Raw genomic sequence first — 144179 nt, 5'->3', positions numbered from 1 at the left:
ACATTTCTAAATATTCATGCACATAACATAGGAACACTTAAATATATAAAGCAAATTTAACAGACTTAAAGGGGGAAATAGACAACAATACAATAATAGTAGGGAACTTTAATACCCACTTACATCAATGGATAGATCATTCAGAAAGAAAATCAATAAGGAAAACTTGGCCTTAAATAATATGTTAGACCAGAGGGACCTAACAAAAATATACAGAAAATTCCATCCAAAAGCAATAGAACACACTTTCTTCTTTTTTTTTTTAATTTTTTTTAACGTTTATTTATTTTTGAGACAGAGAGAGACAGAGCATGAACAGGGGAGGGGCAAAGAGAGAGGGAGATACAGAATCTGAAACAGGCTCCAGGCTCTGAGCTGTCAGCACAGAGCCGGACGCGGGGCTCGAACTCACGGAACGCGAGATCATGACCTGAGGTGAAATCGGCCGCTTAACTGACTGAGCCACCCAGGCGCCCCATAACACACTTTCTTCTTAAGTGCACATGGATAGACCATACATTAGGCCACAAAGGAAGCTTAATATTTTTAAAAGGATTAAAATAATATCAAGCATTTTTTCTGACCCCAATAGTATGAAACTAGAACTTAATTTCATGAGAAAACTGGAAAATTCACAAATATGTGGAGATTAAACAACATACTATTGAGCAATCAATGGGTCAAACAAGAAATCAAAGGAGAAATAAAAAATACCTTAAGACAAACAAAAATGGAAATGTAACATACCAAAAATTATGATATACAGAAAAATCAGTTCTAAGAGATAAGTTTATAGCAATAAATGCCTACCTCAAAAAACAAGAAAAGTTTCATATTAACCTAACTTCACACCTCGAAGAACTAGAAAAAAAAACAAACAAAACCCATAGTAGAAGGAACAGAAAGAAATGACACAGAAACTAAAATAATAAGAAAGATCAATACAACTAAGAGCTGATTCTTTCAAAAGATACACATAATTGACAAGTCTTTATCTAGACTCATCATGACCAAAAAGAAAGGATGCAAATAAATGAAATCATAAATGAAAGAGAAAATGTTACAACTGACACCATAGAAATACAAAGGATCATAAGAAACTACTATCAATAATTATATGTTAATAAATTGGACAATCTAGAAGTGGATAAATTCCTAGTCTACCAAGACAAAATCAACATGAAACAGAAAATCTGAACAATTACTAGTAAGGGGATTGAATCCCTAATCAAAAATCTCCCAATGAACAAAAGTCCAGGACTAGACAGCTTCCCTGGTAAATTCTACAAAATGTTCAAAGAAGAATTAATAAAAATCCTCTCAAACTCTTCCAAAAACTTTTCTGTAAGTTTCTATATGCTCCTTCTATAAGAGGAAGGAACACTTCCAAACTTATTTCTCAAGGTCAGCATTACTCTGATAGCAAAACCAGACAAAAATGCCATAAGAAAAGAAAATTACAAGTCAATAGCCATAATTAACATAGATACAAAAATCCTTAACAAAATATTAACAAACTGAATTCAACAATACATCAAAAGGACCACATACCATGATCAAGTGAAATTTATCCCAGGAATGCAAACAGTCAATATGATATAAGACATTAATAAAATGTAGGATAAAAATCATATGATTATTTCAGTAGGCGCAGAAAAAGCATTTGCAACGTCCATTTATGATGGACCTCTGAGCAAAGTGGGTACGGAAAGAATGTACCTCTGCATAAAAAGGCCATATATGACAACCTCACAACTAATATCATATTCAATGGTAAAAACCAAAAAGCATTTCCTCAATAGCAATAAGACACACTTGCCATTTTTATTCAACATAGAATTGGAAGTCCTACCCAGAGCAATTAGGCAAGAAAAAAAAAAAAATGAAAGTCATCATCCAAATTATAAAGGAAAAGTAAAACTGTCACTATTGGTGGATGGCATGATATTATATATAGAAAATTAAGACACCTTTTTTTTAAAAAAAATACTTGTTAGAACTAATAAATGAGCTTAGTAAAGTTTCAGGATACAAAATTAATATTCAGAAATCTGTTTGGTTTCTATACACTGCTAATGAGCTACCAGAACAATAAATTAAGAAAATAATCCCATATACAATTGCATCAAAAAGAATAAAATGCCTAGGAATAAATTTAGCCAAGGAGTTGAAAGACTTATATATTGGAAACTACAAGATATTAACGAAAGAAGTTGAAAAAAAAAACACAAATAAATGGAAAGTATTCTGTGCTCATGCACTGGAAGAATTAATATTGTTAAAATATCCATACCACCCAAAGGAATACACAGATTAAATACAATCCCAGTCAAAATTCCAATGTCATGTTTCACACAAATAGAACAAAAAATCCTAAAATTCGTATGGAACCATAAAAACCCTGCATGGCCAAAGCTGGAGGCATCACACTTCCCGATTTCAAACTATATTACAAACACACAGTAATTAAAACACTATGGTATTGGCATAAAAACAGACATATAGATCAATGGAATAGAATAGAAAGCCCAGAATTAAACCCACATGCACACAGTTCATTGATTTACAACAAAGGAGCCAATAATGGACAATGGGAAAAGAACAGTCTCTTCAATAAATGATGTTGGGGAAATTGGACAATCATAAGCAAAAGAATGTAACTGGACCACTGTCTTACACAATACATTAAACTTTATTTATTTATTTATTTAAATATATGAAATTTATTGTCAAATTTGTTTCCATACAACACCCAGTGCTAATCCCAAAAGATGCCCTCCGCAATACCCGTCACCCACCCTCCTCTTCCTCCCACCCCCCATCAACCCTCAGTTTGTTCTCAGTTTTTAAGAGTCTCTTATGCTTTGGCTCTCTCTCACTCTAACCTCTTTTTTTTTTCCCCTTCCCCTCCCCCATGGGTTTCTGTTAAGTTTCTCAGGATCCACCTAAGAGTGAAACCATATGGTATCTGTCTTTCTCTGTATGGCTTATTTCACTTAGCATCACACTCTCCAGTTCCATCCACGTTGCTACAAAGGGCCATATTCCATTCTTTCTCATTGCCACGTAGTACTCCATTGTGTATATAAACCACAATTTCTTTATCCATTCATCAGTTGATGGACATTTAGGCTCTTTCCATAATTTGGCTATTGTTGAGAATGCTGCTATAAACATTGGGGTACAAGTGCCCCTATGCATCAGTACTCCTGTATCCCTTGGGTAAATTCCTAGCAGTGCTACTGCTGGGTCATAGGGTAGGTCTGTTTTTAATTTTTTGAGGAACCTCCACACTGTTTTCCAGAGTGGCTACACCAGTTTGCATTCCACCAAAAGTGCAAGAGGGTTCCCGTTTCTCCACATCCTCTCCAGCATCTATAGTCTCCTGATTTGTTCATTTTGGCCACTCTGACTGGCATGAGGTGATATCTGAGTGCACAATACATTAAAATTAATTCAAAATGGATTGAACACTTGAATATAAGACATGAACCCATAAAACTCCTAGAAGAAAGCATAGTCAGTGAGCTTCCTGACATAGATGGTGATGATTTCATGAATCTGACACCAACAACAAAAGCAACAAAAGAAAAACAAACAAGTTGGACTACATTAAACTAAAAAGCTTTTGCACAGCAAAGGAAACCACCAACAAAATGAAAAAGCAACCTACTGAAATGGGAGAAAATATTTGCAAATCATATATCTGATAAGGGGCTAATATCCAAAATATATAAAGAACTCCTACTACTCAATAAAAATAAAACAATCCAATTAAAAATGGGCAGAAGATTTGAACATTTTTCTAAAGAAGGTATACAAATGGCCAACAGGTACATGAAAAAATGCTCAGCATCATTAATCACCAGAGAAATGCAAATCAAAACCACAATGAGATAACACCTCCGAGCTATTAGAATGGCTATTATCAAAAAGACTAGAAATAGCAAGTGTTGGCAAGGATGTGGAAAAAAGGGAACCTTTGTGCACTATTAGTGGGAATGTAAATTGGTGTAGGCACTATGGAAAATGGTGTGGTGTTTCCTCAAAAAATCAAAAACAGAACTACCATATTATCTAATAATTTCACTTATGGGTACTTATCTACAGAAAACTAGAACACTAACTCAAAAATATATATGCATCCCCATGTTCATTGCAACACTATTTGCAGTAAACAAGGTAACAAAAACAACTTATATGTCCACTGATGGATGAATGGATAAAGAAATTGTGGTTTATATACACAATGGAGTACTACGTGGCAATAAGAAAGAATGAAATATGGCCCTTTGTAGCAACGTGGATGGAACTGGAGAGTGTGATGCTAAGTGAAATAAGCCATACAGAGAAAGACAGATACCATATGGTTTCACTCTTAGGTGGATCCTGAGAAACTTAACAGAAACCCATGGGGGAGGGGAAGGAAAAAAAAAAAAAGAGGTTAGAGTGGGAGAGAGCCAAAGCATAAGAGACTCTTAAAAACTGAGAACAAACTGAGGGTTGATGGGGGGTGGGAGGGAGGGGAGGGTGGGTGATGGGTATTGAGGAGGGCACCTTTTGGGATGAGCACTGGGTGTTGTATGGAAACCAATATGACAATAAACTTCATATATTGAAAAAAAAGAATTTGTGGTATAGATATAAAATGGAATATTATTCAGCCATAAAAATGAATGAAATATTGCCATCTGAGACAATGTGGATGGACATGTAGGGCATTATGCTAAGTGAAATAAGTCTAACAGAGAAAGACAAATATTATATGATTCCACATATATGTGGAATCTTAAAATTTTTTTTTTAATTAAGCTCACAGATACAGACAAAAAATTGGTGGTTTCTAGAGGCAGGGCATTGGACATAGGAGAAATGGGTGAACTGTTTTGTTTTGGCTTAGTTTAGTTTAGTTCAGTTTAGCTTTAGTTTAGTTTAGTTTAAATAAATTACATAAAAAATAAAAAATAAATAAAAGTTAAATCTTTGTGTTTCAAAGCTACTGAGCCACCTGCATCTCTATGGAAAATAACACTTTTTTGGCTGTGTAGCCAAGAAAAGTAGTAGTATAAACAATATACCATTTAAGGGTTTAATGATGCTATCAAGGACAAGAATAGGATTCAAGAAAGATATTTTTTATTTAGTTTTGAAAAAATTCTAGATGTAAGTAAAGGTTTTAAATATGCAAATATTTTGCTTCCTCAAGTTTACATCTTAAATATATATTAACTCTATCTTCTCTCTATCTCACTGCCACCACCTGGACCCAGGCCCTAATCATTGCCCAACACCACCAACCAATAACCTAATTGCTTACCCAGTTTCTGGTCTGACCCCTCTGTTAACATTCTTCCACAAAACAATTTTTCTAGAAGTGCAAATCCTCCCCTTCTTAAAGTCTCCAATGTCTCTAAAATGCTATGATAGTCTTCAGCACATGGGACATCATACTGCTCCCTAGACACTATCTGTCCAATCCCATACCTCTGTCCTTCTCCTCAAATCATAGGCTCCAGATTCCCCTGAGTGCAGTCATAGCCAACTAGCTCAGTCTCCATGCCCTTGCAAGCCCTCTGCATTAAGGCATCTCTACTGAATTTGATGCATTTCAGCTCACACATTGCCTCCTGGGCATTGCCTTTTCTCACCTGCAAACAGAATTCATTAGTCCCTTCTTTGTGTCACTGTGGGACTCATATTGACCTCTATAGCACTCATGCCCCTATATTGTGGTTGTTTACTTCTGCATCCTTCAGGATCTGGCATATAGAAGGGCTGAAGGCATGTTTAATGGATAAATTAATACATTAAATTCTCTGAATTTAGCCTAAGGCAGGAAGTGGTGAAAAATAATCTCAGTTGAGCAATCAGTCCACCTTAAGGATATGACTAATTCTGCAGGCAGTACAACTTTTAGGAGTATCTTGCTGTGCTTAACTCAGGAGTGTTAGCAGTCAGGGAACCTGTATGAGGCCCCCAGCATTTCTGAATGGAAACAACATCCTGAGGAAGTGAATCCATTTGGGAACATTCTGATGCTTTGTTCTTTCCAGTTTTTACACATCATTGTGTATTCATGCAACAGAAATGCACCAGATAGGGAAAGCCGGGAGCAGGTTGACTTATCAAGGGGTGGAAACATGTTAGAACTTCATGACAACACATAAGATAGAATTTCAGGGGTGCCTGGGTGGCTCAGTCGGTTAAGCATCCAACTTCCGCTCAGGTCATTATCTCACAGTTCGTGAGTTTGAGCCCCACATCATGCTCTGTGCTAACAGCTTGGAGCCTGCTTCAGATTCTGTGTCTCCCTCTCTCTCTGCCCTTCCCCAGCTTGCTCTCTGTCTCTCTGTCTCTCTCTCTGTCTGTCTCTCTCTCTCTCTCTCTCTCTCTCTCTCTCTCTCAAATAAATAAATAAATAAATAAGAATTTCCAGAGTAACTTTGTATATAGAAGATCCATGCAGGCTCAATGAATTCCTCAGCTCTGCTCATGGGTATGCAAAATAATATTTTCTATACATATTCAATAAGAGGCTAAGTGATTAAACACATAGACTCTAGAGACAGACCAACCTGAGTTCAAGTCCTACCTTTACCACCTGCTGAATATATGACTTTTGATATGCAACTTCTCTAAGCCTCCATTTTTTCCCTCCTTGAAACATGGTTGTTATGAGTATTAACAAAGTGCAGGTAAGACATTAAACATGGGGTCAGACATACAGAATATGATCAAAATATTAAAAGCAGTGATAGACATTAAGCTGAATTTTTCTTTTCTGAACAAGTCACTGATTTGAAATATGTCTCCAGATAAATGCACCATGCCTCAGTGTCACATGTATGACCAATACTAATGAAATGTTAAGAAAATAATCCTCTTCTTATGAGTTGCAGTTAATTTGCCTCAGTCAATGGAATCATGTGAGTAGAATCCATTGGGTCACCTAAGTGACTGACATGCTAATTTTCCTATGTTCTGATTATCTGCTGTTACATAAAAATATTGCCCACAAACCTTAAATGCATATTACTAAAGGAAAGAAGCCAGTCTAAAAAGGCTATATACTGTATGATCTTAACTACATGATGCTCTGGAAAAGGCAAAACCATGGTGACAGTAAAAAGTTCAGTGGTTGGGGCACCTGAATGGCTCAGCTGGTGAAGCCATTTGATTTGACTCTTGATTTGGCTCAGCTCATGATCTCATTGTTCCTGTGTTCAAGCCCCATGTTGGGCTCTGCACTGACAGCGCAGAGCCTGCTTAGGATTCTCTCTTTCTCTCTCTCTCTGCCACACCCCTCTCTCTCTCTCTCTCTCAAAAATAAGTAAATAAACTTAAAAATTTTAGTGGTTGCCAGGGGTAAGAGGGTGGGGTGGGAAAGATAAATAAATGGAGCACAGAGAATTTTCAGAGAATAAAATTATTCTGGATGATACTATAATAGCAAACACATGACATTATGCATTTGTGAAAACCCATAAAATGTACACCACCAAGAGTGAATCCTAACGTAAACTATGGACCTTTGTTAATAATAATGTACCAATATTGATCCACCAATTGTAACAAATGTAGCACACTAATACAAAATGTAAATAATAGAGGAAACAGTGTGCAGAAGAGAGCAGGTATGTGAGAACTCCTCTCTAATCAATTTTTCATTAAAGCTAAAACTGCTCTTAAAAAATGAAGTCTAGAGGCACCTGGGTGGCTCAGTCAGTTACGCTTCTGATTCGTGATTTTTGCCCAGGATCGTGGGATCTAGCCATCAGGCTACATGCTGAGAATGGAACCTGCTAAAAATTCTCTCTGTCTCTCTTCCCGTCTGCCATTCTCCCCCACTCACACTTGCTCTTTCTTTCTCTCCCTCTCTCTGTAAAAAAAAAAATAAAATGAAATCTTATTTAAAAAAAAAAGAAAGAAAAATGAAGCCTATTAATAATAACAAAAACTGCCCCAAAACTTAGTGGAAGCCAATTTTCTAAGAAAAGCCAAATGGTTTTCCCTTTTCAATATAAGAAATGGCAAAGTGTTTGTGGCCATCTTCACTTGACGATAGCAAGTTGGTTCATGTCTCTAGAAAGTAAGATAATCTACTTGAGAAGAAGGTAAAAAGATAGTTTCCATTCACAAATCTGAACAAAGCAGGTTTCCCAGGATGCTTTGTAAAATGTCTGAAATAACATTTAAGAACCACTGCTGTAATCCAGACACACAACGTACAAAATGAAGGTTGATCAACGTGCTCAGAAAATTAATTTGCTAGGACACTAGAGGAAATTTCATTGTTTCCAAATAATTAACAGGACCGGGGGTGTAAATTAATGAAAATTCTGAATTATGGTCTCATAAAAGTCCAGTATTGTTATTTTTGAACAAAAGCAGTCATTACACTAGGATAACAGTATTTCTTACCAAGTCTTTAAATGCCACAGAGAATGTCTTTCCTGTAGACACTCCTGGAAAGGGACTGGTGGGCCCCTCCCCTGGCCTCAGGACTGGAGAGTAGTTCCAGTGCTTCCAGTCACCACAAGAGCCTGGGAGTCTTGGAGAGGTGCCAGTGGCTTGGATGTCCTAGTGCATTGTTCCTCTCTGGGGTCCTGCTGGCTCCCTGCTGGCTCCACTGAGAACTGTGCTCATTGCCCTCCCTTTGTATCTCCAGCCTCAGGGGGTCTTTCTTCCAGTATTACCCTCCTGCTCTTGGACAGTGCATTTGCTTGTCTCCTCAATCCTTTCTTCTCTAATGACTTACATTCTTGAGTGCACAAAATCCAGAGATATTCCTAGACCATTTTTTCTTTCTCACCTGGCATTGTTTTCTCCAAAGCAGTGAAGACACCCAGACAGGTATCTGCCAGAGTTGAGGACAAGAGAGAGAAACACAAATGCCAGAGGGGAGAAACCTATAAATTAATTAGTCAAGAATGTTACACCTACATGCACAGTTCTATAGCAAGAAAGCCACAATGAGCCAGGACTCTATCATGACCAGATGAGAAGCTCATTATTTCCAAACTCTGGGGATATGCTATCAGGGAGGCGTGATTGAGAGAACAGATCATAAGGGATAGATATGCTAATGCCCCTCTCCTAAATGATATACAAACCAAGCAGAGTGGTAAAGACTTCGGGTAGAATTTGAGAGGAGTTTGGAATATCTCATGAAGTAAAATTCAGCATCATGAAAAATAGACAAGTGAGGATGAACTAGAGGCTGAGAAAAATCCGTTGGCTAGAGAAATAATGAGATCACAGGATTGGGGGAGAACCAGAATGTGCTGATCAACATGGAGGTCATTTCAGAATTGACACATGTGCTGATGCACTCTCAAGAGGAGGATGGGGAGAGGGAAAGAGGAAGAAGGCGGGGACACAGGAGGAGAGAGACAAGGCAGAAAAGGAGGAAAAGAAGGACAGGAGAGAAGGAGGCATAAGAGGCTGGCAAGATAGCCAAATGCGAGATGTAATAGTTGGAGGAATTCTGGCAAATATTGCAACATGAGATAGTAGGAAGTGAGGTCCAGTCCAAAAGGAGCCTACTTTCTCTTGACTATAGTGGCCAGGAGTACATAGACACCCATGATAAAATGGCTGGGGTTTCAGTGATTGGGGCTATAGGACAAGTTAGCTGTAAGGTGAGTGACAGGGTGACCCAGCCATGCTGATTGAATTACATGAGACCAAGGCAACTTAGAAAAACCCAGGTCATTCGCATCAAATAGTGAGCTCTGCACCTACAGTGGCTCCCTAACTTTATTACAACAGACTCAATACAGTGAGAGCCACTGGTAGAGGGAGAAGAGGAAGGACCAGAAATCAAACCATAGGCCTATTTTTGGAAAGACAACTTTTCTTATCCTTTTTCTGGATGGTAGCAGCCAATTTTATCTTAGCAAACTACTCATCCAACATGGATGAGACCCTTACCAGTATCTGAGCAGTCAGGCAGCTGCAAAAACTTTATTTAATAAGCAAAAATTTTATATTTAGTACATGAGCTACCTGCAAATGGATTTCAACTGTTTTGAGCATTTTATTGCTATTAGGCAGGCAGAATATTCTACCATAGGTGCACTATTAACATAGCCTTTATCCTTCAAGAGAACAAAAATAAACTTTACTTAATTCTTGCAACCCAAATTGCAAATTTCATAATCTACATGCTTTTCTTCCTTTTTGTAATATTTCTGTTTGAAAGATATGCACCTATGACCTGTATCACAGAGCAATAACCACAAATGTCACATAGACATACTATATGCTTTGAAAATATGACCGAATTGGTGCCAAATGGTATGTGTCACTAGCTGAAAGAGTTTTGCCTCTAGAGCACAGTTATTCGAGTTCTGAAAATTATTTCCATCTGAGGAAGGTTTGGGGGCCTAATATGACAGGAGGGGATAGGGTCAGCAGTAATCTGATCTCCAAAAAAATTGTCACAATTATCACCTATGCTGGTGGTCTTGGCCCAGATTCAAACTGACCAGGAGCAAAGAAAGAATGCCCTTCTCTTTCTTGTTCTTGGAGCATGGCTATGGTAGCTCCTGGGCCCTCCATAGTTAGCAAAGTATGAAAGGCATGCTAATTGTAGGTGAGGTGAGTACAGGACTTGAAGACCCAGAAGACATTCACCTAAAAGGCCAATACATTTAAAAGGCCACAATAGGCCAAAATGAACAAATCAGGAGACTATAGATGCTGGAGAGGATGTGGAGAAACGGGAACCCTCTTGCACTGTTGGTGGGAATGCAAACTGGTGCAGCCACTCTGGAAAACAGTGTGGAGGTTCCTCAAAAAATTAAAAACAGACCTACCCTATGACCCAGCAGTAGCACTGCTAGGAATTTACCCAAGGGATACAGGAGTACTGATGCATAGGGGCACTTGTACCCCAATGTTTATAGCAGCACTCTCAACAATAGCCAAATTATGGAAAGAGCCTAAATGTCCATCAACTGATGAATGGATAAAGAAATTGTGGTTTATATACACAATGGAGTACTACGTGGCAATGAGAAAGAATGGAATATGGCCCTTTGTAGCAACGTGGATGGAACTGGAGAGTGTGATGCTAAGTGAAATAAGCCATACAGAGAAAGACAGATACCATATGGTTTCACTCTTAGGTGGATCCTGAGAAACTTAACAGAAACCCATGGGGGAGGGGAAGGGAAAAAAAAAGAGGTTAGAGTGGGAGAGAGCCAAAGCATAAGAGACTCTTAAAAACTGAGAACAAACTGAGGGTTGATGGGGGGTGGGAGGAAGGGGAGGGTGGGTGATGGGTATTGAGGAGGTCACCTTTTGGGATGAACACTGGGTGTTGTATGGAAACCAATTGGACAATAAATTTCAAAAAAAACAAAAAATAAAAAAAGAAAAATAAAAAATAACAAAATGAAAGGCCACAATAGCAGGAAGAATTCCAAGATGGCCCCATGATTTCCATTCTCTAGTGTGCAGACAACCTTCTCTCAGTCACTGGATAGACTAACCTAGATACTGCTGTGAAGGGATTTTACAGATGTAATTAATTAAGCTCCCAAATCAGCTGACCTTAAGATAGATTATCCAACAGGCCTGATCTAATCACATGAGCTCTTTAAATCTGGATGGAGAGGTCAGAGATTCAAAGCATGAGAAGGATTTGATGCACCATCACTGACTTGATGCAAGGAAGGCAGGTGACCTCTTAGAGAGTAAGAGTAACCCCAGCTGACAGCAAGCGGGAAACAAGAACCTCGGCCCTATAACTATGGGAACTGAATTCTGCCAACAGTGAGAATGAGCTTGGAAACATTTGTTTTCTACAAAACCTCCAGATGAGAAATAAGACAGGCCCACCCCTTGACTTAGGCCTTCACCTGAGCAGAGAAGCCAGCCAGGTCAATGCTGGACTTCGGATCCACAGAAACCATGGCGTAATAAATGTGTGTTGCTTTAAATCACTCAGTTTGTGTTGTTATTCCACAGTAGAAAACACATCGAGCCACCTTGGTGTCTTTCTATATTTGTCTGTCTCCTTCTGTCTCACTTATTCTCCTTCTCCATCTATGACACACATAAGCCAGACAAGTGAGAATAATTCATCTGTCTAGATCTAAAAGAGGAAAGTCCTTTATACAAGTAAAGTGAAAGTAATATTTCTATTACAAGATTTTGGCATGTAGAGTTTTGTCTTAAGAAAAACAAAACAGTTTGATGACTGCATAAAATGTGGATAGGTCATCCCAGTGATATGCTGGTTCTCTGCCATGGCACCCAGCAGCCCTCAGCTTCTCAGAGTCAGGAAAGCAGGGCCAGGACGAGGGGGTGATGAGTGAGGTGCTCATCTTGGGTGCAAAATTTAAGGGGGTGCCAGAAATATCAGTCATTGAGATGGATAACAATTTTAATTGCAGTGAAACACACATAGCATAAAATATACCTCTTAATCATGCTTAAGTATGTGCTTTAGTGGCAACATACATGAGCAACCATCACCACTATCCATCTCCAGAACGCTTTTCATTTTGCAAAACTGTAACTCTATACCCACACTATAGTAACTTCCCAGATAAATCACATTTAATACAGTATTTTTTGTTAGACTTCATTCCTTAGAGCAGTTTTAGTTTCACAGCAAAATTAAGAGGAAAGTACAGAGATTTCCCACATGTCCACATCCCTACACATGCACAGACTTCCCCACTATCAAGATCCCCACCAGTGGTACAGTTGTCATAATTGATGATTCTACACTGACACGTCATCAGCACCCCAAATCGCAGCTTACATTAGGGTTCACTCTTGGCTGCTGTACATTCTTCCAGCTTAGACACACGAATGATGACATGTATCTACCGATGTAGTTTTTTTGTTAATTTTTTTTAAACATTTATACATTTTTGAGAGACCAAGAAAGCGTGAGCAGGGGAGGAGCAGAGACAGAGGGAGACACAGAATCTGAAGCAGGCTCCAGGCTCTGAGCCATCAGCACAGAGCCCGATGCGGGGCTCGAACTCAGGAACTGGGAGATCATGACCTGAGCCAAAGTTGGATGTTTAAGCAACTGAGCCACCCAGGCGCCCCTCTACCAGTGTAGTTCTTAACAGAGTAGTGTCACTGTCCTTAAAAATCCTCTGTGCTCTGCCTATTCACCCCTCCCTCCCCTGCAACCCTGGCAAGAACTCATCTTTTTACTGTCTCTACCTCTTTGCCTTTTCCAGGATGTCATATATTTGGAATCATATAGTACTGGCTTTTTTCGCTCAGTAACATGCATTTAAGTTTCCTTAAAACTAGTGCAAAACAAATCCAGGATGAACAAAATATCAGAATTTAAAGACCAGATCAGTACTAGTGGCCACCCCAACCGGCTTGACACTTGAACTCAATCTGTGGTCCCATCACATAAGGGATTCTGTCCTCTCATACAAGTGGGACATTTTCATTCAACCACTTGCTGCCAATATTTTTGCTTATTTCGAGAAAATCATCTACGTGAATTATAAGCCAGAATAGACTGGAAATGGAGTCGGCAGTTGCGCGCCCTGCCAACAGTCAGAGCATTGCTGCTCGCCACACCCCCCCCCCCTTCTGCCGGACATTTCTGGGAAGTTCCTAGGTGGTGGGTGGTGTAGATTACAGCTGAGAAATTAGTTCAGATCCTGCAAATAAATAAGAGGGATGAAGAATCAGCATGGAGCATATGTCCCCGGCTTCCAGCTCAAGCTCCCATCACTGTTTCCAGCGCTTTTACTGGCATGACTTCAAAATAACCCCTTTCTGAATTTCAGCAGAAAAGTGCTTTCAGCAATGAGAGAATTACTTTGTGAGTGGGGAAAGGCAAAGCATGTCCCCTCACAAGCCCTCTCCCCACCCAAAGAGTGCCGTCAGGTTGGGATGGAGCAGCTGCAGGTGCTGGCCAGTGCTGGTCCCTCCTTAAATGAGGGGCTCGGGGGTGAGCCCTCCTGGGTGGTGGCCACAGACCCTGACACCACTGCACCACGTGGTGTGTGATTCACTGGGCTACACGTCTCCAAAGGAGTCTAAGCTCACTGCAGTGAATAAGAAGAAAAGATGAAATTTCTTTTGAGCCTTGTCCAGGAAGGCCATCAGAACGTGCCATTTCTGATATTCCTCTGATGGAAGACAGCCTCTAGGCTTCTCAGGAGCCAGCGAGTGACTTGGCCACTGTTGATTTCTAAATAGAATATTCCTGAATGGATCCAGGTCCGACAGCAATTGCACTGGAGGTGGAGAAACTTAGGTGTTGCAACAGGGTAGGATCAGGGAAAGGTGATCAGCTTTAAAGTTACTCAAAAGCCCTTCTGGATACAGTCCCCTTGCCTGGCTCCTGGCAAAGCAGGTCTATCTACCAAATGCTCTTTCCTCCCCAAAAGATTGAAAGGCATTCTGTCCTGCTCCCAGAAGAGAATGTTCCTGAACAGATCAAGGGAAACCCATGGGTTCACAGAAAAGAAGTGCTCACTATCTTAGGTTTATTCTTCTCTGCCTACTATGAATATGGCAGTTTAAAAAGGGATATAAAGAATTTTCATTGTTAATCTCCAGGAAATGGCTCTTAGCTTCTAGAGCAGAAGCCACTTTAATTTTTAAGGATCTATAAAACAATGGCTGAAACTCTTGCATCTCTTCACAACTTCTAGGAATCTTGCACAGGAGAGCAAGATCCACACCCTTCTCTAGAGTTGGAAGCTACTTCAAGCCATTGCGCAGAGGCAATGTCCTTACAAAAAAAGGAAAGGCAGGTTGGAGTGAGGGCCAAATCCCTGTGCTTGGAGATTTTCTCTGTGTTCTTTACCTCAACCTCATACCTGCTTCAGAGAGAGGATTCAGTTTGTGATTTCCTTGATGAGGAAACAGGTTGTCAGACAATGTAAGGCACTTTCAAAGTCAAACAACTCCTGCCCTTCCTGCTGTGCCTGGAGCCCCTGGAGAGCTGAATTTTGCAGGAGTGAGGGTGGCATGTGCAGTGGGAGTGTTAAAGGGACTTTAACCCTTTTGTGTTTGTGAATGAAGTCAAGTCAGGCTGTGCATTCTTCCCCAGTAGTCTAAGAATTTCTTCTGAGAAATAAAATATTTTATGTTATGCTTTTTGATAGCCTGTGTGGGATAAAGTTAAAAGAGAAAGTTAGGCTTTACTGTTATTTTCCCAGAAATGGTCATTCTGTGATTTTCAGGATCTAAATCCAACTGGCCTTCCTTGAAAGAGAGTGAGGGCCTCAAGCACCAGTGGCTGCCACAACCCCCCTCCCCACCTTGTGAAGCACCAGGTGGCTCCATGTGACCGAATCCAGCAGGTAGAATGCTCCCCTGCTCAACAAGCTCTCTCTGTGCTCCCAGCCATGGGCAATGAGAGATGGGGCACTGTGTCTCCTTTGATGCACATGCAAAATGAGATTCAGAGAGGTTAGCAGATTCCCCCCAGTACTTGGACTTTGGCCCCAGTGGCCTGATGGCAGGTTTCCATGGCAGAGAGTGGTACAGTAGGAGCAGGTCACCTGTCATCTAATGGGGCCACCAGGGGGCTGGCTGAATGAGAGACCTGGGACCCCCTGGGTCTCTGTCCAAGGCCTGGCCAAGGCAGATTCTTCTTTCCTGCTTTCCAAAGAAAGGCTGAGTGCCACTTCCCTGATTTTACCAGGTGACTTAGGGCTGAGGTGGGGGTCCCAAGGAGGCTGTAAAATTAGACCCTTCTGACAAGGTGAATATGATGTACTCACATTTTCTCAAGGTGAAAACTCACACCCAGGAGGCAGCGGTGGCAGTCTTTACCCCTGGAAATTCTATTAATGTTGAAGTACGAAATGCAATGAGTATATTCTATGGTGTCTTTTTGTTTGATAAAAAAAAAAAAAAAAAGGCAAAAACAAATCTCAGCTCCAAACTATTCCAGCAATATAGGACTTCTCTGAAACAATCTCCAAAAGAGCATCCCCCTCACCACCAAGATCATTTCTCTTCCTGATCATGAATTGCAAAGAAAAGAAGCAAATAGGAGAAAGAGGGAAGCATTTCAGATTGTACAGACGGGTTTCTGGTTCAGCCTTCTTTTTTTTTTTTTTTTTTTTTTAATTTTTTTTTTCAACGTTTATTTATTTTTGGGACAGAGAGAGACAGAGCATGAACGGGGGAGGGACAGAGAGAGAGGGAGACACAGAATCAGAAACAGGCTCCAGGCTCTGAGCCATCAGCCCAGAGCCTGACGCGGGGCTCGAACTCACGGACCGTGAGATCGTGACCTGGCTGAAGTCGGACGCTTAACCGACTGCGCCACCCAGGCGCCCTGGTTCAGCCTTCTTAACAAGGAAGTCCATACAAAAACAAACAAAACAAAATGCAAATTAAAATGCAACCTTGAGAGCTGTGTGTTTATTCTAAATTTGTCATGATTTGCATTACTGTTTGATATGTCTTTGCAACATCCTGAGGCTCTAATTGTGACTTTCTTTTTTCCCAGTTTGATTTTCTGCTCTTTTGAAGTTAGGAAATGTCAGTGGTTTCTTTCAAGCATCTTTCGGCAAGACTTTTTTTTTTTTTTTTTTTTTTTTTTTTTTTAGCGTCAGAGCAGGAAAGGGCCATTCAGCTTATCTTGTTCACTTCCTGAAATCCAAACAAGCTCTCAGAAAACCACATCTCACCCTATCCATTCAGCAAGAGTCTCTGCACTTGGACAGGATATTTCAGAGCCATTTCAACCTTATAAAAACTTTTAGAACTGGTTTGAAAAGTCTCCAAAGATTTTGAGAAATAACTTAGAAAGTTTGAGACTAAAATTGGTGTGGTTATTTCTCTCCTAAAGAAATGATTCAGAAAAATCCTTTCTTTCCTCAGAGAATTCCATTCCAGTTGGCTGTCCAAAGCCCTCCAGTGGACTGATGGCTAATATTTTCAAACTCTTCTCTTAATTCTATTCAGCCATTGAGTGGAGGATGCCTCCAGCTATTCTTGTAACACCCCTCATCCTGACTGAGAAATGGGTTTTGAGATTTGCATGTGATAGAAATGAAGCATTTTGAATGAATCTACTTGCCCTGATCCAGTAGTATCTATTTAAGACTAATTTGCAAAAAAAAAAAAAAAAAAAAAAAAAAAAAAAAGACTCATTTGCAGAACATCGAGGTTTTCACTATGCAAGAACTCCCCCCAAAAAAAACAAAAAAAAACCCCACAAAAGATATGAATTCCAGTGCAAACGCTGCATCTTATTTTGCCAAAAAAAGATTTAAAACTGCCTGTCCTTAAAAAACAGTTACAGGGAGGGTCAGTGGTCAGTACAAATCAACTAAATTTCCAAATACAGCGCCACCTCTTGGCCAATAATCTGTAGTCCTCCTATTTTAATGCGGAATCAAATTACTCCTATTTTAATGTAAAAAAGCAGAAATGTCAGGTAAAATATATTACCAAGGACCAGAAGCAAGCAATGTCCAACCTTCTCAATTGAAATAACAAAGCTCCTTATAATGTACCTGGAGTGGTCTTGGGAACATGACAGCATGGGTTTGTGTGAGTGAGCTCTTAATGCCGTGGCTATTATGGCTACAATTGACTTTAAATGGTGGTGTCTCTGAATACAAGCAGTTACTCCCAGGGACCCATGAGGGTTATGTGTGTTTAGGGCTGGCCACCAGGAATCTGTTCGTTGTTATCAATGCAGACAGTAAATGTATTCATCCATCAACCCCAGATGCTCATGTGGAAGCCCTAAACTAACACTCATCAGAGGAGCCAGGCTGGGCTCAGGCCATAGAATGAGCCCAGCCATAGAATGCAAGTTATTATTTTTTTTAAGTTCCATTATCACACCACAAGATTTGTAATCATATTTCATTGTGAGAGTTAAAAATAAAATCCAGTCCCCCAAAATCACAACATTCAATTCTATTAGAACATGATTGCTTGCTATTTTTAAACTAATCCCAGTGACATCATATACAACCAGCTTCTTTGATAAAAGAGAGACAATTCATGAGTGAATCATCAAGATAGATTTTGCTTATCCTTTTAAGCAGCACATTTTTATTTTTAATCATAACCATTTTGGTTACATTTTTTCCCAAAACATATCACAAACTTCCCAGCCTTCTTAATAACTGAGTATTTTCATTGTGGTAAAATATACACGACATAATTTGCCATTCTACCCATTTTAAGTGCAGTTCACTTTTAAGTGCATAGTATTTAAATAGTGTGAAATACATCCAAAAGGTTGTGTACAACCATCACCACCACCCATAAGAACCAATCATTTTTAACATAAATGAACCTTGTTTTGATGATTCTGGCATCATTATAAATATCCAGCATTATTCTGTGTTGTAATATTACTCATGGGGACAAATGAAGGGTTTATGGTTGTTTACCCCATATATTAGACAACCTCCAGTTGCTAAAGTATTGAGGCCTTGAGATAGCATTTTAATTGCTTTCGTTTTTGTTGTTCTTTGTCTTTTCCCATTGGGGTGCGAACCGTCATTTGCTTGTGACACCCACTCTTCCTTAACTTTCTGCGGGGAAAGCCAATAATCACACTTGGTAACTGCTACATACACATCCTGTGAATGGACTTCATGGTGTGCATTTTTGTGCTTTGGAAAACATTTTTGTTTCTCTCAGGTTCTTAACTTTGTCTTAGATTGCATGATTGACATATATCTGACCTGTAAATAAGGAAAGACCCTTATTCTTGTGAATCTTGGTTGCCTGAAGCTCCCCTTCACATCAAAAGGCAAAATGCAATAATAACATCTGGAAGCCTAGTCCCCACTGTGAAAGCAAAAGAGAAAATTCAATTAAGGAGACAGAAAAATTTAAGCAAAACTCCCTTTTAGGTTATTATCATTTCCTGCCATAGAAATAAAAGACAGATTCTGCCTATATTTGCTCTCAATTTGTCTTGACCATACATTTTTACTTATGGAATTGTTCCTCCTAAATATAGTAAGAAAAGAAATAAACTTTGGCCAAAACCTGAAAATTTAGAGCAACCAGAAATCAGGCAACTCTGGTAAGGATAAATCAGGTGGGAAGGTGATGTTTCCAAATACCTATTTCCTTTCTGCTTCAGTATGTGCTGGGTGGATGAATAAGTACTTTCTCTGAAAGTATCTGCTACAGTTTTGTTTTTGTTTTTTTGTTTTTTCAGTTAAATCAGTAGTTCTCACCTGTTGGTGATTTTTCCCCCAGAGACATTTGGCAAGGTCTGGAGACATTTTTGGTTGTCACAGCTGGGGAGGAGATGCTACTGGCACCCAGTGGGTAGAGGCCAGGGAGGCTGCTAGACATTCTACAGTGCACAGGAGAGTTCCCATAGCACAGAATTATTCAGTCCCAGTATCAATAGTGCTGAGGCTGAGAGCCCTGAATTAAGCAAATCAGAACATAATAGAAGAGATGGTTGCCACAGGGAAAGGCCACAGAGAGGAAAGCAGTAACTGTAAGTAGGTCACATAAATGCTGCACGTGTCATGAAATATCTGTGGGTTCCTAAAAATTGACTTTTAAACCCAGAGGACTATTGATTATTTGAGTTTGATCCTACAAAATGTGAATGATCCTCTTAAGAAGTAGAAGCTGTCCGGGCCCCCGGGTGGCTCAGTTGGTTAGGCTACCAACGTCAGCTCAGGTCATGATCTCACAGTCTGTGGATTCGAGCCCCGCATTGGGCTCTGTGCTGACAGCTCAGAGCCTGGATCCTGCTTCAGGTTCTGTGTCTCCCTCTCTCTCTGCCCCTCCTCCACTCACACTGTCTCTCTTTCTCTCTCAAAAATTAATAAACATTAAGAAAAACACACACACACTTTAGTTAGAAGAAGAAGAAGAAGAAGAAGAAGAAGAAGAAGAAGAAGAAGACAGGATGAGCCAACCTGAGCATTTGGAGAATTGTTATAATTGTATCTGCCTCTAAGGGGAGAGGACAGAAGTTGCCTCAGGTCTGGAAAAAGGACCTGACTCTAGCTTAATCTATGTGATTCTCAGAAGAAACATAATTATTTAATAATGATTGAAGAAATGCTCAAACCCCTCATAATCAGGAAAATGCAAGTTAAGAAAATGGAATGCCCTCTTCCACCCTTCAAATAGCTACACTTTAAAAGTATGACAATATAGACTTTTGTTCCTTGTACTTCTATATTGTTATGCATATTTCACTAAGAGTGTGTACTTATATATTACCAAAACAATCATAATTTTTACTTAAAGAATCAAATTCATTTCACAAATATAAAATTACAGGACAAACTATATTTATTTTGTGGCCTATTTGAAGGCATTTTTTGGATGGGATTAACATTTAAATCAATAAACTTTGAGTAAAGCAGATTGTCCTCCATAATATGGATTGTGCCTATAATGTGGGTGGGCCTCATCCAATCAGTTGAAGGTCTAAGAAAAAGACTGACCTCCCTCAAGGAAGAGGGAATTCTGTCAGCCTTTGGACTTGAACTGCAACTTTTCTTTGGGTCTCCAGCCTACTGATGTACCCTGCAAATTTTGGACTTGCCAGCCTCCAAAATCAGGTGAGTCAATTCCCTAAAATAATTCCCTCCCTCTTTCTCTCAATATATATATTGAGATATATTTCTATGTAACTATAGATATATCTGTATAGGTACAGATAGACATATAGAGAGTTGCTTTACATACACACACACACACACACACACACACACACATCCTATTGGTTCCATTTCTCTGAAGAACCGTAACACTAACTAGTTTATAAGAAACAAGTTTGAAGACAATTTAAATTCCCAACATTATTGGAGCCAATAGATTAAAAGCACCATATTCGTATAATGGAATTAAAAATATTCATTAAAATGAATAATTATGTTTATGTCTTTCCACTTGAACAGCTCTTGAACACAAAATGTTGAATATACAAATAGTCTTAAGATGCCACTAATGTAAATTATAAAAATATAAAACACTACTATCCTTTTATTATGGAAAATATAAGTGTAATGAAAATATTAAAAATGTGATTGGGGAGGATATACATAAAATTACTGAGTTGTGGGTCTGTGGAGGGAGAGGATGAGGGAAGGCAGAATGTGACAAGAAATGGGACCGCGAAGGGCTCAAAGAAAACTCCCATTTCATTAGTAATGTTTAGGGGGGTTTGGGTTTATTTTATTTTTTTTTGAGAGAGAGAGAGAGAGACAGAGCATGAGCATCAGAGAGAGAGAGGGACAGAGGATCCGAAGAGGAAGTGGGCTCTGTGCTGACAGCAACAAGCCCGATGCAGGGTTTGAACTCATGAACCATGAGATCATGACCTGAGCCGAATTCAGACACTCAACTGACTAGCCACCTAGGCATCCCATGTTTAGTTTTTTTTTTTTTTAATTTTTTTTAACATTTATTTATTTTTGAGATAGAGAGAGACAGAGCATGAACGGGGGAGGGTCAGAGAGAGAGGGAGACACAGAATCTGAAACGGGCTCCAGGCTCTGAGCAGTCAGCACAGAGCCCGATGCGGGGCTCGAACTCACATACCGCGAGATCGTGACCTGAGCCGAAGTCGGACGCTTAACCAACTGAGCCACCCAGGCGCCCCCCATGTTTAGTTTTTTAAATAAAAAATACCTGGGGCATATGAAAAGATGTTAGATGGTGCTTGTAGGGTTTGAATTATGCCCACACACACAAGAGATAGAGAGAGAGAGAGAGAGAGAGAGAGAGAGAGAGAGTAAAGAACATCCACCCATAACCTATTAATGTGACATTCTTTGGAAAGAAATCTTTGCAGATGTAATTGAGTTACAGATCTTGAGATGAGATCATCCCAGAGTAGGGTGGGTCCTAAATCTAATGACAAGTTCTTACCATCACAGACTTCAATTCTGCTTCCAAAATTCTGGAACTATTATCCAAAAATATGTTGATATATCTGAGATACATACATCAGGTAAAAGTATGAAGATTAGATCCAATTAGCACAGCAACACCTAACCAGTTCTTGTCCTTCTTGAGGTGGTACAACACTCTAATTCCAGCATTAGAATATGGTCTTAAAAGCTTCCCACCTGCCCTCTGGCCCTCTCTTCCTCACCTTGGCAATCTTGGGAGCCATGTGCTCCAGATGGCATAGTGACAAGATGTAAGCCTGGATCCCTGCACAACTTTGGGAAGAGGTCTGCCTTGAAAGCCGCCTGATCTGGATTTTGATAAACACAAAGCAAACTTCGATTGAGTTACTAAGACCTTGGGGTTAGTTTCTGCAGCACGAGCAGTTTTCCCAACAAATAAAAGCCCCAGAAGCATCAATCTCATTATTTAGTCTTTGACCCCCTTGAACAACCGCATTTACAGATCCTTCCATCACTATTATTCCATTAATTATTATGGCTCACTTAGTTCTTTTTTGGATTATTAAACCATAGTAAACATGCATTAAAATAAATTTATAGCCTGTCCCACTGGGATTTCATAAATACAATTTAATAGCCAAATACTTTACCTCCCGCCCCATCTGACTCTGAAGAGCATATTGTAATTAGAACACTATTTGCACAATAATAAAAACAAAGCAGCTTTATGGATTGTGCTGGATACCCAATGTGGTTAAGCCATTCAACTTTGAGTTCTGACAGGCTCAGATTGTTTGTTTAGACCCTTTCAAAAAGAAAGAGATATGCCATGTGCTATACAAGGTGTGTATGTGCGCATATGTTTGTTACCAATGAAGCCTTGCTTAGTCTTCGTTCTTCCTGACCAAAAATTGGCATTTTTCTATAGATCTCTCTCACACAAGATGTCTCACATGTGATAGAGATGTGACTTAAGGAAGCAGTGAAATGTAGTGAACACAGGCTTTGAAGTTCAGGAGACCTGGGTTCAAATTCTGACATTTACCAGCTATGTATGCTTGAGCAACTTACTCAACTTCTTGATTTCCTCATGTAGAAAATGGGCTAACAGTATTGCCTTGTGGCATTTGTCAAGAGTTTTAAAAATCCTTAACAGAGGGGAGCCTGGTTGGCTCAATCAGCTAAGCCTCCGACTTCAGCTCAGGTCATTAATGATCTCCCAGTTAGTGAGTTCGAGTCCCGCATCAGGTTCTGTGCTGACAGCTTAGAGTCTGGAGCCTGCTTCAGATTCTGTGTCTCTTTGTCTCCCCCTGCCCCTCCCCCACTCATTCTCTCTCTCTCTCTCTCTCTCTCTCAAAAATAAATAAATAAACTCAAAAAACCCAAATCCTTAACAGAGAGCTTGTCCAGTCTAAGCCCAGGTTGAATGGTATCTTTTACTGTAGCCCTACTGTCCAGAGGAAATTCCCAAAGGTCCCTTGCCTGGAAGATCAAGGAAGAATACAGGAGATACCCATTGTGATCTCCACCACCATGTCCATGGAATCCTGCCCCCTAGAGGCAGAAGGTGTAATATTACCCATCTTAGAAGCAGACCAAGATGCAGCGCCTGATGGTTCAGTGGGTTGAGGGTCCTACTCTTGGTTTCCACTCAGGTCATGATCTCTGGGTGGGTTCAAGCCCCGAGTTAGGCTCCACTCAGATGGTGTGGATTCTCTCTCTCTCTTGCTCTCACTTTCTCTGCCCCTCCCTCACTCGTGAATGTGCTCTCTCTCTCTCTCTCTCTCTCTCTCTCTCTCTCAAAAATAAATAAACTTAAAAAAAGAGAAGACGCTGACCAAGTTGACATTGGGGGAATTCGAGGACACCGTTAGGAGCTGGTGAAGCACAGGCATTAAAACCAAGCCTTTACAGAGGTGGAGGAGCAGACACCAGGGCTTGGGGGTGAGGAAATTCTGCAGCCAGGAAGGCACTCCCCTTGACAAAAAACAGAGGCCCACCCAGTTAGACAAATCTGAAGACCAAAAGCCACCTGCTTTGACTCAATTCATTGTGTTGTGACCAATTTTCAAGTAGGAATAGCCTGGGTATTGACAAACTTGTCTTAAAATTAAAGCAAAAGACAGATGTCTTGAAGGATACTTATGAAAATGTTTCTGGTCATCCTTGGATGGTGGTACTTGAGGTGATTTCTCACACTTTATTTTACAAAACCTATAAAGCCATTTTCAATAAGAACAGCAACAACAACAACAAACATAGTGGGAATGAGGAAGAGATACCCAGGGGTCTAAGTTAAAGAACTAACTTCAAATCCCAAATCTACCATGACCAGCTGGAACCTTGAGTGAATCACATAGAACTACCGAGGGCCTCAGTTTCCACATCTGCATGATGGGGATAATGGTATCTACCTCCAAGGATTCTTTGAAGCTTAAAGTAGGTAAGTTATGATATGCGAAACATCTAGAATAGGGCTCAGAAAGCAGTAATTTTTTTTTTTATTTTAACACTGTAAAACAACTTGTTTGGGTCAAGTCATGTTTCATGGAAGATGTTGACTTTATTGGAAACTGACCATCTCCATCACAATTTTCCACAGGAAACTCAGAGAAGGGGGACTTTCTACCTCACTTCTTAATGCCTCCAAGACATTGGCAGGGGGAGAAAGGGAAAGGGAAGGGGACTGTGAAAAGCACAGCTGTTGAAATCAGAGGCTAATGTCAGTATCCACCCATTCAGATTTTAGCTATCACAGCCAAACTGAGATTCAGCCCCTAGAGGTGTTTGAAGCCACAGCAACACTGCAGACCCCCACCCATGCGACCTCACCCCAGGCCTGGCCATCTAGCCCACAGTGTACCCAAGCCAGAGGCAGCAGTGACTCAAACCCATCTCCATTTTAACTTGGCATCCTGGAGCTTTTGAACAGGTTACACAAATGTGTGTGACAAAAATAGGCCAGCATGCCCTGCTCTTCCAGGGGCTCATTGTTGAGGGATGATGTTAGGGAGAGTCAAAACCAGGAACCCAGGCTCAGCACAGGACCCTCTACCTCTACAGTAGGCGTCCTCTCTTTGTTCTTTACTTGCTCCTCTTCTCCATTCGTTGTAATCCATCTTTTTCCAAAAGTTGGCAGGTTAGCTGGAGACAAATCCCCCTGGCCAGCTTTTCTGTCTTTTCCATCTTTAGTTTAGATTTCTCCTGAGAGCTGGTAATCCACTCTCGGCTCATCAATAACTTCATCAGCAAATGCTTCCAGATCTTCCTCGCCTCCTTCCCCTACTCAGCTAAGCCGAGAATATGACCTGGCTGCCCTGGGGGTTCCAGCCTCTCCATCTTCCCATCTCCTTCCTCCCAGGGCCTCAATCTTTCTCTCCTTGTTTGCATCCTATGCTCACCGTTTGCCACTGCAATGAACATGCAGTTGTTTTACTGTGACATCAACCAGTTAGGGACTTTTCCCAGGACTTACAATTTTGTAGCAGAGAGGGATTTTCTATCCGAAGCAGAATGTTGGTCTTGTTTTTAAACACAACAATAATCTGAGGCGTGCCAGGGTGGCTCAGTAGGTTGAGCATCTGATTCTTGATTTCAGCTCGGGTCATGGGATTGAGTCCTGAGTCAGGCTCCGAGGTAAGGGTGGAGCTTGCTTGGGTTTCTCTTCCTCTCCCTCTCTCACACACACAATCTCTCTCTCTCTCTCTCTCTCTCTGACCCTCTCCCCCACTCATGTGCACTCTCTCTCTATTTAAAATAAAAAAATAAAAATACATTAAAAGATAAATAAAAATAACAATAAACTGAAAGAACAAGTTACTCTAAAGGTATTTGTCCCAAGGCAGTCATGTCCAGAGAAGCATTTTTCCTATCTATTAATTTGTCCCCTTTCCTTAACCAAATGTGCACACTGCTGTGGAGCCTTGTGACAATAGCTTGTGACCTTCTTCCAAGGGAATGTGTACTTAAAAAGGATCTCCTCGGGGTGCCTGGGTGGCTCAGTCAGTTGGGCGTCTGACTTCGGCTCAGGTCAATGATCTCACTGGGTTTGTGAGTTCGAGCCCCACATTGGGCACTGTGCTCACAGCTCAGAGCCTGGAGCTTCCTTCGGATTCTGTGTCTACTCCTCTCTCTGTCCCTCCCATACTCATGCTCTGTTCTCTCTTTGTCTCTCAATAATAAATCTTAAAAAAAATTAAAAAAAAAAAAAAAAAGGATCTCCTCTCTGCCCCTCTGGGCTGTGGCTTCTCAAACCACCCTCCATGCCCAAAGGCAGGGTGCTGTAAGAAGGTGAAGAGTAAGCCGGAGGAGACTCACCTGGCCCAGTGTCTTACCCACAGCCTGACGCCACAGTCTGCTACACTCTGAACTGCCAGAAGAGCAGCTCTGGGTGCCTCTCTCCTCTCAGCTGGCAGGAACACTTGTAGGATAAAGGCAACATCCTTTTGAGGTTCTGTGTGGACATGCTCGCTCACTTCTCTGGATGCACACGCATCTGGTTTTTCTTAGGAAGCCAGCAAAGTATAGCAATGGGACCTGGTCAGTCTGAGAGCTGCAGGGCTTTGCCCCGTTCTGGTATTTATCTCACTGGCCATGTGACTCTGAATATCTGACCTTCAATTTCTTCCTCTGTAGAATGGTGAACACAATGCCTACTTTGCTAGAATATTGGGAGAACTGCTTAAAACAAAATAGGTACCAACCAGCATATTTGATGAACCAAGAGTCTTAAAACAAAATAAACATGTGCTCAGGCTGTCCTAGAGATGCACAGGCACCTGCCAGCTCTTGCCATTTTGCTGTGGCCCTTGCACTCCATGAGCCGTGTCATTTGTATCAAGGTTCTTTATTTTTGTTGCCATCTCATCAACACCCTCCTGTCTGAGTTGCCCCATTAATGATGTCCCCCCTTTCCGATGTCCCGGTACAAGATATTTTATCGTTTCTTTCAGCTATTCTTACACCAAGGCTCCATCTGTAACCTCAGCCCTGTTCAGGGTGCTCTCTCAAGGCTCAGCAGTTCCCAGAGTCTGCTCCCAGCATCCCTGGTCCCAACTCAGAGAGTTCATCTGCATCAGTTCCCTAAACAATGAGAAGCACATTTAGCTCCCTGCAGATTGAGGCAGATTGAGCTGGGCTCTTCCGTTGCCAGTCACAGTGCTGGACTGACAACAAGGACTGATTCAGGCCCAGCAGGTCTTGGCTTGGAATGTTTTGATTGCTAATGTCCAAAGTTGGTCTTCACTCTTTTATGGGAACAAATTCATGCATGCACCCCAGTGGATAGAGCTGTTTTCCCTGCTTGCTGTGGACACGTGTCACCCTGCTGCTGACCTCCGGCCCCCCATCCCCTGGCCAGTGCCTTTGCCACTAGGGCCCTACTGTCAACAGATTTCTTTCCAGATGTTCACCTGCGTGCCTCTATCAGACCACCTTACACTTTGCAGGGGTTGCTCTCCTTGCTCGTTAATGCTTCTGAGAGCTTTCTCTGAAGCAGCTGGGGTGGGAGGGGAGAATCTGCGGAGAAATGGCGCTTTATAAATCAAAAAATAATAATGGAGTGTATGCTAAGCACTGGAGGCTGGAAAGGGTCTGGCAACCCCAGAGGGCGCGGGAGCAAAGGGGCGCGCGACTAGTGAATGACGACACTGCCCTCTGGTGGCCAGTCTGAGCTAGAACCCGGAAAGTGGCTGCAATCTCCGGAGCAGGCCCGGCTGGGTTTCCACACAATGCAGATGAGTTTTACCACTAACCCCGTAGATACCAAACCATAATTGTACAATGAAAAGAATTCCCCAGGAAACATTAAATCCAGGAGGAAGCATAGTAGAAAAACCTCATTTTTGTACGGTTTCAATTTGTGTGTGTGTGTGTGTGTGTGTGTTTTTGTCCCCAGATAGTAGAACTTCTGAGTAGTTCAGAGCTCACCAAAGAAGTCCAAACTTTCTAGGGTATTTTAAAACGTTGCTTTTCATAAACAAAATATTTAAGCCATTTCTATCACTGTTGTTGAGGGTTACTACTGACCAAAAACGCTTGTGAACCCCCTAAAAAGAATGGAAGTTTGTACCTCTTTCGCATTAAGTAAAAATGCCAGTTTTCATGTTTAATTTATTCAGACTCTGAACTTCATATATAATATAAACGCAGAATTTAGCTTCTCTCCAAGCCAGAAACCTGGCTTCTGCACTCATCCACATACTGCTTGAGAATGGCATGCTTGAAGTTGAACATATAAGCCAAGTTTGATGAAGTTGTCTTTAACAGGGCATTTCATTAAAATTTCAATCACTTGCTGTAAATATCTCCAGTCTAGACTGAGGAAAACGCTGTAGCATACTTGGAAGTTGGGGTGGAGTATTGTAGTCCAGGAAGGCATATTCCTTTTGGTATTTCCACCCCCTGGCTGTTTAATCTCAAAACTTTGACTCTGTTTCTTCATAACTGAAAGATCCTAGTGTTTTCATTCTACCTCATAATTGTGTGGAAAAGAGGTTAATATGATAATTTTTATAAAGCACTTTGAACCCCAAGAGAACAGCTTTATGAAAGTTACCTTCAGTAAAGTAGAAAAAAATAGACTTACATTTAGATATGATGATCCAAAGTTGGAAGTTCTCAGAAGATTATAGATCAAATCTACCCCTCCCCCAAATGATGTAAACTTTGGGCAAACATTAAACTGGTCTTGTGTGTTTATGTTATGGTACTTGAGTGCCTGATGAATAGAAATATTGGTCTGAAGAAAGTGTTGTTTTCTAATAGAGTTATAAGTATCACAGTTAGGAAAACTGAAACCCAAACAAATACACAAAGAAATCATAAGCAAAGGCCTTAACCTGTGCTCTGCAAACTGGGCACTACTCCCACCTTGGATCCTACAGAATACTTACCAGAGGCCCTACCCATATGAAGAAAGATCGATCACGGTGATTAAAGGTTGGAGTGACTCTATGAAGCAGAGGAACAGTAGCAGGGTACCCCAGTTCAGTGGGAAATGATCTCCACATTGAGAGCTCATCTTTCACTAGTTTTCAAGCTGCATTCTTTAAAAAAATTGTGGTAAATACACTGACATTAGATTTATCATCTTAAGCATTTTTAAGTGTATGGTCCAATGGCATTAAGTACATTCACATTGCTGTGCAACTATTACCACTATCCAACCACAGAATCCTTTTCATCTTGCAAATCTGAAGCTCTGTACCTATCAAACAAGCCCTTTCAGCCCCTGGCAGCCACCGTTCTCCTTCCTGTTTCTACTCTAGGAAACTCATCCAGTATTTGCCCTTTTGTGACTGGCTTATTTCACTTAGTTTGATGTCCTCAAAGTTCATCCATTGTCTGGCATGTGTCAGAATTACCTTTTTAAGCCTGAGTAACATTCCGTATGTGCATACACCACGTTTTCATCTGTCAGTGGACACTGGGGTGCTTTCACTTTTTGGCTATTGTGAATAATGCTGCTATGAGCATGACTTACAAATATCTCTTCAAGTCCTTGCTTTCAATTCTTTTGGGTGTATACCTCAAAGTGGAATTGCTAGATCATATAGAAATACTACATTTAATTTATTTTCCATAAGAGCTGCACCATCTCCCATTCCCACCAACAGTGCACGAGGGCTCCAATTTCTCTGCCTCCTTCCCAACACTTATTTTCTGGTTTTTTGACAGAAGCCATCATGATGGGCATATGAGGTGATAGAGCTGCCTTCTTTTGATTAGTGTGATAATTACAATCTCTGGGAGTTTTACAGAAAGATGATTTATTTTCATTTCTTAGACAAGAATAATTTAGTTAGTCAAGATCTACTCAGCACAGTCTTATAACAGGGCCTAGCCTCCATAGGGATTCTCCATTTCTCCTGGCCCACCCATCCCCCAGTCTCCCAACCCTGCCCACCTAACCATAAGTAAGAATTGGTGGAGGGAGGGAAGGAGGATACCCAAGACTTGAGGAAACTTGGAGCCCATGTGACCCAGTGCCTGGGTGGCATCCGGAGGGCAGCAGCCTCCAGACGAGACCTCACAACTACCTCACACAGCCCAGACACCCTAAACTCATTAGTCTTGAGGTCCAGTGTCCGGTAGCCGCCTGGTTGGCTGGAGCTGTATGCTGATGTGCAACCACACAGTGGTTTCCAAGGGAGCCTGGGAAAAGGGCTGGACCCCAGATTATAAGGGAACAAGACCCTGATAGACAAAAATGACCAAGTGGGAAGCCGCTGTGGCCCTGACCAGGTCTGGGAATGAGTTGGGATGGAAAGTCATCTAAATATAGCCTGTTTATAGCCAGTGATCTGACTTCTTCAGGCACTGCTTATATGACAGTGGTGACTATAGCACAATTATTCTAAACTGGTCATTTTTATCACTGACTTTTTATTTGTACTTGAACTGATTTTATTGTAGGTAGCAGAGAATTATAACCCCAGACTATTGCTGTGGTTAGAAGATATGCACAGCTTCTCTGGAAAGCTTGGTGTTGAGCCTGTTTTGGTATTTGAATATTTAAAACAAGATAAAAATAATATGAAGGGATCACATCTTTTTTCACATCTCAATACTCATCTTACTTAGTTTCCTACAGAAAAATCCATATTAACTCCTTACTTGTGCAAAGAGTTGCAAATATAAACTTCAGTTATGGGTCCTGCTCGAGGGGCTGTGAATGAGAACTCCAGGACCAAGGATCCTGTAAGCATGGGAACTGTCTTCTTAGGGACAGTGTGGAATTCCAGATGCGGTTAGAGCTTCCCCATCTGTAAGCCATAAGAGTGGACTCAGTAAAAACCGCCTGAGTAATAAACTGAGTAATGTTACTCTGTAAAAAACCAAGTTACTCAGTAGAAAAAAAACAAAAAAACAATCCCATTCCTTCTGGCAGTGAGTAGTCCCCAACTTTGCTACATATGAGAGTCGCTTGGGGAGATTTTGGAGAGCTCAGTGCCCAGGCTGCATCCCAGACAGACTGGATGGGATGGGAACCACCAGATGGGACCTGGGCAGCAGCTGTTAGCTGACTCTTGCATGCACATGAGGTACACAATCACTGCCCGGCAAATGCATGGCACCTGGCACTCCAGGGCTGATCTGATATGCAGCAGGAACAACAGCAACAAGACATTTCAGAAGGAAATAATGGATCAAAGATTCTTTGATTAGGTGCAGTGAGCAGCTGACCTCTGAAGAGAATTGTGACTTTTTAGGCAGTGTGAAAGTAAAGAAAAACACAAAACACATCAACAAACAACCGACACCATTACAAAGTAGAGACTTGTGAACCCCCTTTCACCCAAATACTTCCTTCCATCACACACTCATTAAAAATCCTCCTAAGATATGGATTTAAATAAATGTTTTTTTACATTTATTTATTTTTGAGAGACAGAGCACAAGTCGGGGAGGGGCAGAGATAGAAGGAGACACAGAATCCAAAGCAGGCTCCAGGCTCCAAACTGTCAGCACAGAACCCAATGCGGAGCTCGAACACACAAACTGCGAGATCATGACCTGAGCCGAAGTCTGACGCTTAACCAACTGAGCCACCCAGGCGCCCCTTAAGGTATGGATTTAATCAATTCTCTCCGTAGAGTAAATGACTGTGGAAAACCAAAAGGATGCCCTTGGCTGGAGCACTCAACTTGATCCCTCCTCCCCACAACCCCCAACACACAGGCACACATGTGCATCTAGACATACTTGCAAACACACATACCCACATATGCTCACACACACAAACACGCATGCATACACGCATGCATGCACGCATGACAACACCCACACGTGCAAACTAATCTCTATTTTATGAATCTCCATGTTTATTCGAATCTTAGAAGATTAGGAAGTTCTTCTACCTTTTAAAAATCTCTTTCCCAGGGCTTCTGGGTTGCTCAGTAGGTTGTCTGACTCTTGGTTTCAACTCAGGTCATGATCTCACAGCTTGTGGGTTCAAGCCCTGCATCAGGTTCTGTGCTGACAGCTCAGAGCCTGGAGCCTCCTTCAGATTCTGTGTCTCCCTCTCTCTGTTCCTCCCCGATGCATCCTCTGTCTCTCTCTCCTTCAAAAATAAATAAACATTTAAAAAATAGTTAAAAAAAAACTTTCCCTAAAATTTGCTAATTCCCAGAGCCCATCTCCTACACTGCTCCTAAAATTAAATCTATACATCCTTTTGATTTTAGGGAATTTCATTTTTAAAAACAGTGAAATAGACGAGGTTATAGAATTAACAAGCACAGGAGATAACAGAAATCAAAAAATCTAGAAAATTATGGAGCCATGGTTCCAACGCTCCTAATTGCCTTTTCTAGGAGATCTGGAACATTCTATCTCTGGCTTCTATATGTTTTTCCCAGTGGCTGGCCAGAGAAGCCCAAGAGCTTCAGGTCTTTGCTTTTATTCCTGAGGGTAAAACCCACACCTCACCCCCACCACCATCCTCCTCCAACACTTATCCCTAAGTCCTGAAGGATTCCCTGTCACTAGATCCCCTTTATAGAATCTCTGCCAGCAGGCATATATTAGGCATTTTCTCCCACTGGGCTCTAAGCGCTAAGTTCAAAGACCACCTCTCCCAGAGCAGAAAGTATTTGGGGCATCAAGGAACAAGGAAGGGAAAATTGAGTGACATGGGGTCTTTGCCACCTGCTCCCTAGACCCTGAGAGGATAAATGGAGGGCTTCCTTCCTGCAAGCCCCAAATGGGCCAAGCTGATGGAGGAGAATACTTCACAGCAAAATAACTTTCAGCACTTACTAATTAAGCATGTGACATTGCCATTTATTAAATCTAGTAGAAATGGTTAGAAGTACAAGAGCTAAAAAGAACAAAATACTTGGCAAATGTTGAATTGCTGATGTCAGCTATTAATGTCAAAATATGACAAAATATTGTCAAAATGTGCCACTAGCCTGCCAAAATTTCAGGTTGCTAATGTATCTGCAAGGTCCTTTAATAACAGTTGTTCCAAACATTTGAGAGCATGTGGCTTAGTAGAGAATGCACAATTCTAGGAAACCTCACTTCCAATTCTGCCAGAAGTTACTTAGGTTGTTCATGCAGCCACTATAGGCCTCAGATCTTCATTTGGAAATGAGTGGTAATAACATCTGCCTTAGGCTTGGTGCATCCCCTAAGAATATCTGAGCACTTGTTGAATAGCAACACTATCTGGACAATACTCACATAACAATGTGCTCAACATTATTATCCATCAAGGAAATGCAAATGTAAACCACACTGAGGTAGCACTATGCTCCCACTGAAATGGCTGAAGTAAATAAGGTTGAGCACAGCACAAGTTTGTGAGGATAGGGAGCATCTAGAAAACTTATACACCACTAGCGGGGGTGCAAAGTGGTACAACCATTTTGAAACCCATGTGGCAGTTATGGTACTTCCATATGACCCAGCAATCCCATGCCTGGGTATTTACCCTAGGAGATGAATCACATGTCCACACAAAGACTCAAATGCCAACATTCACAGCAGCATTATTCAGATAACAAAGACCTGGAACAACTTAAATACCCTTCAGTTGCTAAAAAAAAAAAAAATAAAGTCTGGAATATCCATAGGATAAAAATTACTGAGCATCGAAAGGAACAAAATACTAACCCAAGGAGAAACATGAAAGGATCACAAAACATTCTGCTAAATGAAGAAAGTTGACTTCTTTCCCCCAAAAATTATATATTATTTTATTCCATGGATATGAAAGTGTACAAAAGGCAAAACTATAGTGACATAAGGTATCAGTAGTTGTCAGGGGTTGGGATCAGGAGAGGGGATTAAATGTAAGGGGACACAAGGACATTTTGGGGGTAATAGAAATGTTCCATATCTTTATTATGGTGATGGCTGCTATATGAAAGTACCAAATTCATCATACTGCAGTCTACAGTGTGTATGATGTATGCAGTGTGTGCACTTAAAATGCTTGAATTTTATTGTATGTAAATAATGCCACATTTAAGTTAGAAAAAAATTAAGTCTTCCGTGCGACATCCATTTTAATACTATCATTACAGCATTATCCTTGGGGCAAGCAAGTGTTTGCTGGTTCCCACCATGGCCAGTATCACCCACTTGTGGGGCAGATGGCCGAGGTTAGGGATCAGCCTTGGTTCAACTCTACCACCTCCGCACATTCTAAGGGGATAACTGTTTCTTTCACTGGCCCACAGGGCAATTACATTGTGAGAACTTTCTGTTTTCAGCAGGAGAACCAAACAAGTGCAGGAGTAAAGTGTGCCGCCCTTTGGGACAGAGTTCAGGGACCAGATGCTGCTGGCAGAGAGGTTTCCAGATGCTCCATGCTGCTCTCAGAAAGCTCTGACCTCTACATGGGGTGGAGGAGCCTTACAGGGAGAGAAAGTGCAGGCTGCACAAAAGGGGCAGGTCCTGAGGGCACCTGGGTGGCTCATTCAGTTAAGCGACTGACTTCGACTCAGGTCATGATCTTATGGTTTGTGAGCTCAAGCCTGAGCCTTGCATCGGGCTCCCTGTTGTTAGCACAGAGTCGGCTTTGGATCCTCTGTCCCCAACTCTCTCTCTCTGCCCCTCCCCCCCTTTCTCTCAAAAATAAATATTTAAAAAACATGTGTGTGTGGAGGGGGGTAAGTCCTGAGTAAGAAAGAATCCTGGAGGAGGTTTCAAATCCAATGCAGGAACATGTAGTAGGGAAAAGCATTTTTGAGAAGCAGCATACAGCCTCCTGTTGTGTGAAAACCAAGTACAATTCATTCAAAAAACCGAAAGCAAATTCATTCAAGTAACCAAATAGATTGTTTATTTAAATAAACTGACCTTCTCTTCCACTTTATTGAGTAGTGGAGAATTAGTTGTAATGACCTAGCCAACTAATTGGTCATTTTGTTCCCATGTAGACTTAAACTTAAGGACATTAAGATGACAGCTGTTAGTTTGAGTTATTTTGAAAGCAGAACCTGAGGGGCGCTGGGTGGTTCAGTCAGTTAAACATCTGACTTTGGCTCAGGTCATGATCTCACGGTTTGTGAGTTCAAGCCCCGTGTCAGGCTCTGCACTGACAACTAGTCTCCAGATTCTGTCTTCCTCTCTCTGCCCCTCCCCTGCTCTCTCCCAGAAAGATTCTGTCTCTTGCTCTCTCTCTCTCTTTCTCTCTCAAATAAATAAATAAACATTAAAAGAAGAAGAAGAAGAAGAAGAAGAAGAAGAAGAAGAAGAAGAAGAAAGAAAGCAGAGCCTGAGACAGAGTTTGGATGCAGGTATTTTATAGAGAAAATAGTCAGCAGAGTGAAGGATGGAGAGAGGAAGACCAAAAGAGAAGAAAAGTCCATCAAGACTGTGTTACTGAGCTGGTTAATGCAGTGGGAAACTGGGCTCAACTCCCCTGGGGGTTCTGAGGAACTGGGAAGAATGTGCCCTAGCATCCTCTCTCCAAAGGACAGGAAGTTAGGGATTTCTCATGGACTTCCATCTCCCATAGGTGGAAGGTCCCCAGGGGGATTTTGCTCCAGGGCTGTGTGTACCTAGACAAAGCCACTTTCCATGGTTTAGGAAGAGTCCTGCAGCTGAAAAGGAGGAAGCCTGCTGGAGCATACATTTGTAGACTTGGAACTGCCCACTGCAGTTGCACTGAATTTAGGTGAGTTGAGGGATGTGGTTCCAGACAGTAAAAGGGTGGGGCAGACAGCTCACTCTGTGAGATGTGTTGGGTGATCCTTCAGTGCTGTTCAGTGGCTGGAAGGTGAATATGGAGAGGTTTTCAAGCTGCCATTGGCCTTCTGATCCTATGACCCTATAAAAGGTATGGGTGTCCCTGACTGGAAGAGCTGGAGATGCAAGATTGTTACCATGTGCCCTTCATCCTAAAACTTAGACTAAGTCATCACAAAAAACAAACTTGTAGACAAGGTTTAATGGCTTCACTTTAAAGGCATCCAATTCCTCCAAGGCAAGCCAGGGGCACACTTCCTGTCCCGAGCCTTGCACTTGCAGTGAAATCTCCAGATCTAAATGGGAGACAAGATGCACTGGAGGTAATCTGATATTCTAGCCTTATTCCTGAAGTAAGTGGACAGAATATGCACATGTGTAATAAGAGCTCCAGGGGTGACCAGATACTTGCCAAATGACCTGGGGGATTCTCTGTGCTTTTTGAACTTTTCTTTGGAGATAAGGGATAATGAGCAGGTTTCTGCCATTTTTGAAATATCAACTGAATGTGCTCTGCCTTTTCTATGGAGGTCACTTTACCCTAAAGCTTTGAGGAAATGTCTCAATTCTCCAAAAAGCTTAGATCCTGAACAAACTCTTGTCCTACCAAAAGAGGAGAACCAATCCCCAAGCAGCTCACAGATGGGAAATCAGAAGGCAAGAGAAGTGATTTCAGATAAGCTCTTAATAACGAAACCTTTTATTAGCAATGGTGTTTCCCTATATCACAAATTCCCAGGACCTGGCTAAACACTTTGGGTAACTGAGAGGCCAGCCTATCCCCAGAGAGTATTTGACACTCAATAAAAAGAGCTGCACTAATTTAAACAGTTTCAGAATGGCTGACAAATATGAACAAAGCTCTAGACTAAAGAGTAAAAATGTAAAGGAGCATTTTCATTTTGAGTGGCCAGATTGACTTTAAAACAGAAATAACAGATAAGAGCATCCAATAAATCAAGCTCATAGACACATTTACAATGAAATAATTATCTGGTAAATACTGACTTAGCCTAAGAAAGTCTGGGATATCAGATTACCCGAAATGTGCTTCCTTGTTTTCCACTTAGATTTGTGTCTATTCATGGCAGGTGCTGTAAAACAGCATGCAGGAAACTCTAAGTGTGTGTGTGTATTTTTAAACAAATTTCTATCTTAAGCCAACTCTTCTGTACCCTGATGTTTTAATACGAATTCATGATCTTTTAGTTTAACCTTTGTTAAATGTTTCCCTGAGGCTAAAACACTACATGTATATGTATGTGTGTGTATGTAAGTGTGTGTGAATTCATAGAGAATAGAAAATAATGCCAAAAAAAGAAAGAAAAGAATGCCAGTGAAGATAGGCATAAAGAGAGTTTCCTTATGATACCATAAGTGCTACATATGTGCTGACTACCTTTACGACCACAGCTAGTATCACTGCAATCATATGTGTCAAAGCAGCATCTCTTCAGTAACCCCAAAGGAGAAGATGCATTTTTCACAAGGGAGAGAATTTCAGTTTTCCAGATGGGCTCTCTTACAATGTTTCTCCCCTAACCCAATGACTTGGTGCCATCCTCACCAGACCAATATCCATGTAGTCAGGACATGCTTATGAACTGGCATTGGAGACAATGTGATAGACTATTTCACTGATGCTTTTGGTTTCGAAAGACCATAGGGTAGGTTTCACTCTTATGTGGATCCTGAGAAATGTAACAGAAACCCAGGGGGGAGGGGAAGGAAAAAAAAAAAAAAGAGGTTAGAGTCGGAGAGAGCCAAAGCATAAGAGACTGTTAAAAACTGAGAACAAACTGAGGGTTGATGGGGGGTGGGAGGGAGGGCAGGGTGGGTGATGGGTATTGAGGAGGACACCTTTTGGGATGAGCACTGGGTGTTGTATGGAAACCAATTTGACAGTAAATTTCATATATTAAAAAATATAAAAAAATAAAAATAATAATAATAATAATAATAATAAAATAGAAAGACCATAGGGTAAACTCCAGCCTGGCCACTGAATGACCTTCAACAAGTTACCTAACTGTAGAAGACAGTTATATGGAAAAATCAGTATTATAGCAGGACACATTTCACACTGACTACTATGGAGATTAAATTAGATAATGAGGGTAAATCTCTTAGCACAATTCCAGGCACAAAATATCTGCTCAATTAATAATGATAGCTATGAACATGGTATGCCAGGTAACTTTTCATACACGTAAGCACCAATGCTTGAAAACCTCCTTGATCTGTCTCTGTCTTAGAGCCAGTCTGCTTCTTTGGGCAGCATATTGGAACCTTATTTTACTTTATTTTATTTTACTTTATTTTATTTTATTATTTTATTTTATTTTAATTATTTTCATCTTTATTTATTTTTGAGAGAGAGAGACAGTGTGTGAGCAGGGGAGGAGCAGAGACAGAGGGAGTCACAGAATGTGAAGCAGGCTCCAGGCTCTGAGCTGCCAGCACAGAGCCTGACGCGGGACTCAAACCCACAAACCGTGAGATCATGACCTGAGCTCAAGTCGGACGCTTAACCAACTGAGCCAACCAGGCACCCTGGAACTTCATTTTAAAATAGCACATGACAGCATAAAACTTAGTAACCTTAATATTCCGTGGATTATATCCAAGGAAGCATAGCTATGAGGGAGTTAATGCAGTTTTGCCTGAAAGAATATCCCATGGAATGGATCCTATATACAATGCTATCAGGAGACTGGTGGATATTTTATTTTACAACACAAGCTGAGAAGCTTCTAATTTGTATCACAAACCTCTTTGGGGTTATGGCTAAAGCAGCAGATAGGGAAATTATTAATATTACGTGCCTATATTGGAAAAGAAGGAATATTTCAAATCAATGACTTAAGCTTCCTTCTCAAGAAATTGGGGGCAGAGGGAAGCAAACTGAACCCAAAGAAAGAAAATAATGAAGATAATAAAAGAAATAAATGAAATAGAAAATAGAAAATGAATAGAGAAAACCAATGAAACAGAAGCTGGTTCTTTGAGAAGATCAATAAAATTGATAAACATCAAGTCAGTATGATCAGAAAAAAAAGAAACAAGACACAAATCAAGAATGAGAAAGGTAAAATCATCATAGATTCCAAAGATGTTAAAAGGATCATAGGGAATATTATTAACAACTTTATGCCAACAAAATTAGATGAAATAGGCAAATTCTTTGAAAAACATTAACTTCCAACATTAACTCAGGAAGAAATAAAAACTCTGAATAGTCCTATATCTATTACAGAAATTGAATTGAATTTGAAGTTAAAAACCTTCTCACAAAGAAAACTCCAAGAAAGATGGCTTCATTGGTGAATTCTACCAAATATTTAAGTAATATTTTATACAAACTCTTCCAGAATATAGAAATGAAGAAATTCTACCCAGTTTGTTCTATGAAGCCAGAATCTCTCTGAAGCCAAAAGACATTATAACAAAACTAAAGAATAATAATTCTCATAAACATAGATGCAAAAATTCTAAATAAAGGTTTAAGTTTTTTATTTGAAACAGAGAGACAGTGGGGGAAAGGCATAGAAAGAGAGAGAGAGAGAGAGAGAGAGAGAGAGAGAGAATCCAAGCAGGCTCCACGCTGTCAATGCAGAGCCCAGCATGGGCTCAAACTTACGAACTGTGAGGTTATGACCAGAGCCAAAACCAAGAGTTGGGCGCTTAACTGACTGAGCTACCCAGGTGCCCCTAAATAATGTTTTAACAAATTAATTCCAAGAATATATACAAGTATAATAAATTATGACCAAGTTGGGTTTATTTGGGGAATGCATATTTGGCTAATAAATGGATCAGTGTAATTCACCTATTAATAATCTAAAAAGGAAAAGCCACATGATCATATAAATACTTGAAAGTATTTAACAAAATCCAATATCCATTCTTGATGAAAACTCTCATAAAACTAGTAGTAGAAGGAAACTTTCTTAACCTGATAAAGGGTATATATGAAGAACTTACACCTATCATTACACTTAATATTGAAAACTTGAATGCTTTTTTTTCCTAAGACCAGGAACTAGACAATGTTGTTTGCTCTCACCACTTCTATTGAATATTGTACTAGAGGTTTTAGCCAGTACAATAAGATATGAAAAGAAATAAAAGATACCCAGATTGGATAGGAAGAAGTAAAATTATTTTTATTTGCAGACAGCATGATTGGTTATACAGAAAATTCAATGGATAATACAAAAATCTATGAGAATTGTTGAGTTCACTAAGGTTGCAGGATATAAGATCAATATGCAAAATCAATTTTATTTTTAGAGTAGCAATAAACAATCAGAAACTAAATATTTACAAATGCATTTACAATAGCTTCAAGAAACATGAAATACTTAAGGATAAAATCTGACAAGAGTGAGACCTGAGCACTGAAAACCATAAAACACTGATAAAAGAAATTAAAGAAGATATAATTAAATGCATAAATACACTATATTCATGTGTTAGAAGACTCAGTGTTTTTTTTTTTTAATGTTATTTATTTTTGAGAGAGAGAGAATGAGAGAGAGAGCATGAGCAGGGAAGGGAAACAGAAAATTTCAAGCAGGCTCTGCACTGACAGCAGGAAGTCCAACATGGGGCTCACAAACCCTAAGATCATGACCTGAACTGAAGTCAGGCACTTAACTGAATGAGCCACCCAGGTGCCCTGCTTAGTGTTTTTAAGATGTCAATTCTCTCCAAGTTAATTTATAGGTTCAGTGAAATATCAATTAAAATCCAAGTGGAATTTCTTTGTAGAAATTAACAAACACATTAAAAATTCTTGTGGAAATGTAAAGAATCCAGAATAACCAAAACAATTTGAGAAAGAAAAAAAAGGACAAATAATACCCAATTTCTGTACTTAATTATAAAACTCCAGTGATCAAAATAACATGGTCTTGAACTCAAGATAGACAAATAGATCAATGAGACAGAATAGAGTCCAAACTACACATATATGTTCATCTGACTTAAGACAAAGACATAAAGTCAGTCCAATGCAAAAGGGATTTTTCCCCCAACAAATAGTGCGGGAACAATTGGTATCCATAGGCAATCAAACAAACTTTTACCCATCCTTGCACCATATGCAAAAATTAACCCCAAAGGCATTATTAACCTAATGAAAAGTTTAAAATAATAAAATTTACATAAGAAAATAAAAAAGAAAATCTTTGTGACTTTGGGTTAGACAAAGATATATTGGATATGACATTAGAAGAATGATCTATATAAGAACAAATTGATGAACTACAAAATAAAATTTCTGCCATTTGAAAGACACTGTCAAGAGAATAAAAAGGCAAGTCATAGACTAAGATAAAATATTTGCAAATTGCATATCTGACTGAGGACCTGCATTCAAAATATACAAGAACTCACAAAACTCAGTGATAAGAAAACAAATGACCTAATAAAAAGGGGCAAGAAATCTAATCAGATACTTCACCAAAGATATACAGATGGAACTTAAAGTGGCTAAAATTAAAAGGTTTAGCCATACCAAGCCTTAGCAAAGATGTAGAGGAACTGGTGAGAATGTCAAATGGCATAATTAATGCAAAAAACAGTTTGGTAGTTTCTTAGTAAGTTAAATATTCTTCTGCCATATGATTCAGCCATTCTACTCCAAAGTATTTACACACACACACTCTCTCTCTCACACACACACACACACACACACACACACAAAGAAATTTGATGTCCATTGAAAGGCTTGTACAGTACATGAGTGTTCATAGCAGCTTTATTTGTAATAGGCAAAATTTGGATATAACCCAAATGATTATCAACAGATGGCTGCACAAAATGGATTAGTGCTCAACAATACAAATAAATGAACTATTCATATAACATGGATGAATCTTAAAGTAATTGTGTTGCATGAAAAAATCCAGACAAAATGACATACACTATATTTATATGGAATTCTAAAAAATGCAAACTAATTAGCCTTTAGATCTGTTAGAAAACAGATCAAAATTTGTATTGGAATGTGGGAGTGAGATATAAGGTGCAGGAAAGAAGTCCTACAAAGAGGCATGAGGAAATTTTGAAGAGTGATGGCTATGCTAATTATCTGATTATGGTGATAGTTTCACAGGTGTAAGCCTATGTCAAAACTTATCAAAGTGTACACTTTAGTTTTGTGGAATTGTTGTATGTTAATTATATATCAATAAGTCTGCTAAAATTATGAGTATATTAGCTATTTTCTATACTAATTGCCTATATATACCTTTTCTTTAAATTTTTTTTTCAACGTTTTTTATTTATTTTTGGGACAGAGAGAGACAGAGTATGAACGGGGGAGGGGCAGAGAGAGAGGGAGACACAGAATCGGAAACAGGCTCCAGGCTCCGAGCCATCAGTCCAGAGCCTGTCGCGGGGCTCGAACTCACGGACCGCGAGATCGTGACCTGGCTGAAGTCGGACGCTTAACCGACTGCGCCACCCAGGCGCCCCATATATACCTTTTCAATGAAGAATGTGTATAGATTTTTGTAACTGTCCTCTTTTTATTTGATATATATATATATTAAAGTCTAATTTTACATGTCTTGAGTCTAACAATGAAAAACTAAGGCCTGTATTTTTAATGTTTTGTTTCTATTTCATTTTATTAGTAATTTTTCATTGAACTTCACAAAAGTACCAATTTGAAATGGATTGAAAATCGGGTGGCTCAGTGGGTTGAGCGTCTGACTTCGGCTCAGGTCATGATTTCCCAGTCTGTGAGTTCAAGCCCCACGTCGGGCTCTGTGCTGACAGCTTGGAGCCTGGAGCCTGCTTCGGATTCTGTGTCTCCTTCTCTCTTTCTGCCCCTCCCCTGCTCATGCTCTGTCTCTCTCTGTCTCAGAAATAAAAAAAAAAGTGTTGAAATGGATTGAAAATTAAAACTAATAATTCAAAACACCTGGTGTTTCTTGACCTGTAGATTGAGAAACACTTCTCTGGCATGATTCCTGTCTATTAATCAGGATCAGATCACATGGCCATGCCCTAACAGTAAGACAGTCTGGGAAAGAAAGGAGAGCTACCAACTTTTGTCACATCTGAGGTCACAACATCAAAATGTGTATAGCCCAGAATGGTGGAATAAGGGACCTCTGGATATCCACTGCTCCATTAAAAACATGAAACAAAACAATAAAACAAAACAAAACTGACAAAAAGGTCCAAATCAACCTTTTTTAGAACTCTAGAAATTAATCAAAGGTTTACAACAATCTGAGGAATATTTATTCAAGAATGAATGAATATCATAATTACAGTTAGCTTTACAACATTTTAACTTGCCCTATTTTTATTGCCTCCTCCAAAGTTCTGTGGTAGTCTTGAAAATCAGAAGCTTAGCAGTCATTAGGGAGTATATGCTAGTTTGGAAATTCCCCCAAAAATTTCATCCTGAAAGCATTGTATTAGACCTGTGTGACAGCTTCCTGAGAAATCCCCATTTTCAAGGCTTGTTATTTAAACTGACTCAGATCTTGTTCAGTGGGAAAAGTTCTATCCCAAGGGCATTTGTCAAAAACAACCAATGAGAATTGTTTAAAATCTCAGTTGCCTCAGTCGGCATTACCAGTTGGGGCAATCAAGAGACTGGCCAAAAACTTAAAAGAAAGACCTGGAGAATGAGATATTCATGGGAGTTTGGGGAAACTCTGACATATTTCTGGGAATTTAGAAAGCCATGCGCATGTGCAGGGCTATGTGCATGCCCAGGAAAGAACTGAGAAGACTCTAATCTATCTACCTCCGACTGACTTTGAGGCCCTGTGCAAAGCAGGAAATGAAGACTAAGGCAGAGTTCTAAACTTCTGTTGCATTAAAGAAGTGCCCCAACATACAGAGAGAGTCCATCAGCTTTATGTTGGAATCACGTATAAAAATCACTATCTAATTATGAACTCATCACTAAGCTTACATTGAATAGAAACTTCAGCAGCCACTTCATAACAGGGAATACAGATTTTATAAAATTAGTCCAAGAATGTGACTAAACAAGATCATCATCATCAACAACAACAATAATAACAAAGCAACAATGGCAAAGCACAGGGAGAGAAGAATCTGATTTCCAGAGTAACTACATTATGTTATTTAAAATGTCCAATTTTGGGGGCTCAGTCAGTGAAGCATCCAACTTCAGTTCAGGTCATGATCTCACTGTTAGTGAGTTCAAGCCCAAGCCCTATGTTGGGCTCCGTGCTGACAGCTCAGAGCCTGGAGCCTGCTTCAGATTCCTGTCCCCCTTTTTCTGCCCTCTACCCCCCCCAAAAAAAAAATAAACACTAAAAATTTTTTTAAATAATTAAAAATGAAATGTCCAATTTTCAACAAAAAAATCATGAGACACAAAGAAAAAGAGAAGTATGGCACATAGAAAGGAAAAAAAGTAATCAAAAGAAATTTTCTGAATTTCTGAAAAAGCAAAATTTTAGAGCTTACTAAAAATGCTTTTTAATAGCTATCACAAATTTATACAAAGAATTAAAGGGAATCATGTTTAAAGAATTAAAAGAACATATGAAAGTAATGACTCACCAAGCAGAGAATATCAACAAGAGACATCAAAAGAGATGGAAATTATGTTTAAAAATTAGTAATTCTATGGTTAAAAAGTTACAACTGAAGTGAATATTTCACTAGAAGGGCTCAATAGCAGATTTAATTTGTAGAAGAAAGAATCAGTAAAAGTGAAAATAGATTAATTTCATTATCTAAGTTTGTGACCAAAAAAAATGAAGAAAAATGAGCAGAGTTTCAGATACTTGTGGGATACCATTAAGCATGCCATCATATACTCAGTGGGAGACCCAGAGGGAGAGATGAGACAGAGAAAGGGGGGGGGGCGCAGAAAAAAATATATTTGAAGGAATAATGACCAAACACTTCCCAAATTTGATGAAAAACATCAAGATTCTCAACAGACTTCAGGTAGAATAAACTAAAAGAAGTCCACACCTAGAAACAGAGTCCAGCTTCTAAAAGACAAAGAATCTTGACAACAGCAAGAGAAATCAACTTTTTGTGTACAAATGATCCTCAATAAGTTCAGCTGACTTCTGGTCAGAAACCATAGAGGCCAGGAAGCAGTGGAATGGTGTATCTAAAGGGCTGAAGAAAAAAGGCTGTTGGCCAAGAATTCTACATGTAGAAAACTATACTTCAAAAATAAAAGGAAAAGCAATTCCAAGATAAACAAAAATTGAGAGAATACGTTTATAGCCAACCTTCCCTACAAGAAATAGTAAAGGAAATCCATGTGTATGCCAATAAAGTAAAATAAATATCTCAATAAAGTAATTTAGATAATAATGTGAATCATTTAGGCTGAAATGGACAACAGAGAGTAACTTAAGTCCGTATGAAGAGAGAAAGAGCACCAGTAGAGGAACATAGGTAAATATAACATCTTTTGTCTGACCTAAAAGACACTACTGCATAGAGCAATAATTATAAAACTGTGTTGATGGCAAGATAATATATAAAGATATAATTTGTATGATAATAAGAGCACAAAGAAGGAAGAAAGAATAGGGTTATTTTGTAGAAAATCTTTATATATTACTTAAATTAAGTTGGTATTAATACAAAGTAGATTGTTTTAACTTAACATGTTAATTGTAATCCCCAGGAAAATCTCTAAGAAAATAACTAAAAAACATAGTTAAAAAAAACCAAGAGAATTAAAATGGCACACTAGAAAATACTTTTTAACACAAAATAAAAGAATGAAAGAGGAATAGAGGGGAAGAAAGACATGACATATAGAAAACAAATAGCCTAAAGACATGCATAAATCCTACTTGATCAATAGTTACATTAAATGCAACTGGGTTAAATACTCCAATTAAAAAGCAGATGCTGGCAGAATTAATTTTTTTTAAGCCACAACATAACTACATAGTACCTACAAGTGACAAACATTGGGTTCAAAGTTAGTTTGCATGGAAAAAGATATACCAGGAGAGCTGGAGTGGCTATGCTAATATCACATTATACAGACTTTAAGGCAAAAAATATTACCAGCAACAAAGAAAGACACTGTTTAAATGAAAAAAGAGACAATTCATCAGGAAGTCAAAAATTATAAACATATGTGCCTAAGAATAGAGTCCCAAAATACATGAAGCATAAACTTACAAAATTGAAAGGAGAAATAGATAATTCACAGTAACAGTTGGAGAGTTCAATATCCCCCTTTTAGTAATGAATAGATCAAAATGGAAAGAGAAGAATTGAGAATGTGTGAACCAACTACACCTAACAAACACGTATAGAACACCTGTTAGTGAACTGGGCCCTTGGGCTCTCTAAACAATGAAAATTGACAAGAGGCCGAACAGGAGTTCCAGGCAAGGCTTTATTGGGGCTTATGCTCAAGCACAAGAGAGAGAGCACAGAGGAAAAGTCCTTCAGGCTGGCCCCCAAGGAGAGGTGGGGGAGAGCTTTAAAGAGGCCCAGGTGGGAAAAGGGTGACATTTAAGCATGAAGAGGTGGAGATTTCGTGGCTCCTGTGCACTTAAACGTCATGCTTCTTCATGTGTCGCGTGTCTAACCAGCAGGTTAATCTCCACCCTTGGGTACGATTTTTAGTATTGTAACAAGGGTACAAGTCAGTGAAAGGCCAGTGCGGGGGGGGGGGGCATCTTGGCATAGACCGGTTTCCTCCCTGTCTTCTCCAGTCTTCATAGTAGGGTCCCTCCTTTCACTAAGTCCCTCCTGCTTCCTCATTCCTGCAAGATACACTACCCAGGAGGCATAGAGCATTAGCTTTACTTTTTATGAGGACAGCCAAGGAATCCTGTATTTTGCAGTTAGAATTGAAGGGACCTTAGTCCAGTCTCTGCTCTGTCTCACACCCAATCACAGCAAAATATACACTCTATACTAATTGTATAGAATGCGCACAGAACATTCTCTAACATAGACCATAAGTTAGGTCATAAAACAAGTCCTCAAGAAATTTCTAAGAAGTAAAATTATACAAACTATGTTCTCTGATCACAATGGCATTAAATTAGGAATCAGTAACAGAAATTTGGGAAACTCACAAATATGTGGAAATTAAAAAACAAACTCCTAAATGACCAATAAGTCAAGAAGAAATCACAAATAAAATCAGAAAATACTTTATGATGAATGAAATTAAAACACAACATACCAAATCTTGGGGATCCAGGAAAAGCAATGCTTATACCTAACTTATATAACTGTTAACACTCACATTACAGGTGGGTCTGGTCACTATCACAGAAGTAACTTGAGAGTTACACCTATCCAATTGTACCAGCATATCTTAAAACCGTTTTAGAACTTTTATGGAATAATTTCTAGGGTACCTATTATGGTTTTTAAAAAAATATCTTCAATGATAGCAATTCTTTGAATTTAAAGGATTTACATAATTTTTGAAAACAGAAGTCATATTAGTGAATAAATTGAGTGGTGAGGCTAAAGATTCCATGGTTGGTCTAAAGAAGTGATACTATTTTGATGAAGGCATTTTCAAAACAGGACAGTGGGTGGTTCCTGAAGAGGAATTCCAAACATGCATGAAGCAAAAAAAAAAAAAAAAGGAAAAAAGAAAGATTGGAATAAATGCATAGCTATAGAGGACGACTGTTTTGAGTACAACAGTTATTTAAATGTATGCCTTAGGGCACATTTCTAACATAAGTATCCTCAGTGCCTCATTACTTGAAGTATCTCACCATTTCCAAGTGGTTATCATTATATCTGCCCCTGTTTTGTTGGTTCCAAGAGAAATTAGAAATGGTGACTAGACAAATATTGGCCTAGGAGTTTGGTCTTCTAAGTTAAGTTTATATTGACTAAATGAGTTTCTATTTGATCTTAATTTGATTTTTCCATTGTTTTGACAATTGAACATGTGTTCACAAGTCTAGAGATATGTGCACATGTGGAGATATACCCATACAGAACACAATAGACTATTTTTAAAGCCAGAAAGTCTGTGTGCTATATATACCCATCTTTATAAACCTATTTTTTTATTTCCCTAGCTGTCTCTGTAGGCTACCAATACCACATAGTAACTGCCAATAACTAATAAAAATAACTATTAAGTTATATGCAATATAAACTACTATATAAAGGCTAAACAGTAAACACTATTTACAGCTTACTATGAGAAAATGGAAACCTCATTGTGCCAATATGAACAAGATCTCCTCTTATCCTGTAATTCAAAGGCTATTACTTTGAAAATTATGAGTCCCAATTGATTGCCATACTAGAAACAATTATTATCTAATCTGTTCTTCTTTATACTATTAGTAATGTCCTAATATTCTAAAGGACCTTAATCAAACATTCAATGTTTTAAGAAACATCTGGATGTTAGCCAAATTTGTAAGATAGCACAAGCTAGAGCAAAAGAGGTGGTGAGAGGGACATAAGGAAAGTGAAAGCTATTACAGAAAAACTGACTAGAACCGTGGAATCTGATTATAGGGAGCTTAGAAGGTAGGCTTGGCAGGGGAACAAAGCCATGTTTCACCTTGGAAAGCCGTGAGGCACTGCACATGACAAAAGCTGCTAATTATGAATGATAAGATTTAGGACAAATAGGATGCTTTTTGGCGAAAGGATTTTTTAAAAATTCTGTTAAAGTGTGTATAAAAGCAAACCATACATTGTCTTTTGAAACCTTTGGGAAACTTCATAATTTTTAAAATGTAAAGTTCACTTTTATTAAACATATGGGTAAGTTTGAAATTATTCAGAATATTAAAATTAATTTGAAAATAATTAAAATTCAGAAAAACCTCAGGTGTACATCCAAGTTCTGGGCAATATTAACATGCTATAAAAATTGCTCAGGCAATTTACAGTGAACAGGTGTGTGAAGTAATTGACAGGGGAAAAAGTTCAGACATTAATTAGCAAGAATTATGAATATACTTGTTGAATTGTTTTCTCTCCATTGACATATTTTTAAGCATATGTGTAGAGGAAATTTTTTTCATTACAAATACGCATGGAAAATGAACTCTTACTTATTCATAATACTCAATGCTTTTGCCATTAATTGCTTGATGAGACATGGAAGGAACACAAAAAGAAAAATGCTCTAAACCAAAAGAAAAATGTTATAAATATTTTTGAAAGTTTATTCAGTCTTGCTAATAATGTTGAAATGTCTACTTCCAAATCCAACAAAATAAGGATTCATGCACTCAAAGAGTATCTCTGTTGAAACTTGGAGAGAAAAGAATAATTATGCCAAAAATAGGACCCAAGTCCTACCTCAAGAAGCTTCCAGGAGGAGGGAAGCCAGAACAGAAAAGCAGAATGTTAGAAAATAATATGAGAACTACCATGAGAAACATAGAGGATGGGATAAGGACTCTGCCCTGGAGGAGGAAGGATGGTAGGATTTGGCTTTGAATCAGGTAGTCAAGATTAGAGGCAAACATTGTACTATTTTTTTAATGTTTTTATTCATTTGTGAGAGACAGAACATGAGTGGTGGAGGGGCAAAGAAAGAGGAAGATGCAGAATCTGAAGCAGGCTCCAGGCTTGAGCTGTCAGCACAGAGCCTGACACAGGGCTCAAACTCACAAACCACGACCTGAGCCAAAGTCAGACAACCCACTGAGCCACACAGGCGCCCCATAGGGACAAACATTTTAGACAGAGATGGGGTTGTGTAAAGCTGCAGATTTCTAAGGAAGCCTATTGTGCTGGTGCTGTCCAGACACTGTAGGACAGTATGGTAACAAACACCTGGAAGGTGGGAGAGACTTTGGAAGCAGGTCATGGCAAGAAGCTGGGAAGACTCTGGGGAGAGTGTGAATTTGAAAGCTTGAAGAGCCTGCAAGAGTGTTTCATGAAATCCTAATGACCTTTGAGATGCTTGTGAGTGACGGCTTGAGGAGGAAAGTGAAGAAAATGCTATTTGAAACTGGAGGAAAATGATCTTTTTTATATAGTGGCAGAAATTTAGCAACACTATCACTTGATATAGTAAGTAGAAAACTTATGGAATGAACTGTGTGATCTTAGCTAAGGAGATTTCCAGATACTGTTGAGAGTATTTCTTGGTTTCTTCTTGCTGCTTATGATAAATGTGAGGAAAGAGAGGTAACTAAAGAAAGGACTTCTAAACAAAGAAGAACTTAAAAATTTCAGCCTCTCCAGAAAATAAATGGTACTACAATTAAGAAATGGCTGGGGCATGGGACTCTTGATCTCAGGGTTGTGAGTTCAAGCCCCATGTTGGGTGTAGAGATCAGTTTAAAATATAAAATCTGAAAGAAAGAAGAAAAAAGGAAAGAAAGAGAAAGAAAGAAAGAAAGAAAGAAAGAAAGAAAGAAAGAAAGAAAGAAGAAAGGAAGGCAGGAAGGAAGGGAGGAAGGAAGAAAGGGAAAGAAAGGAAGAGGAAAGAAAAAGATCAAATCCAGGACACTCTGAAGAAAACATGGTCCAATCATGAAGCCAAATGTTTAAAATCCTCTGTTAAGACCTCAGAAATATTGAAGACAGTACATCAGAGAATCATTCAGTCAAATAATAGGGCTTTTAAGAAGCTTGAGAGTGTTGTTCGTCAAAAGGCTCAGAAGTCCAAGGCAGAGAAGAGTGATTCTCGAAGAGATCTGTGGGGGTGGTTTTTTCTAATGGAGTCAATCCCAATAAAAATTCACAGGTGACCTATACAATTTTTAAAAGATTCATGTCACCAGGTGCACCACCAGCTTGGACTAAGATGGGCAGAGGGAGCACAAAGAGGTAAGGGATTTGAATTCTCAAACTTCTCTGGGCAGGAACTAGGCTGAGGAACCATCTAATAGTCGGCTTACCGGGGAGAAGACTTCTGCCTTCACTTATCTTTACCTATTGGAAGCTTGTAAGAGTTCCCAAGAAGATCCCGATAGCTGTGGTGACTAGGCTTAAGTTGTGACGGCTTAGGTCTGTCCCAGCACGAAGCATGAGACTGACAGGGCACTGAACATTTTCTGCACTTTCATGACACTGTGCACATAGTGTTCATGTGATGGGATCTCCAGGTACTTGGAGTGCTGGCCTCTTGAGGGAAGCCTGGAGGCAGCACTTGGCAGGAGCAGCTGTTTCAGGGTGGGCTGGAGCAGCAGCAGGGAGGTACCCTCAGGTGGTGTCCTGCCAGGAGAGGCCACTCTCCCTGACATACCATTTCTAAACTTGTGTAAGAATACTTTAGAAGTCTCTACAAATAACTGGGTGAGTTTGAGGGGGTTCAGAGGACCTAAGCTCTGCAGTTGAGGCCATGAGCCAACTAAATACAGATTAGTACCTTTCATGAGACCCTATTTGTACCTGCAACAATGCCTGTGGAACATAAATTAAAAGCTCTTGGAGAAGCCCAGTATGAGAAGGAGAAATAAGTTACTGAAGGAGGAGCATCAGGAACCACTTATCCTCCTGATGGGTGTGGATCATGAGGTGGGGTTGGTGTCCCTTTCAGAGCAAGGAGTGCTCAAACGAAAAGATGAAGTGGGTTTCAGTGCCCTCCCTTTGTGCAGGAAGTGAGGGAGATTGACCCACTCAGTTTACTTCAGGAGAGGGCAAGGAGAGGTGGGAATATGATTGGTTCCTATCTCTGAGTCCCAGGCCCTGAAACTCTAGCACTGAGGATTTATTTTTGTAAAAGGGTGGAGATGTCCATTGGGACCTATATTGTTCCAATATTGGAGGGTAAAGGAAAACTGTATCTCTACTCATACCATTTCTGACACTGAACGTGTGGAGGTTTTCCTCATGTTAAACAATTCCAGCACAAACTACTTGGAGTTTGCACATACCTCACAGGTTAAAAGCTCAGTCCCACAAGACTGCCCCTACTTCAGGGGCCAATCACAGGTGGTGAATCCCCAGGTTACCCCCCACTTCTGTATGACATGACTACAAATCTAAGCTCGCTGTAACCCCTTCCTAAGACTCAATAATTTGCTACAATGGTTCACAGAATCCAGGAGAAAACTTCACTCATTATTACCAATTTATTATAAAGGGCATTATAAAGGATACAAATGAACAGCCAGATGAGAAGGTCCATAGGGCAAGGTCCGGAAGGGTCATAAGCACAGAAACTTCTGTCCCTCTGGAGTTTGGGGCAAACCACTCCCCTGGCACATGGATGTGTTCTTGTTCACCAGCTCAGAAACTCTCCAAACCTCTTTGTGTGGGGTTTTTATAGATGTTCCATTATATAGGCATGATAGATAAAATCATTGGCCGTTGGTGATTAACTCAGTCCCCAGCTCCTTTCCCCTCCCTGGAGGTGGAGAGAGGAGGCTGGAAGTTCCAACCTTCAATCACCTGGCTGGTTCCTCTGTCAACCGACCCCATCCTCCAAGAATGACCTCAGTGGCCATAAACTCAGGTGAGGTTACAAGGGGCTGATGATGAATAACAAAAGATACTCACTCTTCTCATCCTTGCTACTCAGGAAATTCCAAGGGTTTTAGGAGCTCTGTGCCAGGAACCAGGGATAAGACCAAATATATATTTATTAAAATATCACAATATCACAAATGATCAATGAGGTTTCCCCACTTTGGGGAAGAAGTCAGAATACCTCACCTAGAAGTCAGAGTGGGGAAAAACCTGGGGCTCATTCTAAAGAGAGGGATAGGATTACTTTGTGTGAGACAATAGAAAATTCAGTGGGTGTCTCAAGCCAGGTAAATGTGGGCGGTTTTGTTGACACTGAGTATCTCAGTGTTGATCACTGCTGGGCTAACATATGAATGTTGACATGGGTGTGAATGTCATCCTCAGGCACAAAGGCATGCTTGATGCTGAAGAGTCTCAGCAGCATTTCCGGCCAATGCTGCCCCCAGAAAGCAATGTGGCTTCTGATGACTGGGTGGCCATTATATACTGAAATATTTCAGTGGCAGATTTTCTGAAGCAGGTGCCTTACAAGCATCTGAGGAATATTCACTAAGATACATTAAAGGGATTGAATTGCTAATTGCCTTAATTTATTAAACAGTGTTCTGATACTAGACACTTTACATATATCTTAGTCGATGTTTTCTATTCATAGGGAACAAAAATCCTAAATCTTTGTGGGTACATTGCAATCACCATGTTTTCAACTGGGAGAGTTGTTTTCTCCACCTTGGGGCTGGCCAGTGTGCAAATGGATCTGGAGCCCCAAATAAATAGCATGGCATCATTCTTTTAAGGTATGGGGTCTTAATGTCATGGGACTTTTAACGCGTCAGAACTTGTCATAAAAAAGAGTTTGTACTGCATTTACCAAGTCCACTTATTTGAATAATTTAGCTTATCAACCAAAGGATAAATAAAGTCCATGTTTATTTGTCAATATAATACATATATATGACTGTTATACATTTTTATAAGGCAAAGAAATACAGCTGAATTAAACTATGTTCAGAAATAAAAAATATACATGACAAATTCAGTCACCACATTGTGAATCCATTTTTATTTCTTATCTACACTACTAAACTTCATCGAAAGGACTCACTGACATCTATCGGATGGGACAAATACAAAATACATACAATTCAAGATCGGAACACTCAGGTATTAGATGTTCTCTGCTCTCTTGAATAAGTAGTGGTTGAATTATAAGCCTTCATGGAAGGTGAAACTACACACATAAAGATCACTTATGGAAAGTACACCTGACTGAAATGTATCTAGGAGACATACATAGACCTTCAAATGTGAGAAACTGTTGACTTCATGCAAGGCAAGGAAGTTGCCTTCATCTGGAAATTGAGCATCTGATAGTCTGATAGTCCAGCTTCAAGTTTCCTTTAGGACAGCAAGCCATTTGCCTTTTGGAAATATAATTTTCATCCCAAAAAGACTTCAGGGGAGCATTGTGATGGATAAGAAGATGGACTTTGATTCTAACTGAAGAAAAAGAGAAAGAAGTAAAAAAAAAAAAATCAAAACAAAGCAAAAGCAAAATAGGGAGCATCACAGCTATTGAGAAGTGAGCCATGCAGTCTAGACCCATGCTGAACTTGCCAGCGGATAGAGAGCTGAACTGAGTTCACTGGGCATGCCTGCTCAGACCCCTGCTTTGCCCTCTTGCCTCACTTGCACAGATGAACTTTCCAAATGAGGTTCCCTCAGCTGGCCTGTCATCCTAACTAAGCAAGCACATGTAGGCATCCTGACACCATTTGCCTAATGCCTAGGGTGGGGGTACTGGGAGCAGAAGGAAGAATAAAGGAATGAAATAAAGAATAAGACCCTCATTTCCCTAATATCAAATACATATTTTGATTTTAAAACAAGAAAAAAATTCTACTCTAGTTTCCATAAAAATAGTGAAAATGTAATAATTCATGTATCTTTCAAAACACATTCACATCCAAGTATGCCACAACAATAGCAGCATGCCTATTTACATTTTTGAGGAAAGAAAGCAAAATAATGTCAAGTCAGACAAAAAGTAACTAAAAAACAAACATGAGAATTACCCAATTTTGACTTGGAAATCTTTCCCCAAGGTAGTTCAGGTGAGAATCCATTTCAGATGCTTTTATGTAACAAATTAGGGCATGAGCTCTTTTCTCCCTGATTTTTTGAAATAGCAACAGGTTGTGGGTAAGTGTTGGTGTCTTACAAATTACAAAAGGGGCATGCTGTTTCTTTAATCCTTTGTGAGGTTTGTTTCTCTCTAGGCAGTGGGAAGTGCCACATCAGTGCTTTAATTTCCTCTATTTTCTAAAGCAATGGCTACTGCCTAATGCGAGTGAGTGAAGCCATAGCGTCCATTAAGTGGGTGGGGGAGAAGTACAGCCTATCAAATCCTAATGACTTCTTGGAAAAATTGATCACAATAGCCCAAGTCTTGCCAGACTCAGCTTCTCTGGTCCATGCTTGCATCTGGTTTGATTCCTCTGCTGTGCAAAGCCCCCTTTCCCATCAAAGTGGCAATCTACCAAGTTACCAGTGCTTGCTGGAGCAGCCACACATGGGTGTGGAGGGAGGGAACAGGATGAGCAGGAGACCGAAAATCTCCCATTTCACTGTAACTGTAGACTGTAATAATCAACTCTGCGATGCAAACTATCCTCAGCTCTCATATAAAAGGCACCCCGCTGGCACGGGGATACCTCCCCATCCAAATGTGGAAATTCAACTCCAAATTCAAAGGAGATTCGTTTTTAAAGTAGAGTCTCCTTTCTAAACCTCTTTTTTAAAAAAATCACACCCACTGACTGCAGGGTCATTAGTGGATTAATTTGTCAAAGAAATCGTTCCTTCATTTGGCCTAAGCTGCCTGTCCCACGTGTGTTGGGGTCTGGTGAAAGCTTCTCTGCCAGCGTGAGTCAGGATGAGAGTTGGATGCAAAAGATCTCCTGCTCTATCTGGTAGAGATTCCACACCACATGTGGAAGGACAGAAAACGCCCTTCCATGAGGGGTTTCAAATCAGACCCTTGCGTCTTATTTAGCATTTGAGTGAATGCCAGCTCTCTGTGGTCTGAGTATTAATGCATGCACTGACTTGTATTTTTCCAGCCTCAATGAATACCATCAGCTAAAGATAGCACAGTAATATAACACTTCAGTCACAAGGCTTTGTTGTGTTTTTGTGTGTGTGTGTGTACGTGTTTGTTTGTTTGTTTGTTTTAAGGAAACCAAATTAACCATTTTAAGCACAGTCACATAACAGGAACAGGAGAAAACCAACCTTGGATAAATGCATAGGCCAAAGGAAAAAAGAAATGCATCATAATGTAAGAGCAAAGCTAGAAAGGAGTCAGTTTTATAGCTAGCATGACCACTAAATTGGCATATGGTCCTAACTAAATTACACATTTTCTTCTGTCTCTACTTCCCTTTTACCTTACACATGAGAATAAGAACATTGCACATTTAGTTATTCATGGGCATGCTATAAGCATCCACTAGGTGCATATGAACAATAATGGAGAAAAGTCAATGCCAATTAAAACTGCCCTCACTAACATGGCCATCAAGTCATTCTTATTTCATGTCACTGCTATTGTGACTACCAGAGCCTAGAATGATTTACAGCTAAAAATAAAGACTTTATTATAGCTGATCTCAACACAGGAGTTATTTGGAAATGGGAAATATGAGGAAAACTTAAGAGGCTGAATAGTGAGCTTGATGCTGGATGTGTAATAGGAATTTAGTGTGGCTTTGCGTGGCCTCCTCTTCGTAAAGAAACGACGCACGTTTCACCCTTGAGAGGCCCAATGCCCTTCTGTGCTGTATACGGTCAGGCTCATGTCCATTATTAAATATCTGTAATGAAATGCCACATGAGCTCCGGAGCAAGAAGAAGCTTCCAACTGGAAGTTATTCTCATATCCAAAGAGTGAGCAGCAGTGTTCCCCTCACCGTTGATTTCTGGATGTTCTTTCTTCACAACCACTGAGCCATGTGAGACTCCACGTAGGTGAGATTACCGGTCTTCAGAAATGCTGGAATTTACCCAGAAGCCTGAGTGCTATTTCCCGAGTCATTGCAACACTGGAAGCAAAGCACTGTCCTTCCTTGGCATGCACACGGCCCATGTCTCATTGGTAATGGCAGCATGAGGAAAGTTCTTGTGACTATCAACATTTTTCCAAAGGTTGTAATTCCAAAGACTAACCATAAACAGATACCTCTTGCTCCACCTGTGAAAACTAGAGCATTTCATGCAAGCAAATGTACAATCAGAAGACAGCAGGGAGTGTCTTGTGAAATGCACGTCACACATTTGAAAGTAGAATCAGCTACTCAGAAGAAACTGATGAACTTGGAGAAAGTTCAGGATATATGGAAGATATAACGTCTGATGCCTCTTGCCTCGGGATTCAAAAACAGTTTGTGTTCCAGAAAGTAAATTATTTATCAGTTGGATTCACCTGATTTCAGATCAAATAAAAATAATAGAGTCTGAGAAACTAAATGCTCAAGGGTGCAAAAGACAGAATTTTTTTCTGGCGATATGATGGCCCCCTTTGAAAGGCATAGTTTAAGGACTGGAAGCAGTTTTCTCCCTCTAAATGTATCCTCCAGATTTAAATGTCTCAAATAAATCTCCGGTATGATTGCTCTAATAAGCTGAGAAAGAGCAGAAATAATGTACCCCCTGCCCCAGTGTCTAAAGTCAAAAATTAAAAATTGAAAACTCAAGATGGCAGGGAAGCATCTTTCCCGTTGTGCACTACCATGGGGTCTGGGGAGTTGAGGAAAGGGATGCAGGGCTTGTCTGCACCCCCTGGGACCACAGGACTAGGTGTCCCCCTTAACTGGGTGCTCAGAGTTCAAGTGCAGCGGCTCCACCGCCCCCCCAGGGCCACCCGTCATCACAGGGGTCAAGGCATCAGAACTGCTGATTTTTCCAAAAATCTTCTCAAAGCAGCAGCAACCGCAGCAGTTTTCCTGCAAAGCAAACAAAATATGACTCTTGTTAATTCAGCAGGGCTTTTAAAATTGTAATTAGTTGGTTGTGCGCCTTAGGAAAACCACACATGATTTTTTTATAATGTATGTGTGCATGTGAGAGAAAAAAAGAAACCCCTTGCAGGATTCCACTGCTTACCCGAGTTGGGTTTTTTTTTTTTTTTTCAATTTATGCAAGATATTTTCGTACTATTTGCAAGATCGAAGGACAAGGCCTCTTTGTTTCATGTGAGGCACAGCCAGCTCCCCAGCTGCTACCACACCATCCATTCTGTCAGCCTGACCCCGCATCAAAGTAAGGCCACAGATTGCGCGTGGGAAAGATTTTCATTTGCTTTATGACCACGTTTGACATAGGCCCGCACAGGGTTTGCTGCCCTACATCAAACTCTGAGAAGGTGTCCTAAATTCATGGCTCTGAGAAAGTGTCCTAAATTCATAGTTCACGGGTTGGCAAAAGATGGAACGGAAACACAAAACGAAATGCCACCAGGTTGATTTTTAGAGTATTTCCTCAATGCATCAAAAAACCTCTAACAAATTGCAGGAGATTTATATGCCTCAATCGACATGATGGATCCTGCCTTATTCACAGAGCCTGGAAGTCATTCTTTTTCCACAGGAATAATCTTCAACCACCAGATTTTAAAAATCAATATTATCACAAAGTTGGTTTTACTCACTTGTAAAGCTTGCCAAAAACCCCATCTTATCCTGGCAGGAAATACTATAAAAAATAACTTAAAAAAAATTCTTCTCAAATGAGGCTGCTCTCAGAGTTAATGTCTTAAGCTCACATTTTAATTTGAAAAAAAAAAGAGTAAAAGAAGTAAACTGGGAGGCACCCACATCCCATGGACCTTAAACAATGCTTCCCAGGCCTGCAGTGCAACCAAGTTGAAATTCTGTGGCCCACTGCAGCTGAGGTCCCCAGAGAGGAAGGTAGCCAGCCCAAGGGACCGTCTGGAGGCAGACCTGACCACGCTCAAAGGTCTCATCAAGCAATTCAACAAAGACAGTAGCTAACTGTGCCAGTGTCATCAGCTCCAATGTTTTGTCCTCCACATAACTGTCACTGCTTGGGCTGCTACTGGCCTACATTGCCTTGGGTTCAAAGGACCAACGTGGCATGGAAGGATTCTACTGCCTCCCACTACCATTTCCTCCTCTTTCTCTCCCTGCCAGCCCCTGGTGACAGGCATGCCTTGCAGTGCAACCTCCAGTCACCCAATGAATTCATTCCTACCAGGCCTCAAAAGTGACTCCAGTGCTTAGGGTGGGAAGGCAGTTTGTGGCAAACCCTTGAGGTTTGTGGTCACCGGAGACAAAATTGCTGGGGGATGGAGGGAGGGAGAGTTCCCCGCAGACTCTGGTGCCCACCACTCACGGGTGAAGGCCAGGCTGTACCTCAGTGAGCCTGACCACCCAGGCCTGGGAGCAGGCAGCGTCCTTCCTTTCTCCACATTATCACAAGGCACATAGCTACCTTCTACTCTTCCAAAAACTTTACCGTCTTTGCTATCTTTGACCCATGATAGTGGCCTTTGTAAGTAGGAAGCACAAGCCTTCCTGCTGATGTTTCATAGATTTCTACATAAGTGGTAGACTGGGAAGGAATGACCCTTACACCAAAGGCTGAGTGCTTTCCTAACTCTGGCCTGGGACTTTTATTATGATATACTGACTTATTTCTACCCGATCTTATTCTACAAAAGATTTCAAGGCAGCTTGCAAGAATATAGAGTCAAACAGACAAACAAAAACCTCAGGACCAGAGTAAATACAAATGAGAATAAGAGAGTAAGACCAGCAGGCAGCAAGAATGCAGACTCACAAGTCATCAGTCCTACACATTTGTTAAAATTGAGCGGCAACAGTGGCCATGGGCTTACTGCCCCAAGTGAGAGAACTGGCTTGCTGGAGGGTAAATGGCCCCCCAACAAGGACATATATGTTGAGATTTCTAAAAGTTCTCTGTAGTAAGTACAAGGCCTTAGGCTTCTCCTTTAGGGCATAAATTAAGCTAGCTTTTGATTCAATCAAAAGTATTCATGTGTAAATCCATCTCCTAATAATTCTGACAAAATTCTAAGCAGGGTACAGGCTATGTATGAAGTGGTATGGTTCCTCCAGCTCCAAGACTGGGCCAATACCAGGAAGCAGTTCAGGAAAGAAAAACAAGCATGGGCTTTAAATTCAGGGACACCTGAGAAGTCATGCTGTACCATTTACGTGACTTTGGGGGAGTTAGTGTGTGGGTGTCGAGACTGGTTTCCCCATCAGCACAAAAAAGGTATTACTTCTTCTGATCCCAATTGTAAGGACTACCGGAGATGGTTTTGTTCAATTACTGGCACCTACTGAGATAATTATCAAGTACCTACTATGTGCCAGGCCCTGGTATCCAGGCTTTGCATGGATTATCTTGTTGGAGCCACTCAACAAGCATAGGAAGTAAGACTATCCCCAACCCACAAAACAGGAAATTGAGGTTTCTGTGCTAGAAAATGGCAGAGCCAGGCTGCACACACAGCAGTCCAAAATTGGGGCCCTCCTCCTCAGCAGAAACACTGCCCTGCTTCCCACATAGTCAGTGCAACACACATTTGGTTTCTTTCTTGCTACTCCCTCTTAAGGCTTGCACAACATCTCTTCAGAAAGACCTGAGACCAACCTTTCAAATGGGCACCTTCCATGGACTATTTGGTCACAAGGTCCTTCGCATTAGAGCAGCAATTCTTCTTCTTCTAGGGAAATCACAAGACATTTGAAGAAGAATTAGAACTTTAGAATTAGAACATATATATATATATATATATATATATATATATATATATATATATAATTTCATTCCTCACTTCTGATATGAGAACACCTGAAGAGTCAATAACTTCCTACTGGTTGAAAATGCTCTTCAAGAGATGTTCTAGAAGCCTAAACTGTTCATGACCCTCCAACAGACGCATTGAACCACCTTCAGGGACCAGCTTGAGCATTCCCCACTTTCCCCTGTCATCACTACCTTTCCTCTCAGAGTCAGAAACAAAGAGCTGAGCACCTAATGACACTTCATTTTTATGTGTGTGTTTGGTCAAAACTCCCTTCCACAAATATTCATGTTGACAAAGCTTGAGGGTCAAGACTGAGACCAGATGAGGACAAAAATGAGTCAGATACAACTTTTGCTTCTTCCAAAAGTTTTCAAGCGTTATTTAAGTGCCACAAGAGAGGTTCAAGAAGACAAAAAAAAGCACCTCCAGTTTGGGGGTTGAGAAGAACCATCTTAAAGGAGGTGGCATTTAAAGTAGGTCTCAGGCACTCACTAGGATTCAGGCTGATCTGGAAGCAGTAGCAAAGACAGGGTGGGACACCTGATATCAGGGCATGTCAGAGCAAGCTGGACGGTTTGGTGTGTTAGTTTGGTGTGCACGATGGGGAATACTGGAAGAATTTATGGTGTGGGAGTAATATGATCAGAGTTGTCATTAATGAAATAATGATTTGGTGAATTAGAAAAGAGATGGATAGATATGGAATATCAGCTCCTACAGTATTTTATTAGTTCAGCATATTGGAAAAAGGGCAAGAGCTGAGGTTGTAACACTGGGATTGAGAAGGAAAGGTAGAGGCTTATTAGTTCTGGCAGAAAAGAAACAATGTCATATTTGTTCATTTTTCTTTCCTCCAGGCCCAACACATTTATTAAGCCTGCAGTAGGTGCTTGATGGGTTCTAATAGATTTGTAATTTGGGAATGCTTTGTTCTACTCAAGCTGAGAGCTGTTTCTGATGGAAGGTGGCTTATGTATGGATAGTTGGCAATGTAAGAGCATAATACAGAAGGCAGAGAGCTACAGGGCTTTAATTCCTAAGGAAAAATCCTTTTTAAATTTACTGACTGATTATAAGCATGTTTAGTGATTAATAAATTGTAAGTGTTTTAAGCATGAAACAATTAAAAGAGATAAAAGTTTATAAAAGGCTTTTAAAATATAATTTCGATTTGAATAGTAAATAGTTTGGGGTAAGAGTTAAATGTTCAACATAAAGTTACATTCTGATTTTATAAAACATATCAGAACCAAGATTATTCCAAAAATGAATCTTCTGGAAAAATCTAGTCTCAATATTTCTTTGAAAAATAAAATACACTAAGCTTGAATACTGGCTTTCAAGAACACCAAAAATGTACTGTACAGGAAGAGTTCTGGAAATATCATCAGGCCTCCTTTGCCCAGAAGCCCATTATCCAGCAGGATAGTAGAGTAGGGAAGCTCTGCCCAGGTTCCAGAGCATGCCTGTCTACACTGGGGAGCTAGCTCCATCACTTCCTCCTGGTGAGATCCTGGACAAGTACCCCTGTCTTCGGTTTCCTTACCTATATGAGGATAATAACAACACCTGTTTCAGAGAACTGGTATGTGGGTTAAATGAATTATTTTTTGTAAAGCAGTGAGAACAGTGCCTGGCACAGTGCCATATAATTATAACTTTAATGATAACTGACTAGATTTATACAGTGGAATTTGTAATTTTTTTTCAAATCTCCATCGTTCTTGAAATATCAATTTACCTAGGTACCAACAGTTGGATAGAATAACAAAAAGGTGATTTTTGCTGTTGTTATATGGTTTAAAAAATATTTTAAGCACTTTTTTTTTTTTAATTTTTTTTTTAACGTTTATTTATTTTTGAGATGGAGAGAGACAGAGCATGAACAGGGGAGGGGCAGAGAGAGAGGGAGACACAGAATCTGAAGCAGGCTCCAGGCTCTGAGCTGTCAGCACAGAGCCTGACGCGGGGCTCGAACTCACGGAGTGTGAGATCATGACCTGAGCTGAAGTCAGACGCTTAACCGACCAAGCCACCCAGGCGCCCCTTAAGCACTTTTTAAACTGTATAATGTCATTAATTATCTGTTGTGGTTTCCATATTGTCCTACCACGTCAAAGTGTTATTTGGACACCAATAAGCTTGGATAAAAATACATTGGTGGAAAATTGGCCCAAAATAGGTTGGTAACCCTAATAAGCAGTTTATGTAGTCTGGGTGAGGTACCAACTAGGTAAAAAGTCTATTTTTACTTGACATCAGTACCAATTATCAAGGAAAGGTATATTCAGACACAAATAAAACTCAGTACTGATGCTGAATTTAGAAGTAAAGTTAATTTCAATAAAAACTGGATGTGGAAAAAATGAGTACCTGAAGCATAGTCATTCCAAGGTTTGTTGGTCACTGAAAAAACTCCATTCCAAAACCCTGAGGAGTAGGGAGGATGGGGTGCAGAGATGGAGGAAATGAAAGTGTATCAAACGCATATGACTCCAGGGCATGACGGCAGCCATCTTAACCATGCTCATGTCAGACCTTCCCTGACAAGGCCCGAAGGCACACATTGCTTCTTGCCTCTCCCTACATCTTGGCCAGGTAAACATCCTAAATGTTTAGTTGAGTTACTTAAATGTTACACTTTTGCTTCTGTGTTGTTTGTATAATCCACAGGGATGTGGGTGGACAAAGTCTGGGGGAGGCTGTTGTAGTAATTCAGATGAGGGGTGTCATGGGCCAGGATAACAAACAGGATGAACAAGGTTAGACAGATTCTAGAAGTAATTAGGGAAAATAATGTACAGAACTTGTATATAAATCAAATATGAGATGGGAGGATTGAGGGACAGGAAGGAAACAACAAAAACGCCCTCAGGTTTGGTTTAGGTCATTCAATGGGGGGCCATTCTGGGAGAATGGTGGAGGAAGAGGTGAGATGGAAAAGATGAGATCAGTTTAGGACGGAGGAGATCCAAGTGGAAATGTCAAGTGGATATATGCATCTGAAGCTTAGGGAAGGAATCTGTGCCAAAGGGACAGATGAGTTCTTGGACATAAATAGGAATTAAGGCAATAAGTAGATTAGGAATCTTATTGTACGAAGTTATCACAGAGTGTGGGCTCAATTATTGTCAACAAGTACTTAGGAAAAAAGGGAAAAAAGAGACAAACCTGGAAACAGATTCTTAACTATAGAGATCCAACTGAGGGTTGCTGGAAAGGAGATGGGTAGGGGGAAGGGTTAAATGAATGATGGGAATTAAGGAGGGCACTTGAGATGAGCACTGGCTGTTATATGTAAGTGATGAATCACTAAACTCTACGCCTGAAACTAATATTCCACTGTATGTTAACTAACTGGAATTTAAATAGAAACTTGAGGAGAAAAAAGATTAAAAACAACAACGACAACACACCAGTACTTAGGTCATCTTCATTCAGTCTTTGGTAAGAGTCTCCTTCACATAGATTTACATTGCTCTCTGGATCAACCTGAGTAGAACAGTTTTTTGGTTCCCAGAGCATACTGAACCAGGTAAACACAAAAGTTAAAAATCTGAGTTCTGAATTAAGGAGGACTATTTATCCTGAATATACACTAACATATATTTTCCAAAACATTATTTGTTTATATATTCTAGACTATGTATGTATGTGTGCATAGTACAGTGATGTAATTTATTTTATAATAAGTATAATGATTGAATAATAAACACAATAGTTATGCTGAAAGTAATACTCTCCTAAACATCATATTTGACAAAACACAAACTGCTTAATAAAAGCATTTTAAGCAATTCAACACTAGCCCAAGATTTGAAGGCTGTGAGAAATGGAATGAGACAGAAACCCATATAAGGCTGGGATGCTTCTAGCCTCTGATTATCCAAAGATTGAGGTCAGTTAGAAAAGGAGAGGAAAAGCAACAAACCTTGGTTACCTGTGAAATGAGTCTGGAGTGGAGCTTGTGGTCTGACAGCCAGGGGTGCTTGAGAGCCTCACTTGCACTTATTCTCCAACTAAAGGGAGATTCAGAAGGCTGTTAGCAGAGATATACCAAATGAGGCCTGAATCTGCCATTCAACCTCAGCTCTGGCCATTCCCTTTGGGAGACCAGATGGCCAAATGTCAAATTCACAGGCAATTCTACTTTTTCTGGAACTATCATTGATGATTGTAGGTTACCATCAAACCAGTCAGGGTAACAACAGTGGTAAGACAAGTGAGACAAATCATTCAAAATTCTTGTTATTAATTGAACATCTACTTTCAAATACAAGTAACCATTTTTCATGCCATGTTTGAGCTTCATGGATTGAATTTCTATCAGTCAATGGAAGAATAAATGTATACATACTACTGCAAGAGCAAAATGCTACAATGATTCTTGATAATTGCAAGAGCAATTTGTATATTAAAACTTTTGAATAATATGTAGCACTAATTTTTGAATTAAGACATTTTAAAGACTTAAATAGATAGAGAGTTAATATAAGTACTGAGACAGAGTACATTAGATACCTTTACAAAGAAACTATATCCTTTTGAGACAGCAAACATTTATACAGCTTAAAAAAATAACATGAGAAAGAATTATAGAGATTATATTCTAATTCTAAATTTGGTAAACTTGTCTTGTGTGCTAATGTTTATCACATTAAACTAAATAGCCTTTCAACATAAAAACTACAAGTGAGTGTAACAATCTGGAGTCTACTTCTGAAATTGTATCAAGAAAATAATTTCAAGCAGTCATGGAGCTTCAGTTTGTAGATTGCTTCAATAAAATTGTTTCATCAGATAACACATATTTAAGTATAAGATTTGAAGAGATGATAAATCTTTACCATGAAGGAAAGTTTAATAACTTGGTGAGAGTGTCACCATTGGCAGGACCCGAAGCAGGCAAATGTAATGTTTCTTAAAACTCTTGACCTCTACCAACCTCAGAGGGAAGTGCTATTTTGTTGAATATTATACATTTTCAGTATTGGACCCCCAGAAGCATTCCAATAGCTGATAGTGCCCAAAAAATTATTATTTCTGCACTGTAATGTCAAACTTGTTAAAGTTGACTATTAAAAAGTTAACAATAACACAGTACTAATAATTAAATTCTTAATACATTTCAAGTTTATTTTTGTACATGGAAATGTATTCTATGAGAGTGGTATCAGGTGTTGACCTTAGTTTCATCCAATAATAATCAGCCAGTTGTCATTCTGCCCAAATGTGCAATTGTCCCTCCCATGGTATTAATGTGACCCTCAGACTGAAGGAGGGGGCAGGATATGGTGCTGGAGGCCAAAAGGCCTTGCTCTGACTCTGCACTGCACTAGCTGTGTGATTGCTTCACTGCTCTCAGCCTCAATTTCCTCATTTAATCCAGAGGATTAAATCAGTAACACATAAAAATATATCTGTAAAATAGATTCTTAGTAAATGTGGATCTTAGCCACCAAAAACTTGACAGAGTTGACACCTTCTATCTGTTCAGTGCCTGGTGTTCAGTCATCTACAAATAATAATAGTAACAACAGCTTTGTGCCTTTCCATTAAAGATAAAACCAATGTATTTTCATTACCCCTGTCCTCATACTGACACCACCAGCCTGGCTAAGTTCTCCTTATCCTTTAGGACTCAGTCCTGACCCTTTTCAATATACTCTAACTTTGCATTAACTGCATTGGGTTATATCTTTTTTAAAAACACCTATCTCTTAGATCATGTGTTACCTAAAGGCAGGGACTGGACTTTATACATCTGTTCTCAATGCCCCAGACACATTTCTTGGTGGATTATACATAAAATGCCTCCTTTGTGTCAGGCACTTCCCCAGACCCAATGCCCATGATACTTCTTTAATCCCCTCTCCCCAAATACACCCTCCTATCTGTTCATGGTCATGTTTATTAATAACTTAAAAGCAGTAGAGATAATAAAACAAGGAAACAAGTATTGTTGGCTTTGAAAATCTTAAATACTATTTACTAGTATATATTTTCGATACAAAACCATCTGGGGGCACCTGAGTGGCTCAGTCAGTTAAACATCTCACTCATGATTTTGGCTCAGGTCATGATCTCATCATTTGCGAGTTCAAGCCCCACATCGGGCTCAACGCTGACAGTGCAGAGCCTGATTGGGATTCTCTCTCTCTCTCTCTCTCTCTGCCCCTGCTGTGCTCTTTCTCTCTCCCTCTTTCAAAATAAATAAAATAAACTTAAAAAAATCTGAAAGAGTATTTTTGACTAGTTAATCACAATGTCCTTCCCCAACCATAATTCTAAAATGCAAGCACCTATATTTCAACATCACTCTTCTTCATCCCCTGAATTTTGAATTAATGTGGTTTGAGCATGACAGAAAATATGAGGCCATGTTATATATCACAGTTAAATGTACACCCTTAGGGGAAGGTTGACATGACTATCAGTTCTGCCAATTACTGGCCATATGATCTTAGGAAAACTAGAGTCTTATCCATAAAACAGTAATGACAATTCCAGCATCTTGGAGATGGATGGAGGTTAAAAAAACATGTCTAGGGGCACCTGGGTGGCTCAGTTAGTCAAGCATCCGACCCTTGATTTTGGCTCAGGTCATGATCTCACGGACATGGGATCAAGCCCTTTCTTGGGCTTTGCACAGACAGTAAAGAGCCTGACTGGGATTCTCTCTCTCTTCTCTCTCTCTGCCCTTTCCCCATGTTCTCTCTCTCTCTCTCTCAAAATTAATAAATAAATAAACTTTAAAAAAAAAAGGCATGTCTATAAAGCACTTGGCACAGTCTGGCCCACAGTAGGTTCTCAAATGAAATGATAGTTAAGTGTTCACCTACACAGAGCCAGATACATGCTTTGTATATGTGAAAGGGGTTATGGAAAATAACTTATTCCAAACCCTTCATTTTGAGGCCTAGCAAGAGCCCTTAATTGCTACAGCCTCACTGAAAAAGGCAGAAGGAGGGAAGTTTTTGTAGCCCCTTTCAAGCCTCAGGACCAAACCAGTCCCAGACTTCAGTAAATGAGATTAAGAGCATCAAATTCCTTCCATTTACAACTTTGCACAGGCATTGGAGATGTCACTAAGGGAATTCAGGGATTATCTCACATGAATTGTGGTGGCATGTGCTTCCCTATTATCCCTCCTTCTTCCAGAGCCCGGAACAAACTTGGATTACCTCTTCTCCTTAATCAGAAGCTTGGAGATAAACTCTCTGGCTTCCTCTGAGATGTCCTGAAATTCTTCATCCTGTAAGTCCCACCTGCAGGCCAGGATGTTGTTCAGGGTCTCAGCATCATTGTCACCCAGGAAGGGGGACAATCCACTCAGTCTGTAAGACACGGGATCCAGAGTGGGCATTGTTTAAATAGCTTCAAATCCTTTACAGATAGTTGCTTTTTTGGGCTCTGTCATTTAAAACTGAGAGAAGGCAAATAACCTGATAATTAAACACAATTCTGTAATGTATTTTTGCAATCAAGAAAATGCTTACTCCCCCCACCCCAGCTCCTAATTCAACACCTGCAGCAATGGAGTCAGCAGCTACACTGAAATATGAATCTCTAAGGACAGCACAACTTCCTTTTTAAAGCATTTATAGCTGCTAAAGTCTGCCACACACTCAGAGGGCAAACACCAGAGCGTCACCCCCGAGGAATAAGGCTAGCATTAGTCATTTAGGAAATCAGGACACACGTTGTTTTTTTAATGTTTTTTAATTACTTTTATGGCATTAGGTGGTGTCCTAAGAGTTAAAGTGATTACAAGTAGACATACATTTACTTTTTCAGGTGATGTGCAGAAAAAGAATTTATTCCTTTCACCCACAGGATCCACAGAGCCTAGAAAGTGACTCAATATGGCACGATGCTATTTACTTTTAAAAGACCTAATTTAAGGTTTTTATTCATATTTGTGAGTGTCAGAGAGACTGGAGAACTGCTTACAGCATATAGGCAATGACGCCCACACTCCACATGTCAGTGGGAAAGGAAACAAAATCATAGTTCACAACTTCAGGAGCAAGAAATTCTGGGGTTCCAAAATTCACCTTCAGCTTCTCTCTGGGTTTGTATCTAGAATTTAGGAAACAAAGTGGAGGGATGGAGAAGGTCAATCAAAAGTCAACAATCATAGAAACTGAAAAGATGCAGTCTGTTAGACAAAATAACTTCAACCAAACAGCAAATTTAAAATACACAGACTTTAAAGGAAATCACATATTTAAGAAATAGTGTTAAAAAATTGTAAAAAAAAATTCCAGTAGTTTAAGAGTAATAATTCATACTCTAAAGCCTTAATAATCTAAAACAGTGGTGGGAAAAGCCAGTCAGAATAATTAGAACACCTGAATTATAACAAAAGGAAAACTGATAAAATCTTTGACATGTCAATGGCTTGAATAAGCCCATATTAATGAATAAATGAAATGCAATAATTTACAATCATTTTATATTCAACATTAATGTGCTGAAGTTTACGTAAACTCTTTGTTCACTTAAGAAGCTTAAGTATACCAGAAACTTTTGCCATCTTGTTTACACTACCCATTTTTTAAAGTAAATCTTCTCTTTACAGATAGAACAATTATAAAAGACTAAGAGCAAATTACAAATTCTAAATTAATGTCTTCAAATTTAATAACTTTACTGTATTAGATTTTAAGTTTTTTATATTTTTTTTCTTAGATGCACTGTAGAAACTTCTAAACGTTCCAATTCCAAAATCAGCAAGGTAAGGCTGGGATATAATTTTTGTTAAGTTAATTCTAAATAACAGTATAAAACCAAGAGGTATATCAGTTTTATCTTTGCAAAGAAAGGGCATCCATCATGTTCCCTACCTTCATTCATGTACCTATGTCCAAATACACATACCTTCTGGCCAATCCAAAATCAATAATTTTTATTTGTTTAGCATCCCGATTCACACACAGGATATTCTCAGGCTGCCAGGAGAAAGAGACACATTAGCAATGAAAACAACCATCATTCACTCAAATTGTCCTCGAACCACAACTAAAAATACAACGATGCTCAGGAAAAACATATCAGGCCTTTCACTTTGGGGCTGGCTTGTCTGTGTGGGTATTTTCTCCTTTAATTATGTGGTGGATGAGGTTGTGGGTACCCTGCCAACCTTGCATTACCCTGCCTGTCCCTCTCCCTGGTTCTGCAGTTTACCATAATGTGTGAGTTCAGTCAGAGGCCTCCTTGAGGAAAGAAAGACAAGGGGGCTGCTTCAGTACCTTTCAAATGGACTGGTGGAGGCTGTCTCAGACTTGACATCTGCCCCCCTAAAATTATTAAGTATGAATTTCCCCTTCTTGGAGGAATATCTTTCCCAAGGATTTATGAGTTCCAGGAGAAATGGCCTGATTCATTTAAACAGCCACACTGAGTATGCAATATAACGTGAACGCTCCTGACCTCCAGATTTTCCCTTTGTGCTTACTCTTTGAGAAAGTCATGTGTAAGAGAAAGGCTTCCCCCCCCCCCCGTTCATTCTTCATTCTCAGCAATTCCAAAGTTTTGCTGAGTTTTTTCTCAATGCCTAAACCCTTGACTAAGTGTTCCCTTGGAGTTTGACTCTGGATAGACTTTGCTGTGCCAATCCAACTGTCTTGGGTGAAGAGGGAGAAGCATAGATAGTAGCACTGCATGGAACTCAGCGTTTATAGAATGTCTTACAAGTGTGTCTGTATTTGTTAAGTCTGGAAAACTGATGTCTGAGAAAAATAAGGAATTTCATTTAAAGTCAAGGTCAGCCAGGGTGCCTGGGAAGCTCAGTCAGTTAAGCGTCTGATTTCAGCTCAGTTCATGATCTCATGGTTCATCAGTTCAAGCCCACATCAGGCTCTGCACTGACAATGTGGAACCTGCTTAGGATTTTCTCTCTCTGCCCCTCCTGTGCTCCTTCTCTCTCTTTCTCTCTTTCTCAAAGTAAATAAACTTCTAAAAAATTAAAAAAGTAATAAAGTCAAGGTCATCCATAAAAAAAGAAATAAAGTTTTCAAAGAATTGCCTGGAACTCTCAAGGTCTAATTCCAACTCTTTCCTAAGAGCTGGGGTGCATTAGCTGAGTTGCTGAATCCCCCAGATCCTATGTCCTTTTAGGTGGCACCATGGCTGTCCCTCCCCTGTTTGTCTGGGTGGAGAGTAGGTTCAAATGAGATCAGAAACTAAGCACTTTATGAAATGATGTAGTAGTGTCTCCTTATCAATATTCAATGGTCCGTTTGGTTGACATAATGTCTTTGGAGGCCCTTTTCTAAAATATCTCTAAAACTGATGTCTACAAGTAAAAGCTATTTATAGAGAATGGATGCTACATAAGAACATTTGGTTTCATGCTCAAATAACTGATCAATCATGTATAAAGCTGTTCAGTTGTCAAAGAATACTGTGACATAAAAATATGTTTGCTGAATGTAAAGAAACAGTTTTGAGGATACTTCAAAAAGTTAATTTTTTTCTAATTATTAAATTAAAGCATATTCATTGAATGAGATTTGTGAAACACAAAAATATAAAGAAGACCATTTTTAAGTCACTTTTAATCTCTCCTCCATGGTAACAAGAATTCTTAATATTTTTGGCCATTTTCCTTCCAAGGAGACCTCTGCAAGGGATGAGTGGTCCTTAATGACCCACCCAGCTTTTGCCTTTACTATTATCTTTACCTACAAGCCATAACTAAAATTGCCCATTGCAAGTCCTCAATCAATGTTATGAAGCCACATACAGAGCTGTTTGACTTATGATAGGTCAAGTCCTAGTTTCAGTTGCCAATCAAATCCCTTTAGGGATATCTGCAGAATATCTACACTCATTGAAAATGCTTCATGAAAATACACATTACAGAACTCAGTTTGTAGCCAAGGGCTTTGCTAATGATTTTTAACCTATGACATTGTCTTTTATAGACCACTTCCTCCTGCCCTGTGAATAGGAGAGGTAGTGCACATAAATCAAGACAGTGAGGGAAGCCAAATTATAAGAAGAGAGGACCATGGAAGCCGATTTAAGGAAGTTAGATTTGTTTAGCTCTACAATCCCCTATGAGTTGCAATAGATGGTATGTTCTATAGAATATGTATTTTATATCATGGTCATGTTGTGCAAACAGGGAAATGAGAAAATGATTGAGCCACACAAGAAGAAGCAACTTATGATACTTAGCCCCAATATTAGAACTGATCAGAGTTATTGAGCTTGGGTCTTTCACTGGTTGTAACTATGTATAGTCCAATTCTAGGCACTTCATAATAGGAGAGAGATCAAAAGGGAAGGGTCATTAAATAAAAGAAGAAAGGAAGTTGGCTTGGCTCCCTGCTGCTCACATAGGCTCCCCACTATGTCCATCATAATGCCACCAGCCTTCTCTGCTCCTTAGCGTTTTAGCTCTACCCTTCTGGCTGCCCTGTATCCCACTCTGCCATAGGTTTCAACCCAGTGCTCTAGCATGCCCACAAGAAAACAAATCCCTAATGTTCAGAACCTCCTAAAAATTTGTGAGACTGCTAGGGATGCTTGGGGAGATAGAAAGTTTGGCTACCACTAGTGAATTCTGAGTTAGCTAAAATCCTTCCACCTACTTATTCTAAAAATGAGAGGGACACAACAAGGAGACCATGGTGGTGGTGGTGGCGGCTTTAGTTCTAAACATTTAGGGAAAGCATCTCCCATATGGATTCCTTTAACACAAGCAAGTTACAAGAATCTGGGTAATAGTCCCTAAAGATGCAGACATGAAAATATTAGGGGGTGACAAAAGTTGGAAATGAGGAGATGATGCTAAGAATCCAGATTTTTATTAATTCCCAAACATAACACTTCATACCAGCATGGATTTCCCAAGCTGATATATAGTATCTGACAGGGCCCACTGATCCAGAGGAGGAAGGGGAGGGAGGGGTTTACATTTCATACCATACAAAATATGTTCTACCTTCAGATCCAAATGGAGAATGTACATCTGATGCATGTGTCTTATGCCCTCACATATTTGCTTGATGAACAGGATGGTGTCAAACTCGGTCAGATTGTAGTTGTCATCGATGATGCGATCAAACAGCTCCCCTCCATCCACGCTGAAGAGGGAAGAGGAACAAAGTCCTGGGTCATGAGTCCTACAGCCATTTCTTATAGTAGCAGCCCGGTGTTTAAGCTCCCATAACTCTTCCAAGGAATGTGTGCACAGAGTGATTTCTTCACCTCTGTCACTCTCTCAGTTAGATGATGCTTAGGCTGAAGACCTTAACTTTATCTATCATCAATTTCACAACTAGAAAGTCTTAAGGTCTCTGTCATCCGGTGGCTGCAGCTCTGGGGTGAGTCCACATCTGCCATTCTCTAACACATAGAAGATAAAGAAGACTCTACAAAGGCAGGGAGAGGAATCCCAAATACCAAACGAAGGTCAAACAGGGTCTTCTCAGACTAATTTCAGTGTTAAAGTGTTTCTATGTGCTTCTGATGCTGGACTTTTTATTATCCAAAATTTCTACTGTACAATGATAAAGAAACCCCAAGCAGAGGAAAGAATGAACCGAATCACAATACTAATTCAGTGTTAGTTAAAACTACTCATTTTCTAACTAAATACCTATTAATTTTCTATAAAAGTGATTTAAATGAAACTATCTTAACCCTAATTATTAAGAATTTGATGTGAACTTTGCATTAATGATTAAGTTGAAAATAAAATGTAGGTCAAAGGTCATGTTCCTCCAGGTTAACCAGAATAATATTTAAGCTGGATATTTGACAGTATAACTTCGATATAAAACTACATCTATGCTGTCATTCTACATCATCTCAGTAAAGTCACACATGGAGATGTGTATTCCTAAGTAATTTTCCTTCTGAAACTGATGCAATTATCTAATACACACCAATCAGAATCAGAGGTGCACCAAGCATGGATCTAATGACTTCTGAAGCAGGAAAGAGCTGCAGCCGCATAGTCATGGGTTCTGTGGGATGATCTGGATGGGTGCATGCATTGGTTCAGGGGAGGGAGGGGCAGGGAGAACACTCACTACTCCATGACCAGCACAATGTCATTCTTAGACTCAAAGGCATCATAGAGCTGAATGAGGTTCACATGATCCAGCTGGTTCATGATGTTGATCTCGTTCTTTACTTCATCCTAAGAAGAAGGAAAGGTGCTTTAGTGAGGCGAAGATGAGGGTAAGGAGAGATCCACGTTGCACGGCCTTTACCTTATCCTTTGTGCCTCTGGTCTTGATGATCTTAGCTGCCAGCTTCAGACCTGTTGCTTTCTCTTCACACTTGTGTACCTGGCCAAAGCGCCCCCTGCCAGAGAAAAGCATGTGTATAGCATGAGGTAGGGCCAAGTGGAAGATGGGGTTGTCAGGGCGTTTCTCCTTTGGGGTTTGAATGAGCAAACCTATTAGTGCATCTACTGTAGCCAATAAACTTCTAAAACAATGTCAACGTGTGTCTATCGGTCATGGTCATTGAATCTGCTGAGGGGTTTCCCAGTCCTACCCAGAACTATTGAGGAAAGAATACAGGGTGAGGCCCCAGAATCTATATTTTCACAATGTTCCTTGGGTGATTCATATGCCCCCTAAAATTTGAGAACTTGTGTTATAGAAAAAAATAGAATCTTTCTGAATACATATGAATGTAATAAGCTAGGCTTTGTAAGCATATGAATAATACAGGCTATAGGCGAGGATTGTAAAATTATTCTTGGAAACTGCATATAAATAAAATAATGACAATATTGCATATAGATAAATATAATAAAAATTCATATTGCATAATCACCTATAAAATGTTCAACAGTTTAGCTTGGATATAAATTTATATATACTATGAAGGACAGCTTCTTACAAATGTGATCACATACAGAAATACACAATCATTAACAATTTTAAAATGTGACTTCTTGGATTGTCTGGGTGGCTCAGTCAGTTAAGCATCTGACTCTGGATTTTGGCTCAGGTCATGATCTCACGGTTCGTGAGATCGAGCCTCACATCGGGCTCTGTGCTGACAGTGTGGGGCCTGCTTAGGATTCTCTCTCCCTCTCTCTCTGCCCCTCCCCCTCTCACATGCACACATGCTTTCTCTCTCTCCCTCTCTCAAAATAAATAAGCATTTTTTTTTTTAAATTTGACTTCTTGCTTTGATTCTTGAGTTAGTAAAATAGAGCACAGGTGCCTGCTTGTGCAATGTGGCTATCATGGCAGGGTAGAAAAGGGAAGCTTCCTGAACAACACTGTGAACCTAAGGTCCACCACAGTCCTGGAGAACTGCAGAGGTGAGGGTGGTGGCAATAACTGACAAGGCAGGGTGGTGAGTACCACCACATCCCACTCAACTTAGCCACACACCTGTGCAGAAACAGATGGGTCTTAGAGAATGACATTACTGTAAACAAAACCAAGCGATGACTTTAATTCCAACTACTTTTCCAGATGCAGTCTCTTTAATGGAGCACATAAACACAGCCCCAGGCACCTCACATATGGCTACTGATTAAGAAAATGCCTTGGGAATTGTTGCAAAGCCTCTTCTGCAAAAAACTTTTCTCCTTCAGAGAAACAGTTGCTGGCTTGCCATTAATGTCCCCGAAGACCGAAATGAGCTGCTATGTGGAGTAATGCTAAAGACTCCCATGGCACCTATTCACATGTTAGAATTCCCATTCCTCTCTCTGCCCTCCCTCACAGTCTTCAGGGGAGTTCTCTCTAATCAACAAGCTGAGGAGTAAAACATTCAGGTGGTTCCCCATGGTGGAGGGCAGAAAAAATATGGAACAGAAAGAGGAAGAAGGGACTTCACAAATATTGACCACACCCCCACTGACCAGTGCAGAAACATGCACAATAGTTGCTATGCATATTTTCCATGTGTTGGTAAGGAAATTTGGGGCCTATTAGTAAAAATGGTCTGCTTCCTCTTACTATTTCACATAGATATGCTGACGGCAGTAAACTTTATACTTTAGACTTTAAATGACAAAACATCAAAGGGGGGTTGTGATTGACATCGAAGAGGAATATCTCCTAGGAATAAACTTGGTCTCTGATGGGCTTTACTCTTTCTTCCTTCTTCAGGGAGAGAGTGTACATTTAGATGTCCTTCAAATAAATTCTTCAGTGAGGGAAGTAATCAACTGAAGTGGATAATAATAATTAATCCAGTAAAAACCTAAATGGAAAACCAACAACAGTGATAAAAAAGATATATGCCACAAGAAATACACTGTGTTCGCTCATTTCTACATTTAGTGTCTCCGTTTTCAAGTTTTGGACAGCTTCTAAACCTTCTGGTGACTCACATGGGGTTTGTCCCACTTTCAGACATTACAACATGGGAAGTAAAGCAGATAATAAATGTGGAGTTTAGTCACTGTCCCCACATCAATCTTTCTGACATCAGTGGCGATTTTCAGAAATGGTTAAAATCTCTTAAAATGTTTGTTTATGATGTTTCTGGTTCTCAGGTCAAGACTAGCAAACACTTTATGAAATCTTCAGGATCTGTCTCTTTGAAAACGCTCTTCTTTTGTTGAAAGAGGATTAAATTGAGCATTACTTACCCTCCTAAAATTTCAGTTCTGCTCACAGTGTAAAAACTGTTGACTGCTGCTTGCTTGGCTGTCACAATACGGTGATTAAAGGGGGCAGGAGGAGCTGGGACATCATCTAGAAGATAAGAGGAAAAGAAGGGCCACTTGTTAAGCAGTCAGACCTCTTTCCAGCACCACGATTGGGTCTCAGAATAAAATGTTGCAAAGGGCGCCTGGATGGCTCAGTTGGTTAAGTGCCTCCCTTCAGCTCAGGTCATGATCTCATGGTCCATGGATTTGAACCCCACATCGGGTTCAGTGCGTCAGCTCAGAGACTAGAGCCTGTTTCCAATTCTGTGTCTCCCTCTCTCTCTCTCTGCCCCTTCCTCACTCTGCCTCTCAGAAATGAATAAATGTTTTAAAAAATTAGAATAAAGTGTTGCTCATTTCCTAATAATCCTGGGAATATATGCTTTTATTTCATATTATGATCTGTAATTCATGTAGGTGATACCTGACATCTTTGAGAAAGAATGTCAGGACCACAAAACTATGGTTTATACCATCTTCAGGACAACTTTTAGAAATGTCACAGCAGTTGAAAATCTCCAACCGCAATATGGTTCACACAGGTGATCCTCCCAAGCCCAAAAATGAAAATTCGAACATGAGAAACTGAACCACGAAAAAAAAAGGCACCATTGATAATATCCATTATTTTGATTAAAGCAAAGAGAGAAAGATGAAAAGTTTTTTTTCATGTCATTGAAATGTTTGATATTATTATATATTACTTTCCAAAATATTTTAACCTTTATTTAAGGTACATTAAAAGCACAAAGATGAATTTTTCTTGGCTGGAAATAAAAGAACCAGTAAAGCTGGCTAAGGACGTATTATACAGCTCTCAAATTTCCTCTAAGTGTTTAAACTCTAGTCCACACCCCGATTGGTTCTAAAACACATACTCAGTAATATTGCAGTATTCTTTCTACTTTTCCATGGCTTGCTTTCCGTGAACCTATTCATTTCCCCATTTATTACTTATTTAAGTGTCTACCACAGGCAGCTTCTTACATGCACACAAAGGATAAAAAGGGAGGTGAGTAAATAATAACTTTGCCTTCAGAACTTTAAATTTATTCAACATATAATTCTCAAGCACTTATCTTGTGCTAGGCACTCTGCCAAGTGTTAATATTTTTAAAAATTCAGATAATAGAAGTCTCCAGGAAACTGACTTGATATAGACATTCATCTCTCACATCGTAAAAATGCTGGAAACTAAAGAAGTCATGAAAGAATTCTCTTGGTGGCATTCATCTCTTCAGACAAAAAAAAAAAAGGTGATTGAGTTACAAACACAAATGGCATCAGTATGGCATTATGTCTCCTTCAGGCTGTTAGGCTAAGTGAAATTTAGTTGGAAATGCTTGCTGGAAAAAGGTTAAGAAGCTTCAAAAGACTGAAACAAAAGCCATTTCCTACCCAATGGGGTCACCAGATCTTGCTGTCTGGAGGTCTTAATTCCAGCAGATTCCAGGGGGTTGCCTTGTAAGCTCCCCTGGGCTTGTCTGGTTTCCTGTGTCCTAAATGCATGTCCTTCACCTGTACTCGCTACATCTATTCTGCTCTTTTTGTTGTCCTCTTTGATGAAGCACTCCTCCGTCACCCGCCGCTTGCTGCTGCCAATATGCTCTGCTTGCTCAGCATTCTGGAAAATGGGTGCTATTGCTGAATTTTCCAGGATTCGTGATGTAGAAATGGCTTTTACATTGCTGATACACCTGGAAAATAAAATCCAGCTGCAGCTCTCAAAGATTCAAGGAGATAACTTTCAGATGGTCAAAATTCTTAGAACTAAAGCTTCCTTAACAGGGTGTTTTGGTGAAGGGTCATAAGCTTCATGATAGAGAGTTGGCTGTTTCAGCATTTGGGATAAAATAGAGCAGTATGCTTCCCCATCAAACTAAGCAGCACAAGAACAGGTATAGATAACTACGATCCCAGAAACTCTCCCTGATGACCTCATTGTGCCCTGCAAGTTGTCCACTGGCCCTTTACAAGAGTAGTCATTTTATGAATACCTAGCTAATTCGATCTTCATTTTTTTCACTTCCTTTTCTTATAGAAGAGAGAAATTACTAAATTAAAGTATAATAAAGGATACAATCATCTCTCTGAATATTAACAGAGAGATGTAAACCTTTATTGATGAAAGAATTGAACTAACTTCAGTTTTTTAACAGCTCCAGACCTTACCAAGCACATCTTTGCAGTGATGGATTTTCTTAATAAACAACAGTCTTTATGTTTAATTCTTACAAAATTATATTTTTCTCCATAATTAGGTGTCAAATACGTTATTAATAAATGAAATAAAAATTATATTGTAATTCCCTAAAAAACTCACATATAATTTGGACACTCTGTCCAGATAGATTCTATGATCCATTATAACACAGAGTAATTGATTGGCTGAATAATTCTGCATTTATATGTGAAACTTTGCAGTTGAGGAAGAGTCATTCAATAATCTACTTCTTACTCAATCCTCAAAATATTCTAGAAAACAGACAATTTATCATCTATAATGGGGTGGGTAAACTTTTTAAGAATTAGCTTTTTAACTTACAGATAAATCTGATCACTATTCAATTCCTGATCTTAGAAAGGATGTGCTCCATATTGCTGAAAATAAGAACTTTTTATTTGATCTCTAGAAAATATTGATTGATAAAAATCATTATCTTTGCCTATCAGTTGGTAGGAGAAAACAATAAAAATGCCTGAAAATTTCACGGGCAAGAATAAAAAGTAATAGCAAGAGAACATGGCCAAGAAAAACCCACAGAAGCTGGGAAACCGTTTTCTAAACCACTGCTTTAAAAACTCACTTCAGTTATTCTTTTGATATGGCCTTAAGTTTCAACAGCACATAGATCTACCAAAAACATCAGTTGTAGGTGTGTGATGCTTTAAGCCCTACCTTTCAGAGAATTGATCACCATTAGTTTTATCAACATACTGCTTTTTATTTGAACACTTGTCCAACACTGTTTCATTTGCAATTGCTGGTCCTCCTTTTTTCTCAACTTCTCTTTCACTAGTGTCTTCCTTAGAACGAAGCCCATTTTTCTCTCCTTTGAACACTGGAAGTTCATTTTTATCCACAGAGGCTTGTTTATCATCTCCAGCACTAATCTTTTCTTGTCTGTTCAGTCTCTCTGTGCTTGAAATGTCTCTTGTGTCTATATTTTCTCTTGACTCTATGGAATTTCTTAGGGCAAAATCTTCTACCTCATCTTGAGGTCTTTCTGTATGAAATGTGACAAAACTTCTCTGAGCTAGAGAGGCATTGGTCTTCTCAGAATTTTTCTTGTTGAGTTTATTAACCTTTTCCTTCTCAGAGGAGAGCTGGTTCTTCTGGGAAGATCTCTCTAAAAGCCACAAAATATTTTAATGGAGGACGCATGTGATCAGTATAATTTTGTCTTCACATAATGGCATTTCTATTCATGTTTGTTTTTATCAGAAGATATAAGCTTTTGAAAAGCAAAGTGGAAGTGAACATGACCAATTGACTGACAGCTGGGTTCCCAAAGATTTTCTAGTTAGTAATTAGTAGGACCCAAAGCCAATCAGATAAAGATATTCAAACAGCACTTCTCCCGACAAAGGGCTTTATGAACATGTGACTCCCTCTGAATAAGAAGTATGACAACAGGACTGTCATACCAGAGCTTTCTTGATCCATAAATATCTAGTCTTCTAAAGATGTTACCTGTGAGGGTCAATGTCCTTTTGCCTTTGACAGATGCCGTTTCCTTCAGCCCAGGGTGTGACTGTGCCTTCTCCTTACCCTGTAGATACACAATTGAGTAATTGAAGTCACATATTAATTACATCAGGGTTTCTCAACCTCAGCACTACTGACACATGGGGTGGGTAATTCTTGGTCGTGGAAAATGTTATGAGAATTATAGAATGTTTAGCAGCATCTCTGTCCTCTACCCACCAGATGACGATGATACCTTCCTTCCCAGCTATAATATCCAAAAATGTCTCCAGAAATTGCTAGTGTCCCCCAGGACAAAATCATCCCAGACTGAAAACAACTGTATTACATGATTCAAATACGGAAAAAAAAACCCACTAAAATTAATAGTAATTTAGAGAGCAGGACAGTCTGAATTAATGAAACCCTTCATTTCATGTATAGACTACAATATTTGGAAACAAATGGACTCACTATTTTGAAAAAAAATTCTGTTAAACTCTGGCATTGTTTGTAAAAGAAGGCCCATCTTCATGAACTGGCATTGTAAAAGAAGGCCCATCTTCGTGAATAGATTAAAGGATGTTGATAATGTATGTATCACTTGTGACCTCTGCTTGTATTGTCTTGATATGGTTCACATATAAATCAAATGAAAATGAGAGGATATATCTGAATAGGTTTTATAAACCAGAAAGCAGAAGACTAAAGTAAGTAAGCTTTCATAAATGAGCTTTCACACTGCTTAAAACAGATGGCCCCTTTCCTAAGCAGATAAACATCCTTCTCAGAGTCCTGGCTTCTCTGAATTTGCTTAGCAAACTTTTCTTAAATGCCATATAAAAGGTAAATATTAGCCCCATCCACCCAAATAATCACAAAATTCTGAAGTTATGCAATGTAAATTAATGAAATTGTATGAATGTCCAAAGAATCAGTCTTCTTTTCTTTGGAAAGAGCAAAATTTGCCTTCGGGTGACTTGCAAGCATGAAACGCTGTGTAAGAGCAGCTTGGAGTCTTCAAGACAAACTGCAAATGTACTTTTAAATAATCCAAGGGACAATACCATAGGTTCAGAGCATTTCCATTTTTCATATAGAGACCTGGAAACACAGAGATATGTTTAGTAAATCTGTGTAAAACCAAAATTAGAGATGAGAACCTCGGAGTCTGTAGCTTCTTTTAAGTGAAAGTGCAGGAAAAATGTTCTTCCACTTGCTCAGGCAAAGCCAGTTGCTCTCTTCTCTGCATACAGCACTCAGTTTATGTGCCCATCCCAGAATCACTTCCAACACTTTTAAACATTTTTTTTCCCTGTCAGTTTCCCACTAGCTTGTGGGCCTTAAATGGGCAAAAAGACTGATTCATCTTTGAGTCCTTGGCACTTAGCCCAGACACTGAAATATAGTGATTGATGGTGATGATGGTGGTGGTGATGATGTCGATGATGATGATGGTGGTAGTGATGATGTCGATGATGATGATAGTGGTGGTGATGATGATGATGATGACGACAATGATAATGATAGTGGTGATGATTTTGATGATGATGATGGCTAATATACACTAAGCCATGTCTTCATACTAGGCATATTTCTAAGCATGTTATTAACTCTGTTGATTCTCATAGCAACCCTTTGGGATAGAGACACTATTAGCCCCATTTTATAATGATATTGGGTAATTTCTGAGGGTTATATAGTTCAGAAATGATTTAACCAAGATTATTAATCAGTTGTCTACTTCATTCTGTGCTTTCATTTTTTTTAATTTTTTTAATGTTTATTTATTTTTGAGAGAGAGAGAGAAAGAGACAAAGCATGAGTGGGGGAGGGGAATAAAGATGGAGACACAGAATCTGAAGCAGGCTCCAGGCTCTGAGCTGTCAGCACAGAGCCCAACATGGAGATCAAACTCAGAAGCCGTGAGATCATGACCTGAGCCAAAGTCTGCCGCTTAGCCAACTGTATTCTGTGCTCTTTCTTAATTACTACATTGTACTGTCACTTATTAAAAAAAGATAGAGGATTATAGGCAAGATACGTTGTTAGTATTTACTGAATATCTATCACACAGCACATACCACAAGAGATAAGAAAGAAGATTAAGAGACAAGGGTGTAAAATTGAAAGAAATTAGTAGAATGAAGAAATAAATATTTGTCAGTCAAAAGATTAGAATTAACATAGAAGAGAGGCAAGAGAGAGATAGAATTTAAGTCCAACTTAGAAAATAAGTCAATTGGTCAAATAAGGTAGTTTAACAACTATCTTATCTGTGTAAGATATTGTGTAATTTTGTCTTTTAGTGTCTTTCGGTATTTCTCTTTTGAAATGAAAACTCCTGGTGGATAAGCATTGTGCTTCTGAATTTATTCTTGATGACATGAACATAGGTAGACTTAATAGTGAAAACTGGTATGTATCAATCAATTTCAGTTCATCAAAATATGTAAAATTGAGAATTTGATGGTAAGACTCCATGGAGTGCCAAATCGATGAACATTTGCCTCTAAGGTCATCGAAGTGTTGGTGGCAAATGACCACCAGTTGTGCTAACATTCTTTGGGTGGAGCAGTCTGAGGTGACCAACAGGAGAAGCTGTCGATTCTGAGGAATATTAGAAACGAGCTTCCAAATGAGGCTGTTATTTTTCTTTGTCAATTACATATCACATATGTTTTACCACTTACATAAGGTAAGAAGGTCTTTATTCATTGCCATAGGCTATTATATTTTCATTTCTCTATGTAATACTGACATCTAGAGGAACTTTGAACTGAAGCATTTCCAAAACACAGAGGTTGTATTTCTCCTTTTCTGTTTCTGGGCAGCAACTTCAGTACAAAGAATTTTCACTTTGTGTTACCCTATTAAACACAGAAGTTGCTAAAATAGGAAGCACAAGTCTGTAGATACAACTTATTCAAAGATGAATGTATTTTCTACTGATGAGAGAGAACATAACAGTGCTATCAAGCATGATATTTCTGTAAGGATTAATATCACCCTCTGTTAATGGATAAAAATCGTATCAGAGACTACGTTCCTCTGCTAAATTCACACTGATTACCAAGATGAGCAAGAGGGCCTCATTTCACACAAATTTACTTATTCCTTCACTTAATAAATACTTCTATATCTGCATATGGATTCCTTTTATAATAATCCATCGATGCATTTAGAATGACATAGGGAAGAAAGGGAACCCAAAATGGGCAAGTATTAAAAACGTAGTTTTGCTCTCTCCACTCTGTACGGTTTTCTAGGCTGGTGTCCTGAGTGCAGAGTATGTACCCAGAGTGCATCCAAAGTAGTCTTCAGGGAATGTAAAGGAAACGTTAGAACTCATTTCTATTTGTTTTCCATTCTTTTAAAATTTATATTTTACATATTTTTTAAAACATGTGTTAATAAAATTGAACACATATATAATTTACAAGTATCAGTAATATATGTAAATATAAATGTAAATATATGTATAAATGTATAAATATGTATATATGTACAAATGTATAAATGTATAAATATATTTTATATGTATTTATATATATTTGTATACATACAAAATATATATAAAATACATATAAATACATAAAATACATATAAATATATATGTATAAATGTATAAATGTAAATATATTTATATGTAAATATAAATGTAAATCAGTAATATATTAAATTTACTCATAAAAATAAATATACATGTACTGCTTATCAATGTACATAATTTATAAATAAACCTATTGGGATACGCTTAAATGTATGTTACTGATAACAGTACAAAATCAAAATAATTTGGAGACCATTTACCAGATAACACTATTCCTTACATTCTGATTTCCTGAAATATGTGTTTTATTTTATTTTTTTAATTTTTTTAATGTTTATTTATTTTTGACAGAGTGAGAGAGAGAGAGAGAGAGAGAGAGAGAGAGAGCATGAGCAGGGGAGGGGCAGAGAGAGAGGGAGGCACAGAATCCGAAGCAGACTCCAGGCTCTGAGCTGTCAGCACAGAGCCCGACGCGGGGCTCGAACTCACAGACTGCAAGATCATGACCTGGGCCGAAGTCGGATGCTCAACCAACTCAGCCACCCAGGTGCACCTTGAGATATGTGTTTTAGAGAAGAATTATTCTTTTTTTTATTTTTTCATTTTTTTATTTTTTCAATATATGAAATTTATTGTCCAATTGGTTTCCATACAACACCCAGTGCTCATCCCAAAAGGTGCCCTCCTCAATACCCATCACCCACCCTCCATCAACCCTCAGTTTGTTCTCAGTTTTTAAGAGTCTCTTATGCTTTGGCTCTCTCCCACTCTAACCTCTTTTTTTTTTTCCTTCCCCTCCCCCATGGGTTTCTGTTAAGTTTCTCAGGATCCACATAAGAGTGAAACCATATGGTATCTGTCTTTCTCTGTATGGCTTATTTCACTTAGCATCACACTCTCCAGTTCCATCCACGTTGCTACAAAGAGCCATATTTCATTCTTTCTCATTGCCACGTAGTACTCCATTGTGTATATAAACCACAATTTCTTTATCCATTCATCAGTTGATGGACATTTAGGCTCTTTCCATAATTTGGCTATTGTTGAGAGTGCTGCTATAAACATTGGGGTACAAGTACCCCTATGCATCAGTACTCCTGTATCCCTTGGGTAAATTCCTAGCAGTGCTATTGCTGGGTCATAGGGTAGGTCTATTTTTAATTTTCTGAGGAACTCCACACTGTTTTCCAGAGTGGCTACACCAATTTGCATTCCCACCAACAGTGCAAGAGGGTTCCCGTTTCTCCACATCCTCTCCAGCATCTATAGTCTCCTGATTTGTTCATTTTGGCCACTCTGACTGGTGTGAGGTGATATCTGAGTGTGGTTTTGATTTGTATTTCCTTGATAAGGAGCGACGTTGAACATCTTTTCATGTGCCTGTTGGCCATCCAGATGTCTTCTTTAGAGAAGTGTCTATTCATGTTTTCTGCCCATTTTAGAGAAGAATTATTCTAATGAGCAGGTACAAGGACAAGTACATAACTAGAATGATCAGTTCATTTCTTGCAAACTACTTTCTAGAGGTCAAGATTCATTGCTTAATGACAATTTTCACAATTTTGACCAATTGTATGCACTTTATACTCTTGTCTTCATGCAGTTTCACTGACTGCCATAGAATCAAGAGCTGAGCAGGAAGGCAACATCCACCTATAAGCATGTGCCCACCTACCTGGGTACACTCCCAGGTGCAGGGTCCTTCACTCCCACCATGGACCACAAGCCTGTCCCAGTTGTACCCTACAACTCTCCCTCCCCTCAAAGTTGTGGGAAACCAAAAGGAAAATTAGTTCACGTGAACAACTTTCCCTCATTCTTCTTCCATTTCCATTCAATAAAAATCAACTTTAAATAATCTTTCTGAGGGGCGCCTTGGTGGCTCAGTCAGTTAAGCATCCAACTCTTGATCCTCAGCTCAGGTCTTGATCTCAGGGTCATGAGTTCAAGCACCACATGGGGCTCTGCACTGGGCATGAAGCCTACTTAAAAAAAAATCCAGGGCACCTGAGTGGCTCAGTTGGGTAAGTGACCCACTCTTGATTCTGGCTCAGGTCATGATCTCATGGTTCCTGAGTTCAAGCCCCACATCAGGCTCTGTGCTGGCAGTGCAGACCCTGCTTGGGATTCTCTACCTCTCTCTCTGTCTCTCTGCCCCCCCACCACTTGTTCTCTCACTCTCTCTCTTGCAAAATAAATAAACTAAAAAAATAAAAATAAAAAGATCTTTTTAAAAAATCTATCCTAAAGTGGATTTAACTTTAAAAGAACAGAAAGGCAAAATAGCTGTAGCCTCCTCTGGACGTCCACAATGCAGTGATCATTTTCCAGGTTGCTGTATGTCACTTGACAGGCCTGTCGCCCTACTGGGGCATGGACCCTTCTCTTCACCTTTTTTCCCCCAGCACCACACAGGGGTCAGATTCTGAATATGCTTGGTGAACCCATGTGCAGTAAAGGAAAGAAGTGCCTGCAGGACCAGTGTACCCTCAGTCTGAGAACATTCTTTAATCAGGCTGCGTCACTGAAAAGCCTGACTACCCTAGGCACCATCTGAAATGCATCCCTGTCACTGATGCTCATATCCTTTTGCATCACTTAACTGATGGTGAGTGATATCCACAGCCCTGCATTTGGGGATTACGGTTGCCATGGAAAACTGTTTTCTTAACATCACAATGGCACATGACTACACTAACTGCATACCCTGAGCTGAGGGCTTTTCATCTCACTGCTTGTGGAGATGCTGAGATGAACACTTTTTGGTAATTTTAACCTAATGCCTAGAAATACAAAAACAAAATTTTAACAATTTATAATGACTTTGTTAAACTTTTTTTAAGTTTATTTATTTATTTTGAGAGAGAGAGAGAGAGAGAGAGAGAGAATCCCAAGCAGGCTCTGCCCTATGCGGGTCGCGAACTCACAAACAGTGAGATCAAGACCTGAGCTGAAACCAAGAGTCAGATGCTTAACTGACTGAGCCACCCAGGTACCCCAACTTTGTTAAACTTTGATCAGGTTCATTATCAGGGAGAGGAAAAAAAACAGAGACTAAAAGAAATACAAAGGAACGTTCATAGGAAATATCAAAACTACATATCCTTGCTTGAGTATGGAAGATAATTTTAAAGTTCATTTGTAAAATAAATCTATTTCTTTTCATCTTCAGGGCATGCTCAAATTCTTGCACTAAATGAGAAAACTCCCTAAAGTCCCTGACTGATTAAAGGAATGTTAACAAAGCAATAACCTGTTTCACGGTCCATAGGGACTGGCGTGGAATAAGGCAGGACAGGATCCAATTGACTGAATCCAGGAAGGGAAAGTGTTAACCTCAGCCTCAGAACCTCCCTGTGCTACTGAGAACATCAGAGATAATCAAATAGTCACCTGAGAAAATAACCCTGCCAGGAAAATAAAGTCTTCTGATGCATCCACTGACATGGACAATGCTTCATTCAGAAATCAAGTAAATAAAATTCCTCGAAGATATATATCCCAAAAAGGGCCTGAAATTAAAGTTTCATTCAGGAAAGTCTAATTGGGCCATCTTTTCAGTTGAAGATACGTGGATTATTTTACTTTATGATCTGTTGACCAGTACTATATTTTAAAAAAAAAAAAGTGTGCTACCACATTTAACTGTCTCCTCTAACAGGAAAAGACTGAATAGGGAATAGCAATGGTCAAATGAACTGTATGAAGTTATTCTTTATTGACTACAGACTTCCCTTAATTTAAATACACTTTCAGGTTTTCTTATTCCAATAACCCCCTTGTTCTGGCAAGACCATGCGGGCCTTATGTTCAGTCCTGAACAAGTGTACAAAGACCAGCAGGTCAGGGAGTGGCAGACCCCTAATATTTGCCCCACCATCTCAGTGGCCAGGCTATGGATGGAGCTACAAATCAGTAAAAAAAAAAAATGGCTCTCTTCCATTCTATTCAGCCTGCCTCTGTCAATTTCAGAAGAACCAGTTCAAACAAGTTAAGAATCTTCACCTAAATATTTAGTCACATTAAGCACTTTGATCAAATAGATTGTGCTTCTTCCTCATTTTATGCCTGATGGATAAGCTTACCAAAAACATCTTATAAATAGACTCATGTTTTTTTTTTTATTTCCCTTTCATTGCCAACTTTCTGTCCTCCCCAGACAGAAAATGCTGAGCCCTCTGACTTAAAACTGCTCATTTTTCCCAAACTACCAACATGACTTTGGATGGCCACACATCATCCCCCACCTTCCAGGCCCAACCCCTCCTTTGCTCTTACAAGGTCAAAACTTTGAGGGAATTAGGTGTTTGAAAATATTTGATGCCTGAGTCCTGCCCCTATAAAGGGGGTAGGGATGGACACTTGGGTTTTTTAATATCCTCCCCTGCCCTAGCCCCACAATCACAGACACACCCCCCAGTGACTCCAACGTTCTGCAGGTGTTGGGAGCCATTGCCTCTGTGTACTCCAGCCCAGCTCCCCTCTGGGTTATTTTTTTTTCTCCTGAGTGCTTCTTGCCACCCAGGCTGCTGTGCCACAGTTTTGAATGATAGTAATAATCCTGGAGATGTGGTGTTCCTCTAACTCCCAGATCCTCCCACCCACCAGCAATGGTCTTTGATCCTCTCCCCCACGGATTATCCAGCAAACCACTGCCTCTTCCTTGCCGACCACCCAGGGACACGTGTGGAAATTAGCCTCAGGTAGACTGCCCCAGAGACCACAAAACCTCCCCTCCAAAAGTGATATCAGGGGCATCCAGGGAGGGCAAGCAAATTAAAAAAAAAAAAAAAAAAAAGCCAGCATTTCCAACCACACCTGAAATCCTCTGCCTTGCTTCCTGGTCAGAGTTTAGTAATTGAAAGTGATTTAATTCCTCCACCAAAACGGAGGTGAGCAGAAGAGGAGAGGACTTGGGTTAAGTGCAGAATCACCACTTCACAGGGTGTAGAATTATTTATAGCACTTTACACAAAAGCATATCTGAGAACCATAAATGGTGGCATACCTCTGCCTTCTTGGGGTTCTGCCACCAGAAAAGCAAGCACCTGAGCATTTCAAAAACTGTGCAGCGAGGTTCCTAAGAAAGTGCAACAGTGTGTGTGTTTGTGTGTGTGTGTGTGTGTGCGTGCGCGCGCACCTACGCGTGAGAGACACAGAAAGAGAATAACCAATTTGAAATCCAGGTATAAATGGGATTATAGCTCCTTGATATTCATTTGATTAAAACGAGTCTTACTAAGTTTCCTCTTTTATATAAACTACACAAGACTCAACCTTGGAATGTTTTCACATGAAGTTTACAGTGTTTTTTCATCACCTAATAAAACTCTTCTATTTCTTCCTGCCGCAGACAGTTTTACAAGCATTCATTTCACATGGTGTTCTCAGTGTGCTTTTTAATTTTTATTTTAGGTTCACTTTTATCACTCCATCTCCTGTCTCCTGCTCTGAGTAAGCAATCTACGTTTTTGTGCAGCCTCTGGCCACAGGCTGGCTCATGGAGGTGTGTCTGCTGGCAGAGGCTCCCAGGAGCTCAGTTCTCCTCAGGTGAGGTGATGTGTGGTCCCGCGGGTTGTTAGGGAAGTTCAGCGATCTGAACTTAGATTCGCGGAGCAAAATATTTTACCTCCTCGTGGTTTGCCTTTCCATATCTTGCCCCTCATGGCAAATTTGGTAAGCACACTACAAAGTGGCTTTAAAAAGCTGTCTCTGAAAAGCAATGAGAAGCTGCAAAGCTCTTAAAAAGTCTCTGAATTTGGGATATGTAATCCCAATTCAGTAGCTATAAACTAAGCAGCCATGACTATCCCCAAACATTTCGTCTAGTTCGTCCCACTCAAAGTAGGTCCACGCACAACAGCAACATGGGAGCTTTTCAGAAATGGAGCTGCTCAGCCCCTCCCTCCATTTATCCAATTAGAACCTGTGCTTCACCACTCCCCAGGTGATTTCCATGCACGTTCAAATTTGAAAAGCGTTGGCCCAGGTAGCATCCTTAATGACTTGGTGGCATCCTTAATGACTTGGAAGAAATATTTCACAAAATATTCATCATGGCCGCTTGTATTTGAATCTTGCCTCCATCCACCAAAAGACAATGTCATACTTGGTTAAGCTCTCGAGGGAAGATCATGGAGACAGCAGGAAGGAGCCAACAAACACTCAGCTGGTCTTGAGGGCAGTGGCCAGCAGAAGTCCAGGACTGTGTAGAATATCAGTGGGCTTTGGGGCGCCTGGGTGGCTCAGTCGGTTAAGCCTCCAACTTCAGCTCAGGTCATGATCTCACAGTTCATGAGTTCAATTCCCTCCTCAGACTCTCTGCTGTCAACACTGCTTCAGATCCTCTGTCCCCCTCACACTCTGCCCTCCCCCACTTGTGCTGTCTCTCTCAAAAATAAACATTAAAAAATATATTTAAAAAAAGAATATCAGCTTTGAAGAAGGTCCAGAATATTGACACTGACCCAGGAGTCCTGGCAGGGACTCAGAAGAGTATGCAAGGTTTGATATCATGTGTCTAGAATGTTCCACTAACCTCTGGAGTCTCTGCCAAACTTATGCCTCACAGAAAAGCAGCATTAAGGTGTAAAGGTTCTGTTATGGGCTGTTTGTGTCCCTCCTAAATTCATATATTGAAGCCCTAACTTCCGGTAGCATAGTGTTAGGAGGCGGGGCCTTTAGGTAATAATTAGATATAGATGATGTCATGAGGGTAGAATCTCTATGATGAAACCAGTGTCTTTAGAAGGAGAGGATGAGACTAGGGCCTTCCTCTGTCTCTCTGCCATGGGAGGATACAGGAAGAATGCAGCTGTCTGCAAGACAGGGAGAGGGTTCTCATCAGAACGAGACCATGCTGGCATCCTGATCTCACGCTTGCAGCCTCTAAAACTGTGAGAAAGAAATTGCTGTGTAAGTCACACAGTCTGCAGTATTTTGTTACAACCACCTGAACTAAGAAAGGTACAAAGGTAAACTTTAGAGAATCAGGAATATATTCCGATCAGCTCCAAAATAAGAAGAACACAGTAAGAATTATTAATAGAAGTGCTAATAACTTGGTTGCTGTAAAGGGGACTATCAACTCTAAAAGGAACGTAAGTAATTTTATTTAGCTCTGTTCTTGCAAAAGAAAGATAGTACATAACCTCTGATACCATCTTAAACCCTCAATTTATGCAGAACATAAACACCTTACTGAACTCTTCATGTTTTATCTCATTCTTTTGTTTTATTATGTACATATAGGAGAATATTCAGCTGGCACACTGGTACCATACCAGTTATTAAAATAGGGAAATACTTCCATACTGGTTGGTAAATAGGGGGTGTCCTGAGACCTCCAGGAGCCCCCTCTCCCAACTCCTGACATAACCACCCTCAGGACCCTTATAAGATGCAATAACTTGAGGGTCAATATTTGGCATGACAGAGACCTTCAGTTCTCCATCCATCCATTTCAGTGCAGTCTGATCTGAAAGGTAAGTGACCATGGATTCCCAGGTATGAAATTCAGTTCTACACCAATGAACATGAATATAAAATGAGAGCACTTGACCATAATAGTAGACTCATAGCCATGTAATTTTTAATATTGGATTAAAAACTTTTAAAATTATCTGTGCTACCCCTGAAAGCTAATTATTAGTAGGAATTGAAAATGTGCCTTGACACTCAAGGATAAAGCAATAGCTGATGAGTCAAAAGGAGGTAGGGGAGTCTCTACCAACAACAGCTTTGCCCACCTTAGACCTTGGGACAGTGGTCCTGAAATTTACAAGTCTCCTGCCCCAGAGATTCTTAGTCAATAGGTCTGGGCTGGAGCCCAAGACCATTTTTCATAAGCTTTGGATGTCGTTCTATTGTAAGTGCAGGGTTCATACTTTCAGAAATGTATGAAATTCTTGTTATTCAAGCCCCTACCTTAAGAAGTTTCCCTTTGTGAATTCTTCCTTGAAACACTCTGGTCCCACATCCTTCTACCAAAAGAAGAGTCTATCTTTCTTCCACCTTTATTAACCATGCATCCATCAGGTATTTATCATACTGTGTTGGCATTATTTGTTTGCAAGCCTGACTCTGCCTGGATATCTTGGTATCTCTGGCATCTAACTCAGCATATGGCAAACACTAATTGATACACTGGTTGATTAGAAAGTAGGGGTAGGACTAATTGATACACTGGTTGATTAGAAAGTAGGGGTAGGGGCTGATGCTGGGCAATATTTACTGAGCATCTCAACCAATTATATAAAATGTTTCCTTAAGGGGTGCTATAGCACACCCTTTATGATATCTTCCTCAGTATCAGACTTTGTTGTCTCACCCTCAGGCTCCTGTGGCACCTAGAAATTCCCACTTTCATGTAGAGAAACTTGTTGGCCTGAACCTCTAGGAGAAAGCTTAGAGTCTTCTTAAACCTTTGAGTAAAGTTTTAAAGGTTTGTGTTACCAGTAACATCTAAGACTCCACCCTCAGTGTAGGTTATTGAGGTAATTTACCATTTGATTACCTTCTCAATAAATATCTTATACCTAATAAAAATCAGAACATGTACTATAAACATTCATTTCTTAAAGCATATATTTAAGATCCATTATTCATAAAACTACAACTATAACTTTTTAAATATGCTTTAACACATTAGCACACACAGACACTTGAATACTTTTTTTAAAAAAAGATTTTATTATTTTTAAGTAATCTCTACAAGCAACGTGGGGCTCGAACTTAACAACCCTGATCAAGAATGGTACGCTGTACTGACTGAGCCAGCCAAGTGCCCCCAGGAGACACTTAATGAATACTTTTGATGCTAGAAATGAAAAAAAGTTAGATATTGTTATTGCCACATTTTACTTCATTATGATTATGGAACTTAATTTTGCCACAAGACAAGAGTAAGCAGTAGCTATTTCCTTTGACATGTCTGATTGAACTTCTTTGTATATCACCTAACTCAACATTAAAATAGGTGTTACATAAATGCCTTTGCATTTTACAACTGAAGCCTTTGCAATATTTCTAATGGTGATTAAGTAGCGGATCTAATTATACATCACATCCATTACTCTAATGTTCCTTTAGCTCTAAAGCTCTATGATGCCACAGAATCGAGAACAAAGCTTGGCACAGTTAAAGAGCACACTCTGAAGCTTCACATGCTGGCAAGAGACTGCTTCTCAGGTGCTTTTCCAAGTAGCTTCACTTTCAGCATCTATTTTCTGTTGTGATGATGACTTAGCAATAGCTAGTGTCTTTATGGCAGATCATGGAAAAAAAGTAATGTGTGTTTGTTCGGTTTGTGCTGTTTATTTAGGTCTCCAATTCTCTAATTCTCTCCCAAAGCAGGTGAGGGCTTTGCTTCAACCACAGTAGTCATGGTCAACATGGAAGGAGTTCTCTTGGGGATTTTATCAACAAACTTTCCAATTTGCCTTACTAACAAGGAGAAGGCAGTGTGATGGGAGTAGTGCCCCAGTTCTACTGTGTCTTCTTAAGCACTGCTCCCAGGTAGTAACAAGGGATGTGGGGGATGGGTTTGTAAGACAAGCCCCTCCAGTTCCCTTTCAAATTCATGGTCTCAGGCAGCTTTGGTAGTGAACCTCCCTCCCTGTTTAAATAGGGACCTTCATTTGCTGATTCATATAAGAATGATATTCTTATTCTCAAAGGCAAGAGATTGCTATTTCAATAAACAAAGGCAAAACAAAGCAAAAAAAAAAAAAAGGCAGGTTTTTTTGTTGTGGAAATCAGTTATCTATTAGCCATGATGGCTAATGGCAGGACGGAAAGGAATCTGAAAGACCACCTTAGATTTTACATCACAGATTTAAATTATATTTTAGAAAGAAATTAATGGAACGAGTTTGCCTCACAATCCAGTGGGTTAGATACATAACTGTTTCGTATTCCCAGTCACACAATTCACCACACACACAAAAAAAGACAATATTCTAAGTGTTCCAAATAAGACAACAAAATAGAAAACTTACTAAATCATAAAATCCATTTTGAATTTGGCAAGACCTTAAAGAGCATTGTGGTATGTGTTATGGATACCTAACTCACAATCAGAGACAGGAAGTCATGAAGGGAGAGCTGTCACACACACCCTACTCATTGCAGCTTACGTAGTCCAGCAGGAAGAAGGAAGATTTCCTCTCAACCTGGCAACTGCCCTCACCTGCAGCCAATAAGAGGCCACCTCCACTTCTAAACTTTCTCCTCTCTATAAAAGGACACTCTCCTCCTGTGTTCTCTGTACTTACAACGAACTTGGAAAAACCACTCTCCAAACTGGAAATGAATCTCTCTCTGTCCTGATTGATATTGGCGCTACACTTTAGATGTTCAACCTCACTACCATTATTTTTTTCATGTTCTTTTATTTATTTTTATTTATATTTTAGTTAGTTAATATACAGGGCAATATTGGCTTCAGAAGTAAAATTCAGTGATTCACAACCTCACCACCATTAAACAGCCCCTACCTCAGAGTACTAAAACAGTTCAAATAGTGAAGGTCTCCAATAAACCTCAACAGGTTTCCTTTTGCTTAGACCCTCAAAGATATACCACCTTTTCTCCTTAGTTCCTCCACCATATTGATTTATTTGGGCCAAGATTTTTTAAAAAATATATCATGCTAGAAGTTCTTTCTCCTGAAAAGGAGAAATAGTTCTAGAATTTCAGAGCAGCAACCAAAATAGCCAACTAGGTAAATCCCATGACCCTCAGTATCTTTTATTTGCTCTGACCCTGATGGCCCTTAGAACTAATTCCAAGAACAGTAACCATTTGTCCCCTTTGGATGAGCTACCACCCTCCTTATGGGTAAATACTCAGCTGATATTGACAGAATCCAGTGTACCTCCTACTAAGATCCAAATAGATCCCTCAAAAGCTCTCTCCATAATTTATTAATAAAGAGGCCTATAAATAAAGAGGCCCCTCAAGACATTAAGCAATAATAAAAGACCATAAGGGTCAGAGCTCCATTATCCCCTGTACCTATCCCTGCAACACTTGTATTTTACCTGTGAAGAAACCAAAGGGCCATAGATAGAGGCTTGTCCAGGGCTTCCAAGCTATAAACATTATTATAATCCCTCACCATTCTATTGTCCCCAACTCTCACACTTTATTAACCCCCAACCCTACTGAGAGCAATTTTTTTTTCATGACTGATTTATGTAGTGCTTTCTTTAGTGTTGCAGTAGATAAAGCTAGTCAATATCTTCTTGCTTTTACTTGGGAAGGATAGCAAAGCTACTGAGCAGTAATGCCAGGGTTTCACGGAAAGCCCTTCTTATTTCTCACAAACATTAAAGGCTGATATCAAGTTCCCTGGAGGCTCCACTTTAATACAATATGTGGATGACTTCTCTGCTTCTCTTTCCAAGCCTCCTCACAAGAAGATAGCATCTATGTGCTAAAACTCCTAGCCAAAAAGGGATATAACATCTCTAAGGAGACATTACAATTTGTTCAAACTCAAGTTCAATATTTAGGACATCTAATCTCAGAACAAGGACTTCATTTGGATCCAGAAAATTTTCATGGCATCCTGAACTTCCCAAAGCCTCAAACCAAATGTCAACTGTGAGGTTTTCTTGAATTGACAGATTATTATTGCAACTGTATCCCAAACTTCTCCTTATGGCCCAACTTTATACACCTGACCCTATCATCTAGGAAGATCCAGATGACATAACTTCCCAATGTCAAAAGAAAGTTTAATAAAGCCCCTTGCTCTTGAACATCCAAATTATCAGCTCCCTTTCTTCCTTTTTGCATACAAAAAAGAAAGGAATGCCTGAAGCCTGGGCATATGCCCTCCCCATGCCTCCCAGCTTCACCTGCTACTTACTGTCTTTTTTTGTGAAGGCCACTGAGAAAACAGTCTTTGCATCCCCTTTAACCACTTCTGTGCTGTGAAAGCTCTCCTTACCTTTCGTCACACTCAGTTTCTTTCTATAGGTTATCTCACTTCCTATGAAATTCTACCGTGTACCGCCCCTTATGTTACTTTTGTTCACTGTAATAACCTTAACCCTGACACTCTTCTCACCTCCTCTACCAATTAAACCACCTACAACTGCTTAATACTGACAGATCACCTTCTTGCCCATATGATGACTTACAGGAAACTTCTTTGGATAACAGTTGACTTTTCATTGTTCACTGATGGTTCTTAGTTAAAAGATGAAAATGGCAAATACTGTGTTGGATATGCAACATCAACTCTTTCTGAAGTAACTGAAGCAGCACCCTTGCCTTTGGCTACTTCAGCCTAACAAGGAACTACAAGCACACACATGGGTCTATGTTCCAGCCAAAGGCAAAAGTGCCAGCATTTACACCAACAGTATATATGCCTTTGGAGTGGCTCCCAATTTTGGAATGTTATGGAAACAATGTGGCTTCTTTACTTCCAGTGAAGATAAAATTAAAAGCAGCCCTTACATTCAGGAATTACTGGATGTCATACTCTTACCTGCTGCTTCGGCTATTATTAAAATCCTGGAGCATTATAAACTTGACTTTCTGGAAGCTAAAGGAAAACATCTCACTGACATTTCCATTTAAAAATGCTATCCTCAAAGGGTCTAGAAGTCAAATCTCTGTCATGGTGCAAAGGAACTCACCTCCAGAGGATAATCTGGAGAAACTGACTAGAGACACCCAACAGTAAAACAAGATTGGCAATCAAATGGTTGTTAGTATGATAAGAAGAGAAACTTCTGGTTTGGACCAAGTACAAACCTGGCCCTACCAGAAATTCTAAAGTTCCCACTATTGACCAACATGCATTGAACCACTGGTCTAAAGATAAAATGATGTTCATAAGTTAATAGTTGTAGGGAAATACCAACAAGACTACAAAAAGTACCTACTTTGCTTTCCCCACCTGCCAAAAATACAATCCAGGGAAACCTGTCGACACTATTCCTAGGCACTTTAAATTGCCTAATGGGTCATTTGAATTTTGGCAAATGGACTTTATTCAGCTACCCCCACCTCATGGATACAAATATGTCTTGGTAATGATTTGTATGTCTTCCCACTGGCCAAACCCCTTCCATGTAGACTAGCTACTATTTTTCTTCAGTAGCTAAAATCCTATTAGAATACAACCATCCCTACCTGGGGAATGCCTCTTGAGCTCCATAGCAACTGAAGAACCCATTCTATTGGTCAAATATTATGGCAAGTCTGTGCCGTTTGGCCAGATCTATAGCATTTTCACTGTGTTTACCATCATCAGTCTTCAAGGCTAGTCAAAGGAACCAAAATAAATTAAAAATTTTATGGAAACCCTCCAAATACCTTGGCCAAAAAGTATTGCCATTGGGCCTTCTAAACCTCAGATCCACTCCCTTTAACTCATAAACTCTCACCCTTTGAGACAAATACTGGGTTCCTGATGCATCTAGCTTCTCCCTTTTCTGATCTGCACGTAATAAAGGAGACATATGTTACTGTTGCAAAGCTCTAATTACATCCCTTAAAAATAATCATACTCTAGTAGGGCAATCTTTTCACAGCGCACTCCCAGGAGACAAAGACATCAAACACCACACTCTGCAACCTAGGAATTTTGCTTATAGGAAGAGACGTCTCAAAAAACCTCTTTTCAAGCACACTGGAAAGGCCCTTACCAAGTGTTACTAACCAATCCTCATGCCACCAAACTGCAAGGAGTTGACTCTTGGATCAATGTTCATCATCTAAAGAAAGCCCCTGACTAGAACTACACACCAACTGGTGACCTCAAATTAAAGATTTCCAGGAACTTAAGCAGACAGCTTTCCCAAGATGACAGGATCAGGCCTGTTCTCCTTTCTGCTTTTTCTCACCTTGTTTTCTCTTTCTCTGTCCTGGAAAGACAATGCCCTTGCTTTCATTTCCCAATCCATCGCAAAAGGAGGAAACTTTTCTGATTGTTCGGAAAACCCTGATCTGGCCATGACAGACGTGATCCTTTAGTCTTCCCCATAGCAAACTTTTCCTTCATTCCCAATGTGACCTCTAATAATACCTGCACCCCTCCAGGTATTTCTTACTGAGTCAAACCTCAACAACCACGTTCTCCTATGCCTTGCTTTGACCTCTCCCCATTATAACTCCCAATGCAACTAACTGTACCTATTCCACCCATACAGTTTCCCATTCTCCCTAATACCTCAGGTCTGTGTACGGTAGCAAAAGAACTTCCCTCTGTACAGCCATCAAGAATAAAGTCCACATAACAGAAGGGTTTCTCCTTAATTATTCCCCAAACACCACTGACCCTTGACTTGGAAGAACCAATCAAGTAATTCCAAGTAATGGCACTATTAGTAATCAGCCCCCAATAGTAATTTTATGTGCACCACCTGGTTTAATCGTTGTGTGTGGTGAATTGGCCTCTAAATGGGCCTGTGAATGTACTGGAAGATTTGATTCTAACTGTTCCTGTGGCCATCCACAATAAATTGGAAGGCTCCCATGGTCCTCCATTGGTCTTTTCCATTAAGCTTTTATCACCACCTCAAATGGGAATTCATAGGACATATACATGACTCTGTATTTGCCTCCTTTGGAAGGGCACTTATCCCTTCTGTGCATGTTCACGCCAATGAACAAATAATTAGAAATCTCTCTCTGGAATTGGGAAAACTTACTTATTCTACCACTATGGCAATAACAGGCCAACAATGATCACTTAGCTCATAAGTCAAAGTAGTTTTAAACAATTGCATAGCACTTGATTACCTACTTGCTGAACAGGGAGGCATTTGTGTGATAACAAACATGGCCTGTTGCACATGGATAAATTCCTTCAATTACATAATATTAGAGGAACAAGCACATTGGCCACAAAAAATTCCACCTGATGATCTATGGTGCTTTGATCTCTTTAGCTGGCTTGGGCTTCTGGTTTAGGACTATAATACAAGCTGGGGTCACTATTCTGCTCCTCATCTTATTTTGTGTAAACATTGTTAAAGCTTTGTACCTGTTGCCTATTGAACCTTTGTAGTAACAAAGTACCCAATACGGTGATGCTGACTCAGTGCTTCCAGATGATCCCCAACACTTACAACTTTGATAAGATGTAGACCTTGGATGAGAAATGCCAGAAAGCTCTCCCTCCCCACCCTTGCTTGTTTTCCAAATATGGCCTCAGTGTCTTCCAGTCTATGTTCTTTCCTTCCAGCATGGGATGTGACATCTGGAAAAGGTCCTTCCTGGCACCAAGGGACAAAAACGATTCCAATAAGGCATAGATGATCCAGAGAAAGATCTTTATCAAAAGGGGGAAATATGAAAATGTGTTAAGGAAAACCTAACTCAAAATTGGAGCCAGGAAGCCTGTAAGGGGGTAGTTCTCATGCTCATGGCACTTGTCACAGCTTGCAAAATCCAGCAAGATGAAGACTTCCTCTCCGCTGGCAATAGCAAGCTGCCCTCACCTCCAGCCAATGAAGGGTCACCACTTCAATTGCCTGCAACCAATGAAAAGTTGCCACTACTTTAAACTCATCTTTCTCCAATGAACTTTTGTTCAAAACAACCCCTTCCTAACTTCCTCCTTTCCTCTATGAAGAGACACTTTTCTCCTTTGTTCTCTGGACTTGTCTATGGTTTGCCACAGTTTGCTTGTACTGAATTGCAATTCTTCTGCTTTTCCCAAATAAACTAGATTTTCCTGGCTGAATCCTTTACCTTTCTCTTTTAAAAGATTGACAGCATGTAGCCCAGTCAGCTCAACTAGAGATGAGAAATGAGATTCTACCCAATTTCACCTAATTATAGGAGATTTTAATAACGTTAAAATGTTTCTGCTAAAAGGAAAAGTTGTTGATATTACTGGTGATTTTTTCCACAATACCTTCATCCTTAAAAATGTAGAGGTGGCTCAGTTGGCTAAGCGAGTCTGACTTTGGCTCTGTTCATGATCTCGCAGTTCGTGAGTTCAAACCCTGTGTCAGGCTCTGTGCTGGCAGCTGGGAGCCTGGAAACTGCTTCAGATTCTGCATCTTCTGCCCTCTCTGCCCCTCCCCCACTCGTGCTCTGTCTCTCGCTCTCTCTCTCTCTCTCTCTCTCTCTCCAAAATAAACATTAAAAAAAATTGGGCGGGGGTGGGGGGAACCCCTGAGTGGCTCAGTCAGTTAAGCGTCCGACTTCGGCCCAGGTCACGATCTCATGGTTCATGAGTCCAAACCTTGTGATGGGTTCTGTGCTGACAGTTCGAGCCTGGAGCCTGCTTTGGATTCTGTGTCTCCCTCTCTCTTTCCTTCCCCCACTCATGCTCTTTCAAAAATGAATAAACCTTAAAAAAAATTAAAATTTTTTTAAATGTAAAAGGACATTGTGGCACACAGTCTCAGTCTTTATTTTTTCTCATTAAAAATCTACCACCACCAGTAAATTTTTTGAATGTACACAGTCTCAGCATTTCATTTGTTGTTGCATACCAGTTTTCTATGATGTTTAAAAGTAGTAGGCAACTATAGATTATGTTAGGTATTGGCATAAGCATTAATCTATGTTTTCTTATTGGACTGTTATCATGAGAAGTACATAGTTAGGTCAAGTAAGTTTTAAAGTGACTACTTTTGTCTGGAGGAAAAAAATCCCTGTCAAATAAGACATAATGATGGATGGGATTAAGAAAACTCTTCAGCCTTAGACTAGACATCCCCTGAGAATAGGGAGCGGCCATTCTTTACTTTCCTTGGCTTGTGAAGAGTCCCTCTTGGAATTCTGTGTGAGGGGAGAGGTGAGCACTATCATGCACACCATATATTTCCATAGGAAGCAAAAAACAATTGCAGACTTGCTCTTCTGCCTTCCTGGAGACTGTAGGCTAGACTACACCCAGATAACAATAAATAAATAAATAAATAAATGCCTATGATGAGGTGACAGCTGGTCTCTACGGCAGAAATGCATAATCAGTGTTGGAAAGTTCAAGTGTGGGTATTCCAAGAACAGGATTAAAGTCTGTTTTCAGTTAGGAACCTCATAAAAAAGTGTGCTCCATCTGTGTTTACTACATGCAGCTGCACCTCTTTCCAAGGGCGTAATGAACTTTTTCTTCTTTGTGAACACTGACTTACACTCAAATGTAACAACCTTAATTATCACTAGCAAAATACTTGTGTGAGACAACATAGACCAATACATGTGTGCTCTTCCCCCATTTATTGAAAGGTATTGCATACTTCATATTCATGCGCCCAGCTATTTAATCAGATTCCAGAAAATAAATCTAAACTGTGAAATGAGAAACTGCTAAAAGAAAAAAAAATAGAAGTAACTTTTTCCAACTATTCTGATCATATCTCATTATGTTCATGTATTAAAATTTAGGCAATAGTCTAAATATACTTGAATTTCACATTTAATGAGATCAGTTCAATTTGGCACTTAACAATCACTATAAAAATTTTCATTTTGATTTAGTTCGGTTACAAGCAATATAGTTTTCAAACTGACCTCATTACTGGTGGAATACATTTACACAAATATATAATATACCAGCAAAATCGGTCAACTCTGAACATGAAAAGTTCTTCACATGCTATTACTTTGCTGTTGTTCATTTTCTGTTCACTCCCACAAAATTACTCATATTGGCACCAATTTCTCCTATCTAACAGAGAAGTAGTGTTATTTAAAAATAAGTAAGTTCCAGGTAGATGTTATAATAGCATTAAGTACATTTTATGAATTTTACTTATAGAATCACCTCAAAATTTTCTCTACTAAAAGTTGTTACAATAAATGTCAGTCAGATTCAGTTTTTCCTTTGAATTTTAAAGAGAATTAACCATGGGGTGCCTGGGTGGCGCAGTCGGTTAAGCGTCCGGCTTCAGCCAGGTCACGATCTCGCGGTCCGTGAGTTCGAGCCCCGCGTCAGGCTCTGGGCTGATGGCTCAGAGCCTGGAGCCTGTTTCCGATTCTGTGTCTCCCTCTCTCTGTCCCTCCCCCGTTCATGCTCTGTCTCTCTCTGTCCCAAAAATAAATAAACGTTGAAAAAAAAATAAATAAATAAAGAGAATTAACCAGAGGAGAATTACAACTCTATGAAAATCTACATTCTATAAAATGGAGACTCACCTGCAAAAAATCCTCAGTTCAAAATCCTAAAATGTGTATTTTTTTCAAGTGGTTAAATAACTAAGACTAGTTTATTATATAATAATGAAATAATTTTAATTAAATAGCATACCATTCATATACAGTTCATAATCATCCATATTTTTATTAAATATTGTTTCCATCAATAGTGATTTAACCAAATTAATGTCTGCAGAGTATACATAGCCTTTCCCCCTAGATGATCTAATATCTTTATTAAAACTTAAAAATAGGAATTGTGATAGAATTAATCCTACCCTAATATCTAAATAATGTTTTATTTTTATAATTAACAATGTTAAAATAAGTTCCCTTCCTAAGTTCAAGTTCTAATCAAACAACACCAGCTCCAAACTAGAACCTGAAAAAGTTGAGTGAATATATAAACATACTTGTGCTTAGAAATAATAGAAGTGTATGCTTACAATTGATATTGCTGAATGAAAACTCCATTTTTAAAATTTTGCCTTTAAGCATTATATTTTGCTACATTCTCCTTCAATGATTTTATGGATCATTTTTCAGACAATATGAAAGAGTTGACTTCTACTTATCATTTAACTTCAAAAACTTGCCATATAATGTAGGCTTCATTGTCATAAATTTTGGCTATGGGGAAAAAAAATCATGGCTCACCCTTCCATTTCCTCTGCTAACACAACAGAAGCAATTATCCAATCTCAAAAAGTATCCTTGCTTTGACTTAAGCCATTAGTCTCAGCCTTAGGGAGCTCAGGGGTAAATTGGCTACTCCTCACCCACTTAGGGATTCTGGCAGCTCTCAGCTTCTCACGGGGGGGGGGGGGGGGGGGGTGGGGGGGTGGGGTGTTGTTTTGTTTATGCCCAGGACTATATGTTCCAGTCCACTTAATCTTTTGGCTTGTTACTTTGTACTCCAACTCATAACCGCAAGTTCTGATTTCCTCCCCACATGGTTCCCTCAGCGCTGCAGTCTTTATATTATAGGAAGGCCTGGGTTCACCTTCTGGCTTCTACACCTCTGTATACTTTCCTGCATAGCACATAACCTTGAAAACACTATCTGGTTTCTTTCTAAATGAGCAACTCTCATATGGCACTTTTAAAAATATCTTAAAACTTTAATATCTCTTGGTAAGCCATGTACCTATCAGGTTTCTGATGGTTCCTGTTCTCTTAGAAGAAAGATCCTTTGGTTTCTTCAGCTTAGACCTACTCCCATTAACCGTACTTATTATTTATGCATAATCAGAAACTGATATCTGTGTGACATTTTTTTCCCACTTTGGCCATCATAACACTCTTACCAGTCTTTTCATCTACCGGTATATTTGAAATCTAAAATAAAAGCTGCCCTAAGGAATAGCAGAGAGGTCCAGGCAGCCTAGCAGTTCTTACTTTACCCCAAGCCTATGGATCCACAGCCCACTTGAAACAGAGGTAAATTACACACTTGTAAGTCATGGGAACAAGGTTCAAAACTGAAACACATATTATAGGGCAGTGACCCTCTATCCTAGCTGCATAATAGAATTACCTGGAGAGTCTTTGAAAAATAGCAATACTGGTTTCTCATGCCAGACTAATTGTATCCAAAACTCTGGAGGGAGGCCCACACTTTGGTATTTTCTAAAGGCTTACAGTTGTCTGATTTAGCAAATGAAAACATAGGTGCCCAGTTAAATTTAAATTTCAGATAAAAAACAAATACTTTTTTTAGTATAAGTATGACCCATACAATATTCTTATACTAGAAAAAAATCATTATTTATCTGAAATTCTATTTTAACTTGTACCTTGTGTATTTTCTCTGGCAACCTATGTGACTGCAATGAGCAGTCAAGAGTTGGGAACAATTGTCCTAGGGTTAGCTTGCTAGGGTGCTATCCCTCTAATTTGCCATGTTTGTCTTGGTGGAAAGTGAATTCTGTTGCCCCATTCAAGACTCATCTTTCAGATTTGGTTAACTATGGTTTAATTTACCACACTTTAGTAGTATGTGTTGCAGACATGCTAGGATTTGACAACAGAGAAATAAACAAGATACTGTCCTTGTCCTCAAAAGACCATTCCAGAGGTGAAATCAAACCTTCCATACTTGAACCTATATTTGATTAAAATAAGAAATAATTTTTTAAAAATTTTTACCTAAATAGTAATTGATTGATTGTGTTGACATTTCTGTTTATAAGAAAAGCCCATTTGGAGCAAGACTTACAGGAAACCGATTCTTTAGAGTTATCAAAAGTACATTCTTAAAAATGAACTTTTAAACACTGGTTTAAAGTTTCCCTCATCTATAGGTTTTCTGGCACTGATAGCCAATTCCAGTGTTAAATGATGCCTCCCTTCTCCAGGCTGCTTTCAGCTTTGGTGCTGTTACAAGCTCTCAAGCCATGCAGTTCCTTAGAAGATTTGAAGCACATTTTTTAGTATTTTTTAAAATTGGTGTTTAAAATGTTGAACAGGATGAGATCAAGAGACAAAGAGCCAAGTATTTTGTAATAGCATCACAGCTGGAATCTTACAGCATGACAAATAATTTGTTACCGACAATGTCCAAGGTATGGAAATCTGCAAGCCTTGTATTTTCCAAATCAGAGTGGTAAATTTATTCTCATATCTTGCACTAACTCATCTCCAGGTGTGTGTTCTTGAGTGGGACAGATAGGCTGGACTTGCGGCCAGTCTGCTGGACTATGCGTAACTGCACACAAGCATGTACACGGGTCTAAGACAGGATCCGTCACCCTCCATGTGAGCCACAGCAGAGAACATGCTGAAAGACACAGGTCTACATTGGTATCGATCTGTTCACACATATGGAGTATTTTGTAATTAACCACAACTTCAGCCAGCTCTTCTGTTACCCAGTTTACATGCCTCTGAATTTCCCACAAGACATGGCAAGAAACTCAATTGCAGAAATTTATCTATATCATGGCATTCCCACACCAGCTAGTAACTCAGGAGAAAAAGGAATAAAACGAGTTTAGCATGACATTTTCTTGATGAATGCAAGTTACAGATTTTCATTAGTGTTTTGATATGTTGGCAAACCCCTACCTTTACCCCCAGATGGTACTATATACCAAATATTCTTAACTACCAGTTACTCCCAAATGTTTTGTTAATTTCTCTTCCATATGTCTCAGTATAGATGAAATAAAATGAGAGGGAAGAGTCTCTTTTTATTTTCAAACTGTGTGTTAGTATGATGCGGGAGGAAAATTTTCTGGTTGTCATGCATGAGATTTTCGGGGGGGGGGGCGCTCAGCCCCATGGAATGAACATAATTGGGTATGAATAAACTTTAACAGGGTGGTGTTCTCTGAGAATCTATGAGGTGAAAAAATGCATCTGAGACAGGCATTCAACATGTAACATTATCCACTAATTAAAAACAGTTTTTAAGTAATGCTTAAAGTTGAGTATCTTTGGTTTAAAAAAAAATAAGCAAATTTTAAGGTATTTAATTTTATTTTTTTTTAAATTTTTTTTTAATGTTTTTTATTTATTTTTGGGACAGACAGAGACAGAGCATGAACGGGGGAGGGGCAGAGAGAGAGGGAGACACAGAATTGGAAACAGGCTCCAGGCTCCGAGCCATCAGCCCAGAGCCTGACGCGGGGCTCGAACTCACGGACCGCGAGATCGTGACCTGGTTGAAGTCGGACGCTTAACCGACTGCGCCACCCAGGCGCCCCAAGGTATTTAATTTTAAAGTAGGCTCTGAGGATTTTGTTACACAGAGCAAGATACTAACATACTTGTTTCTCACACTAACTAATGCTCTTCTGTCCAATCACAGTATCCTTGACAAAAGGTGCTTCTGTACCAATATAATTAATAAAAACAAAGATTATATATTATGAATGGGAATATGTATCAGAATACATATCAGAATTTGGCCAGTATGAACTAAGTTTTTCTCATGTTTTTTTTTAATTTCTTTCAAATGTTTATTTATTTTTGAGAGAAAGAGAGAGACAGAGAGTGAGTGGGCGAGGGGCAGAGAAAGAGGGAGACACAGAGTCCAAGGTAGGCTCTAGGCTCTGAGCCGTTAGCAGAGGGCCCAATGCAGGGCTCAAACTCACAACCCGCAAGATCATGACCTGAGCTGAAGTCAGATGCTTAACCAACTGAGCCACCCAGGCGCACCACATCTTTTCTTTTAAAGCAGAAGAGGGACTGCTGTTAACTGATTTATTTAAAGAAACCATCACCATATTCTCATCTAATACTCACCGTAATCTAAAACCATCAAGCACTGATATTACTCTCACTGTAACAACAGCTTCATCATGCTCTGGGGCTCGTATTCATCAGAGGCCACCTGAGCTGATGGATGACCTCTGTGGAGTGAAGTCTTAAGTCTCAGCTGGTCCCCTTTTGTCCATCAATGGTGTTCACCTGCTGTGTTCATAAGTATCCATGTGCTCTCTCTGACACGTAGGTCTCATTGGTCTCAAGTTGGCAAATTCCAGAAGAGGGACCATTTATGCATAGGCTTGCATATTTGCAAATAGCCTGATGAGCTCCACCCAGACCTGTGTGTCTACTTCAGGCCATTTAAAATCCAGTAGGAAGCCACCAGTTAGTCAAAGAATATCATCAGTGATAAAAAATTTCAAGTTATCTCTAACTTGAGCTAAGCAGAACAACAACAAAAACCTAGAATATTCATTAGTCTAGGATATTCATATTTTGAGAAGTTGATTTTAATGATCACGAAAATCATAAGCAATGGTTTCAAACTTAATTTAAGCAGAATTAACCAAACCTGATTTCTAAGGGTTTCGAGGAGTACTAAGTGGTACCCACCGAGGTGAAGAAGGCCCCCACTGAGGTATGCTTGTCTTCATGGAGTCAGATTTCTACTCCCTTAACACCAAGACTTTATGGCAAAAGGGCCAGATATAAGCTACTCTGCCACTGCTCAACAGAGTACCTTGCTTCAAGTCATAAACAGTCCTGAAGAAAGCAAGCTATTCAAATCGATGAAATTTTAACTCCTAGATGAGGTCATCTCCATCAAAATCGATTATTGATCTATAGCCAGGATGCTGGGTTCTAGTCCCATTTCTGCTCACCAACTGTGTGCCCTGAGGAAGGCATTTAATATCTCAAAGACCATGTTTCTCTCTGCCAAATGGGCTTACTTTCTACTTTCTAGATCCAAAGATTACTGTGAGACTAAGATACAGTGACAAATGTGGAAGTGTTTTTGGAAAAAGAAAAGCAACGAAAACACTAACTCAATTTAGTCTTCCTCAAACAAGCATTTTCAAGTGTCTGCACAAACTGTGTTTGCTCTGAATCCTCTCTCTACTGCCAAAGGGGAAGTTTCTGTGTGTCTCTACACCTAGTCTGTCACCACTGCTGAAATAGAAGGAGTGTCCATGCATGACCCTGACACTTGGAAGAACACTCTTCCTTTTACATAAGAGTTCGTACAAAGCTGCCACTGGCATTATGTTAGAGAGGGGGAGTTCCCCACCCCAAGAGTCAGGACAAGCTTTAACTGTCAGGAATCCCCTGGGGAGGTCACCAAGGACCAGCACAGCCAGGTGGTGAAGGGTTTCCCAGCCAGTACCTTTTAAAGGTCGTATTCCATATTTAGGCCCAAGGATAGGCTGGCAAATGTGCCCTGAGCTACAACCCAATAGAGAACTTTGTGTGTCTTCAAAAGAAAAATAAGTCACTGCCACTCCCACCTGAACCCAGAATAAAGAATGATTTTTTTTTTGAGTGAAAAGTAATAAAAGCCAAAACCACCATGAGATACCACTCATCAGGATGGCTACTATCAAAAACAAAAAAGGACAAACAAAAACCAGTGTTGGTGAGAATGTGGAGAAATTGGAACCTTTGGGCCCTGTTGGTAGAAATGTAAAATGGTGCAGCTGTTGTGGAAAATGGTGTAGCAGTTTCTCAAAAAATAAACATAGAATTACCATATGATCCAGCAATTCCATTTCTGGGTATATACCAAAATAATTAAAAGCAAAGACTCAAAGAGATATTTGCATATTCATGTTCTCAGCAGCATTATTCACAATAGCCAAAGGTGGAAGCAATTCAAGGATCCATTTACAGATGAATAGATAAACAAAGCATGGGCTATACAGACAATGGGAATATTGTTCAGCCTTAAAAAGGAAGGAAATTCTGACAGAGGCTACAACATGGATGAACCTTGAAAACTTGCGCAGTGAAATGAGCCCATCACAAAAGGACAAATAGTGTATGGTTCCACATATACAAGGTACCTAGAAGAGTCAGATTCATAGAAACAGAAAATAGAAGGGTGGTTACTGGGAGCTGGAGGATGGGAAAATGGGGAGTTAGTGTTTCATGGGTTCAATAGTTTCAGTTTTGCAAGATGAAAAAGTTCTGGAGGGGCGCCTGGGTGACTCAGTCAATTAAGCATCCGACTTCAGCTCAGGTCATGATCTCACGGTTCATGAGTTCAAGCCCCGTGTCAGGCTCTGTGCTGACAGTTCGGAGCCTGGGGCCTGCTTCAGATTCTGTGTCTCCCTCTCTCTCTGCTCCTCCCCCAGTCATGCTCTGTCTGTCTCTCCTTCAAAAATAAATGAAAACATTAAAAAAAATTTTTTTTAAAGTTCTGGAGATGGATGGTGGTGATAGTGGCACAACAATGTAAATGTACTTAAAAGCCACAGAGCTGTACCCTTGAAAATGGTTAAGGTAGTATATTTTATATTTTACCATTATTTTTTTAAATCATAAAAGCTAATATATGTTCTGCTGTTTGGGAATTTTCTGAAGAAAAAGTAGGCTAACCAGACAATTGTGGACAGACAAAAAGGGCTGTTAAGGCTGTAAAGGCATGTTAAGGTGTCCTGGCTCCATTAGAGGTCTGAGCCCAGGAGAGTTTATCTGCTCAAGGAAAAGGAGTATATCCCTACTGGGCATCTGTCAAAGCTTTCTGCTGAGCTAGTCCTGCGTCAAGCTCCCAGTCTATAGTTAAGGATCAAGATCACAAATACATTGTTGTTCTCTGGTTCACCTTTGCAGAAATTCATGTTCTCCTTCCATTTCTGCAAGAGGTACATGTTTGCACCGTATGGAAAATGAAGGTGTTTTCCCTGCCAGAGAAGGAGATGTTTGCACAGTAGAAGAACTCAGAGCATGTGTGAAACTAAAGTTCCTTGGCAAATCCAAGATTTATGGAACCTTTACTAGCCAGGAGCCCATGGTTTGTAATGCACACCCACTGCCCAGGCTCCCATGACTCCTGCCGCCATGAATTTTAGAGACTTCACACTCTGCTCAAAGGTCTCAGTTCCCCAGCTCCATATCTAAACAAACAAACAAAAACCCCTCTAGTAAATGCTTCTTTGTAAATGCAGAATAACAGAAATGAAAGGGTTCTAAGTAAGCACTGTTGATAAGTGGATTGCTTAAGCTAGATAATTATCTTTTTCCATATTTCTTTTCTTCTTTCCCAAAGGATTTGAGGTCATTACCACATAGTTAGAACATTTTAAAAGTTGGATTTGGTGTTATGGTCAATAATTTTAAATGACAACAGGTTTTTTTATTTTTTATTTATTATTTTTGAGAGAGTAAGCAGGGAAGGGGCAAAGGGAGGTTGGGGAAGAGAGGATCTGAAGCGGCTTCTGTGCTGACAGCAGACTGCCCAATGAGGGGCTCAAATTCATGAACTATGAGATCTTGACCTGGGCCAAAGCTAGATGCTCAACCCACTGAGCCACCCAGGTGCCCCAAATGACAACAGTTTTTATGGAAACTAAGTCTGTGGATGCCTTTTCAAGGCATCATAATCAAAATGTCATGAATCACCTCTTCTTTGGTTTTTCTTTTTTTTTTTTAAGTTGAAAATAGACTTGCACATACTAGCAAGGATGTGTTTAAGCATGATCCTTTTTGGATAAATCTTTAAAGCATTTGCATATATGCTGAAATGTGCATAAAAACTTCTAGAAGAAAGCACAAGAAATGACTAACAGTGTTCACTGCATAGAGAGAAACATGAATTGGGCCCACCCCAGAGTAATCTCTGTCCATTTTAGAATTTTCTGTACAGTTTGAATTTGTTATCCCAAGCTAGCATGTGTATACATATATATTCATTCATTCAAGATAAAATGTTGGGTATGCTCAGAGGAATAAGACAGAGCCCCTGACAGAAAACTCTTTATAACCTAGTAAGGGACACTGATAATAAGTACATTATTAAATAATTATCATGTATGTGCTACAATTGTTTAAGAGCCTGGGCTCAGGGGTGCCTGAGTGGCTCAGTTGGTTAAGCAATCAACTTCGGCTCAAGTCACGATCTCACCGTCCGTGAGTTCAAGCCCCGCATCCGGCTCTGTGCTGACAGCTTGGAGCCTGGAGCCTGCTTCAGATTCTGTGTCTCCCTCTCTCTGTCCCCTCCCCCATCCATGCTCTGTCTCTCTCTGTCTCAAAAATAAAATAAAACATTTAAAAAAATTTAAAGAAAAAGAACCTGGGTTCAAATTCTGACTTGGCCATTTTCTAGCTATGTGATTTTGGGTAAACTACTTAATCTTTCTGTGCCTCAGTTTTCATCTGGAATAGGATAATAATAGTTGCTACTTCATCAAGTTTTTATGAGCATTAAATGAATGAGCATATGTAAAGCACTTAGGACAGTGCTGGGCTTATGGTAAGCTCTCAATAAACTCCTAATATTATTATGGGAAAGATGCAAGATAGGCAATACACCAACCAGCACAGTGAAAAGAGGAACTTCTTCTGCCTGGGTCCTGGGTACCAAGGTTTTGAAGTGAAGATGCTGCTTAAATGAGGCCCTAAAAGATAAATAGGTTTTTGCCAGGGGAATAGGAAGAAAAGAACATTTTGGGGAAAGAGAACAGTGTGAGAAAGGGCAGGGAGGTGTGGCTGCCTGGACAGCAGCCCAAAATAGGCAATTTGAACTCCTGAACTTTCCTTCCAGGAGTGTCTCAAGGAAATGAAAAAGAAAGGGCAACTTTGTTCGTTTTTAAAGTCCAGTACGTAATATGTGTAAAGTCTGACCCTTCATATGGCATTTCAGACTCACTTGTTAAATTGCTTTTTTATAGTCTTCTTGGTAGAAGTTCACACCTGATCAAACATCTGTAAATTAACTAGTATAAAAAATGAAAATTGTGAAATATAAAGCAGATACCTATGCAGACCTCCAGAGCACAGATATGCAGGATAGAGCGGGCCTCACACCTCTGCAATCCAATTTACACCTGCTTCTGGGGTCGAGTCATTTGAGACACACTGTTTGGTATTGGGAAACAGACCCCTGACAGGTCCACCTCAGCACCCACTAAGTGGTATTCAAGGCAGAGGTCCAGCATATAACACTCCCCCAGTTGTTCCCAAATCTGAGTTTGGACCATGACCTTGCACTCCTCAACTCAAAGTCACATTGACTGGGCACCTACGTGTGCAAGACTCTGCACTAAGGGGTTTCTTAATATCTCAGTCAATCCTCACAAGGAGCCTCTGGGAAAACATTTCTGATTTCCTTCTTGGAGGGGAAAACTGAGCTTCTGAGAAGTTAAGCAATTTTCCCAAGTTCCTGGCCAATAGTTAGGATTTGTATCCATGCCTTCTTAATCTACATTCAGTGCTCTTTTCGCTATCTGCTGCCACCTCAGAGAAATGCTCTAAGCTCAGCATGCCAAGATGTCATACAATTAAAGAGAGTTAGAGATGGAAGAAATCCTGGACATCTAGCCCACACACTGAGAACTCCCTTGCTGCCCATAATTCAGATGCACTCTCAGCATTGTCTACAGCCTGTGTCATAGATTGCCCAGGCAACATCCCTCTCCCATCTTCTAACAGAGACTTGTGCTCTTAGATAATGTGCTGCATTCTTCAACCTCCTTTGGGGTAGCCACTGAGATATAAGCATAAAAGAATAAAAATCTTGCAAGAAATTTTTTTGCCATTCCATTGTCCTTCTTTCCTCAAGCTTCAAGAAAAGCAGATATCATGTCAGGAGCTCCAGCAACCACTTTGGGACCATGAAGGAAAGGCCAGAGAATTTCAGAGAACTTGGCTATAAACCAACACATATGGGCTTCTTTATCATGAAGGTCTAAATCTATATGTGTTTAATCCACCATAGCTAGAGCTGTGTTTCTAAAAACTACATAAAATTCCTAAGTGATACAGTGGCTAAAAATTAGCAAGAACTGAATGCGTGACTATTGTTCAAATGTTTGTTTATACTGGTGTGGTTGGTAAAATTCAGACTTACTTGAAAGAATCGCTGAATAAAAATAGCTTTCAGTCATGTATTTTCTCAACAGAAATAACAGAAGTATAGTTGCTATTATGAGTCTGTGAACTTTTTTCTTTTACATTAATAAGGTTGGAAGTCACTAATCTCATTAGGCCTTAAAGTGACTTTGTAAGGCCACTTGGCATTCTCTTTGCACCATTCCACCAGCATCACTTTGGATTGGTATTGCAGACAGATCTTACTAGTAAGGAGTGAGCAAAAGTGGGAAGTTAATTTTGAGCAAAAGTCTTGGGGCTTCTTAGGGAAAGCCAGAACTCCTCACAAAGAAGACTCTTCAAAGGGCAGGAAGTGCAGCTAAATCTTGGGTTATATCCTAGAGTCACACCCATCCACATGGGAGAAAACACTCTAGTCAATTTTGTTCATAAAAATCAGCACATTGAATGTTCATTATTGAAGAATGAAAGAAGGGAGGGAGGGAGGAAGCAAAGAAAGGAGGAACAGGGGAAAGGAGAGAGGGTGGAAGGAAGAAAGAAAAGAAAGAATAGAGGGAGGAAAGAAAAGACCAATGGGTAGTATTAAAAAGAAATAAAAGAATACTCTGTGAACTGGAAGACTGAGGCACAATTTCCCCATCTTTTATAATAGTCCCTGAGAGTATGAAAAGAAGGCCACCGTTTCACAGGTAAAATTGTGAATTTGAAAGCAATTAAATACAGTAATTTTTCCCACCTAGCTACAGAATTGAATGTGCCAAATAATTAAGTATTAATTGACTGTGAAAATGCATGGCATTTTATAGCCCTTAAATTTCTTGCCTGTGTTTAGTGATTTATTAATTATAAATGACATGTTATATTTCACAGTTTGTCTTTCTGTTATTTTCATTAGAGTAAGTTCTTAACAATTCCAAGTTCAGGTACCTGGGAAGTCTATTAAAAAAAAGTATGAAATTTGTTTAAAAAGAAGTGCAAATTTAATCCAGTTCTTTTAATTCAGTAATACAAATTAATAGCTAATAAAGTATGGTTCAAGTACATGCATATCAGATTCACATCAACAAGCAGCATTTGTAATCAGAAGAACTAGTTTGTCTTTCCACATGTAAGTTCTAATAATATCTTTGAATATTTTCTCTCTTACCTAGGTTGCTAATCTACAATCTTGTTTACACTAATTTTTTAAATCAAATCCTCTCTCTGCCAAGTAGAACAAAAGTAAACTTTAACCAAGTCCATTATCACCAATTATTGGCTAGCAAAGTTTGACTACATGAGGTTTTACTGTAACTGACTATATGACAGTGCTGTCATATTTAATGAAAATTTGGGTTATTTTTGAACTAGTAACCCCTTATTAGAATAAGAAGTGAAATCACTGCTAATATACCTGAAAATATATCAATAGGACCTTTCCAGTTCAAAACTCACTTTTTCAACATACTCTTTCCTAAACTCCACACTCTGCTCCTTCCTTAAACTCCATTAAAATAACAGTAAAGGGATTTGTGAAATGACAAATACACAAACACACAGTAAAAAAAAAAAAAAAAGAAAGATAACACTGATAGAATTTTGGAAGCTGGAGGCATAAGCAGGAGAGCTGAATCTTAAGACAAAAGAGGAAAACATTGAGAAGTATCTTAAATTGTCCCACAAAATCCCATAATATCACCTGGAATGCTTCACATATATTGATCTCTAAGTCCTATTCCCAAAGATTATGGTGTAATTGGTCTGGCATGTGGCCTAGATTTTGGAAGTTTTTCAGATTTCCTAGGTGATTCTAATATGCAGACAAGTTTTGGGATCCCTGCCCTAACATGAAAAACAGAGATTTAAAACTAATGAAACAAAGTAATTAGAGGAAACAGAGATTATGCAGAGAAAAAAACTTCCTAAAAAACTCACCAATATCCTCAGAGAAATAACAGAATGTATAAAATCTATGTAACAAGAACAGGATTCATAAAAAAGAAACACTCAGAATTAAAAAGAGTTCTTGGAAATTAAGACCATACAGGAGACAAGAAAATTTTTAAAAAGTTTCCACAATAAGGAAGTAATGTTGAAAGGAGAGCAGCCAGATATATAAAATAAAAATGAAAGGAAAAGATGAGAAATTTAGAAGCCTAGACTAGGAGATCCAACATTCAAATAATAGGATCTCCAGAACAAGAACAAAGAAACATGAAATTGTCCAAGAAAGTTTCCAAGATTGAAAGAGGTAAGAGTCCAGCAAATATCCTGCACAGTGGATGAATAACGTGTACAAGGTCTATCATTATGAAATTTCTGAATATCAGGGACAAATAGAGGGTCTCACAGGTGCTAGAGAGAAAAATATATGCCTCATACAAAATATCAGAATTCTGAACTTACTTGGACATTTCCATAGAAATATGAAAGCTAGAAGACAAACTACAATGCCTTCCAAATCCTGAAAAGAAATTATTTCTAATCTAGAATTATATGCCAGATAAACTATTATCCAAGTGCTTATGTAAAATAAGGCATTTTCAGACATGTAAGATCTCAAAAATATTATATCCCTCCATCACTTCTCAGGAAACTACTAGAAGATGTGTTCTATCTAAACAAAGTCATAAAACAAGAAAGAAAAACAAAGCATAACTACCAGATGATACCCAATATAAGAGACAGGATCTCTCTACACTGATGGGGAGTAGAAATCCTAGGATATCAACTGTTCTTCAGGTTTAGAGGGTAACCAGTGTAGAATGGATTAAAGTTCAGATTGATCAGAAGTCTCTGGGAGAAATTCCTTTAAGAAGATAAAATTGATAGGATAACTAATATATATGAAGATTTGTAGAAAAGGTTTAGAAATTTAAGTTTGGTTTTGATACATAATACATCTTTTTAAATAAGCAAATTTTTAAATCAAGGCAACCAGTAACTCCAGGAAAAAGAAAAGGCTGAGCAAGAAATGAAAATACACAATGAAGCTCTGCATTTCTCTGTCATGAATAGAATTTTCAAAATCACAATAATTGAAACACTGAAATTTTATTTAACCAAAAATTATAATTATATTGGGAGAAAAGGTGCGTTTGTGTGTGTGTGTGTGTGTTGTGTGTGTGTGTGTGTGTGTTGGAAGTGGGAGACGAAAGAGACTTAATCCTTGTCTTTCTACAGCATTCAATGAAAGAAGTCTAACTATGAAATGAAAAAATAACATATACATGTTATTTAGACATATGAAAGTAAGTAACAAAAGAATCAACTAAAACAAATGAAAATGCTTACCTCTGATGAGGAGGAAATGGGGACAATAATGGTAAGGACTGCTGTTTCTCACCAAAAACATTATATAACTTTATGACTTATGGGAATGTATAATAAATATTTTAAAATATATGAAAAATATGAAGATTTTATGTAAAAATATTCTATGTATCTTATATATAAAACATTTTAACTCTGAGTGAGCCACCCCAGTTTTAGCATGACAACTTGACACCCTGTTATATAACCTTAATAATTCACTTTTACATTTAATAATTCACATTTTTTTAATGATATACCAACTCCTATTTTTACTTCTCTAATTAAAAAAATAAGTTATGTGATATCTGATAATTCTTAAGATGACAAAGTAAAGTTTTAAATGTAAGCTTTCTCATCTCTGTGGAGCATCAAAAAGAGCATATATTAAAGCTTGAAGTGAATTTGCTCAAGCAATTCAGCATTCAAATATTTGGAAGTACAAAAGATGCAAAGATCTCAATAAAATTGGATGACTGCCCTCATCCTGGGCTATCTTGAGGTTTTCTTTCTCACTGGCACTCTACAGTTTGCATTTTTTTTTTTAGAATCAATTTTCCATAGTTCTTCATTCATGGCTTAGTCAAAACACCTCATAAAGTGTGGAATTTTTGCATCCTCAAGAAGAGCTCAGATAGAAGTGGTTGGGCTATGGGTGACTCTGGCTCCAGGCATATCTGACTAGACAGACACCTTTCGTTAAGTTGTTAGCATTCAGGGGAACCTGGCTATTTCTGGGCCCTTCTACACAAAGTTAATTTTGACATTCCTGATATTCTTTACACTGGCTCTCTGCTCATTTTAAAGATGACTTTATCCTACTTTAGTCTCCCTGTAGCCAAGAATGATGCTTCTCCTTCTCACCTAACACCTGTGCTGGTGAGCTAGACACATAGGGACCAAACCCCCGGATCCTGATGTTCCTGCTCCTAAGGGTCCAGTGGGGGGTTGTTTTCTGTTAGGATTATGTTAAGGAAAAACAACAGAAATCCCAGAAGGTTTGGATTTATAGGAGCTATGAAGGGGTGCTCTGACTTTGAACCAGCTGAGAAGAAACCAAGCAGAAAGACATTTATAGATCCTTAGTCACCCTGTGCTGAGGAACAAAAGTGTGAAGGATCACTGAGAGCCATAAGGGAAATTATGGAGGAAAGTTTACTTTTGCCAAGTAAACTCACACGACAGAAATCCATCCTTTAGACCTTTATGGTCAGTTGCTAAGTAATACAAGACATTTTAACCCACTCCACAGTTCATTATTTTCTGGAGATCTGGAAGGAATCCATTTCATGGAGTGAACACATATAGAACAATCTGGTCTGCCTAACTTTCTAAGTACTGTATGTAGCACAGCACCAGAGAAATGAAAAATTCGTTAATATCCTGATGATGATAAAGACTAACAGAGAAATATCCTCATGGAGAATGCTCATATTCTATTAAGAAACATAATTTTTCAAGTTAAAGTTCATGACACAACTCAAGCTTACTAAAACTATATATAAAATTTTAAATATACTGTGTAGCTAAGTGGGATATTGGACTTAACATCTTTTGAATTAAATCTTGATATGCAAAGTACTTTTAAAAATAATCTCATGGGTACTGGGGGAATATAAATCAGTATTCAACATATCTCAGGATTCAATATTTTAAAAAATCAAAGAGTTTTATACTTTGTGACTGTGTCTCATTCAAACCCTTTTTATAATATCACTGACAAATGTTTGTACAGCTACAGGTTCATGATTTCATGATCATGTTGCAGGATGGAATGACCTCAGTGTTTGGAAGGTCTACTCTTACATACCATGGCCAACATTTCTGGTTTCATCTTCAAGACACTGACATAGAGTTTACCAAGTAGCAAACAATGGCCATGGGTACTGGGCTGCCTTCTTTTGGCTGACTTCTTATCCTTATTGGTTGCACATACTACCAAATGTTTCAAAGAGTTAAGGCGCACTAAAGCATTTCTAAAAAGACTAGGAAAAAAATCAGCATCTCCAGTGTATTTAGGAAACGTATCTTTTAAAAGTCCAAAAATGGTACTGAGGCTCTACAACTATAGAATTGCAGAAAAGTACAATGTTTCAAGTTACAGACAGCTCTAATAAAAAGCAGAGAAGATGTAGGAGGTGAGAGGAAGGAAGGAGCTCTGGGCACACAAAGCCATAGCCATTTGCCAGGAAATAGTTGCAAGTGTTTGAAGACTGTAGGTGAGTGGTTTTCGTGAAACCAGATCTCAGTGTTAGGTGTCTGCTTAAGTAAATTCCATCCTCAGTGCACTCTCCTAGCCACTGAGAAAATACTTGCTCCAACTTAGAGGACACAAAAGCCCTATGCAGAATTGTAAGGATATTACAACAGATGAGAAAGCACATTGAAAAGTAGGAGTGAGTGGCTCAAAGGAACCCGAGACCAAAGTAGACCTCACACCCCTGGCTTTTCTTTACTATATAATTAACCAAATGATAACTCAAGCGAAAACAAAATTCTATGTAAATATCTTAAAACTGGATTATTACCTTACAGCAGGAAAGACCAATTTTGTGGTATATGATACTTGGGAATTATAAATATGTGTCCGATTCTGTTACCTGAAATGTGGCTCTAGTAAAGTCCACTGTGTGGTTTCAGAGAGCATAGATGCAGGCAGATGGGTGGAACCCCAAGGACATGAAGAATTTGGCAATCTTTATTAATCTTAAAAAACTGGCCCCATTAACTAAATCAAAGGCAATTGCTGCTACTCTTTAAAACAAAATACAGTAGATCCAGTGTTCTGCCTCAAACACAAAAACTTTGTATTCTACTACTCCAAGAGTCTAGACACAAAGAAGGAGCAAGACACCGGGAAGCCCTTTTGGGGTGAAAATGGAAGTTGTGAAGAGTGGGGAGCACGTCAGGGAAAGAGGCTGCCCTAGAGCTCGTGGCAAGGAGGCACTAGAAAGTTCCTCTTCTCCTTCAGAGTCTCAGGGACACAACCTACAGTATAAGTAGGTGGGAAGCCCCCCAAGGACAGGCATTTTTTCATAGAAAACAAAAGTCAGTGTTTCTAAAAGTTTACAATACCTAAGAATCACTAGATTCTTAAACATAAGGATCAGAAATTTTGATTTCACGTTTCTGGGATAGAGCTCAGAAATTAAAAAAAAGAAGTGACCTGGTTGCTTCTTATCTTCTTCTCCTTTTTTTTCCTTGTTGTTGTTGTTGCTATTATTATTATCCAGCATTTACTGAGGACTCAACAATGGCCTGACACTGCCCTTGTTCAAGCCACCTCAACCTTTTAAATGTTCATTTTTCTTCCACTCCACACACAAGTAAACTGAGGCACAGAAAAGTTAAGTCATGACTCCAAGGCAACTTGGGTAGTAATTAGCAGAGCTGATACCTCTATTTTTAAAAGTTACCCAATGGGGCGCCTGGGTGGCTCAGTCAGTTAAGCGTCCGACTTCAGCTCAGATCATGACCTCACGGTCTGTGAGTTCGAGCCCCACATCAGGCTCTGTGCTGACAGCTCAGAGCCTGGAGCCTGCTTCAGATTCTGTGCCTCCCTCTCTCTCTGACCCTCCCCCGTTCATTCTCTGTCTCAAAAATAAATAAACATTAAAAAAAAAAAAAGTTACCCAAATGCCACAGTTCAAAACACAAAGTCCTAGCAAGTGGCATCAGAGAGTGGGGGGCAAATCCTGCTGCAACATGCTTTGTTTCTTCCTATTTGTTTCAAGGTTGTTTTTTGTAGGTAAGACACAGGTGGTGCAATGAAATCTTACTCTTTTCTGTACAGTGGGAGGTTTGTACCTTTCCCCTCTCACACCTGTATTTTCTTGATCTTCAATTAGCCAAGCCCCCACCTTCCAATCAGTAGACTCTCTGGCTTCCTCCACCCATACACACCCAGTTCCAATGAGAGAGAAATGGAGAACATTCGCAGTGCACATAGTTGCAGGTTACTGCCCCTCTGCCTTCTGTAGCTGCCTCCCCATTGGACTAGTACAGTGCCCAGCATGACAAGTCATTGCTGGTCCCCCATTGGTGCCTTCGAGCAATGGGTCCTCGGTGCCCCCACACCCTCCTGTGGTCCAGTCCACCAACTGCCCTCACACCTGGGTTCTCCAGGCTCCAGGGCCTTCTGTTCACAGCCACAGTCACAAAGCACATCATGTGTAGCCTTACTTAAGGGCCACACCCCATGACTGTGCAAATAAAAGTACAGGAAGCCCAGAGGAATTTGAATTTCAGATAAGCAATGAGTAACTTTGGGGTATAAGTATGTCTCAAATATCGCATGAACATACTTATACTAAAAATGATGCATTGTTTATCTGAAATTCAAATTTCACTGGGGGCCTGACCTTTATTTGGCAACCCTACCCCAGCCTCTGCCTACAGCAGTGGGCCAGACCCCCTCAAGGAGAGGTTCTCTTTCGGCCTCCTTGGATAATTTCCAGACTGGAGATTTCAGGTCATCAGATGTGTTTCAATACTTTGGGGAGAAAAGCAAAGGTCTCATTTTGTTTCTTTCTAGGAGGCTCCTCCTCAGGGGCATTTTTCAGCATTTACCCAATAAGACCATTGGGAGAGAAGTTTTTGACCGACTACAAAGGAACCCGTTGAAACCTATCCTAGAGGCAGTGGTTTCTGTGATTTTTTTTTATTATTTACATAACCCAGAAGGGGTTACTCAAGCAATTCTCCCAGCAGGACCACTGGGCCCAAGACAACTTTTTACCTCCATCCAGATGGAGATGCATTTGGCAAATGCTAACTTTTCTTCTCCCTCAAGCACTGCCTTACCAGGAAACCCACTAAGCTTTTGCAAATGCATGATTTAGATTCTCAAGAATGAACTCTTAGCAGTTCAACAAGAATGAATGGACAGCAGACTAAGAACAGGTTCTACATTCCAGCAAGACATCCATGTTCAGTGAGTGGTTCACACACCGAGCAAAGTTGCCCTTCGAGGAGGCAAATGGACTGAAAGCCAGTGTGTTCCCTTGGCTGAGCCTAAGGAAGAGATGCCTTTTTCTTCTCTCATAAGTGAGGTCACATGACCAAGATGTCAGCTCAAGGGGCACATAGAAGAATGTTCCTGCAAATCTACTGCCCTAGAGGGAACACTTGTTAAAATTTTGCACACAGGTACTTTTCCAGCTTGGAGTGACTGCCTGTTTGAGGAGAATTGCCCAGCATAGGGGAAGAAAGAATGAGAAAACATGGATAGGAGGCAAGTCTCAAAAACCCAGTTTTGCTTAGTTGCAACATTGAATAAAGGACTCCAAATAGCCACAGGAGCAAGTCCTTATGTGGTTAAAGGCTCTGGCGTTTGCTTAAGAGCCTAATTTTCAGTCCACATTCTCTTACTCAGCACTTTTAATCAAAATAATCAGTCCAGTGTCTGAGGAGGAGCAGGGAATGAATAGGGCAGTGTAAGAATCCCTTGTTGCTAATGAAATATTTAAAAATCCAGGACAGGGATGGCCTGTACTATTTAAGACAGAGGAGACTCTTACCATGCCCCTCCATACCCTGTTTTTTTTATTTGCAAGAGGAAAAAAATAGAATTTATGCACCTTAAAAAAATATGAAGTGAAAAATTATCCATTAGCACAGCAAAGACCTATTTCCAGGAAACAGGTTTTAAAAGAAAATTCTTGACGTCCTGAGGTTAAAACCAGGAGGTGTCATGACTTTGAAAGTGAACGATGAAAGAGCCACTGTGTCCAGGTGCAGTGCAGGCTTGCCTCGTTTCATCTGTTAAGGGAGGCTGGTTAAATCCCTGGTTGTGGTCCAAAAATATCCTGGCAGTTAGCATCTTACATTAAAATTTATAAACCACGAAAGACCTTTTCTTAAAGAAAAGTTAATTCAGACTGGATAGCCTGGAAAAAAAAAAGCATTTAAAAGGGGTAGTCATCAGAAGTGGTTATATGGAAAACTAGAGGTAAGTAATGCTTTTTACTCCTCTAAAACATACTAAAAATATAGCAATAGTAATTTCAGAAGGAAGGGAAATGGCACCAAGTATAATTTAATTTCTAAGAAGTCCCAGGAATGAGCCCTGGAACTGCCAGAATTAACTTTTAGGGGTGACAAAATAATGGTAGGGATATTAGCAGGAAATCAGACTTGTCAAATGGATGGAAACAGGCTACCCTCTGGTATCTCCACTCAAGCCAGCTAAGAGGTTCTACTCTAAGATCTTGGTTAGGCAGGTCTGGAAGGGCACTAAGCCTTTCCCCTCCAACTCTTTCTGCTATGCCTCCTTCTTTAATTCACCTTTATTGACCACCTCCTGTGTGCTGCCCTGCTCTATGTATGCTTGCTCATCCTACAGGTGCAAACTGAAAAGCACCACACGCTCAAAGAGACCTTCATGAATTACCTACAGATTAGGTAAAATCCCCCATCTGTGCTTCTCTCCACCCTCAGCACTCTTTTTAATGGCCTGACTTCCCTGTGAGATTGTGGGAGTGGAGGGGAGACTTTCTTTTACTCACCATATAGCTACACTCTCCATCACCCGCCCAACACCCACCCATTGGGGTGCCCAGTGAAGACTGGCAAAATGAATAAACTCCAAGCTCTGTGATTCCAGTTTCATAGGCCTATTTTATCTGTTTTCATTCCAAAAGGACTTGGAGATTCAGCTCCTGAGTTTGAGTTTTAAGGGGGATTGGTAAAGTAGAGAAAGTGACAGCAAGGGGAGGGTAATCATAACAATACATGGCCATGACATGGTCCCTTCTACGTGGTAGTGAGCTTGTCAACAGGGAATCTGACCCATGGCCTGTGGGTGACTCCATCTCTGCATAAACCCAGGTGAGGGGAGAGAAAGCCCTAAACAACAGCCCCCTGCAGGTTCATCCAGCAAGAGGTCAGCCTGGACCAGCCTGCTGGCTCCACTTGGAGAATTACAGTCCCCAAGCACCATGCATGAATTTCCCAATCTTGTTTTCTTCCTGATTCATATAATCAGACATTTCAACCCCAACTAAATGATCAGCTTCTACAGTAACAGTAACAACAACATTAACATTAGCTACCACTTAGTGAGTACTCACATATCAGGCATAGTGCTAAGTGTTTCATACACAGTCCCTACATATTCTGCATAGCAGCCAGCATGAGAGCAATATTATTAACCCCATATTTCAAATACCTACTCAGCAAGCTACAGGAATTGATAGAGGTCCAACAGCTAATCATGATGGGTACTGTAAATCCCATTTCTTTGGCCTCCTCTATAGATCCTAGCAGGTATCTGGGCACTTGGGAAGCATTTCATAAATCTTTTCCAGTTGGCCTGAGCAGAACGGTACATTTCCTTACATTTCTGGTGACAGTAGTTCCCACGTGGGCCCACACACAGCCAGAATCCGTCTGAGCTGGACTCTGGTCTTGACAGAGTTTATTGGACAGCTCCACAGTGACCCTAGGAATGCTCTTCTGTGCCAGGCCATGTGGAGTGAACCCTGAAGCTGCTGGAGCCTTGGGAAGAGGTGGAATCAACATTCTGGGAGGTGGGTGGAACCTTTATTGCTAATGCCTTAAAACTGAAAATCTAGAGGGTTTTGCAGGAATGGCCAAAGGGACTGCACTGGTGCTTTATTTCTGCTGAGAGTGACCTCACACTGAAGAAGGTTTGAGCTTCACTCCACCTGACCTTGGCTGTTCCTCCCAAACATTCTTTCACATGCAACCTTCCTTGACCCTCTGTCCCCAACTGCTCTCTTGATCTATTTGTGGATATGTTTAGGGCTAAGAACCCTGGGGTTGAATTTCATTCAGTGTCTCAAGTACATTCAAAGAAGGCTTGCTTTATTATAATTATTTAGACAGGGACAGGTCCCTCTACCAGCTTGCACATCATGCAAAACGATTCTCAATTCTTCTTTAAACCTTTTATTATATATTTCTTCTTTTCACATTATTTTTAATCTGTTTATTTTATCCTGGATGAATCCTCTTTTGCTACCTTAACTACCTATTGCATCTTCTACCAAACTGTGAAGAAGCCAGACTTCTCTCTTCTCTCACTGGATATGAGAGAACCAAGTTTTTAATCCTACAAAACATTTTTTATCTTAGTCTTGATGTGACTAATATAGAGACATAAGAGTTATGGTGGAATGGTAATACATATGTAAATTATATATATATATATTTTCCATGAATTCATAATCCCCAGAGACCAAGATGCCTGAGAGACTTAACAAGCAACAGAGGGGTCAAGAAACTCAATAATATCAGCTGACATTTATGTAACATTGATTCAGAGCAAAAATCAACTGTATGTATAATTTCCAGCTTATTCTATGGAAATGGAAACTCAAGTGGTCACAACACTAACTTAAGAGGTAGGGATGATGAGTACTCAAGCTAGATATTTCTTTTTTTATTTCATCTTTAGATAGAGTGAGCATGAGTTGGGGGGAGGGGCAGAAGAAGAGAGAGAGAGAATCTTAAGCAGGCTCCACACTCAGCATGGAGCCCAATGCAGGGCTCAATCCCACAACCCTGGGATCATGACCAGAGCGAAAATCAAAAGTCAGATGTTCAACCCACTGAGCCACCCAGGCATCTCTAGATGTTTCAAAGTTTAATATTTTTTTATGGTCTAACCAACCCGCAGCAATGACACAACATCACCTTCTTTGTTGCCACTTGGCATTTCCTGATATAAACAAATTTAGGAATTGAAGCAGGGAAGTGAGCTGGATATTAATCAAATGGCTTCCCTAGAACAGTGCTAACCACACTTCTTACAAGAATCCCCTGGAGGGTTATTAGAAACACAGATTCCCAAGCTCCACTCATGGAGATTCTGGCCCAATAGTTTTAGGGGGGCTAGGCATCTGTCCATTCACCAAGAATCCTAGGTGATTCCCAGGTGATTCCCATCTTCAAAAGAGTTAGAGAAATGCTGCCTTCAAACAGTGGTTGTCATCCCAGATAAACAAATATCAGAGAGTTACATAACGTGCTCAGAGTCAAGGTCACTTATCTCACGTGAGTGGCAAAGCCCAGATGGACCGACAAACTCCAGATACCAATGACCTTTTCACTTGACCCTGAGAGCTTCTGAACTGTAAGCTATCCTAAAACTGGCAACAGCAGAAGGGGATGGATCCAGTCACTCCACACCACACGTGCTCATGGTTACGTGCTAGAAAGCACCTGCAGAAGTAACTCAGTTATCAGATAGATTCTCACGGATTAGTCCTTTACTCAGCACATATGTGGCTTTCAATTATACTGCCTGCTGCTTTGCAGACAAGAGCAGACTAAGGAATTTCCATGACGCAGAGTCTCATCAGAGGGCTACAACCTCTCAAATGGGCAAGGAACTTGATGTCCACACCCGTCTCTGAGAGGACCAATGTGACCTTCACAGGGAAGGCAGACCATGCCTGGCACTTCACATGCTCTCTCACCAGCTAATCTCACTGGACAGAGTGCAAGTTTTGTGTTTTGTCTGCCTGGGAAATCAAATGGAAAGAACTATTATTAGACATATTTATTTTATCAAGGAAAATATGCTCTTAAGATGTTCAGGAAAGGATATTGCCTGGCTCTCAAGAAACAGCCGGAGAGACCCCTTGGAGGATACACACATATACACATGTGTCCTGAATAGATATGCATGTATGCATATGTAACATACATATCTGCTACCTAGGTAAACATATACTCATAAGTGCAATAGTAAATGTTTATTTCAGCAATTTTTTACAGTAAACTTTAATTAACCCTTCATTTTTCAATTGCAGGAGGTAACAAATATTCTAGTGCTTCTCAAACTTTGATGTGTATGTGCATGTGCATCCAGAGACCTTAGTAAAATGGAGATTCCTATTCAGTAGGTGCAAGTTGGCCCTAACAGTCTGCATCCTAACAAGTTCCCTGGAGATGCTGATGAGTCATGGATCACATTTTAGGTAGTAAGATTCTGGTTTGTGGTGAATGACTATCTTCATCATACATAAAATAGCACAACTGTCAAAGGTTAGAATATATAAAATAAATGGAAACAATAAAAATAAAAACTATATTCACGGTCGCCTAGGTGGCTCAGTCGGTTAAGTCAGGTCATAATCTCACGGTTCGTGGGTTTGAGCCCTGAGTCCGGCTCTGTGCTGACAGTTCAGAGCATGGAGCCTGCTTTGGTTTCTGTGTCTCCCTCTCTCACTTCCCCTCCTCTATTCTTGCTCTGTCTCTCTCTGCCTCTCAAAAATAAATAAACGTTAAAAAATATTTTTTAATTTATTTTAAAAACTATATTCAAATTAACTTTTTTGGATAATTAATTCCAAAATGGGCTTCAGAATCTATGAAATGTCCCTTGGATATAATTATACACAATTTTCACCCAATTTTATTAGAGCAATTTCAGAGTACAAGCTGATAGACACTTTCAACTTGAGAGAAAGAGGTGGCAGATAGCCTTCTTCTCCAGAAGGAGGCAGCAAGCACCAGAACTCCTGGTATTCTCTTATCTCAGACATTCTGATCTGTGGGTAATGAAGAATGCTGCAGTACATCAGATCATGCTGACCTCTCAAAATTGGTTCTGCCAGTCTAGAAATGATTAAAATTCCATTCAAACACATCCTCTTAGATCTTTTTGAGAAAATGTCCAACACCAATATTATTCCAAATATTCTGCAATTTGGAGGTTGACTCTACTCACTACTTTGTTTAAATATTTGAAATAAGGATATTAATAATTATCTTCACTTCTAAGGCTTAAAATATGAAATTGTTCCTAAAATGTGTTGGTAATAACTAGAGCACAAATGAAAATGGACGTGCATCGCACAGTTGCTATGAAGGATACAAAGAAATCTAAGGAATGATCCCCACAGGCAAGGAGCCCCAGCTTTTTTACAAGCAGAGGCCCAACCTATGAAATAATTATTGCCAGAAAAGACACCAAAAATATCCACACAAATGGCACAGGTTGTGATGTAGTCAGTGCATACTCAGTGGGGGTGGGGAGGAGGCAAGATGTCAGATAAGAATCAATTGTGGGAGGATTTGAATTTAACCTTGAAGGGCACGAAGGATTTCAAAAGGCATAGAAGAGAAAGAATGAGGCAAGGTGTGGTGAAAATAAAGAAGTGGGAACAGATATTAAATATGGAGGCCACATCTCTGTGCCAGGCGCCAAACCATTTGCTAACAGATTAGCTAATTTAATCCTCCCAATTATTCTGCAAGGTTGGCATTCTGACCCATTTTGATGAACCAAGGACAGAGATTCAGGTTAAATAACTAAGGTCACACAGCTGGTAAGGGGTCCCACAGGGATTTGAATTGGGGTCTATTTGATACCAGAGTCAATAATGAATTGTCTCTAAACCAGTATTCCCCAAGGTACATCTAAGGGCACCCTAAAACGTGAACGTGAGTCAGGAAACAGAAGAGTTCAGTGGTCAGATCAATTTTGAAAGCTCTTAGGATAAATTAGAATGCTAATGTTTCAGATATGACCTAACATTTATTGAATGCGTCCCATGTGCCTGGTTAAAATGGTTTTGTTGTTTTAACAAGGGACTGCTCAGAGCCTTTAATACTGTAGGTGCATCGAGAATTTCCAACATTATGTGTTGGGGAATAATACTAATAAGCCCACAGAAGATGATATGATTGTGCAAACACAGTATTAAAATAGAATGATTGGAAATAGATTGATAGGCTTCAATTAGAAGTCATTACCTTCTGGTGCACAAGATTAAGAGTTAGATATTGTTCCTGGTGACTTTCCATTCTTCCCTTTATCCCCCCAATAACTTCACTGTAATATACAGCTCTGTTCGTAAACTGTGTGGCCTTCTGAGCTTGGGACCAGGGATGGTCTCAGGGTTGAAGACTGGACAGGTGGAGAATGCAGCTTGTCCTGTGGTATCGGACAGCTAGGTAAGACAGTTATAGTAACTCACCATTTGAAGTATCAAGAGACAAGGGTGCTGGACAGCACACCAGTAGAGTCTCTCCTGCCCCTTTTGTCATAGGGGTGATAGTACTTGTTGTAATTTGAGAGTTTGTAAATCTTTGTAAATTGTATCTGTGTCAGGCTTGACGGAGTCACACATTGCCTGTCTCCTGTGGCATACTGAGTAACGTGTCCAATCAAATAAATGGGCTCTGGGGCGCCTGGGTGGCGCAGTCGGTTAAGCGTCCGACTTCAGCCAGGTCACGATCTCGCGGTCTGTGAGTTCGAGCCCCGCGTCGGGCTCTGGGCTGATGGCTCGGAGCCTGGAGCCTGTTTCCGATTCTGTGTCTCCCTCTCTCTCTGCCCCTCCCCCGTTCATGCTCTGTCTCTCTCTGTCCCAAAAATAAATTAAAAACGTTGAAAAAAAATTTTTAAAAAATAAAAAATAAATAAAATAAAATAAATGGGCTCTGTCTTCTCTCATGTCCTAGCCCATGTTACTAAATCCTTCTGTGTGTCAAATACAGTTGACCCTAGAACAATGTGGGGTTGGGGCTGCTGATGCCCTGACAACTGAAAATCCACATATAACTTTTAACTCTACAAAAAATTAACTACCAATATACTACAGTTGACCAGAAGCCTTACCAATAATATAAACAGCCAATTAACACATATTTGTATCTTATGTACTATATTCTTACAATAAAGTAAGCTAATTTAGTTTATGATTTTCCAACCTTACTATATGTTTGAGAGAATAATACTTCCAATGTATTCTCTCTCCCAGCTTCCACTGTGTTCATGAACCAACGCCTGACAATGGCTGACTGCAGCCACAAGACAGTTTCTTCTGATCATAGGATCAGAAGGATTAGCCTCAAGTGCTGTTAACGTCACTGCACTGCCGCAGTGACTTTTGCAACTTCTCTCCACTGGAGGCCACTGTTACATCACAGTTCCAGAAAAAAAGCCTGACTCATGCAAAAGAAAGTGGATAGTTTTTTATCCATCAAGTCTGACTGTGTTTGCCTAAATAGAACAAACAAGCAAAACAGTCATCAAATGTGAACTATATTTCAGATAATGTGAGGATAATACAAACTGCCCTTAGAAAATTCATCAGAGACCATTTGTTTTCAAATGATTCATTTTAATTTTTTAAAAATTAATTCCAGTTAAATTTTCTACAAATATAATTTTCCTTTTCATATTATTGGGAAATCCACGGGATATCATGGTATATAGTTGCATAACTTTGGGCAAGTACCTGATGTCATTAAGCCTCAATTTACTTTTCTCTAAAACAGAGGTAACAATTATACTAAATCCATTGGACCATTGAGATTTAACTGAGATGCTCTATGACAAGTGCTTAACACAGTGCCTGGGACACAATAAACATAACATAAATGGTAGCACTCATTATTATTATCCATACAGCCAAACAGGGTAGTGCCTACAAGCCTTAAATGAGTCCTTATTTATTTGTAAACAGCTTAGAACAGGGTCTGGCACACATGTAAGGGCCACTTACATGCTTGTTAAATAAAATAAGTAAGTAAATAAATAGACCCAAGTTAAGTATAACTCCTAAATTGGCAAATGCAAACACAGCCTTAAGAATGGAGAAACTAGGGGCGCCTGGGTGGCTTGGTCTGTTAAGCATCTGGTTTCAACTCAGGTCATGATTTTGCAGTGCATGAGTTCAAGCCCCACATCGGGCTCTGTGCTGACAGCTCAGAGCCTGGATCCTGCCTTGGATTCTGTGCCTCCCTCTATCTCTGCCTCTCCCCCACTCGCACTCTCTCAAAAATAAATAGACATTTAAAAATATTTTTAAAAAGAATGGAGAAACTTACCTATGTTATCATATCAATTCAACATACCTATTCTAGAAGGTTGGGAAGAAAGTAAGACCTAACACAGGTCACCATTCATGTTTATTTTCCAAATAGCTAGAGATTTCCAAGTGGTCTAAGGAAGATCCTAACATTTCTAATATGTGGAGTTCAGACTGAACAGAAAAGAGCCCTTTGCAACCTAAATGCATATCTTATGAATGATCTTGTTTCATCAGTTTCTGCCTCTTTTTGATACCATCAACCATCAGTAAGTGAAACTATGTGTGTCTTTGAGTTTCAGGTATCTGCCCTCCAAACCAGAATCATATCCTGCAACGATTTGGGGACAGTCCCCACAGAATCAACAGGGTGTCTTCATGCAGTAGAAACTCAGCAATTCTTTATTGAGTAAAGTAAAACAGTATATACGCACGAAGATCTAAATGACTTTGATACAGGCTGATTAAATACATTTACATTCCTGTTTCATCAAGTACATTTTTAAGGAAGACTGGCTCTTTACAAAACAAAACAAAAAATTCAAGTGTCTGGTGGTGAAAAATGCTATGATTACTAGGACACTTTGGTGCCACTGCCTTATTTTGTGCTGAGGTGCTAGCAGTTTTACCCACCACAGCCTTTTCATCATCAGTGCAAATGTCAATGCAGTGAAAAAGGCACAAATATCCAAATTATTATGAAAATAGTTTTGAACTTGCAGACCTCTGAAAGAGTCTTAGGGACCCTAGGGAGGCCCAGGAATTTCACTTTGAGAACTGCTGGCCTAGTGGATGATGTTCCAGTGAAAGACAGTGCCAAACAGTGTAGATTTATCATGTGTTCCCCCTTGCCTGTTCCATCCCCTTGCTTCTCTTCCTTGGGCACCGTGGCTTCTAGGACCTTCCTTAGGGGAGAGGCTGGAATGGGGGGATGAGCACTTTCTGAAGCCACACCTGCAACATTTTCTAAAGCCCTCTCCAGAGAACTGAAGGGACTTGAGTGATTCAGGGACATGCAAATGCCTCTGGCAGAGTCTAGGAGACTCAGAAACTCCAAATAAAATATTCAGCTCTTATTTCCTCCTCCCTTCTTGTGTCTAAGGGAGCTCAGAATCCCTTTCAGAATCTGGAACCATCCTGTAGACCAAATATATGCTAGAGACAAAGATATCCAACCCGGAAGTGGGCCCCAAGAATGACAGATGCTCTGGAATTGAGAAGACAGCAACTCTTGCCAGAAGTTGCTTATTATGGCCCACATATAAGAACTCTGCAGTTAAAAATTCCAGTGGTATACCTGCAGGCTGGCACTCCAAAAACAGCAGAGCAAAACTCAACTTAGAATTGAATGGCTGGATGTGGGAAATACTATTATAGCACTTGTATATTGCACAGAAGGTAGAGTCATTTCTTTTTTTTTAATTTTTTTTTACATTTATTTATTTTTGAGAGACAGAGTGAGACAGAGCATGAGCAGAGGAGGGGCAGAGAGAGGAGACACAGAATCTGAAGTAGGCTCCAGGCTCTGAACAAGCATTCAGCACAAAGCCCAATGTGGGGCTTAAACTCACAAACCATGAGATCATGACCTGAGCCGAAGTTGGATGCTTAGCTGACTGAGCCACCCAGGCGCCCCAAGGTAGAGTCATTTCTTAAGGACACAAGAAAAAAACACTTAGAAATTAAAATCTTGTCTCTATAATTTATCTTGGTACTCACCCCTCACCCCAATTAGGTTCAGATAAGCCCTAAACCTTATATAAAGTGGAACAACAGGAAAAGTTTACAACCCTGTTCACTGCTTACACTTAGAATGCCCAATTCTAGAAGCTAGAGGTCTAGTAGACAAATCAGAGGTTGGGCTCACACACCACTCATTCTAGCTTGCTCACTGCCTTGTTTTAGAATTTCCTGACACCTGGCCACTGACAGGAGCATTAAACCTGCTCTGTCACAACCTGAATCTTCTTTATTATTATTATTATTATTATTATTATTATTATTATTTTCACATTTATTCCTTTTTGAGAGACAGAGCATGAGCGGGAGTGGGGCAGAGAGAGGGAGACACAGAATCCAAAGCAGGCTCCAGGCTCTGAGCTGTCAGCACAAAGCCCTACATGGGGCTCAAACCCACGAACCCTGAAATCATGACCTGAGCCAAAGTCCAATGCTTAACTGAGCCGCCTAGGTGCCCCACAACCCGAGTCTTCTAATTGGGCTCCTTGCTGCTCAGATTCCTGGCTCCTGAGCTGAAGCTTTGGGAGAATTGTTCATAGAGGGAGAGCCTGGGGCACTGGAAAATTAAGAAGCAGGATGCTCCTGCCTAGAAAGAGGTGGCGCCAAGACAAGATGCCAGCAGGCCTGGCTGATGGCCAGCCATCCTTCGAGGCAGGCCTGCAGGACTCAACACGCTGCCTTGCTCTGGGCCGGCTGACCCGGGTAGCTGCTGTGCTGTGTCCACGTTGGAAATGGCCAACAGGGAACCTTAGCAGCAACCATGCAAAGTGCTGCCCACCCTCTCTGAAAAAAAGCTGGCTCAAATAAAACAAAATGTGTAAAGAGCAGCATGGAAAACACAGTTGGAAGGTAATTCTGGTTTTAAGAAATTGGCCCTCCACGTACTGAATCTTGGTCAAGTCCATTTTACCTCTCTTAGACTTTGAGTCCCCCCTTCAAAGAAGGATTTGGATGAGCTGACTGCCAAGATCCCTTAAGAACTATGTTTCTAGGTCCCGAATCTTTGAGACACTGACTCCATACTAGAGCACAGGTCTTTAGTGTCCCGTTCATTATGGAAATACCACAATAACCTGCACTCATTAGAACCCTCAAGTAGGCAGAGCCAGGATTGTGCTGGTATCCAAATGAGCATGAATCACGTCCACGCAATCAATGGACTAGCAAATCAGACACTTTTCCTGAAGTCAAAGTTGTAAGTGAGGTTGAAGCATTGTGTGGGATGTCCCCTGAGAACCAACAATCACCTACGTGCGTGCAACTGAAAGTGCTAGGATTTTAGTCACCCCATGTGACAGCTCTTGACCAGTGGGGATGGCCCAGTGCATCAATGCTCCCCACGCCCCAGTCCTACTGGTGGGCAGCTCTGAGGTCATCCAGCCTGTCAGTGGTCAGCTTGTCAATGTGAACTTGTTAGGTCTTCTTTCCTTATCTATTTCACACTCTCCAGGCCCCTACACTTAGTTGCTGAAGTCAATTCCAAAAATAAACCATCTATCTACATGCTCTTGTCTTAGCTCTGCTTTCTGATGGGATCTCAAGACTGAAAATGTGGAGAACATGGGTCCAAGCACAGAAAAAATGCTACATAAACTTTACCTATTACCAATTCTCTGTGTATCCACTATCTAGAGGAAAGACTTTGGATTTCTCTTCTCTCCATGCTGTCCACTCATTACCAGTTTCCCTGGTCTTTGTTATTGTTACTGCATGCTGGGCAGAAAATGAGAAATAGAGTAGAAAGTACAAAGTGGCACAGGGCAAAGATGTGGAAATAGCTTCTTGAGTCCAGGTGTCCAGAGACTGACTTGGGATCATGTCATTGCTAGGGATTTGGGGTGATTTAAGGTTGTAAACAAACTATTTTTTTTTTCAGAAATAAAATGTTTTATTTTCAAATAACAAGAAAGCTATATAGTAAATATACAGAAGATAAAAGAAAACTTTCATAATTTTCTATAGAAATAATAAATTCCATTAGAAATGAAAATGTGAAAAAAATTTTAAAAAATAAAACAAAGCCAGTGTATGGCCATCATTCTCTGAATTCCCAATTCACTTCAATGGACATTTTGTTTATAATAGCTCTCTGAACTCACTCATATTCTCCATAAGAGAGCAGTCATCTCTTTTCTCTGATTTTGTCATGCTTTGCTTGTCCCATATTGCAACTCTGCTATTCCTGAATAAACCCACTTTTGCTGGTAAAATACCTGGCAGTTTTTTTTTTCTTTTTATTTATTTATTTATTTATTTATTTATTTTTTAATATATGAAATTTACTGTCAAATTGGTTTCCATACAACACCCAGTGCTCATCCCAAAAGGTGACCTCCTCAATACCCATCACCCACCCTGCCCTCCCTCCCACCCCCCATCAACCCTCAGTTTGTTCTCAGTTTTTAACAGTCTCTTATGCTTTGGCTCTCTCCCACTCTAACCTCTTTTTTTTTTTTTTTTCCCTTCCCCTCCCCCATGGGTTTCTGTTACGTTTCTCAGGATCCACATAAGAGTGAAACCATATGGTATCTGTCTTTCTCTGTATGGCTTATTTCACTTAGCATCACACTCTCCAGTTCCATCCACGTTGCTACAAAAGGCCATATTTCATTCTTTCTCATTGCCACGTAGTATTCCATTGTGTATATAAACCACAATTTCTTTATCCATTCATCAGTTGATGGACATTTAGGCTCTTTCCATAATTTGGCGATTGTTGAGAGTGCTGCTATAAACATTGGGGTACAAGTGCCCCTATGCATCAGTACTCCTGTATCCCTTGGATAAATTCCTAGCAGTGCTATTGCTGGGTCATAGGGTAGGTCTATTTTTAATTTTTTGAGGAACCTCCACACTGCTTTCCAGAGCGGCTGCACCAATTTGCATTCCCACCAACAGTGCAAGAGGGTTCCCGTCTCTCCACATCCTCTCCAGCATCTATAGTCTCCTGATTTCTTCATTTTGGCCACTCTGACTGGCGTGAGGTGGTATCTGAGTGTGGTTTTGATTTGTATTTCCCTGATGAGGAGCGACGTTGAACATCTTTTCATGTGCCTGTTGGCTAAACAAACTATTTTTTAAAGTTTATCTGTGTGCATTATTGTATATCTGAATATCTAAACCATAATTTCACTCTAAAATTTTTGCTAAACATTTTAAATGATTTGATATTGTGAACATATTAATTGATAGGGGTTAAAGTAGTATGTAGATATGGCAAAACCCATGAAGGTGTATGTGAAAAACTGAAGTCCAGGAAACACTAATAGATAAATATGCTTTTTACAACTATAGTGTTTTAGATAAATGGATAAGGACATATTCTGATCAATTATATTTAGGAATTTCTCTATCAATATGTTACGCATTTTCTTACTTAGGAACACAGACTTGATTTGCAATATTTATATTTTTTACTATATTGCTATAACTTTTAGAGAAAATAAGATTTTTTTCTCATATTACACCAAATAACATAAAACTATCATAATTTTAATTATTCTGAGAACCTGAAATGACACAAACAATATGAATCATCTGTGTGTTTGGTCCAGGACACCCAGAATTTTACATGGGCAAGTATCTGTACCTAATGTGTTGGAAAAAAAACTTTCAACTGTTTTATGTTCTGAATGGAGACAGAGTACATTAACATCACAAATAGGATTCTCTGATGCCCCTATAAAAGGCAGTTCCTAGAACTTCTGTGTTTGTAGAAATTTCTAAGACAATAGGTTGTCCACATTTCTAAATAACCATTAGCAATGCAGAAAAAAAGTAAGAGGATATATTATAAAATCTGACTTAAAAGACATTTTCTTTACAGTTCAAAAGTTACAAAAACTTTGAAATACATACCCATAACACTCCCAATTAGCCCATATATCTTTTTGACCTTGTCATTGGGAAATACTACAAGGGCTACTTTCTCAGAGCTTGGGTGAATAACTCATTCTTTTCCATATTGAAGATGAAAGCCCTCATGGTATTTCCCATAGGAATCTGTTAAGCAGCCAAAAATGAGTAATGCTTGGACAACAGTGACCAAGTCTGAAAACGCAAACCTAACAGTGCTATTAGGTCAGAACTAAAGAGACTTATAATGTTTTATGATGTCTTACTTTAAAAAAAAAAAGTCTATTCCTGTCTATCCATCTTTCTCCCATTTCTTTTACCTTGTCCTCAACTAAGATAGATCAGATAATAAACCATTCCAAGGTTTGGCAATTCCTCTGAAAGTGAACTTAATGGTCCCCAAAATACTTACTGTGTCAGGGTCCCACGGAAAAAGGCTCAGGGCCATTATGAAAGCCTGACACCTGGTGCTCTGCATCCTCCAACCCCACAGGGTGCTGAGTTGGTGGTTTCTTATTGAATAAATAAATATAAAGAAGGCATTTGCATACAGGTATATGGATATATTGCCCAACTCCCCTGGAGACATTTTTTTTTAACTATAAATCATGCGTTCTTAATGAGGGAGTAAAAATTGGTTGTTTAGGTAGGGTGAAAAAAAACCTTATTCTTTTTATGTATAAAACAGGTTGACCTATAATATGTAAACAGGTAACAGTGTACCTGTGTGGTTCAGATTTCATGGGAAGGGTTCCACCAGGGGGAGAAAAGTCTGAAATCTCTGCAAAAGGAGTAGATGGTAATGAAACAAAGCTGAGAGACGCCACTATAAGTCCCCTTCCTATGATTCAGGCTGGTTTCTACATTATCTTCCAAACTGTTTTATACTGAATTGAAAATAACGTATCTTATGCTAATTGACAGAAGAATTACATCCGTGGAAAAAGCTGTTTCCCCAGATACAGATACCCTCTCTTGGGAAGTGCTAAAATCCTTAGAATCTGAATTATTTCTCTTCTTTCAGAATTGTACTATTCTCCTGGCTGAATTCCATTCCTGGAATAGCTGCGGCATCACGTGAAAGGCATTATCGGGCAACAGTTCAAAAGAAAGAGCATATAGACTGTGCTAGCTAGCTCTCCCAGGGGAGGTGGTCACTCTTCAGATGCTGGTTTTGCCATAGACATGATGAGGGGGATGGAAGTTTTGCTTTTGTGTTATTTTATTTTCGTTATTAAGTCATATAATAGTAGGGTAATGAAGAGATGTTGACATTATTCAGCTCTCAAAACAAAAATAGATCACCAACTTTAATATGCGCCAGGAATGGCTGCTTTGAGGTTCCCCGAAAGTTGGGGCAAGTGTTTGGAATGTTGAAATGTGCCACATGCCACTATTATTATCCCAACCCCTCCTAAGGCAGTAGTAGTCTCAGGCAAGGATTAAGACGGGACATGCATTCCGTCTCCTCTGGCAAGCACCACTCCCTGGTTGGAAATAGAACAGTAAATAGAACAGCAAAATGAATCTGTCGTAGTTAAAAGTGATGTTACTACCTGTGAGTCCTCAAGAGCAGGAGACTGTCTGTGACCACCCCGTGTCATCATGGACCGGAACACACGCCAGAGTAGGGAAGATGAGATAAGGCACACACTACCTACAATCCAGATGTCTTTTCTTCTAAGTGCTAAGTCCATTCTCTGGGAGCAGCTATAGAAGTCACTTGGCTTATATGTTCCTTCCCTCCCCTGATCTAGCATAAGCACGTTTCCAAGCACATGCTTATTACATGCTCTGTTCTGAGGAGTAGGCGTTGCCGAATTGCAGAAGGTTCTTGCAGGGTCCTGCGATACGTGTTTCCAGTTACGTGATCAACAGATAATCTGCCTCTTTAAAAGGAAAAATATGATGACCTGTGTGACAGATCTGAAACAGGTGCAGGGGCAGAGAGAGACCCGCTGGTGACAGTTGACACCAACTCGAATTCTCTTGTCCCCAGTTCAAGGACGATTAGCACCACAGAAACTGGCATCTGCCTTGATGGCTGGGCCACTGCCAAGGAGCTTTCTCCTGCCCTTACGGGCGAGGAGCAAAGAGATGGGGGTGGGGAAATGCAACCTTAAAAATCACAAAACCTCCACCCTCAGCTATGTTATTTTGATATCTAAATAATTCATTATGAACACTAATGATGGTACAATTTCACAGTGGTTAGTCAGGAAATGCCACCTGCTATTTAGCACACCAACTGCAATCAAAATAGGGAGATCCACACTTTGCTCCCACCCACTCTATCCTATTCACATCCTGTCAATAAACATTTTATTTTGTTTGCTCTTTGGAGCATTTGCACCAGGCATTTAAACATTCTGCCTCTGCTAGGGTTATCCTTATTTTCTACCCCCACATCTTTGCCTTCCTCTCCTGGTAGGGACAAAGCCTTTCAGATGGAGGATTGGAACCAGGGTTATTCAGGAGGGTAGGGGCAAACCAAAGGACAAGGATGTGAGCATAGATGATCTCAGGCATAAAAAGTAGGTATGTGTAAAATAAATAGGGGCAGGCAAAGGGAGACAGACAGAACCAAATGGAAAAGTGGAACTCTGCTTGGTGGGCCCTTTTGTCTTTTATTAAACAAATAAAGTGTGTGTGTGTGTGTGTGTGTGTGTGCATGCGCGTGCACACACACACACACTGAACAGTAAATTATATCTTAGGGAAATATAGCAGGGGCTATTTATATGGGTAACAGAGAACTCACAAAAGAAGAAAACTTGAATTTGAGTACATATAATCAAATTATATGTAATCAAATTTGATTACAAATAATCAAATTACTAATAATACTAATTAGAGTTATGGGAGTCATTTATCATTCGTGAGTTCATGTTATATACACAGTAGCTAGTAAGCTCATCACTCATTTTTTTGTTTTACTTAATTTCAACACCGTATTATATAGGCTTAGAACAGACTTATTATGGCATATCTGCTAAAAGTTTTTAAAATTCAGGGGCGTCTGGGTGGCTCAGTCAGTTGAGCGTCCAACTTCAGCTCAGGTCATGATCTCACAGCTCGTGAGTTTGAGCCCCACGTCGGGTTCTGTGCTGACAGCTCAGAGCCTGGAGCCTGCTTCAGATTCTGTGTCTCCCTCTCTCTCTGCCCCTAACCCACTCACATTCTGTCTCTGTCTCTCTCAAAAATAAATAAACATTAAAAAAATTTTAAATAAACAAACAAAAGGTTTTAAAATTCTACATTATCTAAGTGATTTTGAACACCCTCTAGAATATAATACAACGAGAAAAGTCATTAGAAAACAGAATAAGAAGGGAAGTAGAAAAATAAAGTGAACAAAACATAGTAGAAAAGTAGAAGATGTGATACTTAACAACTTCAACAAAAAATAGAGGAAAAGAAAGAAGATAGTCAAAATTAATCTAGTGGAGGAAAAATAAGTGAAATAGAAAAACCTGGTTAAGTGCAGGAAAAGAGAATGAACCTGAGCTTAACCAACCTAGACTAAGGAGTAAAGACTCTTCTAGAAAGAAATTGCACCTCAAGCCTTTAAAACAAAGCTCCCACTTCACTAGAGTATCTGAAATTCAGAGTGAATTCTTTTTAATGCACCACAGTGAAGTTTTCTATGATGATCAGCAATGCTAAGCTTCTCAAAAAGAGAAAGGATAAAAGAAAATAGGTCTTCTCCACTTATGGCAAATTACGACAGGCATTTTTTATACAGTACCTGGAGAGAAAAGACTGCTATTGCGAAGATTTACTGAGGCTGCAGCAGAAGATGGAGACATGTCAATCTAGCTCTGTCTACATACCTGCAGACATCTGAGCTGCTCGAATGCCCTTCTCCACCCACCCACTGCCAAAACCTGCTTCTGACCCTGGCACCCACTGACTGGGCAAGCCAGAGCCCTCCAACACTGCAGCCTTGGCAGCCACAGAAAGAAGAAGAGCTCTGTGTCTCCCATTCGTGTCCCATCCCTCCTCCACAAGGCAAGAGAGAGAGGCAGGCAAATTTATTGCTGACATCTCTGGGCTCTCAGCCATTTACAAAGAAGAAACTGAATGGGACATAGGGAGCAACCAGTCATTCCTTTCCACCTTCTGAACAGCATCCACTGCAGAAGCGAAGCCAGGAGGCCCACATCACATGGGATATCAGAATAGGTGCGAAGGATGTTCTTTTAGGGTTTCTGAAGAGCAACATTCTCAGTCTTGTCCTCAAAAATATCCTAAAATATTTAATGTTTAAATCATGTGATATCTAATATTCTGGAGCAGTTTATCATGAAAACAATTCTTCCTAACAATGTTTCTGTTCCAGCTTAGCACCATCTCACTCTTTAAAGATATTTCCTACCTGTAAAAATTATAGCACAGAACCCAGAGAAAAACAGTACTAGAAAAAATAATCAACTTCTTATAAACTATTACCGGTAGTTAGTTATTTCAAAGTTATCCAAGAAGATTGTTTTGTCTTCTTTGTCCTACCAAAATTAATGAACAGAAAAAAGAATGCTTCTGTTTAATTATTTGTGTTTTAACAGCCCTAAGGAGGAAGTTCTTCATATGCGCTTCAATTTTGTCTGTGGAAATTTCTTTTTGGTGTATACTGAACAAGATATTAACTCATAGGGAAATGGAGGTCTCAGAAAACCTAAGCTTCAACCCAACTCATTTCTTCTCTCTGGCACATTCTATCATTCCATATTCACTGACAATGAAAAGACTTGTCTGCCCTGTATACCTAACAGCCCTATTCATTGTCCATGGCACAGTTAGAAATGTCCTTCCTACCCGAACAGTGCTTTTCAGAACAGTAGCTGAACAAAGAAGGATGTTTCCCAATCCTGCCTAATAAGAATCACCTGCTCTGGTTTTTAAAAATAATCATTCCTAGCCTTCAATCAGAATGCAGAATTCACCTCTATAGATCTGTTCATTCTAAAGACATTTTGGGGACCTATTCTGTGCCAGTTACCAGGACAGTAACTAAGAGTCCAAGTATGAGTGATTCAAGGTCTTGACCTTGAAGAGTGGTGTCTAGAGAAAAGTGACAGACGTTCAGAACAATTGCATGTACTAGAATAAGACACAGACAACATGCTGAGAGGCCAATGCTGGGCCAGGAGCTGCACTTCCATGGACCCATGAGTGGCAATTACTTAGTCAAGGTAGAGAGCAGATTGTTGCTGGAATGCATTTCTAGAATGCTTACCATGGTGACAGATACTGTGCTACATGCTTTATATACATTATCACACGTAACTTCCTCAACAGACATCATCCCATTACTCTGATGAGGCAGCCTCTTCTTGATCACCAAAGATCAAGCAGCCCGAATCAGGCTCAGAGCCTCATTGTGCACAAATGAGGACACAGGCATAACCTTCAGGGAAGGCTTGTTTGTCCCCATCTCTGACTGTCACTGTCAACAGCTATGTCACCTATACTGTGAGGAGCTCATGGTCTTAAGGAAATTAGAAACTTCTTCTGCAGAGTGATTGTGCCCCTCATAATGCTTCTCTGAATTTCATGCCCAAATCCATCCTTTTAAATGATTCTTTTCAAGAAAGATGTGTTTCCACAAGTTCAATTTCAAAATATCAAAGCCACTAACCACAGCGAGGAGTATCCAGCTAGTAGAGATGCATATTCAAAGGCCTCTCAACTATTTACCAAACTCAATCATATAATCTACAACACATTATCTTCAGTGAAACAAAATGAAAATTTCTTACCCATAAATATTCCTTAATTCTTCACACAAGTAACAAAAATAAAATTTGTTACTGATTCATGTAAGAATAGATAAAGTAGCACTGATACTTTTTACAAGACGAAATTAGCACGTAATTACCTCATTCTTTCCAGATCTTGAATCCTGTTCACTAGAACTTTCTTCAAGAAAACATTTCACTTTCTCAACCTTTTCCATGCAGTGGAAAAAGGCCATTTTCTCCAGTTTGTTACTGTTATAACATGTGTTGATTTCTTCCAGCCTCTTCACTTTTAACATCTTGGTGGTGAGACCGATTAAGTTACTGTCTGGAGTGTGGTTTTCATCTCCCTCTGTCTCTGATTTGTAAATTAAGACGCAATCATGAGCTTTGAGCGTGCCTTCCTCTTGACTGTAGAAAGAAAGAAAGAAAGAAAGAAAGAAAGAAAGAAAGAAAGAAAGAAAGAAAGAAAGAAAGAAAGAAAAGAAACAAAAGTTCTCATCAGTTATTCACATATTTGACTTTTGGGGAAAATGACCAGTGAGAATTTTGAAGTCCCTTCTATTTAAACTGGAGAGGAGATCAAAAATTAGGAACAGAAATGCTAATGTTAATATCAAATTTCAAATGCTAGGACTTAGAAAGAAAAAAGGATTTTCCCCCACCTTTTCCTATAGAAGCAAACAGTAAGAAGCAAACTTCATTTTCACTGGGTGACTAAATATTCCCCTCATTGCATAAAATAAGATTTATATCAAGTGACCAGGTTAAATATAGAATATAAAGTTTCACTGAGGTTAATTGGTATTGCAGCCCACCCCCTGAGAGGGAAGGCCTTCTTCCTATGGGAGGATTCTCTCGTGTTCCCTGGGAATTTTGTCCCCCTCTGGGGAGTGATCTCCACCAAATGAGCCATTTCCAGAGCTGTTCTCTGCCTACACCAGAAATATTTGGTGTTTATTTTAAAAAAGAAATTTCCTGGGCACCTGGTTGGCTCAGTTGGTTAAGCGTTGAAGTCCAACTCTTGATTTCGGCTCAGGTCATGATCTCACAGTTCATGAGATGGAGCCCCCTCCTGGCATGGTGACAGCAAGGAGCCTGTTGGGATTCTCTTTCTCTCTCCCTCTCTCTCCACTCCTCCCCCTGCCCCTAAATACATACATACATACATACATACATACATACATACATAAATAAATAAACATTTAAAAAAAATAAATTTCCTTGCAGCCCTCTCACGCAGATAACATAGATAGATATCCAGATAGCTTTCTTTGCATTGTCATTAACTGCTAGTTATCAAGAAGTTCAAATCCTTGTGCTTTCCTTGAAATACTTTCATTACAAATTAAGTAGTTCACCTAGTACTGCTCTGATACTACAGATCTACACTTAGGTATGTGTCCACACACTTGATAGTGGGGGACTTGGGGAGAAAGATTGATTTGAATTTACCGCTGGTACCCCACTGCTGACTGCTGAGGCCCCCTGCTGGAGATGTTCTGAAAATTGCTTCCAGCTTTTGCTCCAATTAACATCATCTGCACTTATCTCCACAAAACTTCATTTTTTATTTTCTCAACTCATATAGTAAAACTTATACATACCTTGAGTTCCAAATTATTAAAAATAGATGCTCTACAAAATTCTACTTCACTACACAAACACCTTACTTCAAACATTAAAATGTGAATAGTATCAACCAGAGTTCAATACTACCTAGATCAATAGTAGCATTCCTTCAAATTGCCCTGAAACAAAAGTCACTAAAATAAGGAGACAAATACATAGTTATTTCTAAGGCAAACTATGACTTAAATATAATATATAATTGCAGATGGTACCCACATTGGATCAGGAAGCCACATAAAATTAACATATTAAAAAGAAAACAGGTCCAAGATATAATAATTTTGCAAAGAAATATTAAATTCTAAATACATGGGGTTTGGAAATATTAAATGCTAAATAACATACAACTTGTTATTTAAGGCAACATAGAAATAGAAGTAAGTGTGAGAGGTTATAACAACGTTTTAAAATAGAGTAATTACCATTTATAGGAGGACATCCTAGGGTTTGGACCACTTCAAGTGCAGAGTATGATTTCCGGCAGGTAACGGGAAGTTTCTCAGAGTTCAGAAAGACTACAAAGTTCTCTGGTAAAGGTCTTTATTCTCAGTCAGTATAAGTCTTCTGCAAAGACAAGCGTCCACTCTGAAAGGAAGTATCCTCTCTCTCAAATGCCACTTTGAGCCCCTGTTTAAACTAATATGGTCCTTGATCTCATGTTGCTCAGCTGTTGCCTTCTTAGTCAGATGGGGAAGAACATTAATTTTAGACACTAGGCTTTTCAAGGCCAATGGCTCCATTTCAGAGGTCAGGTAAGGAGAGGATGTACTGGGAACAGTGGATGAAATATCACCTTCACCTTTTCTTCTCATCAGTGTGGTAATACTCTCAGAATTAACAAGCTGCATTTGTCTTTGGCCCTGTTCTTCTGCCCCTTTTAGACTCATGACGATTTAAGTGCTCATTCCCAGCCAAGAAGATTCTGGGTGTGAGAATCCCACAGCCACCTTTGTTTGCCCATGTGATACTTTGAACATATACAACTAGAATATGAGAGATCTTTTGAAACCTTGACTGCTTAAAAAAACAAAACTAGTAATACACACAATCACACAATTCATCAAGACCTGGCAACTTTTCACCTCTTTGGAGGCTTAGTTGATCCCTCCACTCCTCACCCCAACACCAGCCTCTAGTGCTCTCTTACTTTTCCAAAAGAAAAAAAGTTATTATTCTTAATTCAGATCCATGTGTTCCATAATATAAAAATATATGTTTCCATTTTGAGTAGCATATAAAAATTATAGCAAAATCTTTATAAAGTAAAAATTAGGTGTTTTTCTAGGATTGGAGAACTATCCTTTAGGAGGAGTAACTAAGCAAAATTAGACATTTTTTAAAGATAGATTATTTAATAAGGTGGTTATGAAAAGACAACAGATTTGAGGTTATCAATTTTTCCCAGAATAGTTAAATTGTGAAAAAGTGATAAACTGATAAAATGACAAATCTCCTGCCAAAGAAAACAACACATGTGGCCTTCTGCTGATTTGACTGTAATTTTCACCTAGACCATCCAAACAACAGGATCAGATTTTCCATCCCCTCTGTTCCAGCAAACCAGCCACAGGCTCCAATGAACCAGAAAAGAACAAAATCTTTACCTTTGCTTCTTTTTCTTAATAAGTTGTTTTATTTTAGAGTAGTTTTAGATCTACAGAAAAGGTGAAAAGTGAAAATATAGTACAGAAAGTTTCCTAATGCCCTGTACCCAATTTCCCCTATTTTTAACACCTACACTGGTCACAATTAATGAACTAATGCTGATATTAAACTCCACGCTTCACTAAGAGTCTATGAGGGTTTTTTTTTCCCTAATGTCCCTTTTCTGTGCAAGAATCTCATCCAGGATTTCAGATTCCATTTAGAACCACTAGAATTTGTGATGAATTGGGTCTGGGGTGTGAAAGAAAAAGGATATAGACAAGGGTGACTTTCCAAATTTTTTGCTGAGCATTTGAAGGAGGGAGTTGACATTAACTGAGATGGAAAAGGATGTGAGAGGGAGCAACTTTTCTTGGGTGGGCGGGGGGGAGGAATCAGGAGCTCAGTTTTTGATACGTCCATTGGACATTCAAGTTGAATAAGTTGTGAAATAGAAATCTAGACTTCAGGGAAGAAGTCCAGATTGGAGATAAAAATTTGGAAGTCATCACATGTAAATAGTTCCATGCACAATATGTATTGAATAAATATTTGTTGATTAATTACTAGAGGGAAGCTTTTTACTTGTGTCTATTTGTTATAAAAAAAAAGAAAAACCAATTAAAATAATCCATGCTACTTGCCTTCTAAAATTAGATGACAGTAGTCCACTTATGCTATGTCATACTCTCTCCAGCTTCTGATAGCACAGAGGACAAGCAACCTGGTATAATACTTGACCACCAAAACAGAACAAAACAAAACAAGAAACCAGGTAATATATGCATGTCCATTATGATCTATCTGCCTAGTCTTAGCACCCTAAGTCTATACCCATAAAATAATTGGAATCTCTTAAAGATACTCCTATGCTTGAGAAAGTTCACAGTAAGGCTATCAGCAGATTCAGTGATACGTTTCCTGGATAGCCCTGATATTTTGAAGATATAAACCCTTAAAAAAAAATACCAACCTCAGAAAAACCATATTCCACAGAGTCATGGGAACTGCAGTTCTTTTCAAGGGACATTTTCACTAACTAGCAAGAAACTATACTATCAGAAAAGCCACACAAAGCCACATAAAGTCACACAATGACTATGTTCTGGTTGGCATTCAAACAAGGCTAGATAATGCTTATCACTTCTATTTGTACACAGCATTATGAATATTTCCAGAACAACAAAGCCTCTTGAACATTTATCCATAAAAGTGGAGCAATCTTCACAAATACCAAAATGCAAATGAAAGACTTCCCTGTTATCCACATAACTATTGAATTTTCTTCCTTTCAAAAACCACCATTGAGAATGACCCATAAAAGCAAAAATGGATAAGTTGCACTTCATTGAAATTCAAAATTTGCTCTTCAAAAGGCAGCATAGGAAAATGAAAAGACAAACTACAGACCTAGAGAAAATAC

The 144179-nt window shown here is 39.5% G+C and overlaps 1 protein-coding gene and 1 long non-coding RNA gene across 4 annotated transcripts; one reads left to right on the top strand and one right to left on the bottom strand.

Annotated features, from left to right (window-relative positions):
• Positions 1-52866: 52866 nt before the first annotated feature.
• Positions 52867-141684, bottom strand: MYLK4 (myosin light chain kinase family member 4). 3 transcript variants are annotated; one of them, XM_058733190.1, is made up of 15 exons: positions 141535-141684; positions 139621-139891; positions 79149-79227; positions 78354-78804; positions 76853-77151; positions 75395-75500; positions 73041-73134; positions 72858-72967; positions 71765-71906; positions 68692-68762; positions 67762-67890; positions 66993-67145; positions 63749-63827; positions 59652-59724; positions 52867-56956 (listed from the first exon to the last, which is right to left on the bottom strand). In XM_058733190.1, exons 1-14 carry the CDS (start codon positions 141549-141551, stop codon positions 59677-59679), a joined length of 2049 nt encoding a protein of 682 aa, XP_058589173.1. In that variant the 5' UTR covers positions 141552-141684; the 3' UTR covers positions 52867-56956; positions 59652-59676. The 3 variants fall into 3 exon arrangements, with proteins under 3 accessions (XP_058589173.1, XP_058589174.1, XP_058589175.1); XM_058733191.1 differs by lacking the exons at positions 139621-139891; positions 141535-141684 and adding an exon at positions 135299-135689; XM_058733192.1 differs by lacking the exons at positions 76853-77151; positions 78354-78804.
• Positions 89137-106773, top strand: LOC131513881 (uncharacterized). Its single transcript, XR_009262864.1, has 2 exons — positions 89137-89610; positions 106565-106773. It is a non-coding gene; the product is annotated as an uncharacterized LOC131513881 (long non-coding RNA).
• Positions 141685-144179: the final 2495 nt, after the last annotated feature.

The sequence above is a fragment of the Neofelis nebulosa genome, chromosome 6 (assembly GCF_028018385.1).
Source record: "Neofelis nebulosa isolate mNeoNeb1 chromosome 6, mNeoNeb1.pri, whole genome shotgun sequence".
NCBI classification, from domain to species: Eukaryota; Metazoa; Chordata; class Mammalia; order Carnivora; family Felidae; genus Neofelis; species Neofelis nebulosa.
The sequence above is the reverse complement of the archived record's forward strand: the minus strand, read 5'-3'. Positions and strand labels throughout refer to the sequence as shown.

Excerpts from the sequence above, each read along its gene's own strand:
- MYLK4 (XM_058733190.1), bottom strand. Across the intron at positions 73,135-75,394 it reads AGAACTGAAATTTTAGGAGG|GGGGCGCTTTGGCCAGGTAC; the intron begins GTAAGTAATGCT and ends TTTCTCTGGCAG. Across the intron at positions 63,828-66,992 it reads CTTCTGATTAAGGAGAAGAG|TTGGAGAATAAGTGCAAGTG; the intron begins GTAATCCAAGTT and ends ATCTCCCTTTAG.